Here is a 144,179-nt window from a genome sequence, read left to right as displayed (position 1 = left end):
ATGGGGGCTGTAAGAAAGAAGGGGGCAGAATCTCTAGCAAGGTTTGTTGTCATAGGACAAGGGGAAACAGTTTCAAGCTAAAAGAGGGAAGATTTCTCTTAGACATAAGGAAGAAGTTTTTTACAATAAGAGTAGTGAGGCACTGGCACAGGCTGCCCGTAGAGGTGATGGATAGCCAGTCCTTTGTCAGGTTGGATGGGGCTCTGAGCAACCTGATCTAGCTGTCTGTTCATTGCAGTGAAGTTGGACTAGGTGACCTCTAAAGGTCTTTCCAATACAAAATGTTCTGTGATTTTACGACAACACAATTAGTGACCGACCACCAACCAATGCTTGAACATTTGCTGAGCTGTGACATCTCCATAGCCAATTCCCCCAGTTTTATGCTTTTGCATGATATCACATGGTATGGAATATCCTTCTGACCAGTTTAAGTTGTCTGTCTTGCTTCAGTCCCCTCCCAGCTCCTTGTGCACCCTCAACCCCTTGCTGATATGGCAGCACAAGAAGCTGAAATTTCTTTGGGTCTTTGCAGCTACAGCTTGACAACAGCTGAAACATCTCTGTGCTATTGATGCTGTTTTTCTCCTAAATCCAAAACAAGGCCTCATACCAGACACTATGAAAAAAATTAATCCCATTCCAGAATAAAAGAGGACTCTGGCAGTGCCCTTTATTTACTACAGAACAGGAAAACTAGTTCCGTATCTCTATTCTTCAGTCAAAATGCGTGTATGGATAATAGCACATCGCATTAGAGATACAACCAGTTTTGAAAAATAGACAGTAAAAACATGGAGACTGGAGGTTACTGTATATATTTTTACAGCCAGCTGGAGTCACTTTGTAGGCTGAGCTACATCCCCATACCTGTGCTATAAAAATCATTTTGCCTGGAAAATAAGCACAGTGAGCAAAGGAATGGAATTCATTGCATTTCTGACGGATCTGTGATATTTTGTGATTCTAAGCTCTGGAAGTTATTTTTTTTTAACCTATACAGGAAAAATTCAATTATGGTCAGAATGGAATGTAATTACATTTTATCCTTAAATAAAAACAATATCCATGACACAAATAAAATAGAATAAAGTATGCCACTTATATCCAACTTATATCCAGGACATTGACTAGGTCAGTATTTCTCTTCCAAAGTTACCTGGAGTTTATACGTGGCTTCTTGTAACACTTTTTGCCTGTCATCTGTTGTTGTTTTTTTTATTCTCTTCAACAACTGTTTTCACAAAAGGTAACTAATCAAGAAATTGTAGTTGAACCAAGTTCCTGATGTGTACACCAGTGTCTTAGATACCATAGGTGCTAATAAAAGAGAGTGTCACATGTTGATACAGAAATTGAGATTTTTTCCTTTACTCCATGCATGTGAAGCATTTTATGGTTTTATGCAGCATTAACTAAAAATAACAAAAAAATATGATTTCTCCACTCTTCTCCCTTCCTCTCCAAGAAGAAAGAACTTGCAAAAAGATACCACCCCCCAAAAAAAACATGGTTGGCAAACTCAAATCTTTCTGGCTGCAAAATACTCCATCACCAAAGTCTCAGGGGATATGCATGAGTACAAGAATTGAAATTGCAAACATGTGTGGTGTCACAGGCTATCACCTGGCTTCCTATGATTATCACCTAAACAGACAAACAAAAGAGAAAAAACTATTATCAAATTCAGAAGGAAGGAGAGTGGGAGCACTCTGCCTGATGTTTTGGCTTAACAGAGAACCATCACAGCCAGCTTCATCCAGAAAAGCTCCAGTGTGCAAGACAGCCAGGATAAGCAGACATATCACATGTCAGGGAATTAGCCCAGGATTTTCTCTTTTATGTCATGCTTAGGATATTTCAGGATGAATGAAACATTTTACCAAGTTTAAGAGTCATGGATAGCTATGCTGGTTTTCAAACATTATTTCTGTCATTTCCACTGCCTGGAAAGAAAGAGGGAATATAGACAAAGTATTCTGACTGCACAGAGCTTCCTCAGGCAGGAGTCTGAAGGTTTTCCACAAAACTCTTACTGTCTTCTGCAAGGCCAAGAGAAGAATACAACTTAACCATAATTCATTTCACAGCAATGGGGGAAAGCAAGAACACAAATATAGTAATATTTTTTAAAATTGCAAATGGATCTAAAAATGACATGAAACAATGTGCTGAAGCATCATGAATGCATATTCAAGAGCTGTTCAGATCAGAAACTGACCACCGTGTCCTAGAGAACTCTGTACAATTCCAGCTCAGCGACATATTACTGCTTGACTGAACTATTATTCGCATAAAACTTCCATTTTGTAAGTGCTGGACTATTTTACTAATAAAAAAAAACCAACAAGAACAAATAATGGATCACTGGTATTTCTTTGTGGTATCTGCTTTACCAAGATAAAGAAAAGAAAAACATGAGAGTTACAGAAGTCTTCTAGTATGAATGGCCTGAATAAGAGTTCTTGTCATTTTCCTATCTGTCAGGAGATTAGAAAAGAAACAATCATTTAAATTAGTTTAAATTTCCTAAATAAAGAAAAAAAGTAGATAAAATTCCAACAAACTATACATTTAGAATGTACTTGAAATCACTGCACTATATACTTCTATTATTCAAGACAAACAGAAGATACAGGCTTACAAATTGCAAATTCAACCCATGTAATGAAACAGATACAGCACAGCATGGTGTGTTTTTTCTTAAAATAAGGATTGTGATAGAATACAAAACTGCTAAATAAGCTTAATTCTTGTCTCACATTCTAGGGATGAATCCACAGTCTGAGCTCTACGAGTATTTATGAGCACTGGCTTTCAAGACTTGTGCTACTTCCAGTCTATTCCAGCTCCTGTTAGAGCACAGTCAGATAATGCTGAAGGTATTTACAGTTATCTGGAAGAAGTTCAATCTCCAAACTCCCATGAGCCATGTTGGGGAGTTTCAGGGCTTCACTCTTGTGGTCCAGAAAGGCACAAACAATAACTTTATCTTCATATAGTACCCTCTGCTCAGTGATAAAGAAGCACAGAGTCTTCCAAGGAAGAGAACTAAAGGATTTCCTTAGCAGTTGAAGGGTCCTTGGGCAGGAATATCTCCTCTGGCCCTATATTCTAGCAAATTTGTTCTGGGTGTTGTTGCTGAGCGAGAAAGAACAAAAAACATGGGGGGGTTCTGTTTTTATCTAGGGCTCTTTTAAGCTAAAATTTCAGAAAACATTATTTATCTGCAAAGGTGTATAGAAGTCCCTCCCCTATTGAAAAGGACCTTGAGGTGTTCTCATTTATCCTCCTTTGAAGTCTGCACAAGTTATATAGAGTTTGTGCTAACTTCCTGTGTGAAGAGAAGGAAAGAATTACTTTCTGCAAGGGACTCCACCAAGGCATCAACAGCCAGCCAAACAGAGCAAGGTGAGTGGAAATTCATATGCTTCAGGTTAAGTGAAAGACAAAGGCTTCCAGAGACCGCAGTTTCCTCTAAGGTAAGGCAAAGCATGGCAATAACCAAAATGGTGCATGAATGCGAGCTATATGGATGGTGGATGCTATGTGGAAAGTTCAGAGGTGCAAAATAGAGCTAAAAAGTAATTCAAGACTGAAGCCATAGCTATCATCCCTCTATTGGCTTTGCTCTTCCTAAGCTTGCTGGTAGTGCATGGGAAAGAGATGATGTGAAATCTTCTACAAGTGACAGGGAAAGCAAATCTTTAATGTGAAAAAGAGAGTATAAATGGATGGTGCTGAGAGAGGGTGGGAAGGTCAAAGTGCTGTGACAAGATTACATTTGCAGCAGGACTACAAAAGGAAATAGGAGGGCCAAGATGCCAGCTGCAGTACTCAAAACAAAAAGATTTTACAGCACTTAAGGTGCAAAGGTCTGGGTGTATGATTCGTGATCACTTATGACGGACAAGAGAAGTTGCAGCTTAAAGATATTCTGCAGAAGAAATCTGTTCAATGCGGCTATAAGGTTGGACTAGACACACTTGGATTCCGATCCAACTCAGGACTATGAAATGAGAAGAACTTCAGTATCTTCCACAGTAACAAGTGAAGGAAGGAGAGTACCTGTAATTTCACGGGATCAGTGTAATTGTTCTTACAATTTTATGCATGAAAAATTCCTATTTTCTCCACAAAATGTTGGCACTTACTATGCAAATGGAAACCTGTTGACCTACTGACCAAAATTTCCTGTTACTGATTAAACAAAATTTCCCTGAGAACAAGATACCATTTTCTGAGTGGGTCTATAACAAATGCCTCCAGGTTATTTCATATCCATGTTTCTACAGCAACAACTAAATGCAGCATATGACTTCTGGTTGTTCCTGTGTTGCAAATAATAAAAGCAAGTGATGTATGTCTAATTTTACACTATTGCATGTGTTAAGGTCTTTCAAGAGGAAAAGAAACAAAACAAAATACCAAAAACATATTAGAACTGAAGGCTTTGTCTGTTCATACACAAACTACCTTAGTTGAAGAATTCCCTCACCATAGAGGGAAAGTGTTAGGCTTCAGGTGAGAGCAGTCTATGGGTTTTACATCTATACTGCACTGCAGCCGAAGCTTATGCCTGAGAGTAATGACCAGTGCAAAGTAGCAAGTGACAGTGACAGATAAAATGCTATTGCAGAGTAAAATATTCAGATATCTGAAGATAGTGTTCCAGATGTAAACAGGAAATAAAGTGATTTTAACCTGTGTTTAAAGTGCTTGGTTAATGAAATAAAAGGATTTCTCACTAACCTCTCAGACTCCATCCAAAAATTGAGAGTTCGGCAGTATTAAATCAATCAATCACACATGCACACTTCCTTAGCGCTGTTCCATTTAGTTCTTTATGACAAGGTCATACATAAGCTGTCTAAATTTCTTGGACTCAGTTGACAATAATTACTTTACTCCTGGCTACTGTCCTTTCAAATTTGTCCCTAAGCTGGTATGTTCTCTTCATCAAGCCTTTTATGACCGTCTGTGGAAATGCATGAAAGTATTTTCCAGAGACAGATATAATGCAGAAGCAAGAGTTAGTGTGCTAAGGTGCTAAGTAACTTTAAAAAAAAAAAAATAAAAGAGAGAGAGAGAAAGGCCCAAGAATGTGTGCATTGAGTGCTGTGACATCAGGTCTAGTTCAGTCTGGAAAAGCAGATTTTCAGGTGACAGGCAGATATGGTAAAGTGCACAGCCAAGGCCACAGGCCCTTCATGGCAGAATGCATATACTACAGGGAACTGGGAAGAAAGTATTGCTGCTTCTCTTTCCAGTGTTCAATTTACTACGTGGATAAGACTCACTCAACACTATCCATCATGTCTCTTCTATCTTCTATATCTCTCAGTGTTCATTCTTCTGGGTGGAAAAAAGAAACAACTCGGGGTTTTCATATTGTAAATAATTTTGAAAATATTTACAGTATTTAAAGGTATTCTGTGATTCAACACATTGAATATACAACTCAATTTTTTCAGCTACAACTCTTCTTTCTACAGTTCTGTTTTGTTTGTTGTTGGTTTTTTTATTATTATTATTAAATTTACCTCTCCTTCAGATGCATTTAATTAAAACATTATGCTTTCCTGACAGATCTTCAGCAAGATGGGAAATTCAGAATGAAGCCCATGTAAGGCACACACTTCAGTGTTTGAAAAGTATGCTCAACTAAGCAATGAACTGTTAAATTTCTACAAAATAGTTGGACATATTTAGCAGCTTCTTTTGCTTGAAAAAACTCACTGAAAGACTCAAAGCTTTGCAGATTTACATGTTAATAAACATTAATCTGCAAATGGTTCATGGAGACATCTTGCAGCCTATGAGCTCAGACTGTTGTTCCTGCTGCCTGCTTGATGTTAGCACCATCCCTCTCAGCCATGCTAGTCACCTGGCTGGGTTTCTGCTTGCTCACAGAATGACTCCTAAAGAGCTTCCAAAGGCCATGATATTTTAATTCAAACACTCTTGTTAACCCCCATATCATGTCTGCTTCTCATAAACAACCTTCTGAATGCAGATCTACTCAGCAAATATTGATGGAGGCAGAGGAGGCAGTTTTTGAAGAATTTGCTAAGTCAAAAAATCAGTAAGAATCAACTCATTATTTTGTGTACCACAATTTCAATGCTTCCCAGACATATATCTGCAAAAAAATCTATATATACAGAGAAGAAATTCCTCAATATCTCCATATCAGGATCCTCTAAGAACATCTCAAGATAAACAGTCAAGAATTGAGATGTTCAGCCTCCTTAGGCATTTTTGAAAATTCTCATTCATTGTGGGTCTCTTTTTTCCTAACAAAGCCATAGTGCTTCTCCGTCAGACTTGTTCTCTTGGCTTATAAGATTTTCATAACATAATATTTTGGGGTATCATCTTTCAGTTATAATTAAATTCAGATAACTTGTAATATGCTTTTTCCTTGGGGACAGCAAATTTACAGTAAAAAGAAAAAGAAAAAGAGAAGGAGAAAGAGGACTGTGGATATTAAATGACAGGGTGAACACTCAAATTACCATAGATTTAACATTTACATTTTTCAAGGTCATGTGTCAAATACAAATGAAATAATGAACCTTTGTTACTCCGTGGTATCCCATGCCAGACAGTTTATGCATCAGCATCAATACAATGGCTTTGATGAACTGCACTCCCGCGCCCTGCTGCTCTAACCTGGAAGTTAAAAAGCCAGCAATTAAGTTTCCAAAAAAGAGCAAGAAAACCGGGAAAAACTGTGTCTGTGAGCTGCCAGGATTCTTAATTGCAGAATTGTTACTTAGCACAGAACTAAATAAAATATGCAGAAGAAAGGTAAATGGACTAGAGCAAGGATGTTAATGAAAAGGTTGAGTAGGCGGCAGTGATAAGTTTCACATCTGACCCTTGAGGCACATCAGGGAAACAGCAAGGTGGGAACATGGGAGAAAAAGAAAGTTCTGAAGGAACTGTAAATTACACTCCCATGATGGAGAGTACAGGAAAAACATGCATCAAGGCTACTCCTTCAGAAGACACAGGGCTGTGTGAAAACACTCTACCCAACTTTTTTTATTTATTTTATTCTAAGCTATATCACTATAGTGCCTTCCAGAAAGGTAATTTATAGTTAAACATATGCTGCAAAGGAGGTTTGTATTATCCAGGTTAGGGTTTTGTATCATTAGAGAACCATTTTCACTTGGAACATGCATCTTTTCCTTTTTTTTTTTTTTTTGCTCTTCTTTCAGCATGGCATAAAACAAAGCTATAGGTAATTTTTCTGTTCCTTGTGCTTTACTGGGAAATACACATTACTGGAAATGTAATGAGTGACTCTGGATTTGCTTGTGTTGCAGTCGTATTGTGAAACCACTCATTTCAGGAAACGTTTAAAATTTTCAGCTATTTCACAGAATGGCTGTTTCATTCGGTCATTCTGTAAAATAGGAATAAGTTTCACAACTTTAACAAAGTTACTGAAACTAGTAGGGAGACACCATACCTGATATCTTGTTGCTTGGATTAACTTAAAAAGACAGCATGCAAGATTACTTTGATTCTTTATTTATTACTAAAGCCAAATGGACTTCCACACTTATTTCTGAAATCTTCATGCAATATACTCCATTTGCCACTACCGCAAAGATATCTTCCTAACTGAGATGACCATGACATCCATTCCTAACTGAGATGACCAGCTCCATGTGAGCTACAAGATATGGTTTAGTAGCTTGTGGTACTAATAGGAATGGGAGGGTGGTTGGACTAGATGATCTTGCAGGTCGTTTCCAACCTTGCGATTCTGTGATTCTGTGATTCTATGACATTAGCTACTATATCTGCCTTGCTTTTCAGTGTATTCATCCACCTGATTTCACAGATGACTGTGTCGTGTGGGAAATCTGCTCAGATTGGACAATGGGATGATAACCTAGAAGCCAAGGTCAGTTAACGCAAGGGTATCAGTGGCTGGAGAATTTTGTGGGTCTGGGTGAATCTTTTCTGACAGGCTTAAGATACGAGAACAGGTTTAAGATTCACTTAAGCCAAAGTTCCAGTTTGGTCACCTACATCATTGTCATGAGGGCCAGTACATCTTCTAGATATGTTTCTGCAGCAGAGTCAACAGAAAGACTGCTGAGCACTGAGAGCAGATTATGCATGCTAGGGAGGCTGTTAATGATTCCTGGTGGGAGAGAGCTTGAGATACACCCACATTTGGGAATGGTACCCAACAGAGCTGTATGGGGTGAGAATTTTATTCCAGATTGTTGGATGGTATTTTTGAGAATGGGACTAAACAAACCCCTACAGGTCAGTTCCATGAATTATTGTCTACCATGCATGTTTGAAACATACGTTTAATATCACTTTTGGAAGAGCCCTAGCCTTGTGGGTATCTTGCTTTTCAATGCATCAAACTAAACAGAGGACGCAGAGCCTCCAGTACTTGGGTGATTTTAGTAGTGAGTTCAGTTCTATCATTCCACAGCATAACAGTAGCATCAAATAGGAGAAAACTGATGAAAAGCTGAAAGGCCACTTCTGGCCTTTCATCTGAGGTAAGGTCTCAGGAAACATAAATTTTGGGCAAGTAGTCTTGGTACACCATTATCCCCTTGAGACTAAGCTTGAATATCAGTGTGGTCAGCTTGCCTTTCTCACAAATGAGTGTATTGAGGTGTCTGTCTTTTTCTCAGGTGCTGAAGACAGAAAGATTTTGTTATGTTGGTATATTTAGACAGTAAGCAATAAGCATTTATGAGATGATCACAACAACCATGGACTGTAGCAATATGTAAATGTTATCATCTTCAACACTCACATAGAATATGGGAGATGCTTCTTTAGTCCAACATTTCTTGATTAGAAATATTGTCACGACAGTGTAGAATTTCATATCTCTGAGGAACGGAGGAAGTACAAAAGAACTAACTAGCAATTCCAGAACAAAGAAATAGATGAATAATAATGACAGCAGGAAGCAAAAAAAAATAGTGATCTTTAAAACTTACCTGGCAAGCAGGTAGTACTCTATCTGGGCATTGATTTGGGATCTCGGCTTGCATTTTAGATCTCAGCAGTAGTTGCACAGCATTATTCCTTAAGTATCAGGTAGTTGGGAACTTCCTATACTTTTTGTAAAGTTCTTTTCTGAAGCTACTTTCAAAATTCAGAGCCTTCTTCAGCAGTGACTGCAGAAAAAAAGCAAAGGATCCTTCTCCAGCAACTCCTTTTTCACAGTATGACTGTTACCGAATGAAACAGTCAAATAGTGTAGCAGAATATCCAGCACGTCAGTCATTTCATAAAACGCATGAAACTTTTAGTCATTTTGCCAAATCAGTGAGTGAAGGAGTCATTTTTAAAAATGACTGAAATTTTCAGTCATTCCATGAAATGACTGGTTTTGTGATACCTCTAACATATCATGCGCTAAAGGAAAGGCTTAGGGAGAAATTTCAAAGCAGATAATGTTCTTCACACCCCCTCTTGTGGCTATAAGAAATAACGCCATAAAATACTATGTTCTACCGAGATCTTTTGTTTAAAGACTGCAGAGATTGTTCAAGAATGAAGTAAGGATATTTGGGAGCTCTTGCTTTGCAGGAGATTATATTCTGATGCTTTGTATTCTTCCTTGAAAAATCTCAGGCAGAGAAGTTAATTTACTCTCATTAGTAACAGCTCATGGTGTTTGAACTGGATGCCTCTGCAGAGATCCAAGACAAATAATTTGCCAAAAAAGGACTGTGATGATGGATTCACTAGCAATTTTGTGTTAGCTATGATTATGTAGTACAAATGTATATGTCATATAGCTAAGTGTAATCTTCAGTTTGCTTTGAAAACCATCCTGAAATTTTCTAGTCTTCAAGTACAGCTGAAACAAAATGAAAGTCCAGAGAATGCTTTTCTTGGCAAATGCCTAGCACAGAAGGAGCTTTAACAAATCATAGAATCATAGCATGGTTTGGGTTTGAAGGAACCTTTAAGATACCCTTTAACCCTCTGCTATAAGCAGGGACACCTCCCTCTAGACCACGTTGCTCACTGCCCCATCCTTGAATGCTTCCATGGAGGGGGCATTCACGACCTCACTGGGCAGCCTGCTCCAGTGTTTCACCACTCTCGCAGTAAAGAATTTCTTCCTACTATCTAGTCTAAATCTACCCTCTTCCAGTTTTAAACCATTTCCCTTCATCCTGTCACTACCTGTCCTTATAAAAAGTCCCTTCCCAGCTTTTCTGTAGGTCCCTTTCAAGTACTGGAAGACAGCTATAAGTTGTCCTTGAAGCCTTCTCTTTTCCAAGAGCTCCATCTCTCTCTGTTTGCCTTCATAGGGGAGGTGTCCAGCCCTCTAATCATCTTTGTGGACCTCCTCTGGATCTGCTCCAACAGCTCCATGCCTTTCTTGTGCTGGGGCCCCCAGAACTGGATGCATTACTCCAGGTGGGGCCTCATGAGAGCAGAGTAGAAGGGCAGCATCACCTCCCTCGACCTTCTGGTCACGTTTCTGTTGATACAATCCAGGATACAGTTAGATTTCTGGGCTAAAATCTCACATTGCCAGCTCATGTTAAACCTTTCATCAACCAGAACCCCCAAATCCTTCTCCCCAGGGCTATTTTCAAGCCAAACGCTGATCAGTAGCTATCTAAATCCTAGCAACTTTGGACAAAAAAACTGCCTATAAGGTAAAGATCATATGTTTCCTAAGAAGAAACAAATAATTGATCCACTGATAAGATTTGAAATTCACTGAAATGATGAATTAACAGAGTAACATCAGTCCAATCATAAGAAGAGATCAGGATAAGGAAGAAGGTGATCATGATTTACTGTGAAAATTATTGCTTAATTTCAAAATGCTTTAAAATTCTGAGGTAAATTACAGCAGAAATTTTGATCAAATACATACATCTCTGGATCTACCTTCCCATAGAAGGGAATCAGCACCTTGTCTTTGGGAAACTGACTATTAAAGGTCTGCTTACAAAAATTGTATCATACCTCAAGTCCCTATCAAATGGGTAATGCTACAAGGAAAATGAAGTCCATCGTAAATATTACTTGTTTTGGATGATACGTAGAACAATATCAGCCCCAGCATTCTCTGAAGGTCTTCAGCATGGAAGACTTTGGACATCATCCAGCTCCATGGTAACTCATCTTGTCAACATTCTCCTCTTCTCAGATAACCCATAGCTCCTCTTTTTTTTCCATTTTGTTTAAGGGATTTCTTTTAAATGATTTTTTTCTCTAATCTGAATAAACTACTTTCCTTTAGACTAACTGGAGCTACGTTTTTCTGAAGAGAAGAAATGTGATATTGAGAGTCAGTGAACATTCAGTTTTTAAAAAAGTGATCTGAGACAACATTACAGAAGATGCCCATTTTATTTCATGTTATTTTCTGGCATGCTGAATGACTACAGGGATCAGCTACAAAAATACTTCATATACAGGAATCTGATCTAATGCCAAAGAGCATGAGGGAACTTCATAATTTAATGAAGTTTTGTATTAGTTTTAAACACTTTAAACAGAAAATTGTTTAAAAACATAACCTGAAAAACATTACTTTATAAACAGAAAAAAAAAGTTGGTTGCGATTTCCTTGGATTTATTTTCTGTATGTCCAAAAGCCTGACTGTTATTAAGTTCATTATATTTCATTTAAGGAATAAGGGAAATAATTCGCTAAGTCTTGATATATAAATTGTAAAAACTAAACTGAAATAATTTTTAATATGAAAAATTAGAGGAACTTTTCAAGGAAATGTTAAACAATTTTATTTTGGAAATGCAGTAATAAAATCAGTTAGCTAATATTATTTTTCATCCAAAATAAAATTATCACACCCAACAACATTTATACCATGAATAAGGAAGGAGGGATGAGTACAATGAGGGCAAATCAATACTGGCCCGAAGATCCCCAGCAGGGTTGACCAAGTCAAATTCGTCAGTTTTCAACAGCAACATGACTTCTCCAGTCTTCTCCCTAAGAGACCTAGGGCAGATGTTGACTCAGGGAGGAACTAAACACCATACTGGAGATGGTGCTTGGTGGATTGGGGTGGTCTCTAACTTCCTGTCCTCAACCCTGGCATGATCCCCAAAGCCCCATGTAGCCTCTGCTTTCCTCTATGGCTGGGAGAATTTTTGGCCTCAAAATAGGTTGTGTGGGTCCTTCAGGTGCTGATATGTCTCATGCTTTGACAGTAGCATATGTTTCAGGATTTCCCAGTGATCCCCACAAACATTCACAGAAGCTGCTATAATCCTGAATAAAACATCACACAGCATTTAGTGTTTCCATCCCAGCAGTTTTAATTAAGTCAGCCAGTTCATACTACACATTTATCAACATTAAAACCAGCATTATTTGCTGAAGTGAATGTAGACATGCAGAGCAGTAAGGTATTAATAATTACTCATAAAATGCACTGTCCATATATACTGCTACACTATTGATTTCCAATATTTAATATTCCACAGTGACCAGCACAGAGCTAGCTACACTAATGAAAATACAAGTATATTACTCTTCATCCCTCAGCCAACATTTGAGGCATTTATTTTTATTTAACTAATAGAAGATTGCTGAAGAAAAGCTCTATCCCTCATCCAGAAGACTGGGAGAAGAGATGCTGCTCCTCTACTCTGCACTGGTGAGACCTCACCTGGAGTACTGCATCGAGACGTGGAGTCTTCAGTACAGGAGAGACACAGACCTGTTCGAGCACATCCAGAGGAAGGTCACACAAATGATCCAAGGGATGAAACAGTTCTCCTATGAGAACAGGCTGAAGAAGCTGAGGCTGTTCAGCCTGGAGAAGAAAAGGCTCTGAGGTGACCTGAAAGCAGTCTTCCAATATATAAAGAGCGGCTATAAGAAGGAAGGGAAAAGAGTTTGTTGTGATAGGACACAAGGTACTAATTTCAAACTAGAAGAGGAGATATTTCACAGAATCACAGAATCAAAGAATCATAGGGGTTGGAAGGGACCTCCAGAGATCATTGAGTCCAACCCCCTGCCAAAGCAGTTTCCCTACACCAAGTCGCACAAGTAGGTGTCCAAGTGGGTCTTGAATATCTCCAGAGAAGGAGACTCCACCACCTCCCTGGGCAGCCTGTTCCAGTGCTCCGTCACCCTCACTGTAAAGAAGTTCTTGCGCACATTTGTGCAGAACTTCCTATGCTGCAGTTTCTGGCCGTTTCCCCTTGTCCTGTCTCCACACACTGCTGAAAAGAGTCCGGCCTCACCACTCTGCCCTCCACACCTCAGATATTTCTAGATCTGGATCAGGTCCCCTCTCAGTTTTCTTTTCTCAAGGCTGAACAGACCCAGTTCACTCAGCCTTTCCTCATAGGAGAGATGCTCCAGGCCCCTCACCATCTTCGTGGCCCTCCGCTGGACTCTTTCCAAGAGATCCCTGTCTCTTTTGTACTGTGGAGCCCAGAACTGGACGCAGTACTCCAGATGAGGCCTTACCAGGGCAGAGTAGAGGGGGAAGATCACCTCCATCGACCTGCTGGCACGCTCTTTTTAATGCACCCCAGGATGCCATTGGCCTTTTTGGGCACACTGGGCAAATGTGGGCACACTGCTGGCTCATGGCCAACCTGTCATCCACCAGGACACCCAGGTCCCTCTCCATAGAGCTCCTCTCCAGCAGCTCATCCCCCAACCTGCACCAGTACCTGCAATTATTCCTCCCTAGACGCAAGACTCTACACTTGCTTTTGTTAAACCTCATCTGGTTTCTTAAACCTCATTCTGCTAAACCTCATTCTGGTTTCTGGTTTCTTATTTAGACTGAGCATAAGGAAAAAGCCTTTTACCGTAAGGATAGTGAAGTGCTGTAGAATAGGACACTGAAGGTCAGGCTGCTTTGGACTCTGAGCTGATATAGCTGCAGGTGTCCCTGTTCGTTGCAGGGGACTTGGTCTAGGTGACTTCTAAGGGTCCCTTTCAACTCAAAAAAATCTGATTCTATGATTCTAATAAATTTTCAAGGACTACTATACTTTACAGATATATAAGAGAAAACAAACCTTTCTAAACACAATCTGTCCACTTTATTTAACTGTTACTTTCAAAACCCGCTGTATTTTGCAGCTGTTATATATTTTGGGGTTTTCACTATGAGCTTGCAAAGTTTGTTCTCTTCTTGTAGTGGTGTTGTGCTCAGACACTGTCATATTATCCACTTTCTGCAACAGAAGTGTACTGGTTTGGCATTCCTTTAATTTTTCTGTTGCTCACATCATGAAAATGTTTTTTTCCTAGGTCAAATTCATTTTCTTTCTCAAGAGTATATAGTAGGCAGACTTCTAAACAACTTGACCTTTCTATGTGTGTGCTTCTTGAAATAGTTTCCTAGGAAAATAAGTGTTCTGCAATGATTCTTGCTCAACATTCACCAAATCTCCCGTGTTCTTATAGTCAAGGTTTGCTATTATGTGATTGGACTTCAGGAAGGCTAACTTTGAAGAGCATATAATTTTGGTTGTTCTCACCGACACTGACTTTTCCTGGAAATTCTACCACTGATTTCTGTGCAAGCAGTTTCTGGTAAAGACTGAATGCATTTGAAAGCCTCCTTCAACTCAGATGCTTTTCAAGTGGTCTCTGTGCCCAGAAGGAGACATGCTGTAAGATCAAGTCCCGTTACCAACTGTTCGCTTGATTCCAGACTCCAACAGTGATAGTATTTAAATACTTGACCACAAAAACTACAGTATGGAGTAGATTATAGACAGCAGGAAAGATGCCATTTTTTAGATCCAAATGAATGTGAGGTAAATTGTTGACTCACAAGAATGTACAATGCATACTTTTCTTAACCTTTCATAGCAGTTGAGAACAGGCGATGGAAAGATATTTCATCAGAACAGATTGAGGAAGCTAAGTTTTCCAAACTTCAGATCTTCTAGAAAGTACATAAAATTGACATTATTTGTCTGTCTTATCCACTTGCCAGGTAAGAACAACTTGGCATTATTTCTATAACTTACAAAAATGTTCAGTCTACTCATCATTTCTATTTCTTTTCTTTTAAATTTTGTTTCTATCATTTACGCTGCTTTAAGATGTGATGTTTTAAGGACAATACTTCCTCTGAAAATGATGCTTCAAGGTGCAAAGCAGTTCTTGAAGATCAGTTCTTTTCAAAGCTCTGATGTTATTCCCAGTTGCACCACCCTTCTGTCCTTTCTGACGCACTTTCGGCAGCAGACAATACATAGTCTGCAAAACACTAGGAAATTAATCATCATGAACGAGGTTTGTCTATCCATCTGAAAAATATTGAAGAGATCTTGGTTTGGCAAAAGTAACCTTTTTCATCAAAGAAGAGGTGAAGGTGTCTTAAGGGATCTATTTTAAACCCTATGTTTTAAATTTCCATTAAAATTAATGAGAATTACTTTGTTCTTACCTTTGACAATCTGGGAATCCGGTGTTTTTAGCTTGAAAACAGTTGAGCCTCAAGTAACAAGTCACCTCTCAGTGCTGCAAAATGAAGACCAGAGGTTTTACAATCTTCACAGTCTTCTCTCCAGGCAAAGTTCAGGTGCTACCAGATGTGAGTCAATTAAAGCAATGGGAAAAAGCTGATGATGCGGCTTCTTGGCTAAATTTCAAGTGAGAAGATATGTTGTTTTGGATTGTGCAAAAAATGGTCAGGTTATTTGTGGGAAATGAAAAATATTGAAAAAAAAGGTGAAAATCTTTTCACACATTCATTTTTTTTTTCTTTTTAAATTTCTCTGTATTTTTGGTCAAACAAATTCAACAAGCTTATCAAAAACTTATGAAGAGTTTTAGAAGACCTGCACTTACATTTGCAGCAAACAAATCACTCAAGCAAAAGATTTTCATCACCTTTGGGAACAATACACATCATTTTTTTCCACATAGCTTTCCTGAACACTAGTAAGCCATTAGCCATATTTGCTGCTTCTTGCATTCAATTACCAAACACAGTGTGCTTGCCAGACAAGATTTTCCACATGAAAGTGTTCAACACACTTTTTTTTTTTTTTTTTTTTTTTTTTTTTTTTTTCCAATTTTTACCCTATTCCAACAACTGGGTTTATTTTATCCTAATAAGGGGCACCATCCATGATCATTTGGCTTGACGCCAAAAACTTGAAGGACCCAAGTTCTTCATTTATCTTAGATGAGATGAGTAATTGTCTAGTCTGGGTATCCAAATTACAGCACTCAGGCTGTTTCTCAAGAGTGCTGGAACTTGGTTTCTTACTCTATTTTTAATTTCAAAACAATACCCATATTGTATAATTGTGCTGTCTTCTTCAGAGCAATCGCTTCAATAGCAGATGCACTCCAGCAATGACAGATACTTTAAAAAACAATAGGAAGGGTATTTTAATTAATTAATGCACTGGTAGAAGCAGTTTTGGATGCAGAACCTATGGGGGAAGATTATGAATATTTTGTCTAAATGCTTCTTCTGTTTCCCAACAATTCTGTAAATATTCTAATAGCGTAGCAAAAATGATGCATCCCTGATGGAAAGTTAAGAGACAGGCAATGGAAAAAAAAAAAAGTGATTTCAACCTTTGTACTATTTCCTCCCTAAAATAGGAGATGTAGCCTGGGGCCAGGCAACTTCAACCTTGTTAACAGAGCCATGAGCATCCTCCTAGGAATGACAAGAATTCATTGCAGGCTCACCAGAGCCCTGTAATGGATTCAGCATTAGGCTTCAAATGGAAGTGTTGAACTCGCATGGGCCTGCAAAAGGCCTGGGTTGCAAAACAGGCAAGAACAAAAGCTCTGTGCACAAGCTCCTTTCCTGTTTTTTTTGGTGTTTTTTTTTTCTGAAGTGTTCCTTTTTTGCAGGGCAACCACCTATTTCAGTATTCACTGGCTTCCTAATTCTATTTAAATGTGATAGATGATTTTGGAGGAAGATAAGATACATGACAAGGTCAAAAATATAGCTAGCAAAAAGTGATAGCACGTTGCTGCTCTCATTATTTTTTCTTCTCTTTTCTATTTTTTAGCTTTCAATTTCCAATGTGAAGGAACTGATTTCCATTCTACACTCTATGCTTTGTTGAAATCCAGAGAGTAGGACCCCTGTGTATCTTTTTAGGATATCTGAGATTTCTGGAAGACAACAGAATATTCTCTATTAACCTGCAGTATGTCAATGGCAAAAAGCCTTATTGTATTTCTCCTCTTTTCATTTTCAATCTGCTCTTGCTGGAAGGGATAATCTCCTTAGTCTCTGCTGGATAGGATGGGACCGTGAGAGTTCCCGTGTCATTTCTTGTCCTGCAGGTTCCTGTGATCTTCCCACTGACATTGTGCTGTGTCCTGTTGATAGGGTCACGGAAACCCCCCAAATCCCCTTTTTCACCTGGTATGACGCAGAACTAAATTGTCCCATTTACACAAATCTGTCTGAGGACAGCCCTCCTCCCAGCCTGGCTCTATCTGCAGGATTTGCTTTCCCTTCTTTTGCAAGAAACTTACGGAATTTTCTCTGGGAGCAAGTCACAAATCATGGATGCCATCAATATGGGACTCCAAAATCCTTCCTTCTTTGCCCCTAGGGTATTAAAAGATGTTTGAGAGGCTGCTGGTCAGCTCCCTCTCAAGGTTACTTGAAGACCTTTCCTTTTCAGATGGCAGTAACCAGCTATGGACCACAAGGCTGGGCAAAGAGAAGGCTGCATATTGGCTGAAGTGTTCCTGAAGGACACCCTTAAACTCACCCAAAACACAGACAAAAGTCTAGCACCAAATCCTACTGAGTTTAAATTAAGCAACGTGAATGTCAGATTCCGTTGGATCTGTACAAAGACAAAAATACTGCACTTTGAGAGACATTGGAAAAGTAATTCCAGGAGAAATCAGTGTAAACTTTCAGACTCCTTTTTTTTTTCCTTTCCTCCCTTACTAGCTCTCCCCTCCATCCTCAAAGGAAGTTAAAGATGTTTTTATAATGTGGATGATAGAGATGGCTGATCTGCATAATGAAGCTGAAAACAGCCTGCTTGTGTTAAAGCTCCTCCTCTTCATGCCACATGCCAGAAGAGATTTGCTATGAAACAGAAAGGGAGCTGCAATGCAGCATTTTCCTCTGGAACTTTGCAGCTGTATTACAGTTCCAAGCACACCACAAAAAGACTTGTGTTTACAGTATTTAAATCCAATTTGAATGGTAGCTGTTAAAAGTAGGCAGATGAATCACACCTCCACTTGCACTTCGGTGCTCACCCACCCTAAGGCTATTATGCTTGACTGAATTACTTCATGTTCTCTTTCAATTAATTTTCCTATTGTTTTATGGCACTGCATGCCTCTGATAATTGCAAGTCCTTAACACTCAACTATTTAAAAACAAGATGCCTGGGTGAAAAATCAGAGTCATAAGGAACTCAAAATATTTAAGAACAAAATCAGTATGCAGGGACAATAAGGGCAGTTAATCTCAGAAGGAGGAGATACTTTGAAGGAAAGCTTTGTGTTAAAATCATTGTCTCTCGTTTTGTACAGTGCTGTTTCTTAAGGATGATCATGATTCTTCTGCTTCCCAAACAGTACAATGTCATCAGAAGGTCAGTTGGGATGGCAGTATCTCTCTTCCAGAAGTCAAAGCTGGCAAGCATTTGCTAACTCGCAGCCCAGGCAGTGAAGTAACTGTCTTTTCTCCTTCTATTCCATATTGCTTTAACATTATCCAAGTTCAGCAAGGCAGGACATTATGAGGTCATTTTCAATATGCTATCCTGCATCCCAAGCCTCAGTGCAGTGTTCCAATTTACTCAGGAATCTAAATTCCAAATAACCTGGAAAAAGTTAATGCCTTGATCCTGTTCCCCCTCCCAGCCTCTCCACAGATGTATTAGTTTAATGCACCAAATTTCCATTACTGCTTCAAAACATACTGCAGTCATAAGTGAGAAGAATAACAGTGCTCTTAGTTTAGATCCCCACAGAAATAGTCATCAAACCAGTCAGCATAATTATCAGACTCTGGTAAAGAAAAATCCTGGATGAAAAATAGATCAGTGACAAAGATAGAATTCAGCTGATGAAAAACTCTGACAGAGCTCCGGGGAAAACTATCCCAATATTCTCTTGCTTCAGATGCATGAAGATAGTTCCATGTAAAAGTATATTTGCATGAAGTCCCCTCTGTTTAAAGAACAACCTCCTATATTCTGGATTTAACCACTAATTTCAATAAAGCCAGGATAAAACTCTCACTGACAGCAATGCAGCTATTTCTCCCTGAGCATAACAAATCCTTAACTTCCCACATGTATCCACACTAACAAAACAAAAGAGCATATCCACATATATCCTATAACATCATGTACCATTCGCATCTTCAAACACGACAGCTGCAAGCATGCTTTGCACAGAACATTCTCTACATATTTAAAGCTAGAGCACACAGCATCAGAACAATTGCAAAAGGTGATGGCTGTCACACATTATAGGATCGTATCTCCCCTTCTTCATTCTCTTATCATTTCATTAAGGAAGACAGTTTCAAGATGGATCCTTATTTGAATGACCATCCTCTGATTTCCTGTGTCTTCTGCTGTGATCAACTCAAGACTGATCAGCTCTTGATTTGCATGCACTGTGAATGTGAAACTGTGAATGTGAAGCCACAGTGCAAATAGGGGTAGACTTCCCATTAGCAGTATACACACATCCCAGAGTAGCAGGCTCTTTCCCTTAAAGTACCTATACATTGCTGTATTGCTAATATCACACAGCAGTGAATTATTTATGACCCAGTCAAATCCTCTTACTCTAGAGCGTGACAAACCCTGCTGCTTTACCTGAACTAACCTCTGATGGAAGAAAATTAATCAGTCTGTTGTCATAAAGACTCTACAAATGTCCAGTACATGGGATCTTTCAGGATACTTTAATCTTCCACTTAGCTGAGTCTGTACTGTGTAATCCCTAACCTGCTGACTGCTGAGAGTGTTTAGCCAGAGAAAGACCACTCTTTTTGTGCCTATATCCTTCCCTAAGAATCTGTTCTCACCCACTGCTACAGACGGAATACTGGACTGGAAAGACCCACAGCCTGCCCTCTGTCTTGCAGTTATAATCACTATTAAAATTCATTGTACAGTCTTCATACCAGAAATCATGACTAATGTCTTCCAGTCCATGCTGAGGAGAGAAGGCACAGCAAGAAACCCTCTGCCCCAATAGGCCCTTCCTCCCTCTTCCCCTGCATACACATCACCAACTCTCTTCTTTCAGTAACTGAAGGAAGCTCACGGGAGCCCAGGAATCCTCCTTCAGCCCTTAGGTGACACTACAATTGGGGCAGGGAATAAATCAAGTGGAGAGACTCTTCGGTTTGGGGGAGCCAGACTGACCCAGTTGAATTAATACAGTGCTGCTTAAATGCAGAGGAACTGTCATTATCACAACACTATTTGTGATGTCAAACTATCCAACAAATGTTTTCTGCAACCCTAATTCAGCCACCTGATTTTTTATGATCTCTGCCTATGAATGCTGCTTTCAGCACACTGGGAATTCTCTTTTACTGAAGTCATTAGCACCTAAGTGTTAGCCTTGTAAACAAGGATACATTGTTCATTCTCACAAAAAAAATGTTGGAGGGAAAACCCCATAGTACTCAATTACCTAAAAAACACACATTTCAAATTGCCTGTGAGCATTAGTATTAGCCAAACAACTATTTAAAACCCAAATAAATGACTCAATTCATGAACCCTGGAATAAATATCAGCACTTCACACATTTACCACCTTGCATCATGCACTTCATTGTTCCACGTGAAACAGCAGAGATCCTTGAGTTCTATAGAGATATGCAGGGAAACATCACCAGCTTGAGATAACTGTAATGCCAGTGATGCATCATCATTTGTGGAAGATGAAAAATCATGTACAAAAATCCTTATGTTTCATCATGTTGGAACTAAATAAGTTGTTCTGCTTTGCTGGTAGTGCAGCTGCCTCAACAGAAAATTCAACAACGTGTGCATCAGTGAACTCTAATCCTGCTGGATGCTGTGTTTATAACACTGCACAGTGCTGGTTTTCGTTACAGAGAGATTGCATAGATCCAGTGATGGACAGGGAATGCAACCAACATAAAGAAACTTTCTTCTCCATCTGTTTCACTAATCTGGAACCTGTAGGGTACATGGAATAGTGAAAAATGCCAGAAAAGTAAGGACAAGTACAACCAAAATGCTGTATTTCTTATTTAGCATGATCACCAAAAATAACAGCAGAGATTATTGCATGCTCAAATGCTAGTCCATCTTTATTCCTTTATGTTGTTGCAATTAAACTGTAGATTGCTGTTTAATTTCCTTAAGTGGGACAGTATTTCATAGAAAATGTACGTTCTTCTAATTCCCCAAACTCCTCTTTGAAACGTCGGTGTTAATAAAACAGTATTAAATTAACCCTGCTGTAGTAATTACTCAACCTTAGTCCTAAGCTGGAAATGGTAATCAGGGAAGATCTTTTTCCCCTTATAAATGATAGCACGTACTTTTAATATCTGCATTGTTGATTGCATTTAGGTTTTGGTAGGCTACACTTTGATCAAGAATGGGAAAGATAGAGAATGCAAGGAGAGAACAGCATGTTCTGATCAAACAGCAGACAAGTTCAAATGTCTTCATTCTGTCCACAGAAAGTTCTGCCAACGAAAATATATAAAAGCAAAATTTAATCAGGCTGATATAATCTAATATAATACAGGTACCAAGTCCAGCTTTACAATTTAAGGAAGTGGCTTTCTCTTATTAAGTGGTCAACTGCCTCGAAAAAGACTGACATTATCAGAAAAACTCTTTAACATGAAACAAGGGAAAGATGTTCATCTTTCTGAAATATAAACAAATAACAATAACTAAACTTAGGAAAATATTTTATAATGGCAACACAGCATCAGTGGAACCCAGTGCTTTGACAGGACAATGATACTTTTCTGACAATCTGAGTTTCTTTGTTTCCTTATGCATTTCTAATGCTCAGCTAAATCAAATAAGACACCACTATAGAAGCCTTAAAATTCTATTCTTCATTAATCTGTATTAGGGTACAGATCTGCCAGACTTTTAACTCTTCATGAAGAAGGAATAAAGATATACCTTGAGCAGTACTGCTCCATCACATAGCTGGAACAGCAAGTTTTTCTGCACCACCCAGGCCAAATAATAATAATAAAATTTCACACTTCTAATCCTTCAACAGTCACAAATTTCAGGATGTAAAAATAACACACTTGAGATGCATTAAATGCTCATTAAAATTAATGAGAATGATGTGATTCTTGCAAAAAAGTACAGCATTGTCTTGTGAAGGAACTGTTTAGTCTCACAAGTGAGCTGAGAGTGTTAAGAAGTCTGGTGGTACCAGATAAAACACATGACAAAGCCATATAGAAGGATTCATGCGGCCACCTGGAAGAGAAAAATCACATTTCTGTCAGCTCTGCATTAGCAGAGATTTTATTACTGTTTCCACATATATTGAGAGAAGTTTTCACAAACCCAGGGTTTGGGGATTTTATTTTTACTTTTCTCTTTCAAACAGGATCATCTCTCGTTTATGTTTCATAGCCTGATTTTACCTCTTTGCCCTTGAAAGTGTGTATTCCCTGCCAGGCAAATGATGAGAAGTTAAAAAAAAAAAAAAAAACCAACCACAAACAAAAACAGCATGCTACAGTTCTCATGTTTGGATATAGATACTGATAACTAACAATTCAGAACTGTATTTAAAACCTCCAGATCTAAGACCTGGTAATGACAAACACAGTAAATATTTTTTCAACTGAAAAAAAAAAAAAAGATAAAAATGTGTATTTGAGAACTCTATTTAGTGATATCTAAAGGCCATGAATAGGAGCTGACTCAATATTGAAAATGCTGACTATGGTCAGAGTTCTTTGAAATGAATCAATGGGATCATCTTCTTACCCCTCCTGCCCCTCCCAGCACTTGCCTCACCTTTACAGACTGGGCATTGGTGAAGGTAAGGACTGAGGATGTTTCTCGCTGTGAGTTTGGAGGTCTGACACAAATGGCTGCATTTCTAGCAAGGCTCAAGGTACTAACTAATATAAAAAGTATTAATAAATGGACAAAGACTAATTCCATTCAAGCAAATCAGTGCTTACTATGGTGAGGATTTACCATAAGGAGTCGTCTTGTAGTAAAATACAAACAATGTCAGTATGAGAAAGATTCTGAGTGTTTCCTGTAGATCCTGAATGGCAGTAAAGCAATATGGAAACAGAATCAACTCCTGCTAAGCTGCGAGGCAGTAAGACCATTAACAATTATTATACAAAACATAAATGAACAATAATTAATAAGAAAAAAATAAGAAAAAATACAAAACAACACTAGAAATGTAACATAAATACATTTTCTATTAAAATATTTAAGCATTACAGTGAGACAGCCTGCATGTTTTACCTAAGGCAGGTCTGCATTAATTATAAAATCCCAGACTAGACTGCAGCCAAATTAATCCTCTCTTTCCTCTGAGTCACTAAAGCATCACTAGAAATTTACATCCTATAGTGGTGCCCTGGGACAGTCCCACCATTTACCTCATGTCAAATTACCTGATAGCCAAGCAAGAAAGAATTGTCAAGCGTGGGATCCTCAAAAGAAATGCGCAACATTGAATTGATCAAGCACAAAGGAACTTCAGTAACAATCATTCAAAACATCAGAAAGACTGAGAAAAAAAAAAATGAAAGGAAAAAAAAAAGCAACAGCAAGTAAGGCTTGTTCAAAGTCAAATGGAAAATTACTAGATCCAGCTTTTGTCTTGCTATGACACTATGCTTGATATTACATTTCAAAAGTTGAATAATCATTCATGTCCTGATTACAAGGTGTGTGATAAAAAAAAAGGAAAGAAACAAATATAAATAAAACAATAATTATTACATTCCTTTCATGAAGAACGATATACAGTGTTTATTTTCAGTCTTTCCAAGATTTCAGCTTCCATTGTCTCGTATTCAGTTATCTTAACCAAAGGCAAGAATTCAGCTACCTTAAAATGCTGCAGTAGAACATGCCAGCCAACTTTGTGTAGGGAAACAGGTCACAGAATGCAACCCCAGCCTACTAAATCTGCTTAATGCAGACACATTCCTTTTCCATTTTGAATCGGTACCAAGATTTTCAGGAGATATGGGATGTTCTGCTTCGAAATAAATGTCCTTGTGTCAGTAGTGCTGAGCTCCTGTTGTTTCATGAAAGTCATAAAAGATATGACTGAAATGGCTTTGTAGGACCAGGGCCAAACTACCTATATGGATATAAAACACAAAATCACATTATATAAAAAATGAAGACAGATGAAGACAATTACAAACCTTCTAAGAATAAAAAATATTCAACCTAAAATATGTCATTAGCATACAGCAACAAAGATTGCTCACTTTTTTTTCCAGAAGACTGTAAATTCCTGTGTACAGCATCTGTAATCTCACAGGCATTAAAGCATCACCACCATTAACAGTCACAATGCCTAGAAATTTTGGCCGCAGCTCTGCAATTGGAATTGACAAAAGTCAGCAGTCAGAGAAGAGGACCATCTAATGCAACAATACCTCTTGTCTGCTCACTGATCTCCTTCAGTGGCTTTGCATACCCTTTTCCTTGAATTATCTGAATTGCTGACTTAACTATGTGGCAAAACAGATGCTCTTGAAGAAATGGGTGCTGATACTCATCTATGTTAACACAGCATATGCAGTGGGTGACATTATTCTTAAAAGGCTATAAAGGATCCAGCCACTTACAGAAATTAAGCGACGTAGCCTGGCTCCTGTTCAACCACTGAATATGAGGAGCCTATGGCCTTGCATTTTATATCTTTCCTGCTTAAGCAGTGGAGAAGCTCTGCAATGTTGGACTCGGTTCAGTAAAGTAATTTATATTTGCCTTTTTGGTGCCAATAGAAAAGAAATACCACAAACCCACCTCCGCTTCCAACATCTTATTAGGGCTACAAATAAAATGAAAGACAATCATCATAACCTAAGTGTTCCTATGGCTTGCAGACTTCATTTGTGACATCACTGATTCTTTAATGTGCATTGCTTTCTTGTTAATAAAAAATGTCTCCTTTGTGAGTTTCACTATGAATATGTTAGTACTACTGTGTAAATTCACATTGTACAAATTCTCTCTCAATCACTGAGAATGTGTATCTCTTACCAGGTGGTCCATGGGAGGCAAATTCCCCTCAGTGAAAAAGGCATTTCAGCTCCCAGATGGGTCATAATTGCATAGGATGTGACCTGCAGGGAACCTGTGCATCATCTCACTCTTGACAACAGGCTTTCTGACCATGATGTAATAGAAATATACCTCTGCAATATTTTCTGGTGGTACAATTAAAAAGACAGATGGCGATAGCCATTTGGGATATGTCTGCCTCTTCCTCTTTTTCTGAATTGCTCTCCATAGGAGTTAGGCTACAGAATCTGTGTCAGAGGAGCAGGTAAACACGAAGGCAAGAAAGGCACAGTGTAAGTATATATTAATATATCCTACTGGCACTGAGAAACAAGTGACATTTGCTGAGCGTTGCCTATGGAGGATGCCTCTAGAGACCATTCCAGTGCTGCTGCACCAAATCTGGCATTTGCAAAATCGGAAGCAAGAAGTCATTCTCCTCCTGTCTTTCCTTCCCAGTCCCTGAGAGGATTCACATGCAAATGAAAACAGGAGAGAGCAATTGCACAAGCTGAATACTCTCTCCCTTTATATTTCACCTGTTGACACACGGTATGCAGACTTCACTTAATTACCTTTCTTCATATGAGTACCTGTGTCTCTAAGAACTCCTAAACATAACAGCCTTGACTGGACTCCAATTTAGGATGTGCTGCTGCCGCGATATGACATTCAGAAAAGGAAAAGACTGCAGAAAGAGGGGGGAGGGGGGAAGGTGCATTCCTTGTAGTATTTCCTGGCTGTATTGGTATTACTGATAAGAATAATAATGGTAATCATAATACAGGATACATTTCAACTATTTATTTAATCTGAATAGTCTGCTACAGTTCTCTCAAGCCTGCCAATATAAAATTCAAAGAGCCAGTTCAATTACTGAAGTATTTTGCATTAAATTAGAAGGAATGTCCTTCTGAAATAAATCATCTGTTACATATAACTAAAAGGCAAAGAAATATCTTACCATGTCTTTACAAAATCTTACAACCGAAATGTTAGGCCACAAATGAAGCCCCGTTAATAGGTTCTTTCTGTAGCAAATTTAAAGATAGCATAGCAACAGCAACACTAGATGTTAAACTGTTTTAATGAAATCACAAATCCAAAGCATTTATGAAAAAAAAATATTAGATATATAACATTTGTTAGTAAGTGAACTTACCTTTGTAACTTAGTAATGTAAGTGAACATAACATTAGTTAGGTAAGTGAAAGTTCACCTACAATTGAGCATCACCAAAATATCTGGTGTGGGATTGAAGTGTAGCTCATTGCTTTCCTCCCAAAAATTCTTATTGTTGCATGAGAGGAGAAGATCTGATATTTATTGACTCATGCTATAATATAATAAATATATAAAAAGCAACAATCAATATCTGCTTCACAGTGAGGAAGAGGACCTTCAGTTCTATTTTATAGGAAGAAGTAGAAATCTATATATCTTAACAGCACTAAAATCCTGATTCTAAAGGTTTTTGTCACTGATATTATCACTGATATTACCCTAGGTTTAGTATCCTTCTCAAAAAAGAAAAAAGGTTATAAGGGTTTATTAAAGCTGTTAATTTTCATTCACAGGAATAAACGGAACCAATCATTTGGAATTTGGCCAAATGAAATGACTGAACAAGGCTGGAAAATCTTCCCCTAAGAGTCTCCTCTTGGTCTAAACACTTCATCATTAAGCATTAAAACTTTCAAAGGAAAGCCTGAAAGAGCTTTATCCTGCTCATCTCTTATCCTACTACTTCTGCACGGCTTCTTACAGATACTTCCAAATCTCTCACTGACTTCCTATAATTTGTTGCCCACAGATTTCAATAAAGTTTTTCCCAGGCTAGGCTATATTACTTATTTTCCTCGAGTCCTAACCGATGTCTCCCTCTCACGTGGGAAAAGCCAATTGGAACCCAACTTCTCTTATCAAGGCTTTTTTTTCTTTTTAAATCAGAAGATAAATCAATCCCAAATTATTCTAGGGAGCCTATTAACTTTAACAGCATAGGTATCTCTAGAGAACATTTTCCCTGTTCTTCTTCAAACTCTATCCTGAAAGTTAATGTCTTTTTCAAAAGATGAAAACTAAGACCACACTGTCATCTTGCAAGACCACATTTAAAGGACAACCCAGCACATCTGCATTGGTTTTGAGCAGCAGGTATTTTGTTGATTCATTCAATTTATAACCGCTGTACCCTGTGGACTCTTTTCTACAGATGATTTTGTTCTTCATTTTGTGTTTATGCAGTTGATTATATGTACATTCCTAGAAGCAGAATTTTGAGAATTTAATCATATCTTATTTTTCCTTCTAGCTCATTTCAGATTTAAATACTCTCCTCCAGGATTTTTCCAGATCTTTGCACCTTGATGTCATCCACAGATTTAATAATCTTATTTTTCATTTCATTAGCCATACAAAGAATCAAAACATTCAGCAAGTTAAAACTCAGAACAGGAACAAAACAACTTACGGAGCCAAAGCAAAACACAGTGTTCTAACCTGACAACAAACTCAGCACATTTTTTCAGTGTTTATAACTGCATTATAGTAGCTTTGTCTAGAATTTGAGTTTGTAACTTACTTTTAAATATTATGCAAGTCAACAAAATAAGACTCACTGAAAACTAGGACTTAGAATATATTGTTTTCTCTTTTGTCAGAAATATATCAGGTGATTTGATGCACTTTGTTCCCAACAAACCTCCGTGATCCCTGTTTGCACTTCATTCATTTCTAGATACTTATGAATGACTGTTACAATGGATTTTTCGTTTCTCTTGCTCTCCCAGTAACTGAAATTACATTGATTTCTAAGCGCTCCACCTTTTAAAAATAAAAATCTTATATGCCATTTTCAAATGTCCAAAAATCTCAAAAAATATTCATGGGATTTTAAATGAAGATTTTTACTTTTTTGGGGAATTGTTTCATAAACTTTAGACATTTTTAAAATGGATGATTCTAAGTCTATGCTACACTGTACTTTCTTCATGTCTGAAAATTGTTTCTTGTTGATGGCTGTATGGGAACTGCTGAGTCACGGCCTGAACCTCTGATTAATCACCTGAGGTGAGCCATGAGTCAGCCAGAGGAGCACAGCTGAAGGCAATTCACCTGTGCTGCCGGAAGGGGTGGAGCCTGGCTGCAGCTCTCCTGGACCTATTTAAGAGCTGGCTACCAGAGGGGAAGGATCTCTTCTGGAGATCCCCTCTTTTGGTGTCTTCTGGTGAGCTCAACCAAAGGGTAAGCTCTTTCACTTATTCTCTTTTTGTGATCGTTGTCTGCTTTGCCTTACTCTCTTGATTATATTGCAATTATAACATCTTGGTTATGCAATGGCCCTTTTGTTGTTGTTTTTGTTGATTGTATTTGTGACCTGAGCATTGTCCTTTTAGGTGAGAACTAAAATACAAAAGTCCAGAATTTCAGACACCATCACATTTGAAAGCTTGAACAATGGACCAATTTTTCCTGTATTGTCTTCTTCCTAGTAACATAAGATCATATCTTGTTATCTTTTACACTCCATATACCATGCATCTTGATTCATATCTTGTACTTTTGACTTTGTCCTTCCTGTCAAATCTAATTCTTTTATACTTATGTTTGGTAACTTGATCTGTTTTCCCTTTCTGAACAGGTTCTTATTTCACTCAAGGTCATATATAGGCACTTATGAGTTGCCTACATTTGATTTTTACTCTACTGCCTAGCCTCCTCCTGCACTGGGTAGTTTTCACCTGTGGCCTCTACGTAACTTCTTTATGAGGTCTACTGTCTCTCCTGAGCAATGTTTTCCTGAGACTTATTTTCTATAAAATCTCATTGGGTAGTTTCCAAGTTGGCAGTGTTCTCCTTGCCTTACCTCTGTGAGTTGCTTCAGGTTGTTTGTACAGGAGCACATCATAAATCACCGAGAAATATTGACTTATGATTTTTTTAAGGCTTTGTTATAATGTTTTGCCAGTGATAAATGTTAGGTAGCTTTTTCTTTGTATGGTTGATTGTTGGGATTTTTTTTTTTTTTGTATGAAATATTACTACTTTATTCACAACTGACAAAAATAAGGTTCTCTTGCTATCAGAAATTTTTTTTTTTTGTGCTATATCAAAGCCAAATTTAATATTTTCAACCAAAGTACTACAGAAGTGATTCTGAGCAGGGAAATAGAGAAACAAGAGATTGTTCTGGTGGGCAGAACAAAGTATTCACTTTCTCTCACTTTCTTTGCCCTCTGTTGCAGACACACCACATCATTAGAAGGTTCAAGAACAGATACCAAGAGGCAAAACAGCAGCTTTGAGCACAGGAATGAAATATCACATGAACAGCCACTGCTAAAAATGAACTCACATAATTAAATACATTCCTTAGACAACTGGGAAGAGCTCAGGTAGTGTATGACAGCCTGTACCTGTAATAGACAGTAGCATCTACAGTAGTCAGAGAGCAAACACCTCCAACAAGCGCAGGCTTTTGGGTGCAGGTACATGGAAATCCACACAAGGAATTCTGCAGTGTTTCAAGGTCAGTTTCTGTGGCAAGGGCAAGAGATTTCTGCAGCAAGCATTTGTCAATCCTGCGGCTGTAATAATGCGCTGCCATCTGCAGCCCTGCACCCCTGGAGTCCCTGTCGGCTGCTGAGCTGCCAGAGCCAGGGCTTTTCGTAATGCCACAGTCACACACATGCACTGCCCAATTTGTTTAACTCTTTCTCAGCACCTTACTAATGAAGCAGAGATGGAAAGTAAAACCTTGGAGCTCAAGGGGAAGTGTAAAGGCAGATGCTGAAGCCAAGTGCAGATGTGAGCATGTGGGTTGTTACCCAAGAAGGCAATCCATGCCCAGGCTCTCCTGACATGTCACAACAGAAATTTTGAACCCTTTTCCCAACTCTTGGAATGAAAAGGCATTTGGCTCTGGTCATATCTCTTCTTCTTCACATCTCAGCTCTCAAACAGGCTCATGCTATATCAATTTTGATCATGGTGTGATGTGCCATCCTGAAGCCTGGAGGTGGAGAGGTACAGACACTGGAGAGCCCCAGCAGCAGCTCATAAGTTTCACATTACCTCAGCCCACAGCTCATCTACTCCATGTACAAGGAAATTAAAGTGATCCTGCTGAGGGATCTGGGCACAAAAGAAACATTCAAAACCATAATCAAGCTCAACCTGGGCAGATACAGAGGGAATGTTGATGATGGATGGGAAATGTGCCAGGTAGGCACTCATGGAACTCAAAGAATTCATGTGTGACAGGAATCAGCACAGGGCCCATTCTCATCACACCATCTAAATCCAACAAGTCTGTCCACTTGCTTAGGAGAAGTGCACTGCATCCTATAACTTTCACTGCAATTTTCAGTGCTTCCTCACTAGCACTGGTCTAGCAACGTTCAGAACAAACCTCTTGCAGGGCTGGTGAAACTTCTAGGCTATGTTTCATGGGGAGAACTGAATGACTTGTGGCATCACGGTATCACAGAATCACAAAATTGCAGGGGTTGGAAGGGACCTCAAGAGATCTTTGAGTCCAGTCCCCATGCAAAAGCAGGCACCCAACAATAGGTTGCATCGGAATAGGTCTTGAATATCTCCATAAAAGAATACTCCACAACAACTCCAAGCAACCTGTTCCAGTGCTCCATCATCCTTATTGTAAAGGAATTTCTTTCACATGTTATTACAGAACATCCTATGCTCAAGTTATAGGTCACTGCTCCTTGTCCTATCACTGTGCACCATTAAGAAGAGCCTGGCCTCATCCCTTTGCCTTCCACTTCCCTTTAGATATTTATAATTTTTTATCAGACTCCCTCTCAGTCTTCTTTTCGCAGGATGAACAGACCCAGGTTACTCAGCCTTTCCTCATAAGGGAGATGCTCCAGGGCTTTTAATTAATCACCTTTGTGGCCTTCCACTGAACTTCTTCTAGGAGACCACTGTCTTTTTTGGATTGGAGAGCCCAGAATAAGACACAGTATTCTAACCATGGCCTCACCAGGGCAGAGTAGAGGGAGAAGATAACCACCCTCATCCTGCTGTCTGCACTACTTTTAATGCACCCCAGGATACCACTGTCCTTCTTCGCCAAGCTGTTGTCCACCAGAACCCTCAGGTTCTCCTCAAAGCTCTTCTGGTAAGCACTTCTGTCTCCAAAGCACTTCTTTAGGTTTGGCTGAGGTTTTGGATGTGCCTAGGTATTTCATCTGCCCATTGGAAATTTCATTGTGTAGCCTGTTCATCTCAGCTCGACAACTACATACACAAAATCTAACAGCATTACACCTCTCTCCATCCAGCCCGAGCAGCTCTGTATTACCAAAAAGCCTGGTTTGTCATTGCTGCCTTCTAATAATGGCTCTTATATGTCACAAATCAAATGGCATTTAGGACAAAACTTTCATCATGTTCGGATCTGTTGCACAACAAGACAAACCTGAGCAAATGGACACCTTTTCACATGCCTCTAGGCTTTCTTCAGCTACTGAACATTCTTTTATTTTCTTCTTCCTCCAGACTTTCTTCAGCTACTGAATATTCTTTTCTTTTCTTCTTTTTTTTTTTTTTTTTTTTTCACTCAGCTCAATGACAGCTCCTGAAATAGAATATGCTGGTAGTAAATGCTCCTGAATTATCATACCAGCAATTGCAACTGATCAATTTAATTTTGACTGATATGTTAAAGTCATTATAGAGGTACTAGGATCCCAAATGTAATTGAATTTCAACAGAATTTTGGCACTTATCTCTTTTAGATATGTAGAAGATTCCAGACCTTAAGACTAAATATTAAAGCTGTTCACAAAAAAAAAAAAGGGGTTGCTACAAAAAAAAAAGTCTGAATTTTCCCCCCATTTCACCTCAGAAAATTCACTCAAATTTACATCTTTTTTCACCATATCATAAAACAAGATTAAATTAAAAAATAAAATCGTGAAGAACTAGGGAAAAAAATTATTGAATATGATTCCTTAGAAGTTTGCTTAGTAGAATACATAAGGCCATCAGTTTTCACATTTTTTATTAAAAGTTCTGACTCGCTAATGAAAAATTAACAGATAGCAAATTAGAAATGAATTTTAAGTTAAGATTAAATATTGAACGATTATCATAGCATACCTTTCTGGATTGTGGATGCTTTAGAGCTCTCCTTTTCATTGTGTCACCTGATGCAGATTAACACAGTTTTTTGGCACTTAAGAAAATTGAAAATAATTAATCTGTAATGGCAGTGATGGAAAAAGTGTTCAAAATGTCAATAAAACTGCTGCTTTAACAGTACTTCAAATATTCTACTTACACAACTTAAGAGACACATTATCTGCCAGACTACACATTTTTCCATTAGGATCTATGAAAATCTGCAGGTGTTTAATTACCTGTGCTCCTATTGTTCCCGGGCTGCAGCAGGAGTATTTTGAAGACTACCGTGGAACAATTAACATGCAATTTAACATAACAGTTTATGTACATGAAATGAAAACTTTCCCTCCACCATATTTTGTATGAAAAGTTTCATACAAATAAAGTGCCAGTTGCCTTTTCACCAGGAAGAATTGTTTTAAAATTTCCATTCATTTCAAAACATTTCTGGCATAAAAAGTAAAAGTATCACCATTGCAATCATCAACAGAATATTGTAAAATATCTGGAAAAATACTGAGGAAAATTGCTGCTGATTACAGTGGTTTCAATTGGCATTTTTTTTATTTCTTTTTTATTTTTATTCTTATTTTTTTTCCAAAATGAGGAGAAAGTTTAATCGTTATTTCAGGAGATCATTTCATTTTTCTGTTCTAGTTTCTTCAGTGTCAGAAGAACTCAGACAAATCAGTTGGATGAGTTTTGCTAAGGGCATTTGCTATCTTAACCCTAAATAAAGTGCAAAGAAAATCATGAACTCTACTATTTCAGAAACCCACAAGCTTCTTCAGCAGGTTCTCATTTTCCTGTGTTTACAACTAGTCCTTTAAGGCAGACCCACCAAAGACAAGCAGTACTTACCTGGTTCATTTATGAACCATGATGAAAGTGCCTTTACATGGATGCAAAAGGACCCAGAAGGGGATGCCTCCATGCCTTTGTCCTTTGGTTGATCTTTGGTACCATGCCTCACCCATGATCAACAATCCAGGTCCATTCTTGGGAGCAGGCATCTGCACTCTTCCTTTCCTTACAAAGGAGGGATCTCTTCTATGTCTAAAGCACAGTAGTGTAAGAAAGACTTCCCATCTTTTGTGAAGTGGTTAAATATACTTCTCAAAGCTCAGCAATGCTCATGAATGTATTAATTCTTCAAGTTTAGGCGTTAAATTCAGAGCGTCACCACCACAGCCAACATGGGCACCCTCTGTTCTGGCCAAAGAAGCTGTCTTACACTTTATAGAGTATGTCTTTCACAAAACAAACTAAACAGTGATGGGACTAAGGAAATGCAGAGTGAGGATGACAACAGGGAATAGCCCCCAGGACACACATCTGTATCTCTCCAAGGGAAGGGGTTTTGTTTTTCACTCACTGTTCCTTTTAAAATATTTAATTATTCTGAAGGAAAATCGTACTTAATCAATGCAGTTTCTCTCGTGTCTGGCCCCAGCCCTCAGTGCAGTGGTTTTGGTCTGCACTGAACTGCCATGCTGCAAAGTGTTTGTCCCATTGCATCTTGAAATCCCAAGCTCAAGTATCTTATTGCTCTTGAACACAACAAGATACCTCTTTGTCATACACATGCATCAGCATCATTGGCAGACAGATGAGCCCCTTGAGAATCTGAATCTTTTACAATCCTTTCAATAGAGAGATTCTTTGTGGAAAGAGCTTGTTGCTCTCAAAGGGACCCTGGAATATATTTTTACATTATTGTTGTCTCCTTAGATAAAGGGGCACAATTAAACTTTTCACTGAGGAGATATGCCTCTTGTATGGAAATTACCACCCAGCTCTGGGTAGGGATAGCTATGGCCTTTGGAAGCAAATTGTTCCCAAATCTATTGTAGATATGCAAAATAGATGGGATTAACTGCTTTGCTAGCCTTATAGGCTTTCTGATCCACTTCTTCCCCTACATAGAAAGCACAACATGCCCCATCAACACTGTTACAATCAGTAGGTGTTACTGAACTTATATAGAATCATTAAATTTGGAAAAGACCTCTGAGATCATCTAATCCACTATAGCTTTCTACTTTTCCATCTGGGAACTGTAAATGCCCAACCTGTCTTGTTTCAAGATAGACTTAGGCATGTTCTGTCTGTGCTCCAGATTAATCAAATAAAAACACTGGAAGCCATATATATATTCCTGTTAGCAAAGAATTGCACTTGGATTACTAATCTCTGTAACAAACTGCAGAAGATACTTCATATATTCCACAATTTAGGCTATAACAATATTGTTATTAAACTCCTCAGTTTTGATGTAGCACAGTCTTTGCTATTCAGGGCTGAGTATCACTTTCAGTCCTGAAAAGCAAAAATCCCAGGCTTCCCCATAATAACTTTAACGACACATGGTTACTGCATGAGGCAGTAGTGAAAACCTCACAGCAGGAATTTCCTTTCTTTTTATACCTGCTGCTGCTCACCACCAACTCTGACCAGCTGAAAAGACTTTATTTCATAGGAGGTTGCCAAATTTTGCTGATATTGCTGAAGCTACTGGAATTGGCTTATGTAATTTTGATCTTCTCACAAAGCTAAAAATACAAAAAGGGAGGGGAAGGGAAGTGATGAGGGAATCATGTAGAGAGCTTTAAATATATAGAATAGAACTGAAAGAGCAATACTTGTATTTAGTAGCTGGGGGAACCTTTCAGAAAACGGGGGAGAAAGGGAGAGACAAAGATTTAAATCCAGTTCTTTCTTTTCCTATTATGCAGGACTGCAGCATCAACAACCAGCAATTGAGAGAAGAGATACATCATTAAACTTATTTATAGCATTAGCTACTTTGCATTCATCCACACAAGTGAAACTGTAAAAAGAAGAAAAAATTATAAAGGGAGTGTGTGGTTCTTTCATTAGCTTGTCTGTAATGTTGGATTGGTCCATAAATTAATGTGTAAAAGAGGACAGAAAAAAAAAAAAGAATTCAAAGCTTTGCCATTGTAATTACAGCTCTTTAAATATCAAAAGACACAAAGAAAGATTCCTTTTGAAAAGAAGTACCGATTCTCTTGGCAAGCCACTATTAAATACTTGCATAAATCTACAGTCTGTATCCTGCAAGTTGAGGTGACATTGCTATCATGGCTTACAGGTCTTTTCATGTGACTACTGGTGCATTTTGGGACAATCTATACATTTCATCAGGACACTTTGATGGGATAAGACACCTTCTTTCTCTCAAGGATGAAGGGAAAGGAAGAAGCAACTGAAATAGTTGGCAAGAAAAAGAGCCTTGATCAAAAGTCAGCTCATTAACTTGGGCTGTTCCAGGTATAGACTGTGGGGCATGGCCACACTAAGCTCTGGTAATAGCCCAAGCTGTCCTCTGACTTGACACTTTCAATCAAAATCCAGGGCACAGTTCACCAAATATGCAATGGGAGGACACAGGGCTTTTGCAAAACTCAGTGCCTCCATCCCACACACACTCTTCAAATGCCAAGGCAAAGAACCAGAAGATTGCAGGACAATTTTTCTGGAGTGGGGAGACTTATTTACATAGGTGCTCTCTTCACCATTGTTCTAAAACATGCAGACGGAGAAAAACTGACGAGGTACCACCTCTCCTAACATACAGGTATTTTTTAAAGGTAGTCTAACTGAATGGAAGGAAATGCATTGCTCCCATTGTTCCCTCAGTGGCAATGACTTGAGCAGCAGGACAGAAGAAGGTGAAGACCACACTGACCTTCACTGCTGAGACTCCAGGAGTGTGGGCACCACACCACAGGGAGCTGCTTCCCGTGGCTCACTCAGATACTGAGGGTGAGACAGTTTATTACTAGGCACAATAAGTGTGTAAATGTGTCAAGTCTTTGCACAGCTTGGGCAGTGTCTCTTTCAATGGTTGATATTCAAAGCAAACTGCATTTAAGGCTCAGTAGGAAGTAAAGAAACTGCTGGCACAGATTCTCTAAGCATCAACAAAATCCAGTTTTCTTTTTTTTCTTTTTCTTTTTTTTTTTTTTTTTTTGTCTGCTAGCAACAAAGAAAAGGTTTAAAGAGGAGACCCTTGAGGTACTTTATACTGGCTGCTTCTAAGATTGACTTGACATCATTTAGCACAACCAATGTGCATTCTTCTTTGCAAGCTAACGAGCCAATTAATTATGAAAGGCAACAGGTTTTGGCCTAAAGCCAAATTACTATGGTGTCATTAGTCTCTGCTCTGTAACAAAGTGAAGAGCCCTGCCTGGATTACATTCTCTGAACTCTTCACTTCAGTGAAATGGTACTGTAGGACTTCAAGTAGGTGCTGACATATACAACATCTTTATAGCAGGCACAGCAATAGTAAGAATCACACCTTACATGTAAAGGCCATTTCATAATTAAATATTCAGATTTTTTGTTTATATATATTTTTTTAAACAAGACCTCAAACCTGCGGATCTCCTCTGCTTACCCACCTGAAGACCAAAAAATCTCACCTGGGACAATGCACCAGGTTACCAGGTTGAGGCTGGGGGCTGCCCACACTCCAGCAATGCTCCTACCCCTAACCCACTACAGCCTTTTCCTGTTCTCAGTACTGCCTTCATCTCCAGAAGTCCTCCCTTCTGATTCTGTGCGGATTATCCCTACAAGGATTGACTGCACACAGATTTAATTTCAAGGAACAGTACACTTTGAAAACTGTTGCTGAAGACCGTATAAACAAAAATATTTTGTTTCAGTGATGATACTTACTTTATACTTAAATTAGAATATTATTCACAGTAAAAAGCAGATCTGTTCTGTTTACAGTGTACATATGTAAACTACACACACAGAGAAAAAAAAATATCAATAAACTCTGAAGCCCAAACACAATTTAAAGCAAGATGTTGGTCCCCTGAAGATTTTTACCAGCTTGGCTGCACCACTACCACAGCACTTTTAGGTCTACCTCCCAGGAGACCACTAGATCTTCCTCCATTTTCCATCCCATTTCATGCCCCACCTCTGCTGTGCCACCTCCTGGAGACACAGACTGAACCACAGAGCTGATTGGAGAAGTCGCCACGAGCCTCCCAATCACCGATGCAAGTGGCCATGGCCCACAAAGACAAGCAAACAGGCTGCAACAAGCCAAGCAAACTGCTTCATCTGTGAATTGGAAAGGCTGGGTTTAAATTTCATTCAATATTATTATAAACCTTCATAGTCTAAGCCAGCAGGATCAATGGTTCGTCTAATCTGATTTCTTTATAATAGGAAACAAGAGCAATTCACCCTGTGACTTCTGTGTTGCTATTGATACTTCTGATAAAGCATTATACAAACATATTAAGGAAACCAATAGAAAACACCTGAGATGTCTATTGATGCTAAATCTTTATTACTTCTGGGATCTCAAAGGGCTTAGGAAATATCACTAAACATTGTTTCATACATATTCGTTAGAGGGTAGCATTATAAATCCAGGTCAAAAAACACTAAGCATTAAATTTAATGTGAAGAATGTAAGAGCAAAAAAAAAAAAAAAAAAAAAAAAAGAAAGCTCATAAACATTTTTAAAGGGAAGAAGTAATTGTACCTATGACACTACGACAATACATTAGGTTTTTTTCTGTTTTTGTTTGTTTGTTTGTTATTTTTTTGTTGTTTTTGTGTGTGTGTGTTTTGTTTTTTGCATTTTACTGGCATGCAAAATCATTTCACATCCAAGGAAAGATACAATTAATTTTTCCTTGATTTTTTTCTGACTAAATTTGGAGCAGCTGAGAGGATGGTTATTTCTAACCATTTTTAAAAATGGACTTATAATGTTGCCATCTGTTGGCATATGACAGATATAGCATCCCTCTATTCCAGGCAGATTCACAAAGACACAGAGAATTAAAGGGACAGATGTGAGAAATGCATGCTCTCATTTGGTTTCAGTGTTCACATCTGTTCTCCTCAAAGATTTTCAATCCTATAAATCTGTCTGCAGAAGCTAGTACCCTGAAATGTTATGGCATTTCTTGTAATCATAAAAAGCATAATCTAGTAAAGTTTACTACATTCCAAAACATCACCGCATTCATAAAAACTGTTTTCCATCAACTGGATACGAAGTACATAGCAACATTATTTGCCTGTTTAACTTCCCTTTGCTTCACAAATCATGAGCAAAAAGGAGGTGATTGATGCAAGTGGAACAAAATTACAAGCACACAATTGCAGCAGTTAACTGCACATACTTAATTTTCACACAGCACACCTTGGAACAAAATTGGTATCCCTTTCCAATGGCCACAGCACACAGTCCTATCCTTGTAAGGCTCATACAGAGAGCTACTCCTGTTCTGATGGTATTATGCCGTTTCTTTCCATTGTAATGTTTGCATGCTTTTCAAGAACATCTGTCTTCATTAGCAGTATCACTCATTTTTTTCCACACTGCTTTTGACCGGCAGGCTACAGATGCTTTTATCAAACTGTAAAAAGAGTTTTCCCTTCTTCCTGCTCCTGTCCCAGCCCTTCTATTCCCACAGCATATCTCTCTGTGGCCCCATAAAGCCCATGTTGGATGGCCTGAGATGCCATCACTTCTTACAGAAGAAGTAATCACAAAATCAGACTTCTTTTTTTTCACTCTTCCATTTTCTCCCTTCATTTTCTACCTGTAATCCCTCAGCTCCCTATGGATTTGAGCCTTGCATATCATTTTCATTCAACAGGAATTAAAACGCCCATTTTTCTCCATTGTTCTGTCATTTGGATGCCTAGGGTGTCTGCAGATTTCTGAGGTGTGCACATGTACTTCCATGGGCAAATTTGTACCTCCATTTCCTATACATTTAGAACCTATGCAAATAAGCAGAATATGAATGAGAAATATTCTTTGTTGTTGTTGTTTTTCCTGCATGCACTGAGCCCATTTTCACCTTAAGAACAGCGTATCTCCTTCTTTGTAATACACTGCACAAATTCTCTCAAAATGGCAGTGCCATCAAAAATTAAAAGGCATAGAACAAAGCAAACAACCTTGAAGCCACATAATCATGCTGATAATTCACGTGAACAATTTTCAGTATTTACAGAAAGCACTGACTGATACAGTTCGCTGGCCTCATGAGCACTATGTTAAATCATTAATGTGTGAGCAGTCTTTATTTGTATTGCAATAATATTCTGTATCTCCAGCCCAGAACCATGGTGTGCTCCCTGCTGTACAAACAATCATCAGATCCTGATCAGCATTTGAGCATGATTTTTGTCTTCTAAGAACTGATTTCATCTTTGACAACTCCTCATTTTTCTATTCAATTTCAATTATTTTGAAGCAGAAGATGACCTGCAGGCTACCAAGCTGAAGTCAGAATTCTGCCACAGAGCTCCTGCATGAAACACTGAATGAAGCTGAAGACCTTAACTGTTACATATTTTAGAAAGGACAGTAGCCTATATAAATTTCAAAATACGTGAGCAACTGCACGTGTGCCTTCAGTCGATAAGAGATATTTGGGAACAGGAATGTTCAGTGCCTCTTCTCCCCAGGAAAAGGAGTATGGAAGTGTAATGGATAGATTTTTCCCCAAAAAATTTTGAATTTAAGACCAGAACACTTTTTTTTTTTTTCACCAGCTGGTACTTACTTCTAACATATATTTCTAAACATGATGGAAGCCTAAAAACAACAGCAGAAGTAACCATAGCTTCTTAAGTTTCAAATTCAGAAAGCGGTTGGACCAGTTATTAAGTATATTATTTCTGTGAGTTGCACACGTCTTAAATCCTGTGGCCACACAGCAGTGCCATAATTTGTACTGCCATGAGAAGCATGTCAGAGGGTAAAGAAAAGACAGTAAAATTAGAGCTGTCATGTCTAATGTGGAGTCTTTCTGAAGTATTTTGTCTCATATCTAACTACATTTAGAAGCATATCATATTTATGTACTTACAGCATGTCAGTCTGAAAATGGAGGTAGTGTAGGATTTATTACAGATTAATGTTAAACCATAATATGTGGCATGAAATTTTCAAGCATGTTTTCTTTGTAGGCAAAGTATTTTTTTCTTCATTTGCAGGTGAAGGAAGGATATATCACCTATGTCATCTTCTACAGAAGGAAAAAAAGAATATCTGTTATCACAGTCACCTCCTGCTTGACTTCCTTGATGACATCGCTTACTGTTTCTCTCTCCTACAAATATTTCTGCAGTACCTAAAAACATTCTTCTTACAAATATGTTGGCATGATTCAGTCTTTGTTTCATCAACCCTCTGCCAAACTTCTGATGTCCTCATTTAAATGTCTTTCCTACTTTCTCTCACCTCTTGATTTATTGTTTTCTTTCCTTGTATTCCTCCTGTATTATTGACGATAAATTCTAAAGTTGATTTACATTTAGCTATTACTCAGCTAAATGTTTTCTGAGTTCTACCGCTTTCAAATTCTAATCCATACCGACAATTCAAGACCTTCCACTTGAGGCAATTACTTTCACTACTGCCAATCTTTCAAATTACTTCCCAAATGAGCTTTTTCCAAATTACCTCCAGGACACTAAGGAATACCTACTCAACAGCACAAGCTGATTTTCTTCTTTCCTAGCTATGATACAGATTGATGTAATCTGTTGGCCAAATGCCTACCCTGAAAGCCTAGATACAATAATACAATAATTAAGTATTAAATAAAGAGACTCATCATGACATAAAACTTTAAGCTGAATCATAAGGAAAGACAAAAGCAACCACTGAACTTATGAGACACCATTTTCTGTCAATGTATGTTATTCAATCTCGCATTTTCACTGAAAAGGCTTAAGTGTAAGTAAGGTACTGTGATGCTCAGAATTTCCAAAACTAAGACAATTCTGGACTTTCACTGAATGCGATTTTAACATTTTTAACTAATATCCAAAAATCCATGAAATTTTAGCATGCAGCTATCTTCAAGTTTGGAGAATAGTTGAGTACAGGGATTGAGTGTGGGGTTGAAATACTTTTCGGTATATATATTTTGACAAGAATGACTCACCAGCAGAGTGCATTATGTAAACAGGTAACCCCAGTACCTGATTCCAATGCAAAGAGTCAGGATCACATCGCAGGACGTGGAAGTGAGACTTGTGTAGCTTGTGCAAGCAAGAGGTTAAGAGCTCATTATATCCTTCTCCAATAGTCATTCATGAAAAATGAAAAAATACATCACTAGAAATGAAAATTTGTAGAAAGAAACTCAATTTCAAATCCTGCATTTTTTTTTAAAGATTAGCTTACAACCCAGAAAGTTGTCACACGGCCAGTAACAAAAGTGAAAATGCTTGAAGATTCTCGATACTCCTTTGTCAATCAGGAAAAGCTGTGCAGAATGTACTTCTTTTATTGTACTATCTACTTTCATTAATGCCGAAGATGGTATTATTTCACACACTAGAAAAAGTAACTGATAAAAAACATGCTTTCAAGAACGTATCAAATGATCAGAAAGTCCTAATGAGAGGAGTCAACTAATGCAAATCAAACAGAAACATGCTCATAATCCCCTTGCATTTTTAAAGAGACAGACTGCCCAGCAGCCTGAGAACAGTTGTGGCAAATTCCCCTTTTTTGAACCGTTGGGTTCAAAAACTCCTACACCACTGCCATCTGCTGGCTAGCAGGAAATACAAATTTGGCTTTAAAAAATAAAAATTAAAAAATAATAAAATGCGGTGTTTAGCCATAACGTTATACGGTTAGAAAAGGAAGCATGGCTGGAAGTAGGGAGTTTGCAAGGTCCAGGTCTGGAGCAAGGCACCTACCTTCACTGCACCACTTAAGATACACAAAACTTGAAAGCACATCAACTTCTGCCACTAGCATCACTGGCATTGACAAACATTATTTCTCCCTCTTTAAAAGTATTCTTCTCACAAGAAAATCAAGTCTTCGATGTTCTTTCATGAAATGAAATGATAAATTCCCAGATGAGCATTTTTGGGTGATACAGGTGACATTCAAAAAGCATTAAGCTCTTGGCTAACTTTTTTTATTTAACTTTTTATTATTTTTATTTTTAACCTTTATAACTTGTACTTTTTTATTTATTTTTTAATGGTGAAGTTGTATGATCAAAAGAAGGAACAAAAAGAAAGACAAAGTGCAATGCAAAGTCAATAGACCCCTACATTTTCTTCCTCTTTCTAGTTCAGTTTGAATTTTCCACAAAACGTAAAGGAGTGCCCTGTGACAGGCAAGGCACTACAGCGACCTCCGTAAGCTTTCCTGGTAGCTTAAATACTGCCAAAGTGCTAAAAAATTTACACCAGATATTTACAGTCTAAATGCCTTATGATTTGCCCTGGCAAAAGCATGGGTCAGCTGATCGGTACAAATTGGAACATGAGCAGTGAGCTTTTCAGAGAATGTAATTAGGATTAACTGAGAAAAGAGACAAATATTTGCTTACAGGAACCCACCTACCAGCAACCATTCCCCTGTCCCCTAACAACCACCATCCATCACAGCTGTAGAACAAGTAAAAGTTTTTCAATAAAAGAAAAAAAAAAAAAAAAGCTTTTGGACAGGATATATATATATATAAGCAAAATTTTAAGATCAATTCCAAGGCCTTTGAAGGAAATAATGTAGATTTTGTGATGGAATGAGTTTCCAGGATTTTCAAAGGAATGAGATTATTCCTTGAGAAATAAACAATGACACCAAAATATTAACCTATAAATGGATTACTGTATTATGACATAATCCACAAGACCTGTTTGTGGATCAGGACTCCTTTATGGCACTGTATAAACACATGGAGAGAAGGAAGGGAGAAAGAATATCCTTGCCTCACCATGAGAATTTCTAAGGAAACAGAAATAATGCAATAAAGTCACAAATAATAGAATTCATCCATTAGTGGGGCAGCGTTAGTAGACATACTGCAGGGAGTCCGGTAGAGGGCCAACAGGATGACTGAAAGACTGGAGCACCTCTCCTATGAGGAGAAACTGAGAGGTAGGGACTGTTCTGTCTCGATCTAATCAATGTCTGTAAATATCTGAAGAGATGGGCAAAGGATTGTTCAGCTGTGCCTAGTGCCTAGACAAGAGGCAAAGGGAACTGGAATGCAGGAGGTACTCTATGAACATCAGGAGCACTTCTGTGCTGTGGAAATGATGGAGCACTGGCACAGGTTGCCCAGCAGCTGTGGAGTATCTGCACTGGAGATCTTCAAAGGCTGCCGGAATGTGGGCCTAGGCTCTGGTGTCCCTGCTTGAGCCGGGGTTAGACCAGATGGACCTATAGGTCTCTTCTAACCTCGGTCATTCTATGATGCCTTGCCATGAACAACAACCACTACTTGTGGACAACAACCTTAAACTAGGCAGCTGTATAAGCCAGATGAATCTCAGCTCATGGCAAAGTAGAGGGTAACGATGCTACTGGTCAGCATCAGCCTTACTGATCACAGTCCCTGATAACCCTTTATAAATGCACAGAGAAAATGAAGTTTTTGAATGAGCGTGAAGATGAATTGGCAGCATGATTAATCCTATTTAAACTGAAAAAAATTAAAAGAGATAAATTAACATCTTAGGATACTTCAGAAGAAGTTGGCATAGTCACAGTGAAAGAAGGAAGGTGGGTAGGCTGGAGAGAGTGTGTGAAATGGGGCTTATATGTGATGTGCTAAAGAAGTGATAGTCTAAGCAATCGCCAGAAAAAAAATCCCTTCAGTTGTGTCCTGCACATTTGAATGGTGTAGGATTGTAATTCTCACGGACAGATAGATATTATAATAACTGACACAGAAAATTAAGAAATGTTACCTATGCAAATTGATTAAACAGATCATTTCTTTTGATAATAACACAAAAAAAGTCTTTAACCATTGGTTCTAGTGAGCAAGAGAACAAAAGATGATGTTCAAAAATACACATTTATAGCTCTGAATGAAATAAGTAAGCAAGGTTGCCTTTAGAGACAAAAATGAAATGTGTGAATATGTAACAGAAATGAAGGACTGTCTTTTTGTATGTGTATGCTTTTTATATCAATACGTATGAAATTGAACATACATCTCTATACAAAGTGTATAGATATAGTCTATTTGGGGAACATCAGTTAATGGTTCAACATTCATGAAGAGTCATCACATAGCTGGAATTGGATAAGAAAAGCAGAAGTGATAATGATCTTGGAGAAGACAAAGTGAGGATTGAAGAAAGAGAGAATTTGTAGCAGATTAAAAAAAAAATCAACATCAACAAATAGATTATCAGAGAGCAAGCTAGAAGATGTACCTTGAGCAGTGCTAAAAAGATGCTGGGATGGCTGGAAAGAAAAACGAAGCAGGGAGGTAGAAGAGACAAGGGAGAGTCTGCTAAAGAATACAAAAGGTAAATGGCCTTTTGAGGAAAGTTTGAAACAGGATTGTAGATAAAACTAAAACCTAGGAGAAAGGAATCATGTAGCTAATGTAGAGCAGGTAGTTGATACTGAAGTTAAATCTGAAGTCTTAATTCCCATTTAAGTCAATAGAAAGCATATCCATGGCTTAGATTTTTGGCCTGTGATCTAGACAGTCTCAAAAGATCAAACCTTCTCTTTGCCCAGGAGTCTGGCTTCCCACGATTAAAAATCAAAGCACGTGTGCTATTAAACATAACTAGATAAGCGGAGCATCATAGAGAAGTAAACAAGCAAAATGGCATTGAGCTGAGATCTTGCAAATGAGGGAGGAAAAATACCAGCATTTCCTTTCAGTTTGGGTCCTGCATTTGAATGAAGTGTCAAGATCAAACATGAATGTGGTTAATTATTTAAACATATGATGCTTTGGGGGAAAGCCTTGTTTTTTGATAATTTGTGACTAACTTTTAATCTTTTTTTTTTTTTTATTACAGTTTCTTTTGAATAATATTTTAAGCACTGCATCTTCTGAAGTTCCCATGAGCTCCAATTTGAGAGTGCTAAATAACATGCTTTGGAACTCAGAAATAATTTTCCATGTTCTGAATGTTATGAACTTGAAAAGGTTTTAATATTTTTTCTCCTATGTGTTCTTTCAAACTTGAGGGGCAGTTTTTGATGCAGTGGAGAAAATTTTGTTTCACTTGTCCCTTCACTGTTCACTAGCCCCTAAGCCCAACAGCAAAACAAGGACAAAATTACAGTCTGCATTTTGAAAATGTAACAAATGCTACACAATTGCTTATTTTGATTAAGCATATTTTTTCCCCTTACTCCTTTATTAGTGTCAGAGCAAGTATGGATTTTTAATTGATTATTTCTAACACTGTTCATTTAGGGGAATTAGCTCACTCTTCAAATCATGATACAATGCTATTCCCATTCAGAAAGTGGTTAATCTAAAGCCTAAAACAATTGGATGATAAGATACTTGTTATTATGCTGTCCATTGAACTATATAATCAGTACAGAAAGGACATTGAGGTGCTGGAGCAGGTCCAAAGAAGGGCTTGGAGAATGTGCTCTATGAGGAAAGACTGAAGAAACTGGGACTATTTAGTCCAGGGAAAAGGAATCTGAACAGAGAGCTTATTGCTCTCTTCCAATCTCTGAAAGGTGCTTACAGAGAGATTGGGGTTGATCTCTTCTCACTGATGACAGGACGAGCGGAAATTACATCGAGTTGCACCAGGGTAAGTTTAGGTTGGATATCAGGAAAAATGTATTTACAGAAAGGGTTGTTAAGCACTGGAATAGGCTCCCCAGGGAGGTGGTTGAGTCACCATCCCTGGATGTGTTTAAAACCCATTTGGATGTGGTGCTCAATGACATGATTTAATGGAGGGTTGTTAGAGTTATGGTGATATGGTTAGGTTATAGTTGGACTCAATGATGCTTAAGGTCTTTTCCAACCTGAGCAGTTCTATGATATCCAATATAACACAACTAACTGCATCTTTTTCATCCCACTTTTCAAAGAGTAGTGCTTTACCGTTCTTGTAAAAGGCCCCTAGATCAAGAATTTAGGAAGCAGCTGTCCTGACCACATACCATGAGAATTCTTTTGCAACAAAGTGGCGTAAAATAACTGGTAATGTTTGACAGCAATGGTAAGTATGATAACTATGAATAACATCAGATGCATAACATCTTTTAAAAAGTAACTGGTTTATACCTTTTATTTGTAGCTACTCTGAGAAAGAAAACTAAATTCTGAAGGCAAAAATTCTCATACAATGTGTGACATAATAAATTCCTCTAGCTTAAATGAGAACCTTACTCCAACTCACTGTTTGTATAACTACAGTGAGAACTTCTACTCTTTACTTCTACATCTACAAATGATCGTACAATTAATGAGTTTCAAAAAAACCCTTGGAATTCTATGAAGACAGAATTAATCACATGAAAACAAACCTGACTAAACCCAACTATTTTAGTATTACTGAAGTTTTTAACAGCTCCTGGGAGTTGAAAACATGACCAACCTTCATGAAACTGCATCTGGAATTGAAGTAGTTCTCAGTTTTTGTTAATAATAATTCAAGTTGAAGGACATGAAAGATCATATGGCCGAAGTGGGAACCTCTGAGAAATCTAGTAATCTAGTAAATCTAGTCAACAGCAACCTTTGATGCCAGTTGCCCAGGTAAGACCTCAGTCTGAGGGGCAACGCAAGTCTCCAGGCACCAGAGTTGAACTCTGAGACTTATCTTTGTGTCTGAAATAAACAGCAAACAACAGCTCAATATCTACAGTAGGGAAGCACTGTTTCTGATCCACAGACTATTTCCATGGAAGACCAGACACCACAAAAGACTAACACCTTCAGTGCTCAAAACCAGTCAATATTAGTTCAAACAAAAAAGTAAATTGGGTTGATCGATTCTTAGTTTTTCGCTTACAAACAGCAATTGTTAAAGTTGTACAAACTTTCAGCCTGACTATCTTGTGAGTGTACATCTACCCACTGGAATGAAAATGACAAGTTGCTTATCTCTGGGCTCCAGTGGCAGAGTATAGCCACGAAGGTCAGATATCACATTTGCAAGAAGTGACAGAGTTCCAGCATCAACCCCGTAATTTTAGAAGCCATAACTGAAAGCTATCCAGACATCTGAAAGGCAATAAGGAAGGACAATTAAACATAGAAAGAGCAAGGTTATTGCAGTGCATAGTACTATGCTGTAGTCTATATTACTACACAACAGTTGGAACTTAACAAGGTCAACCTGTCATGAAAAAATATTTAAGAAAGTAATTACAATGGACAGACATGCCAGAGCAACCAAGCTTTCTTTTGATGCTCGGTCTAGGAATTAAGAATGGCATGATTAGTTTGCAAGAAAAAAAAAAATAGACTATATCAACAAACTACTAAAGTCAAAGGAAAGGTTACTTCTCCTGTTACACACTGGAAATCTGTATATAAATCCAAATCTTTGGAATAGTCTCCAGAATTCCTCATGGCTCTTTTCTCATCATTTATGATTATCTAGTTGTTATGGTTTTTTTCATTCTTCAACGTAGTGGGCTTAAATTATTTGTAAATATACAAATTCAGATTGTTTGATTTTTTTTTTTTTCATTTTCAGCTAAGTTAGTGATAAGAACCTATAGACAAATGATTGCTATAATTCTAAGACAAAAATGATAATGTACTCGACCACCTAAATGTAGAATTTGATTGAAAAAGAGTGGAAGCAAGAATTAAAACAAATCATAAAGAATTTATGAAGGTTGTTTTACTTAAGAGCACTCTCATAATGTAAATCTACATAAGGATGAGAAGTTTCAAGAAAAAAACTCACTTGCTGAAAATCTCACTGTATTATAACTACTTACAAATAAATCATAGATTCATAGAATGGGTTTGGTTGGAAGAGGCCTCAGGGATTATCAAGTTCAAACCCCGCTGTCACAAGGAGAGATAAGTACAATAAATAAAGGAATAAATAGAGGAATCAAGAAGATTACAAACATCTTTAACTTCTCCTGCAAAAGGCCCTGCCTTCTGAATATATGCATTTCCTAAAAAATAAATGTATAATGCCTGAATTTAGCATAAGTAAAGCATCAATAATATCAGTGCAAGAATTAGATAGTGCATAACAAAATTACCATAAAAATGTACAGCAAAAAAATATTTAACAATTTGGACTGAACTGTAGACTGATTTCAAAGACCTGGCAGAACTATACAGATTTCTGTGCACCAGGAAAATAAGCATGAATAATCTTCTTTGAGTGACTCCAAATGAAGTACCTGCATTCTGAAATTGATATGCATTCAGCTGATAACTAAACAGGAGTCATCATGAAGAAATGTTTTCTTCCTACTACTACTCAAAGCTAGAGAACAGGCATTCCGTGATCATAGGTTCCTGCTGCAAATAAAAGGCACTAAGCATGGAAAACACTCCGAAACAGACATCGTAATCTAGTTCTAGTCTACAGGAGCAGAAATGCCTGGATTCTAGCATGGATCAGCTCCATGCACATCTCCCTGCCCTGCTCTCTCTCTCTCTCCCACACACTGCATGTGCCACACTGTTTGATTCAGGGTGCGCATGCCTCCAACGTTGTGGATTGTGGATTTCATGGACCAGCAGTTTTTGCAGCTCTTTCCATCAGGTAACTAGAAGAATTCAGAAAAAAAAAAAAAAAAAAAAAAAAATCAAACACCTTTCTCTTCTTACTGTTTTGCCAAGAGTCAAAATGTCTCTAATACAGCCTTAAAAAGGCAGGAACACATTTTGCACATATCTATCTTGCCACATTTTGCACATATCTATCTTGCTTTTGGAAACATTTCTGTAGAGCCCACACAGCACCAGGTGTCGTGCAAACATTTGGGATAGATAGACTGAAGTAAATACAGAACAGAAGAAAGAAATATTGATAGATATAAAAATAAAACTGGCTAAAGATAACTCAGGTTTATGGTGCAGATTTTAATAAACAATCTGTAACTGTACAATAAACTGTACGTTCTAGCAGAGAGTGCATGCACACGATGAATTTATAACATTGATTGCTCCACAAAGTTAATGTTCTCTGAATTTATTTAAAAAGCTGCTCTGAAGCTCAGATCTCTGAAGCATCTCAATACTGACAGTAACACAAGTATAAAATGTACTGAAATATCATGGAATTTTTTCCCAGATTCCTGTGTTGGAGAGAAATCAACTTAAAATCTCTCTCTCTCTCTCTCTTTTTTTTTTCTTTTTTTTCTTTTCTTTCCTTTGTAAGAGAAGCAAGCAAAACAAATCTCAATGGCTCCCTCTGCTGTCATATCTCAGAAGTTTCAAGTTCTCCAGTCAGTGAGTATCTGGCATGTTCACACAACATTTTGCACACCAGCTCTAGAGAGACAACGAGACCTTTATTTGAAAGCAACTTCCCCAAATTACAACTAAACACCTGCTCCCCAAGACTGGAACAGCAGCATCCCTTCAAGCCTGCATACCAGAATCAGGGAAAAATGTTTATGAATAGTTTATCGTCCTTGTCATCAGCTTGGGAGTTGAGCTGTATTTAACTGCCAACAGAGAGATGGATTTTGTTTCTGGTGAAGCCAGACCTCTTTGCATGATTTAGCTGCACCAGAGAGTAACAGAAATATTTCAGAGCCGTATGAGAACAGTCCTAGAGGCAGAACTGAGAGCAGCCCACAGCCATGCCAAGCTGCTCAGGGTGACATGTCAGCTAGCCCTGCACTGATGCTGAGTGGTAATCTTCAAGTTATAAGTCTCTCAAAAGAATCAGTTTCAGTTCCAAACATCTGCCCACTTTTTGCAACACTCAGACCAAATCTAGAAGTGTAAGTTGAAAATACTTGAGTATTTTCCTTTTTGACTATGAAAACCATCCCAGGCACATCACCGCTAAGGAGGGACTCATTCTCTTCATCCACAAGGAGAGCACCCCTGACCTTGACAGCCCTGCTGGAAAAAGTACAGCTTAGGGAACCATCCTGTTAATGCTTCCCCAAAGCATATTTGGTGCATGAGGTTGGTGGAATGGATGCAGCGAGTATTTCCATTCTACAATTTGCCCCAATTGCTTCTGTCTCTCTACCACACAGAACCCGATACCTCCAAGTCTGAGAGCTATATTTACCCCTCATACTCTGCAGCATTTGATGGTCTCATGGTTCTAAATTAAGCAGCTTCTGTCATGGCCAAGAACAGCAATAGCTCTTCTCCATACACTCTCAGCATCTGCATTCTTGGTGCATTTGCCTAAATCGTACTTAGACCCATGCACTTAAATAGCCGACAGGCATCTCACTCATCCAATGGTGAAACTGAGATGGCTGGATGTTGCACCTACTCTCCTTTTTATTTGATACACATTTAAACTTGTGGAAGGTAGCCCTTTCTCTCTCTCTTCAAAGAGTGATACATCGTTACATTTTGCCTTAAAATTATACCTAGACTCATCTTTCCATCAGCCTTTCCAGGAAACATAACAAAAATCATTGTGGTTCTATTCTTCCCACATCCTTGGCATTTCTCTATAGATTCCAACTCTTGTTTTGTTTTACTTTTTCCCCGTACGTTCTTATCATAGCAGATTAGTTCACCAACAGGAAGCAAGTCTAGTTTATGTTTTTAAGTAAATCTATTCAAGCACACCTATTTATTACCAGCTACTTCTTATCAGGAAATGGCTGTGCCCTCTAGTTTTACTATGCTAAATTCATGCACTAAATTCTACCATTCAAATTTAGATAATATTTCTAACGTCCCAGATATAGCTTGGAGGTGGAACATCCTAATCTGCCAAGAAATAGCTGAATGAGCTTTTGAAATATTTCAAGTGAAGGATGCCCAAATAAATATTGATATATTTGCTTCATATTTAAAACAAAAAATGCATTCCTATGATCACAAAAATGCCTTCAGTTCATTTGCAATCATGGTTCATTGCAATCAAAGTCTACATCAAGAAAAATGAAGTTTGGTTTTACTTGCTTGAATTGTAATAAGCCGATGAAGTCATTTGCTATTTACAGAGGTGGACTTTATAGAGGCACCAGCAGAAAAATCTAACTTAGAGCATAAAAGAAAGTTAAATTAAGATTCCTAATATGCACTCCATAGTGCTACTGAATACATAAATACAACAGAACAGTCCATGTTTGCTGTCTACATATCATTCAGATTGTATCTTCAGACATGTTTGCAAGAAATTGAATCTCTATTTCCTCCAGCTCAGTGTTCCAGTTGCATGCCTTCTGGTTTACCAGCAGCCCTTCCTAGCTGGCAGGGTTGAATGGAATTAGATTTTCAATTTTCATGAAAGAACTGGTGATATCACAAAGTCGCCCCCATAAAGAGCAGGCACACTTGTACCCGCTCTTGCAACACACTGGATGGGGCAAAGCAAGGGAGTAGTAGGAGTACAGTTAGTAGATGCAAGCAGATGACAAGTCTATCCTCTGTGGTGTTTTAGGAAGGAGCCTCTACCTTCAAGCTCTTGTATATACTCCAAACTGCCTAAAGAGCTGTCAGAATTATCCTGACTTGGGATCAAGTGAGTGTCAGAAAGAGTGAAACAGTAGATGTTTGTGAAATTTATCTTTAGAATATTTGCATGCTTGATCAGTTTATTTCCTAACCCCTGCCAGGTCAGTAAGTCTCCTCATTACTGGCACATAACCGAGGCTTAGAACTGCCCTGATCCTGCTGTAGCAGTGGGCAACACACACGGAGTCATAGCTAGGAGCAGCAGGTTTCTGTGCAACTGAGGCGCAGGATGAAGTTTGACCAAATGATCGCTTGCAATATCCTATGACCATGATCTCAGATTTGTTGTTTTTTTTTTCCCCACATTATGCCTCACTCTTTCACAAGTAGTTAACTTGGTCTTTATATTAGCATTAGAATAATCTGAGCTCTGCGTAAGTTCTGGTACAGCTGTCATTTGCAATTCAATCTCCTACAAAAAAGAAGGCTGAACGCTCAGGTTAAAATCTGCAGCTCAGAAGAGGTAACACCCAAGAGCATCTCAGCCCTTTTCTCAGAACAGAAGTTTCTGGAAGGAAAGCCAGGACTTCTAAGCACCATTTCCTTATTACAGAAAGTATCTCCTCCAACAGCTGAAGTTCAACTAACAGCAAAGAACCTGACTTTCACAGTGGAGCAGGTTCTCCTATGCTAATTTCCACATGCACTGACATGAGCACAAGGGAAGAAATGAATAGGAATGAACTCAAACCAGTAACTAACCCAGCATCAAGCACATCTTGTCTCTGTTCAGGGACAGGAGCACTTAATTCAGTGGGAGTGCAGCCTCCATCTAACTGCTAAATTTAGTTCTACTGGAGGTTGCTGGTGCATGTGTATCCTCTGGAACACCAAATGCATTTAGAGCTGGAAATGTCAACCAAGTTCTCTCCAAAGGTAACTAATTGCTGGAGTCGTGATGGATTTGTCCAGGGAAAGACAACATGGAAAATCTGTGGACTGTTCTTTTAGACATCTATTAATTGAAACTTTCAAAGCAAACTTCTGCAATGTATAGTATAGACTTAATTCTGAAAAGCAAATGCCATTTTTCCTATAAAATAACATTTAGTTTATCATATTGATATTTTTCCTATTTGGCTAATATTCTGTTTAAGGGAGAAAATCCATGCTTAGCTCAGTGCTTAGAGAAAGTTCTCAATGGACTCTTTTGTTCTTATCTGTCAAATGAGTCATGGTTCTATTTCACATATATTAATACTAAAAAGTGAACTAGATAGAACTTTCCTCCTTTTGTTGATTTTCTGAGTCTATTGAAGTTGCACTGAACAAGTTATGTAACTTGCAAATCATAAAGTCACTGAAGTCACTGCGACAAAATGCAGAAGAGGTCCTAATTTAGAAATTCCCAGCCATTTGGAGGCCAGGAGAGCATACAAAAGGCACAACTTAAGCTGTCTTTCTCTCAAGATGTTTTACAGGCATTCAGAATAGCTTGTGGTCAGGGACATCAGACTAGTTAGACTTGTGGTCTAACTCATGTATTCATTCTTATATGAGTGGAAAGCTTTTCATTGTAAAATATCTGCAAAAAAATCTGCCTATTTGTGCATCAAACTTCTAAACCTTATTCAAATGTAGGACAAAAGTATCTTTTCCTACTTTCTGGATATCAGTTCAGGCAGTAGAATGAGTCAGTTCTATTTACATACTGCATGCATTTACTTACAAGATCATTTTTGAGCACAGTTATGAACACTAAGACAAGTGTTTACACAACTTTGATTAAAAAAGAAGAAAAATGATCCCAGTGAAATTTAATTAGCATTTCTCACATGCTATGTTTTGATTAATTTGTTAGTTAATGGAGTAAAGACTCTAACATGATTGTTTGGGATAAGCTACAGTAAGATTTTATATGAATTGTATTGGGTGTTAACATCGGTAATACCACTGACCTGGGGCTAGACTTAAGTCCATGAAAACATTTTACTTAAAAAGAACATTGCCACAGAACTTTCTGCTATGTTGGAGCTTCCAATAGGCATTAGAAGAATTTCGAAATTGGGTCCAAATCAGCCAGTGAGTTTTGTGTTAGTGGCATGAGCTAGTTGACAGGGAAAGGCTGAAGCTATGTTAACCTCTCCTGCAGAATTTTGTACTTAGAGGTGCAATCTCCCTTGAGTCAGTACTCTTGCATTTGAAAAGCTGCATAAAGTTCGTTCTTTTCATTTTGCTAGCAGATTAGTGGGTAAATTACTTACCAGACTGGCTACCTCCCTTCTGACTTCCCTTCTCAGGCAGAAGAGGTTGAATGTTAAGCTCTTATCTTTATGCAGAGTTGCATCCCTCGAGCTGAGACCCATGCTTGCACCTCCTTCCTCCTACCTGCCTGATGCAATCAATACTCATTACACCACAGCTTCCCTCCTCCAGTTTAATAAATCTTAATACTGAAAAATCCCCACTTAACAAGTTCATTTCAAATTCCTTTGGACCCGCTTCCACACCCACATATCCACGGGTCACCCAGTGCCTCTTACTGTACCCTTCTCAGTCCCTAACTGCTCTTTTGCTGTCCTTCCCCCAAGTGTCCATGCATCATGCCACTATAATTTCTATTTAACCTTGTCTAGTGCCACAACAAAAATAGTAATACATTCTTCAACCATCTCCACTTCCTTACTCTGTCTTAATTACAAGCTTTCAAGTCCAGGGACATCCACTTGTGAAATGCCTGGTGCAAGTGCCTCATCTTTGCATAACCTTCAACCGTACAGCAGAAAATGTGATTTGCTGTAATAAGATTATCATATTACCAGTTAAATGTAGGTGAATTGATGCCTGCTAGTGGTTGACAGTATAAATGTGAAAATTACTGCATTACATTTGTGCATTTTAGCTGAAGATTCTTCCTCTTAAAATACACAAGATACTGCACACCAATGTTTGTGGAAATAAATGCTTTAAACATTATGTTCAGGACTGACTTGAGTGCCAAGAGAGTAACAAATTTTCTCCAGCACTATTCAAATTGTTTGATACCAGGATTAAGGAAAAAATAAATTTGCTGGTTTATTTAAATAGGTCTTACCACACTGATTGACTTAGAAGTACAGCACAGTAAGCTGCTATTCTGTTCTTTTCACCTCAACACACAATTATCCCAGAGCTGTCCCACAGCACTGTCAAATCAAATTTGGACTAAAATTGAATAAATACAGAATTTTCTGTAGCTCATTGCCTTAGACGTGCAGAATATTCCCGAGCAGCTGAGCTGAGCAACAAACAAAGCCCTCTTACTGAAAGTCTCCCACTTCTGCTCCACAAGAGCCATTAGCAGACGTTTCCTAATGCAAAAATAAGAGAATTGCAAAGGGAATACATGTTGCAGTCAGCACTGATCTGCATGCCAGGAACAGCACAACAGGCAAGGCAAAACTCAAAAGACAAGTTTGGCTTTGCCTGTAACACAGATTCAAAGTATTTCATTAAGATTAGAAGAGGTTCACTAATTCCTAATCTGCTACAGATAAGTTTTTGTTCTCCCCTGCATGAATCATTTATTTTATGCATCATTTGAAAGACAAATACCCTGCAGCAGGGAAGGTCTCATTTCGGGTCTGCCTTACCTTCTGAGAAGCACAAATCCAACACACAGCAATTCATTCAGTCTGAGAGCTTATACAGCCAGAAGCTGCCTTTAAAGCCTCTTTACCCACACCCATCTTGACAAGACAGCAGCATTATTTTCCAGTCACTCACACAGCAGCACCTCAGACTGATGCTTTTCTTTGTACGTTGTTTTATGTCTCTCAAACTTCCAAACTAAGTCATTCCAATTTCTGTATTATGGAAACTTTTTCCTTCAATGCTTGTAGGTTTGTTTGTTTTTTTTTTTTTCAGAAGGACTTGAGGACATAGAAGAAAAAAAGGGCTCAGAAATACCTTCCAGCTTTGTGGAAGAATAAAGAATGAAACATTCTGAACTTCTCCCAACTGAGCAAGTGTTTTATTCTTTGCAATCACTAGAATTGTACATCAGAATACATCTGGAGAGTTTTTCCTCAACTTCCTTTTACCTCAGACTTTTTTGGTGTGTTTGCATCTTGCGGGTGGAAGTATCACACAATTCCATCTGTTTCTAATTTGCTTGAAAGATTGCCCATTATCTCTCCCACTTGCTGCAAATGAATAAACCAACAGCTCATTCTTCTACATGCCACAGGTATGATTAGTGCAACTGCGAGGAAGGGAGGAAAACATGAAAAGGTAGAATGTTGAGGTATCCTATCAAGTGAATTTTCGGTTGCAGAAAAAGCAGGCAAGGCTGGCTCAATGTGATTTATGTTGCAATCTCATTCTTAGATTGAAAGATACTAAGTGACAAAGTCTATCACAGTTTAATAAAGCAGAAAAAGTTTTTTTTCAGGCTGCCTGGGAAAGCACTCAGTGCCATACAGACAGAAAGCCAGCTAGAACTTGGAAGAGAGACCAGTGACAAATGTGTTCAAAATATAGGTTTGTTTGGGAAACCTTTGGTTTTTATTTAATATAACTACCACAGAAATTGCTTTAATCATATATTATTGTTTTCAAATTTAATTAGTATGAGGCTAAAAAATGATGCAACTTATGAATATAACCTGCTCCAAAGACTAATATTTATTTATAGAAATACACTAGTACTTGAAAAGCAATAATACTTGAATAGATGAACAACTCAACATAAGCAAAAATAGAAACATCACCAACCTTGAAATCAGGAAGAAGTCTAAAATACACCAATGGCAGCTTTTTGCAGAAAGATAGAACAGGGACAGGCCATGACCTATGCAGAACACCACTAACCTTCAAAGCCTCAGTAAAAATACAATTTATTTAAAGAAAATGTGAAGTAGGGAACCTTGTACTGGAGTTCCAACTCCAGTACTGAATTCAAGACCAAAATCACCACGTTGAAAGAAAAGTGGAAATGCTTTACGAGATAAACGAAGGAGACAACCAGACTAAATTAGGAGTTCAACTGGTGTAAGGTATGCTATGTGTACTTACTATATTTTAATTCTTTGCTCAAGAAGTTTTTCCAGCATGTGAGAAGACTGAAGCATGAGTGAATAACGAACTCCACAGCACTATTTCACGTGTCTAACATTCTCCATCTTGAAGAGCAGTTCACTGTGGTACTCCAGCATTTTATCCACTTCCCAGGACAAGTGCTCCTGTCTCATATCTTTGACCTTTTAATTTGCCAAGAAATCATCAATACTCACTGGAAACCCAAAGGGCACGTAGATAGTTATTTATTAACATTTAAAATAAGCATAAATTTCAGGAACTAAAAACTTCTCCAAATTGCTCTGCATACGGTATTGTTGAAATCAAAAAGGATGTTCAATACAACAGAAAGACCAAGCATAATATTAAAATATGAAGTTAAGTGGTATACAGCTCAAGTTAATAGCAATTAATTCACATTAACTTGAAGAATTTAAATACAATTTTACACATTTTCTGATGAAGCACCACACTCACAAGACCCAGTGAAGCATCTCATGAGAACTAAGCTGCAAACCAGTTAAGCAGTTGTAAAATAAGTTGGCAGCCTTTTATGTTTAAAAAATAAAGAATTTAATAGTAGCATTTTCTAGAGGACTAGCTGAAGAGGGGTAGATTTCACATCCAATATATCCCAGTCACACAAAACAAACATCTGAGTTTTAACCAATTTAAAAATTCTGTATACTTACAAAAAGATCTCAGTCCTTCCATCATTTACATAGCTGCTACACTGAACTGGTGTAAATACTGAAGATTTTTGGCTATTATTAAACAGCAGCTGCATACATTAATGTCAGCAAAATAACATTTTGGGTTGTTGTTGTTTTGTTTTTTTACAGTAGATATACAATTACAGTAAATGATGAAAGACCCACAACCTTTTATCTTACCATGTTGTTGAAATATATGAGTTTAGCCCAAACTAAAGCTAAAGCTCCCTTATCTTGCTTAGCCTACATATTTTTATTCCTGGACCAAGCATAAAACAAGGATTTCTAGTTTTAAACATCTGAGGTTCTTTGAGATGTTCGCAGAAGAAAGAAAGAAAAGATGCATCAATTCAGAGTTCAAGACTGAAGTATAATGGTTCATGTACGAGGACACAGACAGCTTGTTTATTTGAAAGCCCACAAGCTCAACTTAAAATACAATCATCAATGTAAAGTATTTTGTTTCATAGTACATGAACATCCACTTCACTCTCAAGATGCACATCAACTCGTGCAGGCAGATGAAATGTTACAGCCTGAGTGGATGAAATTAAGAACAAAAAAGAAAAGTTTCTCAAGTTTTACAAACTAATCCTATAGGCAAAGGAAGTGAATTCAGTATTAAGATGACAAGTGTAGATGCACAGAGGATATGCAAACAGTTTATCAACTCCCACTGTTAACACGTCAGCTATCTCCACCCCTAAAATTCAAAGAAACAACCAGGGCAGATCCTTACATGGAAATAACTATACGCTCTTCAAAATTTGAATGAAACAATGCCTCTCTCCACCTTTCAAAAGAACATACTGTAGAGTTAGATAACAAAGATTGGCCTTCACCATGTGGGAAACCGAATTTAGCAATTCCTATGGGAAACAGACTGAAACAAACCAAAACAAATTAAAACTCTGCTAGCAGATTTCTTTTGTTCAGAAAGGGAAATCAATGAGTCGGGAACATTTTTGCGGATTTCAGAAAATGCACCCATGGCCACGCTTCCCAGGATAGCAGCAGACACTGGAGTCATCCCAAAAGGAATGGGGAAATGGAAAGGAACGCTTACTTTAATGGAAGAAAGGAATTCATTGCTTCCTGAAGGTGTAAGTAAGAGTGAAATTCTGCAGGAAGATACCTGAAGACCAACCCATTTATGCTCTCTGCTTGCATTATGGCAGATATTCCTCCTGCAATGCAGAGGGAAACTGGAAGAAACATCTGACTTGTGCCTGACTTCTATTGTCACACTTCTACATCTGGGGAAGGACTAGGTCAGATAAGTGGTAACAAACATTATGCATATAATGGAACATTAATAAACAAAATGTTGCATGTGTTATTAGTAGCATTTGGCTTAGAGATCCCTGAACAATGAGTATATAATTAACATTTCAGGATTTTTATGGGAAGTTAAATACTGTCAAAAGCCAGGAATAGTTAGAAATTTAACTTCACGAACTGAAAGGCCGATATTCACCATATTCAAATGCACTTTATTCAAGTATATAAAGTAGAATAGACAATATAGAACAGATGCTTTAATGAAAACATGTCAGCTGTACACTAGTATCATAGTTTTAAATGAAGCCAAACTTAAGTTTCCTATAACTCATGGAATAATTCATTCCTCTCCCACAAACTACAGCTTACATGCCAGGCTGAAAATAGATTAAATGAGAACATGAAGAGGTTACTTTCACTGAAAGTTTAAAAAAAAAAAAAAAAATTAAGATCAAATTGTCAATTGTCATGCAAGGTTTTCATTTAAGTTACTGTATGCTAATTCATATAAAAACAAAAATGTAAACCAGCTTCTTTTGCAACTTAACAGAACTCCTCTTATTCTCTCAATTTATCATTAAACTATATTGACCTCCACCTGTCAAAAGAATAAAGACATAGAAAGTAGGAGTGTAGTTCCATAATATAAATTGGCAGCAAAAATTAGTTCTAATGGCCTTGAAAACCACATGAAAGTCATTTCTTCATAAAGAGTTACTTATATTTGAATGCCTGGGATTATTTACTTAAAAATGAGTGCAGCAGAAAATTAGAAGACGCTCCACACTGGATTTTCACACTCTACTAGAATAATGTCAAATATTTAAATATCTTCTTGTGAAAGAGCAATAATTTCAGAAACTTAGCTGCAAAACGGCCAGAACAAAAATAACGCTATTTACGGAATTCTAAACACTGTTACTTCAACATTTTCAGTGAAATTGGCAGTTTCAAATAGGAAAAAGGAAGATGCACTGAAATCAAAAGAATTTGTATAAAAGAACATGTTTCAGGTGTGGAAACACTCGTACTGCATAGAAAGTAACTTCAAAGCAGAATTTTGACTAAGTAATGAAAAATAACTAATATACTTTCTTCGATACACCAACTTTTTTTGCACTTGACTTAAAAGCTCACCATGTTTGGTGGATTTGTCTGGGATGAAAATGGTTTTGGCAAGGGGCTTTTGCATCTAAACTTTGCAGACAGTGCTTTGAAACTGTCAGAGTATCCAAGGAGAAAAAAGCAAGAGGATGTACAGCAAAAATGGTACTTGATAAAATTAAGCCTAGAAAAACAGAAGACACGAAGCAGTGAATCTTGTCTAGCTGTGAATATTGAGGCTTTCCCAATCCAAATCTTTTAATAATAAAGTAGCACCCATGTTTTGCTTTACTCAGAAACCTGAGCATTCAATTGACAGGGTTTATTTCTTGTCTAACACCAAAAAACCCCCTACGTTAAAGATGCTGATATTACAAAGACAAGACATACTCAAAGATTAGCAAAGCTCACACGTTGATTTGTCTCAATTTGTACAATAAGGCAGGTCAAATCTTTCAGCAATCCTTTCTCTATGATTTGTCAGATGTGTTTAAAGTGGGAAAAGTACTCAAAATGGAAAATATTCAGCATTTTTACACTCCTCCTGCACTAGAGGTGCAATAACATTTTATTCCACTGTATGCTAACTTAATCTTACACTATAAACAGCTTTTTTGGTTTTTTTTTGGTTTTCTTTTCTGGGGGGGGGGGGGGGGAGGGGGGGGGAGGGCAGTCATCTGCAGTTTTCACAATACTACTGTATGTGGTTTGTCTACTGGTGAGCATGCAGTTACAATGCAGCAGTGCCTGTTCAGCATTGCTCCTCAAAGGAAAAGCCTTCTTCCTTTCCCTCCCAGCATCTCCCTCATAAATGTTTAACCTCACTGTTCAGCCAGTTAAGAAATTTTCTGCTGATTTAACTGGTTCAGTATGGACCACAGGAAAACAAATGCTGACACAGAGGAGGCAGAATCAGGAACAGAAGTGGGGTTCTACCAACTTCACTGTGAGCAAGCAGCCATTAACACAGCTTCACTGTATCAGGGAAGAAAAAAAAAAAAAAGAGACCAAAAAAAAAAAAAAAAAAAGAGACCAAAAAAAGTATTTCTACATTTATTTGAGATATTAAGCACCATTCCTTTTCTTTCTGGAGGAAAATGGCTCGTGCATAAGGAAGCTGAAGGCTAGCAGTGTCATGTGTCCATTAACCAGTACAGCACTCCACAGCTGTATATTACAACAGTATATACTATTTTTACAGCACTTTATATGCACATAAAACTCCTTTTAATTTCAGCTGCACATACTAAACTCTCAGCAGTCTGCAAGTCGGTCACAACATGACTAATACCATCAGCAATTAAACTCTTCTATTCGTAGATCAACTAACAATCCTGGAACAGCATAAGAACTGTCACAGCTCTCTAAATGTGATCACCTCCTTCTGTTACAATCCCTTCTCATTTGCCAAGCTTTCAAAGTCTGCAAAGTAACAAACTCATTTTATTCTAAGTCTGATTCAATACCAGAGCAATGCTCATGCTATAGAATAAAAGAGGCGAGGGCTAAAGCAGGAAATACTTTAAGTCTGCAAAAATATGAATGCTGCAGCAGAAGCAAAGTAAGGTTGCACATGCAATCAAATCCTGAATACCTGACTAACAGTAGCTTTCTTTTACTGGAAACATCTGTGCATTTTCCTGATATTTTTGCAACAAAGAAGTAGAAGCATGCTGCTCCCTTGAAGGATTATCAGAAGGACTACATTCTTTGAATATTGATCTTTGCCACTTCAAATGGTCAGTCACAGTTGGAATAACAGGCAGTAATCCATAGGTCAGCCAACAGAGGGAAACAAATACCTACAAAATTTGTTAGCAAGAAACAAAAACAGGGAAGGAGGGATTTTGGGGCTGAAGTCAATTTCATAAGGTTTGGGGCTTGAAAACTCTCTTCTAGTCTCCTCACATAATAAGAGCTTAGCCTTTCCCTTCCTCACCTAATCTGCACTTAAGTGAGATTGCTGCTTCTTTCCGAAATATGAAAGCTGCTTCCCTCTGAGTTTGCAGAAAACAAGCAGTAAAAATTAAGATTCATATCTGCTACTCCTCATTCTCAAATATTTACAATAATGAGTAAGAAATAGCATCTATTGACTGTTTTATATATGCAAAGTCAGAAGAGAGCTGGGGCCTGAGAAAAACTAAAATCCAGCAAAATAGTCTGTATTCAAAACAAAGTTATACCACTTAAGCTTCAGAACTTTGATTGCCAGAATCTGTAAATGAAGGGCTCAAAACAATATAAACATCTGTGCTGGACATTAAGACATGAAACGTTCGAATAATACGCCATATTGCTATTTTAAGCTATAACATATCTGACTTCTACACTGTCTTTCTAAAAAGAGAAAGCTATCCATGGAGTTTGGTACAGGCTGCTCAGTATTTCATACAGTCAATACACCTGCTTAACATTTTTCTAATATTCTCTTCCAGAAGACAGAATGCATGTGGCTACGTGAACTGAAACAAAGGATACAATTTGAGGAGTTAAAAGCTAGTAGAGCAGTAACCAGTTTAATAAGAATTCTAAAATTCCTTGTTTTCTAACAAAAATCTTGATAAAATGGCTATGTCTTCTCCATGGATCAAGGGTTGTTTCTTTTTTTTTTTTTCCAATATTTTTAACAGTAGACAGGGGTAAACACCTCAATGTTGGGTAAGTGAAACAAAAAACTTTGAGAACAGTATATGCTTGCTAAACAAGAATTATGTTTATTTAGCTAGTGAATCACCTAGAGGAGTAAATTTTCACTTTCATGATAGCAATCTGTCAGGCTTGCAAACACCCAGAAATAGGAATTAAAGATTTTAAATGTAGTTATAAAGGTCATAAAAAGTCTGATTTAGACTGAGGTACATTTACTCAAAACTGAGATTCATCGAGTGGTAGCAAACAAACAGTTCCTCAGACAAATGCACTTTTTTCAGTATACATGTTACAGAAAAAAAATAAAGAAATGTGCATTAACTGGTGGCGTCCACCAAGCTGCATATTAATATTCTCTTACACCAAACAGTTTGAAACAAGGGAAATGTCATTCTAATATAATTTTATGTTACGTTTCATTTGGCTAAACTGCAGCTTAAAGTTGCTTTGCCATTTTAAAAGATTACTACAATAATTTTCACATGAACATTTAGACTTGAGTTTTACTCCAGGACTAAATATGGCATGATTTGCTTTTAATCTGTTGAATAGCTAAAATCTGACAATTAAAAAAACTACAAAGAAAAAAAATTAAGTTGAAGCAATGTGAATCTCACATCATCGAACCACTTCTAATGGTTAAATGTTAGTATTTAACAAATTCAAAGAGTTAATGAATCCTTGCATTCGTTCAGTCTCCTGTGCCTTAGCTAGGATGCATAAATACAAAAGACAGCAGATACTGGTAAAAGCTTCAGGACAGAAAGTGCTTGACGAAGGTACAGTTCTCAAGTGTGTTTGGTGAGAGAGTATAAGGGCAGATGCACTGATGAGAACCATTACAAGAAGAGTCAATTTCGTGTTAAAGTGTTCAAAGATGTCACCTTAAGCAGAAAAAAGCTTTAATAACGTCTTCTTAGACATATTAGGCATTTCCAGAGTCTACATCATTAGTGTTGTAATTCTAGCAGGATATCTCCATACAGTTATTGTTTGTTTCTATTCCTCTCCTGAAAGAAAACAAAAACAAAGAGGGAAATCGTGTTAATACACAAAGTTAAACATTACTTGCTTTCCTCTCATTAAAGCAGTAGCATTGTGAATTCTCTAAAATCAAGCAACTAACTTTCAAGGACTTCTAACTTTATAGCTTTACAACCATCTCTATGTACATTTTCTCTCTACAGTAGATACTAAATAAATGAAAACACAAAGATCACGCTCCCAGATATCTTAATCAAAGACTACTATGGTAAACATTTTGATGTGCTTAAGATCAAAAGGTAAAGGAACAAGTTGCACCAGTACTTCTTCCTCCATGCAAACACGGCGCTGTGATGACGAGATAAAATGAAAAAGGCCAACCATACAATATTTTTTGTCTAGAAGTTACTTACAAAAAGAGTGAGGTAGGAATGGCTGGGTAAAGACAAACAAAAACAAGATAACAATAAACAATGACAGAAACCACTCAAATGCAAGCCTCACTTGCAAATCAGGCTGACATTCACCTCAAAGCCACCACAGAAGTGTAAGATGTTACATTTAGTATAATGCAATATGTCACATGTGTAAAAAAAGATAAACAATGTAAACACTATTAATTTCACTGTATCTCTACCAGAGACTAATAGAATCTTCCACTGTATTACAAGACTAACAGAGGAATAACGTTTTCAATGATTCATCATTCTCTTTAAGATAAATATACAATTAAGTATTATGATCTCTAGGAAAAGAACAAACAGCGATTATTCTTCCTTGCCTTCATTATGTATCTTGCTAATTAGACTGCAGAAAGACACTACAGTTTGACTCTAGGAAACTTAGAAATTTTCTTCCATTAGAATTTTTTTTTTTTAAATGTATCACTGAGCAAGTTATGTAAATGTTTGATAATACTTTCTGGAAGAGATAGCTCCCTGCCTCATTTAAAACAGAGCTCATTTCCAGTGTTTTTATTACTGCATTACACAGGATGTTATAATTGGAACACAAACATAGCAAGGAAAACCAAAATAAACCAGGAGGCATTTGAACGATTCAAAACCACTATCTGATATCATGCTGAAACTTTATTATGCTAGAAACTACTTAGGGAAAGTGAAAATTCACACATAATCCCAAATAAATTCTCACAAAAAGACATTATAATGGGAGTATACAAAACATTGAAATAGTTCCTAGAGAACAGTTGATTATCTAGTCTTCCTCAAGACAGACTTCTGCTTCAAGGCTGCTTCAAAATGAATACCAAAAATGTAAGGTTTGCAGAGCACTTGGTCACTGAGACAGTAATCTCACTGTCTCAGCAGCTATGCAACTTGCTTGTTCCAAACTCTAGGACAGAACTTCAGTATATTTAAGGAGCAAAATTACCATTATTCCACAGTATCCTTTTTCCTAGTTCAGAGATGCATGGCCAATATTTGCACAGTGATTTTAAAATGAGATTGATGCTATCAGTCATTAAATTAATACATGTTGATATGTTAAAGAGTATCTCTAGGCTAAAAACACATGATCACTGGGCCTCATGCCTATGTACATAAAGCATGCAAAAACAGCCTGCTTATGTACATCTTAGATTATTGCTGTACTATGAGCAGACTTAACTGCCCAGTGCTGAAAGCCACTATGCTGTATTACAGCAGCCTACAAAACTGCAGTGTTAAATAACGATGTATCAATATTTTTTTCAACTTAAAATACTATCTACACAAAAGTAGCATCATCAGTTTTCCTTCATTCCCAAGTAACCATTTAGTCAAGCTGACTACACAGTGTCTCTGCACTCCAAACTGCTCTCTCTCTTCTTATATTCAGATGAGTAAGATCTTTTCCAAAACTCAGCATCCTAGAGTAAAAAGCTTCTCAGGTCAATTCACATTCCCTGCCAAAGGCCAGCACAGCCTGCTTTACTTCCCAATCTGCCACAGTGAGGTTACCTAGCTTTGGGTGGAGTTTATGAGCAGAAATGGAAAGCAATCAAGCATTTGATTTAGAACTATGTGAGAATGGAACAGCTGGTTAGCAGTAACTGCTAGCAAAAGGCCATGTGGTAAGCAAGCTTCATTTATGCAAACAACTTTCTACACAAACTGACAAAACTAAATCAAGGTGAACCTAAAAAGGTTTAGGCATAAGAAACATGCCTCAGTTTAGAGTAAAGAAAGATATGTAATGAGCAGCACAGCAATGTGCGTTCAATTTTGAGTTCGGTGCACAAATTGGAAGATCTTGTGCTGAAAAGCAATCACAATGCCATTTATCCTCAGATTTAAAAAAACCTCTATGCCAACAAAATTTCAACCTTCAAAGCAACAAAAATATGCTCTGATCTGATTTGAAAGAAACTGCTGAGATGTATAACACTACTTTCTGGAATTTCTTGCCCAAAACAGGTGAAATGAAAAATGCTAATTTTTAGTAGCAAAATTGAAGTGGAAACCTAACAAAAAGAACTGCTTCAGCCTTAAGATGCACTTCCCCCCCCTAAGGTCCTACAAACTGAAGTTCAGAGTGAAGGAAGGACTTTTGCTTATTTTATGACAGACAGAGGTGTGAACATTTCAAGGTATCCATTTTTAAAGCTATTTGGGGTTGCAAACTTGCACAAATTGCAGGTAGTATCCCCATGTGTTCAACTCGAGCATGATCAGCTATACTTGCAAAAAAAAAAAACCTCTGCAGAACTTGCGTATCATGCTGCAATCTTTAAAATGTTCATACTTGAAGCTCTCTGCTTTGCCCCCATCAAGAGACAGCATTCTTACAGCAGTTTCAAAAGGGAACATGCAGCATATTTTAGTTGCTTCAGTGCAGACTTCGATTTAATCTTCATGTTCATCTGCAATGTAAGCAAACATGTCAGACTGCATTCTGTGAAGGGAAGTGCAGGCACACACGTCTGCCAACCCTACTGTGTAGGCTGGAACACCTGGCAGAGGTGGAACAGACAGCTGTAAAGATGGCGAGAAAAAGCCACAAAGCTCATGAAATCTCATTTATTGATGGCTTCAGCCATAATCTGCCATTCACTGCACCCCAGTGTATCATTACAATGGGACAGCAGAAACCTAGGTCTGACCTTAGTGCTCGAGACCACAACCAAGAACAGATTTCTGAGAAAAGCAAAAAATGTTAGAAATAGTTTAGTCCATTTATAGCAAGGATCTCATCAGCCATCTGTTAATGAAACTTCTAAAGCTGTGTGAAATATCAACATCTCAGATTCCAGAGAGAGGGTAAATCTGAAGATTGATTATCTTACAACCAGATAAAAATTACTTAAGCATATCTAAGTAGCACTTCTAGTGATTCTGGGAATCTGTGAAGGAAAGATCACTTGGGAAGGACCTCTAGAAGCCTTACATGAACCCAGAAATTAAGCGCTCAGGTACCACCTCCTCCCAAACATTTAGTTTCTTCTATTTCTTATTTCAACATGAAAAGTAAAACAAATTAAAAATCAAGGACGTCAAATGAAATTTTACAACTCCAGAGCTCCAACTTTTCCAGTAAGCCATATGAATTAATACTCATCCAAGACCCTGCTGTTGTAGATCATTCAAGTTCCAGACAGCAAATAAGCATATGAATGCTGGGAAAGTCTGAAAAGCTGCAAAGTCCAGAATTCCTATTTTCCATATTAATTTTGATGGCATTTTACTTATTTTAACCTCAGAAAGATTCAGCAACAGCAAAACTGTAAATATTACAATCATCGTGGTAAATTATATTTGAGCAGAGCATTCTTAGTGGAACAGACATAACATTCTATACTTTGTTATGCTTAAGAAAACTATGAATTTACATCTGAACTCTCACAGCAAACTAAATAACAAGGTATGAACATTCATAAGGCAGAGGTGGAGAAAAAAACTTAACTGATTTAAAGATACTATGTAACGACAAACCACAAAGAAACGTTCTGCAAAAACCAAACTTAAACTCCATGAGCCAGAAAAGCTCTTCCAGTCTTGTTTTCCCAGATGGATATTGTCAGTGATGGATTGGCCAATTCTAACTAGACATAGCAAGTGCTTCCCTACAGTGCAATACATGTTGAAATATCAGATTTTAATTAGCTACAACATAGCCATTGGAGGAAGCTCATTAAAAAGTAAAAAAAAGAAACTGTGTAATACTGACTTTCCAGGCCTTGGAACAGGTATCTGATGTAAGAAAGAACTGCAGAAAGCAATTAGATGACTGACACCTTTGTTACTTCTACTCAGAAACCCATGGGCAACAAAAACAAGACCTTATTTAACAACTCTGCTAAAGAATCGGGAATAGCCTTAGAAGAGAAATGACATCCACTGCAAAGTCAATACTCTGGGGAAGAACTTCTCAGACTTTCTTTAAGCCTCACCACTAACTCTCTGCGTACATATAACAGAAATTACAATCTGCAACTCAAATTACTATTTCAATTTAAAATCTGTCACGAAGAATCACAAACATAGTTTATCTCACTTTTTCATTATATTCCATATGAAAATGGAATTAACATACAAGATTGCTTACATTCTCACAGCTGAATATGACCCTAGGTAGAGAAGCACAACTGTAATCATAATTACCTCTCCTGTTAAGAACACTACCAGGCACTTACATGGAACCTGGCTCAAACAGTTCATCTGATAAAAAAAAAAAAAAAAAACGTAATCCATGATTTCAGATGATTCTGAAGATTAAAACCAATCAACTTTCATACTAAACCTCAACAATTAAGTTCAATTCAATCTGTAGAAACAGTATTTCTAGTTATTTAAGCTTCATATCGTTTTTGACTGTTGGTTTGTTGGTTTTTGCATTAAAGCACCACTAACAAACTATGCTTGACTTTCTCCTAACTAGTCCACATCTGACATGAATTAACGATACAACGCTGAAGCAGAGTGAAGTCATGGAGGTTGTGGACTCTCCTATGCAGACACATTTTGTCACACTTCCTGCAAGCTGCAGGAAAAGCATAGTGTTCCAGTCAATTTGTTCTCAACAGATTCACCTGAGCAGGATGTGAAAGGTTACTCGTGAACAATCACTGATCTGCTTTTGCTCTGGAAGAAGCTTAGAATTGCTCAAATGAACAACAAAAAACAACCAAGAACTTCAACAGAACATTCAGAAACACTGCAGTTATCACAGACCACACTCAATTCAAGTTCAGAGTTTTGTTTTAAGGAGCTACCTTCATATTTATGAATATTAAACCATTAGATTCCAAAAATGATTTGCCTCATAGCATCCAAGCAAACCACTTAGTTGATGTTCCTAGCTTTTCCGATAGGGGTCTGTATATTACAAAAGAAATTTGGTCATTCTGCTCAGTAGAAAAGTCTCTGAAGTCCTCATTCCACAGGCAGGAATTTCAAATCAAAAAGACAAGGGAAAAAAATCCATTTAAGTCTCTTTTGAAACTAAGACTACCTGCGAGCTTAATTGCATTCCAGCTCTTTCATTCAATACTTCAATACTGGACTTCCCCTGCCACAACACTTTTTTCCTTACAACAGAAAGGCAGGCTATATCACTACTTAAATCCTTACACAGTCAACATATATTAGTGGTACCACCTTTTAATATCCAAATCTCTCCATATCATCTTTATCCTGTAATAAACTTTACACGTCAACTCTGAACATGAACAACTGTCTCAGCCAAATGTGCAGAAAACACAGGCACTGAAATTCATATGCCTGTAAGAAAACTTGCAGATCATTTTCAGCTGCTCCTAAATGACTCACAATGCTGAACGTATTAAGGCATAGGAGCTACGCATCACCAAAGGATGAAAAAATTCCAGATCAGTGTATAAATTCCGCTTGTCCCAAATAATTCTCTTCTCCCAGGACCAGGGATACCCTTCATCTTATGCACATTAACAGCAAAACTTCCCAGCCTGTTATTTTTTTTCTTGCAATAGACATTACACTTTCAATACCACTCTTATTTATAAAGAAAAAAAAACTGTAGATATGCAGCAAGTTCAAGAAAATTCTGAAATAACCCTCAAAATCTGATAAGTATAAAGCAAATGCATTTCTCACAAGATATCAGAAAATCTCACTTACTGTTCTGAATCTTTACCACACACACAAAAAAAAAAAAAGCAGTACAAGATGACAGTACTACTACCAATTACCTACATTAAAAATGTTAGTCTGTTTTCTTTTACTTGTGCAAGGATTATATGTTTATATCAGAGCTTGACATAGTCAAATGGGCTGGAGCAGGAGGAAAGTGGTAACAGCTCACACTTTGTTTCCTCACTTTCCTCATTCCCATACTATATATTTTTTAGAAATATCTAATCAAGCATAAAGATAGCAATGTCCTAGAGTAGAAAGATATATTGTTTAACATGTTGTTTAACACTATCATCTGATAAAACAGCTTATCAGAGAAACAGCAGCCACACTGCTATCACAATGAAGGAAAAAATATGAAATTACTCTGAGTAAAAAAGTTCTGGCTATATGAGCACTCCTATAACAAGGTGTGTAGTGCAACAGAAAACTAACATGGCAAATATTCACCTGCCATTTAAAAGTTTCCTGTAAAGAAAAAAAACTCCAAATGCAAATTAGATAAGCAGCTGAGATTATACTGATTTCATCTTCTCCTACAGATAATAATTATTTGTCAGGACTGTTACAATAAAACAATTTTATGCTCTGTTACTAAGTCAGCATTCTACAATTATGAGGAATCATGACCTTCTGTCCACCATATGGTACAAGAAGTAGAACTCAATACTAAGCTACACCAAAAGAGGTCCTCAAACAACAGAAAACTACACTTTTCAGAAGTCACCCCTGCAGGTGAGTGAAAACCTTGGAATATTTCAACAACTGTTAGTTTGGGGGTAGGTTATTTGTTTACTTGGCTGGTGGGGCTGTGTGCTTGGTTGTTTGTTTTGCTTTTGTTGTTATTTTTTAATCAAAGCCAGGCTTCATTTTGACCTACATATTTACTGATGGTCAGGTGTATAAATACAACAGATTTTTTGCAACTTATTTTCCTACTGTAATTACATACTCTTAAACAGCATATTTTAAGCTTTTAAGCTCAACTTTTTTTTTAATGCATGATATTTCTACTGCTTTCTGTTGAAAGACAATCCAACATGTTTTTGAACAGCCTTCAATCACGCACGCTTACACCACAACCACCAAGCAGTAATTCAAACTAAGGACTAATGCGACTAACGCAGATTTCAGATTTCAACCTACCACTGACAAAACTCGTGAAAAAGGAGCCTGTTAGTTCCTTAGATGAAAAGATACAGAATCGTAGAATGGATTGGGTTGGAAGGGACCTCAAGGATCAAAGCTCCAACGCCAGCCACAGGCAGGAGGACCGACCAACCTCCACACTTAATACTACACCAGGCTGCCCAGGGCCCCATCCAACCTGGCTTTGAACACCTCCAGGGATGGGGCATCCACAACCTCTCTGGCAGCCTGTTCCAGCTCTCTTGGTAAAGAACTTAGCACCCAATACATTTAAAATAGGATACTAGAACCTCAGCAATAAGAAAAATGTGAGTGCTGCACAAGTTTGTTTCCAATCCTACTTTTACATATCCGGATGACAGCAGGGTCACATCAAGCAGTGACTGATACAGCAGTTCTAATAATTACACTTTGAAGCAACCTGTATCAAATGCAAAGTTAAGGAAGTCTCATTCATTGCACTTTTGCAAGTATGCTGCCATAACTTGAACAAAACAATGACAAGTCATATTAAAAATTAATTATTGATTCCCCTGATTTGTTCAGATTAATTTTTTATGACCAATTACTTTCAAATAAGTTAGCTGGGATGAACAGTTATAAAGTAAAATAACATCTATAAATCAGATGCTGCTGCTTTATTTAGATCGCTGACTGTAGGAAATTTTGCTACCATCTTTGCAACAATGAATGAGTAACCTTTCTTGAAAGAAAATGCAAGTGACTACTACCATCCGATGCAGTTACTTTTTTATCAACTGCAAAAAGAAAACTTATGACAGAAACAACAACAGCTGCCACAGAAAAAAGGCATTAATTCAACGTGCATGGACTTTACAACTCTACTGGCAGAAAGAAGCATACTAATTTGTATACAGCTCCACAAACTTAGATGACCCTAGGTAATAAAGGATTACTCAACTAACCATAAAATAGAGCTTACAATAGTAATTACTGCATTTCTAAACCACGCTTAAACCATGAAGGAGTTAACAAGTGAATGTTTACAGCTTCAGGATAAGTAGTTTCTATACTGTACCATAACAGAACAAGAAGAAACCTAGAGGTTTTAAACCAATACTAGTTTTTAAGGGAATTAGTTTAATTTGGACTTCCTATATTCTAAATTAGGGCCTTGGGCAGCCTGATCTGGTGAGGAACAACCCTGCCCAATACAGGGAGTTGAAACTAGATGATATTTAAGATCCCTTCCAACCCAAGTAATGCTACAAATTGTATAAATTTGCTTCAGGCATGTCTGAAGTACATCTTCAAAAAGGAAATCTCACTTGCAGACACAGAATCATAGAATGGTTTGAGTTGGAAGGGACCCCAAGGAACATCAAGTTCCAACCACCCTGCCACAAGCAAGGTCACCATCCTCCAGATCTGGTACTAGACCAGGCTGCCCAGGGCCCCATCCAACCTGGCCTTGAACACATCCAGGAACAGAGCATCCACAACCTCTCTGTGCAGCCTGTTCCAGCACCTCATCACTCTCTCTGTGAAGAACTTCCCCCTGACATCCAAGATATGCAGTTCTAAACTCATTTTTTGTAATTTACCAGAAAAAGAAGTTGTTCACTGTTGTAGAAAAAAATCAACATCCATTGTGAAAGTACTGTGACAAGTATGTTTGCTTTCACTAGAACTGGAAAAAGCAGCTGTATTAATAGAGAAATGTAAAGTTCAGTACTTGAGTCATACAGATACTGTATGCATCACTGAAAATATTGAAAAGCAATATTCCTTTATTACATAAAATGCACAATCGCAGTCATGTAGATAGAGACCTAGTAAATGCTGAGTTTAGTACACTGATATTTAAAATACACAGAAACATTACTAAATCCATGCTCAGTCCCTCCCCCCCAGTACACATCATGGATTTTACCTACTGTAGAGGAATACAAACCACAAATAAAACAGCTGCTAGGACACGTCTAAATTATGACTCTTTTGATAAGTTCTTTCACAAAAGTATCTGCTCTACCTTTGAAGTCAGCAAGGTCTTCATAAAGTGTCTTAAAACATCAGAAATTAAGGCACTTCTGACACATGAATGCTACAGAGAAACACTTAGTCGTGCCTTTCTGAAACATTACTAAAACCATAAAGTTGTACTAAAACTTGCAAAAATCAGAATTTTTCCCTTAGAATATTAGATAAGATCGTGGTCCAATCTCCCATCATCAAGATGGCACAGAAGTAGCAGTACTGATTTAGAACACCAGTGCTCTTAGAAATTATTTTAAAAAAAAAAAGGAATGCGCTGAAATGAATGCCTCCTACTTTATTATGTTGGCCCATGGTGAATGCTGGCATCCATGGTGAGGTGGATGCTGGCAGTATGGCAGAAGAGGTTGGACCTAACCTAACAGAGATAAGGAGATAGTGCAGCAGGTGAAATTCTTATGCAGTCAAAACGATGGCAGCTTCAAACAAGAACAAATTCAGGACTTCATATCCCACAAGTCTCCTAATTTGCATAAACCATAGACTTAAGGGTATTTTTACTCAGGAAGCGGTGTGATGGATGAACCGAGAGCAAAAGCCCACTGATGCAAATTCACACTTCTGAATATCAACTAACTAGGTAAAGTAATTCCAGATCCCTGAAGTAGTTCTAAACATGTGATAAATCATGTATTTACTGTTACAGTAGCAAGTCCAGAAAAAAAATATAGCAAAAGTAAATATTGAGACTAATGGTGAATGGAACAGTTTTTAGTGGTGGGAGAGTTAATCTGACAAGCAAGTACTGTAAAACAGTTTAAAGTGCAAGTATTTTTGCCTTTTTTGATTTTCTGAAATGCTGAACCTCCAAAATTAGTTTTCTCTACAGATTTATCACAGGTACACTTTTAATCACAGAAACAAGCTATGTATATTTTTAATTGCACTATCAGAATTGCCCAAAATATAATTCTGACACTGCATAAGTCATCATTATATCACTCACATATTTCAGAAACCTACAAAAGACAAACTGAATCAAGGAGAAAATCTACTCTTTGCAAAAAGCTTGTTAAAAGTTTATTAAAGCAGAATTTTAATTTATTTGGTAAATAATGTTAACTTCATCTATAATTTCATGTTTCTTCAATGATACAGAAACTAGAAGTTGTCTAAACTTGGATACTATAGTTAGGGATAATGCACTCAATTCCATTTTTGTTCATTTTGTGAAACACTCAGAAGTCATCTTACGCATGCCAATGTTAGCACTGCAGTTAAACACGTAACTTGTTTTATTAACACAGGTTCAAGAAAGTTATTCTTTTCATTAAGAACTAATTATATCAGGTATATACACCTCGGTGAAAAAGCACCATGTTCTGACTCGACACTCACGCTGAGAAATTTCAGCTGTACGAAATAACAAGGCCACCAAGAACCGAAAATACAGGAAAGCTACTATAATACTGGTTTTCTTACCCTACGCATGGCTTCCTCCTCTTCTTGACGCTTTTCATAATGTGCAAAGTCATCAAAGATTGAGGTGGTATGCTTGAAAGTAGCAATTATTTTAAGCACTTGCTTGGCTTTTTCTAGGGGTACTTCTTGAGTGTCCCTCGAATTGGTAACTGGTTTGTTGTCATTGTTTTCCAAGCGAATATGCCGCAGTTGGTTATTGGGAACGTCTTTGACAAAGATCCATTTGACATCGAACTTGCCCTTCCACTTATCCTGAGACCAGACGCCAGCATATGCATTGTAGTCCACAACAGACTTCATCTCAGCCACTCCACAAAAGTGTCCACTGCCATTCACACTGAAGAGTAAATAGAGTGGGCCTTTTCCATTCAAGGAACGGTAAGCAGCATCCAAGCGCTTATTACCATGTTCAGTACTACACCAGATAGAGTACTTAATGGAGCGATGAATATCGTCCTCTGAATAACTTTTGATTATAAACACACGTCCATTCTTCAGGTTCCAATCGAAGTCTTTGGGATTGTAGTTGTTTATGGCCTTTAGTTTCTCCAGCACTGGGTGCACTTCCACACCAGAAGGTGAGGAGCTGACGGATACAACACCTAAACCAAAGTTTTCACTGCCAGCTCCGTTGTTCTGGCTGAAGCCCACACCCCTATTACGAGGCGCTACCCAGCGGTTTTGCAACTGCTGCTGCTGCAACTGGTGAGGCTGGGCCTGCTGCTGAGGTCCTTGTTGCTGTTGTGGTTGCTGTGGCTGAGGCTGCTGTTGAGGCAGTTGGCTTTGCACCAGTGTTGGTGGTTGGATTAATGGCTGAGGCTGCTGGATTATGGTCTGAGGAGGCAGTACTGGTTGGGCTGGGGGAGCTTTTACCACTGACCCCTTGTCATCCCAAGTTCCAATATTCATGTTGTGTTTTATAGGTGGTGGTGGTACAGCAGGGCCCCCAATGCCCACATTACCTTTAGGCTTGAGTTTCGGCTGAGGTTTAGCAGGCTTCCTTGCAATGGCAGCCCACGAGGTTGGTTTAGGTGCTGAACTGCTAACTGGGGGCACGCTGTTGGCTGCAATACTTGTCATACCAGTACTGCTCAGAGCTGAACCTACAGTTTTTGTTACAGCAGCTGTCATATCTCCACCAATTTTCAGTCCAGTCATGCCTTGCTCAATGCTGCTAATCCCAGGCACCTTGCTCAGAGTATCACTGCCAAATCCAGCCTGTCCATCTGCTATGGCTCTCCCAAGAGAACTAGGTGGATAGCCATAGCTGCTGCTGTAAGCAGAGCTTTGCGTTGATTGTCCCTGAGATCCACTCGTCCCCCATGTAGAGAAGTCTGCATTCCCAGGAAAAAAATTAAATCCATGCTGCCCAAGAAATGGAGGGGTGTTTCCTAATGCCCCAGGTTGACTAAATACACCATCAGGTATGTAATGATGTTCACCATTACTCATCTGTCCATAAGTTGTCAAGTATGGCATTGGAGGGTCACCTGCAGTTGACCATGCTGCTTCGCCTAAAGAGTATGGAAATCCAATGGATGGAGCATAATAACTAGGCATATATGGGTCTGACATTGGTGGATAGCTGTTACTCTGCAAGAGAATAAGACAAAAATCAGCAATACAGGCTATGTGCTCAGGACAAAGTATTTCTAATACCATCCAAAACACTGTTAACGATCATATGAAAGAATCTGCAACTTTCCCCATTTCCTTGAAGGTAACAAAGATGAGTAAAAATACCTGTTGGAAGTAGCCATGTTTTCAGAAACCATTTAAAAAAAAAAAAAAAATCAAGTCATAACAACTGTAGTTTCATTAACAGAAAAACAAACTACAATTAAGACTTAATTTTTCTGCATTCTTGTTGCTTTTTTGTCAAGATTTTTCTAATAGGAGACAACTACCAGAACATAATAGCAGGAAGAATGCAAGAACATCTTTGTTTCGTGAGGAACAGCACTCAAACTAACATTCCCATTAAGAACAATCTGTGGTCTAGCAGAACAAAGCTTGCTCACTAAATCCAAACTCCAATTCCAAGACTCCTAAGAAATCACAACAGTTATGTCTTTAGATGATGAAGTTGAAGTTGAAGGACTACCCACCACAAACTTCTGACATTGTTTTGGAAAAAAACACAGCACATTATCATCCCTCAGATAATGCCTCCTTAATATTGTGTTATTTGAGGAAACAGGAAAGTAGGAAGAGTTCTCAAAAGTCTTTTAATAATTTGTCTTTTCTTTCCCTCTCAACACCACTACAACTTACAAACTTAACGTATGTTAACTTCTGATTACAGAGACAATTCACAGCTCTGAAAATAAGCCATTAACATTCCAGCAGAAGCATTATACCACACTCCAGTTATATTAAGCTTCAACCTATTATGCAACCAACTGTGAGATATTCCTACTAACATCAAAGGGGATTATGTCCACACTTAATATTTTCTCAGAGCCAATGAAACTGTTGTTTTGAACTTCATCCAAAATATAATTCACAGCAAATTTAAGGTGTAGGGTTTTATTTTGATGTTTGGGTTTTTCTTTCATTTTTTGAAGATTCTTGTAACTGGTTTGAAGTTGGAACACAAGAGCAAGAGACATCAGACGATGCATATTAACAGAATCTTATCCAGAATTTAAGACAACTTTAACTATTTCATGTTTTATATATACAAATAAAATATGACACAAAACTGTATTTCAACAGCTATTCAGGCAAGTAATGTTAAGAAGCATCATTCAAAAATGAACTGTCTGGAATTCCATCAAACTCCAAAGTTAACTTCGAGACAGTAAGCAATGTTCACTTACCTGATTTGTCTGACTACTTAGATATGGCTCAAAATCATCATCATTTACTGCATCCTTTTGATGAATCGAACCGTTCTGTACTGAAACTAAAAGTATATTTGTATTAGATATACTTTCTGGAAGACTAACGATGCACTTTCAAAATAGGTAACAATTAATAACCTGTTCAATGAAATACTTCTACTGATGCTTCATTGAGACAGAATACATTACTGTTAAGCTTTACTCTGTTCAAAGAAAATAGACCATTAAGCTCCCCAGTCAGATCTCAGAAGAGGTCTGGAAAGACTGCAACCAAAGCAGACTATTCCTGATGGTGGAGTTCCTTTCCTGGAGGAGGAATTTTCTGAACTACACAGACAGAAAATCTTCAGTCACCTTATTTGCATGGGCAGTAAATCCAGTGTTTCCAGAAGTACCAGATTAAGTGCAAATGTGCAGACCAGTGAGATCACACAAATTCAATAGGTTCAGTGAAATCTGTAATATATAGCTTTCTCCTGAAAAGATTAAAGTCAGCATCCCACCAATACAACAGGGAAGGGCTATTTCAGCTGTTTAATTTTCTAATTCCTACACAACTATTAGACTGCACTGAATTAGCAACATATCTTGAGTTTAGAGGGGCCAATGAAAGACAGAAGCAGAAGCTCAAGTCCCCAGGAACAAGTTTACTATCCTTTCCCTGCACACATGCCATTAGACACTGGAATCTCTTCCTATCTGCTCTTCTTAGCTTTCTATTTATTACTTTTAGTTTCATTTAAGGCATTAATACCTACTTGGCATTTTCCAGTTGCTCAAATTACTTGAAGTATCTCTCAATTCCCCCCCTCCCCTATTGTTCAAAGTCAAATTGCAGAACTCTCAACCAAACTCCACTGTTTCCAGAGCGCAAAGCAGAACAGTGACTGAAATTATAGAACTGAAAGACAAAGAAATCTCAAAAACAAGTGACTGCTCTTCAGAATGCATTTTTTGCTGCTGTTACCTATCAGTGTGTTTGGCGAAACCAAGCTTTAGAGTAATTGATAAAGTGCTCTAAGAATCGATGACATCAGAAGTTACAGCAAAGCAGCAGATCTTCTGACAGTTGGGAAAACTCAGATAAAAGTTGACACCTGTTTTTCTCTTTTGAGCAAAAGCTTCTGAAAAGTATATACAGCTATGTAACTAAATCTTCAGGGTTTTTTTTGTTTGTTTGTTTGTTTTTGTTTTTTACATAGAAAATACTTGAAGATTTTTTTTTTTGCTCGGTTGTGTTCTTCCCCCCACTAAAGTTAACACTGCAAACCAGACACTTCACAATTTCTTCCACATTTGATTTCAGTAACAAAGTGTCTTCAGGGAATTAAACTAACTGGAAAAATAACAAAGGAATACATATAAACATATGGAAAAAAAAATGGAAAAATGTATTAACTTCAGACAGCAGTAACAAGAGATGGAAAAATCAATTTAATAAAGAATAACAGAAGATTTGTTCCAAAGCAACTACCTGAGAAGGATGGAAGCAACTTTCACTTATCATTCTGGGGTTTCAGAAGGTCACTTGACCATGGTTATACACTGACAGTGTTTGTAAATGAGCAGCAGACAATTATGACTAACAAAGGTGAACACAATGTGTATTAAAACATGATATAAAAATATTTCTAAATTAAATAACAATTTAAGCTTATAGCTTTTGTTTGTTTTTCCATAAATAAGGAGTTTCAGCTGCGGTCACTAATCATCCTGAACTTAAATACAGTGGAAACATAGAGTGGAACTCTATATTCCATTTTACATTTGGCCCAGTCACACAAGAGAATAATCCTCAAGGTCTCTTCACCCCATGCCATATCCATCGCTTAGTCTTAACCAAAGACTATAAACAGCAACATTCCCAAATACAATTTTGTTATAACAAAAAAATAAAAAGGAGGAACACGACTTTCTTCAAAGCATACAGCCACACATAAAGCAATATACAAACTACAGGCCAAGATTAGAATCCTATCAAAATTAATCTTTTCACACTGACAGCTGATCTTCATTAAACGAGCCATGTTTATTGTTTCAGAGGCATCTAAAGGTCTCTCACAATAATTATTTTGGTCAGCCATAACTAACAGTATTCTTATAAATGTATTTTCTTTCTTGTTTATTCTATATTGAGATCTTAAGTCAGCAACACAAAATAGTTCTGTGCTGCCATCTCTACTACTAAATGTATACACTTTTCAGTGAGACAGCATCATTACAACTGTTCCTTCAGCTTTTCACTCTAACTTCACATAAGGTGTTTAAAATGAAGAATGCAGCCCACACATGTATTTAACAAGAGAAAACAGATTAAGATGCATGCCTCATACCCAAAATCTCATATTAAGTATTCTAACTGAACAGGGCAGTGATGAAGTATACTACCAGAAACTAACCTACAGTTAGTTTCCACTAGCAAATTGCACAAATGATGGACAAAGGTATTAAGAATAAATTTCTCCCTAGAAGCTGTCGCTACATCCAGATTAATGTGGTACGTAATAAGTACTAAACATAACCTGTAGTGTTCTATTCTTGTTTTAAACCTAATCTTATATTTAAACCTCCTACAAAATCAAAAATATATACACAGGTAAGCACAAATCAGGACTTCCTTTCATAGGTGCAATATGTTGGCAAAAACTAAAGCAAGGGAAAAAGGGAGTTTGGGGAATGCCAGGTCCTCCTTATCCCCACTGCAAGACATCATTTGGATGATATCAGTTTTGATGTCTTATGTCAACAGTACAGTATTTGACAAATACAATAAGAAAACTTTCAAGATAAAATTATTTACTGGTCCAAGTCTCTGAAATACTGGAGTTAATGTCCAACAGACTGATAGACTGTTCTATAACCCAGATGTATAATCCCACACATTCCGGTCAAAAGAGGAAGCACATGTCACCTACTTTTAACTAACTAGAACAAAGCACCAAGAGAATTTTCCTAGACAATATGAGCAAATTCTCAATATCATTTGAAGGCTTAGTATTCCTATTTCAACATGAGAAACACTTTATTTACATACCCAATCCTTCCCAACATCACCATTCCTATGCATATGCACAGAGCTTCAGATTAATGTGCTGACTCAGTAACACATACTCCCTCAAGGTCCCTTTAAGCTGTGACCATATCATGACATCTCAAAAAGATTACTGTCTGCTAGCATTTGGACAGTAAGGATTGCTGACACTGACTTAATATATCCTCTTGAACAAACCTCTGATCTAACAACAACTACTTGAGCTACCATCTTCTATCTCCAAGCCCTTTAATCTAACACCAAATTAAATCAGTTTTGTAAATTATTTGCCATACTTTATATTTCAGTAGAATTGAGCTGATTATTGGTTTGTTTCACTCCAGTTTTCATTGTTATCATATTCTCACCAGGAGACTTGTACGCTATTTAACAGGATGCAATCCACTAAAAATCCAAGTTCAGAAATGCAAAAGCCTCCATATTTTGACAAGTTGAAACCGTGTATTAATTTACACATTTTGAAGCATTTACAAGTTACAGCACAGAAAATATGCTGACTTGTGCACTTTCATTATTAAACAAACTGCAGGACAGTATCTCAAATGAGATGCTCAATACTTTACACCCAATTCATATATTGGAAAAATAGTTCAAAAAGTACTTCTATGATTCTCTAATAGCTCTAACTTTTCTGGAAACATAGACGTCATAATCTGAAGAACAGAAAGCCACAAACTACTTGCTAAAATGAAACTGTCCTCTCACTTAAGAGAAATACAAAGGGCAGAAATATAACCACTTCAAAGAAAAATCATAAAAAGTTCTACAAGTACTACAATATGAGAGAACAAGTACTCAGGAAAAAAATGACTAAACTGCATGGGTCTAAGGAGGCAGACAGATTTATTTTTCACTGAATGCATGTTGAAATTAGAAGGAAACAGGCTAGATTCAACAAGATTCAGGAAGCAAATGCCAACATGAGTGGTATATACAGAAGTAAATAACCTGCACACAGGCAGAACAAGAGAATAAGTGTGGATAACATTAAATGACACTTCATAGAGAACAGTTAGATTAGTTCAGATAATAAATAGCAGGGTCAAAAAATACATAAGGTCCACAAAAACGTTTTTAATCTGCATGCAGAAATAACCACACTGAACGCATCACACAGGTAGCTGTTTGCATACTAACCTACTGCTCAGCTTACTGAGCAGATAAGAAATTCATTGGCACAAATGTGCTGACTACACAAATAAAAAACCCAAATAAATTATTGGGTTGGGTTCCTTTTGTTTTGTTTGTTTTTTTAATATCAAAGATAAACTCCAGACCAGAAATAACTGCAGGACATAATCTGATACGTCACACACACAGACTGGCCTAGCATTTTAGAGTGAAGTACTTGATGGTTTCTATGGGAGGGAATAAACCCTATTTTAAATACAAAGATGTTTAAAAAAAAAAATGAAAAAAGTAAAAACAAACAAACAAAACGCTTAGGAGACTACAAAAATATTCTCTACAGACGGAGCCAAGATATTTTCTGAAAATAAGGAGGGTGATGTGTTCTGTTCATAGATATGACTAACTAAGCAGTCACATGGCTTGTGTTCCTCAAGCTAAGGAAGCTGCTCAAAAGACTCCTGACGATCCTAGTATATTGATTCCACTCACTGTACAGAAAGATCCAAGGTATACTGTTAAAGAGATTGTGCAAACATATCAAACAACATCAGCTAAAAAAATCAGCTGTTATTTTATTACTCCAATAATCTATTTGAAAAATAAAAATTTAAATTGACATACTATTGTACCATTGTAAAAAATGCTGGGAAGTAATATTTTGTATGCAATTTCCTGTTGTCTTCATCTGAAATAAGACATCCTATAGCAGCATTCCCTTCCCATAATTGTCTCAGAAAACATTAAGCTCCACAAACAAGATCAGACATTTACACAAAATTACAGTGAATCGACTTACCTTTATTTCCCTGTCCTTTAGGTCTCTGTACATAGGAAAGTGGGGAAAAAAGCAAAACAGAAAATTTCAGTTAGAATCTTCTGATGTTTTTATCAAGCTAATTCAAGTTTACCAGTTCTTTTCAATTTAAATATCAATTCAAGCTATTATAAAAAATTCTGATGTACAAACTCAACTGAAGAGTTTTAAAATTGAAAGAATTTCACTGAAAGTCATTAAAATATCCTACAGACTTTTAAAACAGGCAAAGCTTAACTGGCAGCAGAAATCTGAGCAAATGAATTTTGATTGCCCTTCCTTGAGAGACATAAGCAATAAACACAGCATAGCCTAAAAGAACAAAGAAAGTTAGCTTAAGATTACTGCCAGTACTAGAGCTTCATTATCATACGTCATCGTTTAAACTGACTGATGGGTACTTATCAGGGAAAAACCTATAATGCCTTGCCTTTTAAATGTACAAAAGAATATACAGTAATATTGCAAGCTGAACTACAAGCTGTACATTCCTTGTTCAGTCAGTTACATCGAGAAAATGGTACCATGTTTACACTTTCACACAAGAAAATAATACCTTAAGGGGAAATTTTTTTTTTTTTTAGGATTAGTCATTACAAAACACTGTTAATCTGCCACTCACTAAGAACCACTATAAAAGAACGAGTTACGGTAACCTTAATTCCTCTATAACAAAATAAAACAAGCTTAAAAAGAAATAAGCAACTTGTAACCCATCAGAATCTAATTCATCTCCTTGCACATGTACAACTAATCATGAGCAGATTCCCTGGCTCTGCTACTCTCCAGCAATTTTTACTCCTGAAAGATTCAGTACTGGTTTGAAAGTTTAGGCTATGTTAGAGAAAACCACCATCTTCCTTGCATATAAGCTGTCTCAGTTAGGTCTCTGTTTAACCCATTTCCACCTAAAGCTGTGCTGGTTAGTCACCTCCCCTTCCCAAAAGCAGAGGAAAACCTCCTTAAGAAACGCCAACATCTCATCGCCTGGGATACAACTCATCCAGTCACACAGAGAGCAACAAGAGCCACAAAACTAAAAAAAAGTTGAGAAGCAGCAGCCCCTATGGAAGGCTAGTCAGCAAGGAAAGCTAAGAGATCACTGAGCTAGAAATAAGTGCACAAAAGGAAACCGGAGAGCATACACGGAGACAAAAGGCACAAAACACTGAAGGCACAGAGAAAATAAAAGGGGGGAAAGAGGCTGCGAGGAGTAAACTTTGGAGGAAAGGCAGAGGCCCAAGGAGGAAGCGAGGATCAAGGCAGAAAAGCGCCCGCCAAGAGAGGAAGAGCAGCAAGGCCTGGCAAAGGCTGAGAAAACCTCGAAGCCCTGCGAGGAATCGGAGAACAGCTGGAAGAAGCGGAGGTCGCAGAGAAGGAGGCCCGAAAGAAGAAAACGCGAGCGAGGAGAGGAAGACAAGAAAAGAGAAAGCGATAACCAGAAGTCGGAGAAAAAACAGGGAGAGCCGAGAGAAGCGCTCTAGGAACGACGAGAGGAAACGGGCGCCCACAGGGCCTGCCGAGGGCTCGCTCGTGGCGCGGGCAGACGCAGAGCCGCCAGGCCGGGCTGGGCCCCGCAGCGGGGAGGCGGAGCGGAGCTGGCGCGGCCCGGCGGTTATAAATAGGGGCTGCCGGGGCCGGGCAGGGGCCGCCATAGCGGGCGCCGATCGCCCGCCGCTCCCCATGGCGGCGAGGAGGGACGGAGTGGGAGGCCGCCGGGCCGCCGCCCTCCGAGCGCCGGACGCGAGGAGAAGAGATAGCGGTGTGTGGGCAGCTGGTACCTGATCGACGCTGGTGGCTGACATTCTTCACGGGGAGCCGCGATCCCCTCGCTCCGCCTGGGCCTCGAGTGATTCCGCACGCCGGGGCCGCTCGCCCGCCCGCCCGCCGCGCCGCTCGTCTCCGCCTCCTCCTCCCCGCCGCCGCCTGATTGTCGCCGCCGCCTGGGTTCGCCGCCGCCGCCGATCGGGCTGCCGCTGGAAGGAGCCGGCCAGCCGCACGCAGCGCCGCTTCCCCCCCCTGCTCCGGGCTCCGCTTCCCCACAATGGCGGACGGGCTCCGGCTCCCACTTCCGCTCCGCGGCACCCTGACCTTCCGCTCCCCCTCCGCCAGCGACGCCGCTGACCTTTCCCTTCCCGTCCCCGCCTCCATGTCACGTGGGGGTGAAAATGGGCCCGCGCGCGCCCGCTGCCAGCGACTGAAATGGCGCGGGGGGCGGGGCGAGTGCCGCGCGGGGTGGGAGCGCGCATGCGCACCACGCGGCTCAGGCGGAAGGGCCCGGCGCCGCTCCCGCCGTGCTCCGTCGGTCTCGTAGTACGCATGCTCCGCAAGGACAGCTGAGGAATGCTCGGGGGGGGAGGGAGACGATGAATGTCAGCCTCCCGCGCTCCGCTAAGCACCTGCGGTGCGCTGAAGTGGGGAGCCGGCTGGGCAGCGCGCATGAGCGTGGGGCAGTTGTGGGTTTGGCTGCTTGTGCCGTGGTAGCTGAGCGGTTGTGCCCCTGCGGTGCTTGTTCCACGTGGTGTTGGGCAGACCGTCTGTGCAAGTGGTGCTTCTGGTGGGCGGGCCGTCGGCCGCCAAAGGGGCTTGGGCTGCACCACCGCTACCTGGGAGCACCTGTGCTTCTGAAGAGAGAACGCCTCGTATGCTGTACTGTGTGGTGTAAGCAGATATGGTCTGGGCAAAGAGAGGGTTGCACCATTGAAGACATTTTCTGTCTCGAGTCCCTTTTCCTACCCTGCTTTTTTTTTTTTTTTTTTTTTTCCACTGGAGTCCAGAGGGAAACGAGGATGATGAAAGATCCGGGTAATAGATACTGAAATAAAACGTAGCAAGAAACAGCTGGACTATAAAAGAGAAGAATGAGGGTTGATGCGAAGATTGAGTATCTTTATGTATGAAAACAAATCATTTGCATTTTTTGAAATATCACAAAATATAGTGCATTTAAACTGCAGTTTTGAGGTTGATCTTCTCTTATGACACCTTAAAATGCTGTCAAAGCAAATAGGACTGTGCTGCTGCCTCTGTAGCACTGCAGTTAGTAAGCGGGTGGGACTCTTGCACTCAGTCTTTAAGATCATCTTCATCCCTTGTTTTCCTGCTCCATTGGTTGCTGTGGCATGAATGGTTTACACACAGAAAATAAAGATTCAATGCAGGAGAAGTAGAAGTAAGCATAGAGCATGGGCACTTAGGTGGAAATTATAACAGTTCTCAGAATTTTATTCTAATGATTAGCATGTGTATTCTTTTAACCTTCCGTCTTTGGAATCATAAGTTGACATTAAAATGCCCATTTAAAAAATGATTTTAGCCCTCCCAATAGACAAAGTTTTGCAAGTAAATAGCCAAGAATTAGGAAACAGGTATCAGGGAAAGGAGAACTCAGATTTATTGTCGTTAAACATCTCATTGTTTTTGGCCTTGTGTCATTAATTTTTTGAAGCTGACAGACGTTGAATATTCAGAATTTTAAATATTGTTCCCCTCAGACAACTAATGTGTTGCCTTTGAGAAAGTACTGGCCCCTTGTGATTCAATACCATCTATTCAGCTCAATTTGCAATGTAATCATGGAATAAATAAAACCAGCAGTAATTTAGAATTCAATTTGCGATGGTTGCTACGATTTGTGTGACAAAAATCCAACATGCTGCAAACATTTTCATTTTTAATAGGATATTAATATCTGTACTGGGAAGTGATTCTGCTTTGTTCCTCCATCTCTGTACTGTTAGGAATGTGGTGGAGTGAAAATTGTCCTTAAAGAGAGTACAAGTTCAGCAGAATTCCAGTCTGCATTGCAAGCTTTGCAGAGTCTCAGGCTAAAACGAATCTTTTTGATGGGGAATTATGCACCACTCTGAGGACTTGCTGGAATGCTCTGTGGCAATTAGTTCTGTAATACTATAGTTTAAGTTCCTGCATTATGTGCCTCTAGAGACTTTGGAGGTATATATGGTTCATTCTTCAAAATGCTTTTAGGCCTTTTTTTTTTCTTTTTTTCTTTTTTTCTTTTTTTCTTTTTTTTCCAATCTCTAATTCTCCATTTTCTAATAATTATCTGTGGGAAAATTGCTTGTGATCTGAACAGTAATAGTTTGATTCCACAACCCTTTGCCGTCAGATTACTGTATAGGAGATTTGCACCGGTAATGATTTGCAGAGTTGTGGCAGATGGAGCTATGTCTAAACCTCGCTGGACTTGATCTGATGGGGACTGCCAACCAACATCAGCATTCACTTCAGGACAGGACTCCAATTCCTCATGGTTATTTGAGGCACGTAGTGAATAGATGTGTTCTTATGGCTGTGAAAAGGTCTTATGACCTTTCTAGACTGCCATGGAGCTCAGGAAAAGGACAGTGCCCTTTATTTGAGTGTGGAATTACTATGTTATTATAAATGTCTTCCCTGTTACATTCAACAAAGCTTTTTGGATTTTTCCATTCTGCTTTCAAAGTAGTGATTGTGCCAATTCAATAGCAAACTTAAAGGGTAAAAGGATGACTGAGTTTACCCTTTTGAGAAACATTTTCCTCTTCAGTTTTACTGGACAAGAACAAAAAAAGAACATGCGTGTTTTAAATGTTAGGAAAAGCAATATGGCAACACCTCCTTCGAAAATGGTTAAGACACAAGTTCTTAAGTTCTTAGAAAATGTTCTAAGGATTCTTTTCTTAGCACGTAAAGACCAAGTCCAAATAACCATTATTTCCTCAAACATCTCAGAGACTCTCACTGGACTGTAAAACAGGTGCAGTATAAAGTCTTGGCTACAGGTAGAAAGTGACCCTGAGAGTCTTACAAACTAATAATAGCTAACAAACAAACTGTAAATAACATGATGCCCGTGTTTTTTGGTATAGTCAGATAGCTCAAACAGATCGCAAAACTGTTTGTTACAGAAGTAGAAAATATATGCTACCAACAATTTTCTGTTTCTCCTGCCTAAAATTGTTTTAAAAAAATAATCTGTGAATTATAATCTAGTATTGGTGAAACACTAACTAAGGAATAAATTGAAATAGGTGAACTCCAGCTATTCCCACCAACAGTTACTGTAATTCAGTTTGACTGAGAGGGTCTGTGGGTGGTTCATGAAACAACATCAAAGATCTGGTGGGTCACTGCTGAGGAACATGCCTTCGGAGGGTCTCAGTTATCAGCAGACCTCCAGATGTGCCTTGGTGTTGCACCTCTGCTTCCTGCTCTCTGGTCCAGAGGCTGGGCTGTTCAGCTGTCATGGAGGATCATCACACAGCGAAAGCCCATAGCATTGCTACAAGCGAGTGGAAAGCAATGCTCAACTGCAAATAACTAAACAATTCCTCTCCATGTGTGAGATTTGATAGTTCCGAGCCATTAAAAATAGGAGTATATTTATTGTGTATCATTTAGGCAGTGGTAATTAAACAACTACATGCTCTGCATCCTGTGTGAAATACAATCCTGTACTGAAGGCCAGGGCAGGTTCCAGATTCCAGCAAGCATTCTTTTACAGGGTTTGAATAGCTTGGGTGCTATGTTATCATCTATGGGATGGTGAATTTCAACATATGGAGCAGGCATTCTGGAAAATACTCTCACCATAAAAGTGTAATAATGTTGTACAATATGTTACTGTTGTCAGTGCATTTCCTTTTCTTGGGAATGAGGAAATACAGGCTTGTTCTTATGAAAGAGTTCAGAGGAAAAAAACTGTATGAAAGGACTGCAAATGCTCATAGTACTTATCCGTACTTTACAAATCAATTACAAACTGTAATTGATGGAAAATAGATTACAGTAGCTAATAGGTAACATTGTGGCAGTTACGCAGCTCAATTTCTGTACGCAGTTTTAAATTCCAATGCAGTTTTTTATTCCAGTGTTGGAACAAGAATTTTACCTCCTAGCTTTAATTTTATTCTTTTTGTTATCCAGTGCATCAGTCTTGATAGGCTCCATTAACTTAAAGCACGAGGTAAGACAGATTTCCACACTGACAACCTTTTTTCCAGGTATATAATAATGTAAAACACTGATATATTTATAGCAATGTGTGCTAGCTGTTTGGCTTAAGTGATTGTGTAAATTCCATATCGTAGTAGGCTGGGTCAATAACAATAACTAATTGCTGACAGATCTTCTCTTGTTAGTTTTTAAGAAACTCAGTCTTCTTTTATAATTATTTAAAAATATATACAAACCACCTTTGTTTGTTAAATTCCCTGAGATCCTCTCTGTCCATTAGTTTTAGATCTAAATCTGCTTGCATTTGATCTGAAAGGAATGTCTCCTCCTGCTCTTTTCTCCTAGTCACGCAGAGCAATCATTCTTTTGGTGCATAATGTTGCTCATCATAACTGCATGTTTGAAATTTGGCTATGCCAACAGCATGACTGTACTTGAAAGGGAAGAGTAACAACCAAATACTGGGGTAAGAAAAGACAACCAATAGCCACAGTGTATATAGCAGCAGTTCTTAGGGTTCTCATGGCCCACATCATTTTGTTCTGAAGATCATTCCTCTACCACTTCATCAGCAAACTACGTAATATCTAAGAAAACCCACAACTGTCTCATTTAGGACAAACTGGCAAACAAAACCAGAAATTCATGCAGCAACCCTCTCAGAATGCACTGTATGCCCATATCCCATTCCCACCAAGTTATTTTATATGCTGGCTGAGTAAAAGCATGCAACTACTGTATAGAGCTCAGCTACCTTACTGTTTCACAATATTTTTAGGTGATCTGCATTTAAAAAAAAGCTTCTCTAGTTCCATTTAACTTGTGGCATTTGTACTCAAGGGCAACTGCTTACATTTTCATTCCTGTCTCAAGATTTGCCTATAAGGAGCTGGCGGTAATCATAGCGTTTTAGGTACTAAGCTTTAAATGGAAACCTGCTTGCCTGAGAAATACACCAAAATGCTATTCTTTATCATTTCTCAGTTGTTTAAGAAAAATTCTAATGAACTAGATTCCACAATATTTCAAAGACAAACTATGATTCACTCTTCTTACATTAGATTGAAGACTATTTTTGTAGTTAAATCAAAGTTTACTGTATCAAAGAGACATGATGGGTATTTGCTGAAACCTGTTCTGTAAATTTACTTTGGCACTTAACTTTCAAAAAAATGATTAAACATTATGGAAAGGACAGACGATTCTAATACCTTATTATTTTCTGTTCAGCGTGTTGGAAAATACATATAATACATACATATTCTGAAGCCTGCTCTGAAAAAGCATTTTGACTCCTGCACTTTCACTCTGTCATTAGATAAATGAAATGTTCTTACTGCCTGCCTCTTTTCCTATCAAATGTATCGGGTTTTTTTTTTTTGTTTTGTTTTCCTTGGAAAATTTACTAATTATTTTCAGAAGTCTGGGAAGTCCATGACTTTTTTTTTTCCCCCCACAAGCTTCTATGTTTTCCATTCTTTTCCCAGAACTCCTGCAAGTTTGCTGTTTGGCATGATGATGGTTTTGGCTATATTCCTTGCTTTCATTCCACATCCAGTTCCGTTAAGCTGATTGCTAAGCTTGGAAAATTGTCATCAGTTTTATAACCTTACAGTACTTTCTAAAACGTCACTGTCAGAGATGCTTCCACCTTTTCCTTGTGTCCTGATTTGGTCTGAGATAGAGTTAATTTTCATCCTAGAAGATGGTATGGTACTGTGTTTTGAAGTTAGGATGAGGGTAATTTTGATAACAGCAATATTTTAGTTGCTGCTGAGCAGTGCTTGCACTGAGTCAAACATTCTTCTGCATCTCATGCTGCCCTGCCAGCAAGAAGCTGGGAGTACACAAGGAGCTGGGAAGGGGTGCAGCCAGGACAGCTGACCCAAAGTGGCCAAAGGGAAGTCTCATACCATCTGGTGTCCTTTGGAGCAATTAAATACAGGGACTTGGCTGATGGAGTAGGTGTTGCTCAGAGACTGGCTCAGCATCGGTTAACTCATAGGTAATTGCTCATAGGTAGTGAGCAATTGCACTGTCCATCAGTTGTTGTGTATATTCTGTTCTTATTCTAATTTGTTATTATTATTAATCATCCTTTTTTGTTCTATTGAAATGTCCTTATATTATCCCACAAATTTTACCATTTTTCCAGTTCCCTCTCCCATCCCACCTGAGGTGGGGAAGTGAGTGAGTGGCTGTGCAGTGTTTGGCTGTCTGATGGATTAAATCACAACACCTAGATATTTTTTGCTATGTAATTTGTCAGTGGTTAGACAGATAAGTAGTATAATGTTGCATGAGATGTTAGCTGCTAACCAGATCAAAAGGAACTGGAAGGATTTCTCCAATGCTAGCTCCAAGTTAGCTTGCTCTGACAGATCCTTAGAGTAATTCCTTTTCCCAAACCCAGTACTGATGACTAGACCTTGCTATCTATACAATTGTGTCTATACAAGATGAGTCTTCTATTAATACTTTTAAGCCACTTATATAGAAGCATGTTGTTAAAATTAATTGAGTGTTTCATATGTACGTCTTCAGAACTGTCTGTTGAGTTGAATAAAATATACTGAAATTTAAAAGCAGTATGATATGCTTTCTATCACAGCCACCATTTGTCAGGCCAAAATGTATATTTATATATCATTTCTGTACTTTTTTTCCCCTATAAATTCAACAAAACCCACCAAGTAAGGGTTCAGTAGTGCAATAGGTGAAGAATTGTATTCCTGAAAGATGTTTACGTTAAACGTATCTGTAATAATGTATGTGTATATATTTGCATCTGTATCATGTTCTCTGCTAAGGTTATACCCTAATTTTGTTTGTATCACTGTATATAATCAATTTATGCATAGTTATGTAGAGTATATTATATATGTAGAAACAGTTTTGTGATTCATATTTTGTATTAGTTCTGCATTGCTAAACAGTCACTAAAATTTATTGTTGCAGGGAAAAAAATATAGCCACCCACCCTTTAATCAGGGTGATGATAAAAAGAATGAATCACCAAGGGCTAATAGAACTTGGTTAATTTCTCTGTTTGTTTATTTCACTGACCAAAATATGTGGGAGAAGCAGACGTATGAATCATAACATTTCATATTTTGTAGTTGTGTGGCTTTAAAACATTCAGAGTGAATCAGGAGAAGGGGAAAGTTTTACTTTCTTCTAAAAAAGTAAGCATTACACCTAACTTGTCAGCATAGCTGCACAGCATCCCCAGTATGAATGTATTCTGTAAGTAAATGTACAACACAGAAACTAAAGAAAAGAACTTTTTATTTTTAATTTAGACTAATAGCATAAATGAATATGAAATAAATCTGACCAAATCCATTGGCTGTAGTGCAATCCATTTTATTTTAATAGGCTCGTCAGAGAGAGTCACAAAATCTTTCCTGCATCCTTGTATTACACTCTAGACACAAAAGCTGTCCAGATTTCTGAGGCTTTTCATTAACCTGCATCATCACAACTGATCAGTTGCTGGATCAATGTCACTAGTTCAGGTCCACTCAAAATTGTCTCCAGGGGGAAAACTCAGGATTATTTTTTATCTCACCTTGGTTTCTGCCCTCAGTTCTAGCCACGTTTTTCTGATCAGTAAAAAACATAAGGAGTGCTTCCATTCTTTGGTTAGTTATTCTTCATTATTAAAATTATGACCTCTCAATCATTCTCTCTCACTTGCTTTTTCAGAGCTGTTGTGACTTGCTTTCAGCAATAGCCATCAGACAGCAACATTTAAAGGGGAAACTGAGATCTGTCATTCCTACGTATAAAAAATAAATAATTTTCTAAGAGTTACTTTTTTTTTCTTAATAGATCCACTAGGTGGTGCTTGAAATAAGCTACCCCAGTACGACTCATTCAGCCTTGCCAAAGTTTATCTCAGAAATTCGGGGGCAAGAGGGAATTAGTGTGGCTGTGAAATATTAAATTTCAATTCATTAGTCTAAGCTCTAACAGGAATATTACTGGCAACAGGATTAGTGCTTCTCTCTTAGTGCCTGGGTTCCTCCTTTTCCAAATCCAAGTTTTCTATACCACAAGTAGTACTAGGTTTTCACCACTGTGGAGGTGTAATGCTCTCAATTATAAACTCAGTGTTTTTCCTCCTCCAGTACTCATGGAATTATAATTCATTACTATTTTTGTAAATGATTTTGCATTCATATTTTTGGCTTTTAAGTAAGTTTGTTTCATTCCAAATGGTTTGGATAAGTTGTTCGTTAAATAAAAATGGAAGCTGGTATTACCAGACTGCTTCATCCATCCTGAAAGAAGTTTAACTTCCAATAAGAGATGCTGGAAGGCTCCTGCAGTGCTATTGTGCATGGCCAGGGGAAGGAGCAGGAGGGCACTTAATGGTGGTTTATGCAGATATGAAGACTCTGTGCCTAATTCCTTGTGAAGACCAAACCTTGTTTTCTCTCAGATAATTATTTAGCCATTTGCTGCACAATTGCTCTTCCTAATGCAAGCCAACTTCTTCACAGCTCTCAAAAAATTCACTTCACTGCAGAGGTCTCTATATGCTTATATGTACTGTTCAGTTGTCCAATAATTCCTCTACCACTCAATCTGTCTGTAAAAGCTTCTGGCATAATTATTTGTTCCTGATGTTGCTTTTCTATCAGAGAACCTATCAGAGGGTTTTAGCTGTGTCAAACATCTGCCCAGCAGCCCTCAGGAGCTCCAGAGCTCCTGCCAGGAGAAGCTGTCAACACCTTCAGCCCTTAGGCCACTGCAGTTTCCTCTCTCTCTGCCCAAAAGAAACTGGAGGTGAGATGCTGGCACTTCAAGTTTTCACCCTGCATGTGATTTTGAGGGAAGTGCCTCCCAAAGGGCAAGTTTGGGATGGGGGAGCTGAAGTGGGGAAATCCAGGGAAAATTGAAGGTAATACTGAGGAGGGATCAGAGGTGTTGCGTGAGCAGTTGTGGAAAATTAGCATGAAGGAAGTTGGGATTCACCACAGCAGAATAATCTGAGAGGCATAGGATAAAAATGTTCAACGTTAACATTGAGACAGAATATGAAGGAAAAGTATATAAGAATTGACAACAGAATAGCCTCTAGATAATCATAATAAAATGCCCTGAAGGGTGTTCATACAAATCCAGAGAACTCAGACATTACTATTGATAATTCACTGCAGTCAAATGCAATGTGACATTTAGATATAATGGAAAGTCTGGTTTGCTCATGGCCAAAGCACAAAGGTTCTTTTCTCCAGGTTTGGAAGCATAGTGAGATATGCAAACGAGGGAGAAATACACGAGAAGCTAATCTTTCACTTGCAGAATGCCTACATCAAGTTGGATATATTCATGCTTGAAATACAGTCTGTGAAGAATCAGCCTAACAATATTGATCTCACAGAAGAAAAAATAAAAGATTCGAGTCATTGGAAAGACAGAAAAGAAATTAATAAGAAATTCAGATGGCATTTTTTGCAAAAATTGAAGAATAGAGCCTGAAAGAGGCTTCATTATTGTCTGGAATGCATTTTGAATAATGTTGATTTCAGTAATATGAAATGCACAGATTAGAAGATGTTAGTGCAATCCTCAATTAATATGAAGTTAATAGTTTGTAGTCTTCTTCCTTTTGTTTTTCTTTTTATTGTAGTTCTGAGAAGGAGACAAATTTTATGTATGTACTACATTTTCTCTTCAGTCTGTTGTTGCTGCTAAGTATCACTTTTAGTTTTATATCTGAGTATCTTCCTTTTTCAATATGCATATTGCCAAAATCTTTCTTTAAGCCAGAAGTGACATTTGGATTGATTGAGTTAAGTGATTTTGCTGCTTAAGTGTCATTATTATTGTTTGTATTGTGTGTGATTTTATTGTTTATGTATTTACTCAATTAATTTTTAATGGCTTAATTCTTCTCTTCATATTCTGATTCATTGTCATGGCTAAAGAAAAGGTTGAAAATATATGTTCAGGTTGTATCAGTGGCAGAATCACCAGAATCACCACTAGAAGATATGAGTGTGCCTCACAGGCAGGGCCAGAACTGCGTGATTCTTTCAGCAGGCAGCCAGAAGAGGAGCCCTCAGTCCTGTGTGTCCTAAAAGAGAGAAGGAGGAGGGAGAATAGGAGGGAAGGAGGGAACTGCTGTCTGTGGCAGGCTTAGCAGAGAGCATCCTGAAATCCACACTCAGAAGGAAAGGTCTCTGACCTCTGTGCTTTAACATTGCACACACTGTTATCAGATGTAATATAATTTGAAGAGAGAATACAAATTCAAGAACTGAGGAACTACTGAATAGGTCTTGTTTGCTGTGGTAGGACATCAGTGAAGACACAGGAAAGAGGTTAGTTTCTGTTTCACTGACACAGGGTTATGTAATTTTTCATGTGTTTAAACGAGTGGTTTAGTTAGGTTGTCAGGACTGCTTGTAAAAAAAAAAAAAGAAAAAAAAAATAGGAGCCATATGTCTTTCAAGATTAAGAAGAGAAAATGTAACTTTGTTATTATTTAATGCTAAGGTTGAAAAATAATGCTTTCTTCAGTTAGTTTGTAAATTTTCTAGTACACACTAACTGGAAGAATGTTAGGTTAAATAAGGATTATTTTCCCTGCCATGTTCCAGAATGGCTATTAACTTATGGCCAAACCCATTCTTGGTGTAGCTTCACACAACTGAATAACGTTACAGTTTTCGAAGCATTTTCTGGGGCAATCTGTAAGACAGATATTGGAAAACTCACAGAGAAGTCAGGCTGAGGACAGAACCACAGATGCATAACTTGATTAAAAGCCAGAGCAACACAGACTTTGTGAAGGGGAAGAGAACTGCTCAGGCTAGTGAGACAGCATGCCAAGATGTTCTTAGAGCAGAGAAGATTTTGCACAGGCTCTCTCACATAATAAATATGATTGAAGATGGTAAATGATCATGGGTTTTGCTATGAATTAAACATTAGTATGTGAGGGAAAAAAAGCCAACAAAGCAAAATGCTGAAATGAATGGCTGTTTCTCAAAACAGCAGGGGGTTAATGTCAGGCCATCTCAGGGATCTGCACTAAGACCATATTATTTTTCTTAGGAAGCAAATCCTTTTACCCACTTTTTCTAAAAATAGGCTAATATGAGATGGAAATAACTCTGTTAGAATTCAAGGATGAGATACCCCTTCGCAACAAGATAGAGCTGACTAATAACTATTCTGAGATAGAGTACAGTATGTGCCTGTTTTGTGGTTGTATTGACTACTCATATATATATCAAATGCCATTTATTTCCATGCAATTGCTCACACTCTTTTAGGATTGCCACTTCTCCCTTCCAAAACATTTCTCACTGGCAACCAAAACAGAAATACAATTCCCGGCTTGTCTTGTGGATGACTAGCCAGCAATCTCCCTCTCCTGCCCAGTCTTTCTCTGCCTCCTCTTTAGTGACAATATCACTTCCCTGCTTATCACTGTGGCTATACCTGAACATCTGTCAGGCTCCTCTCTCTGTTTTCATCCCTAGTTCATGCCTCTTTTTCACTACATCTCTCTGCATACTATGTCTAGGATATAACTTTTTGTCTGTTCACAAAGCTGGTGTTCTCATTCGTAGTATGCTTGTCTCATTTACTGAGACACTTTATTGGTTTTGTGAAGTGCAGTCTTGTTCTAATCACAGCTATTCCACAAGGATGCTCTAAAGATTGCTTCCTGTTCATCTTTGTATGTGTTCCTATAATCCCATTTCTCTCTCACATCAAAACTATGCTACTTTTCTTCGAATCAAAGCTTTTTTCACTGTTATCATCTAACTTATGGCAACAAGTTTTACTGTATACCAGTGAGCTAAAACTAAGTGCTAGCCTCCTTTTGCCTACAATATTTGGAAAAATATCCTCCTTTTTCTCCTTTCATTTCCTCCTTGAAGTTGTTTTCTTGGACACTTCCAGGCTTCTCAAGAACTAGGTTGCAGACATGCAATAATTTAGGCTTGTGTTTTGTTCATATGGTCTTCCTTTTTTCTTATCTTCTGTCCAACTCTGTCTTTTTACATCATTTTTATATGTAGATGCAGGCTGTCGGAGACCAGGGACATCTTTATGTTCCATGTCTACACAAAAGCTCAGGAGAGAATGTAATGCAGGAATGTCAACAATAGTAATATCAGCATCGTTGCATGCTTAATGTTATTCATCTTCAGTGTTTTTCAGGAGTCACAAGCTCCTTTTTGGCTTAACCACTTCATGAAATGCTTAAGCCAAAAAGAAATTGTGGATGTCCAGAGAAGCTGTGGATATCCCATCTCTGAAGATATTCAAGGCCAGGTTGGATGAGGCCCTGGGCAGCCTGAGCTGGTGGGTTACAGTCCTGCCCAGGCGAGTCAGAGCTTGTTGATCTTTCAAGTCCCTTCCAACTTAAGACAGTCTATGATTCTGTTATTCTACAATCCTATGAAAATACCTCCTCTTTTCTTCTGTGCTTATGCCTTTCATTTAATTTCACTGACATCACAGCAAGTTCCCCTGCCTGGACAGCAGCAAGGAATTTGCGGGGGAAGGCTGCTTCAGTGCCTAGGGATAGTTCCGTCCTCTCACTAATTCATGCCCAAATGGAAAATGTTGACAGTAGATAGAAGTGGGTCTATTATGTTTCTGTAATGGCACTACAATAAAGACTTTGAATATGATTAAGACTGAAGAAATATGTAAAGAATATCAAGAATAAAAATATGTAATTTATTTATTAAATTTGTCGAGTCAGTGACTGTCTAGTGAATGCCAACCTGGATTAAAGTTTATATGTCATTCAAGAACTCAAATATTTTTTTACTTGTCAGGCAAGAGTTTGTGTAAACAGGACTTCCCTGACGGTAGCAAGGAAAGATTATGCAATGTGGTTATTTATTAGCTTTGGTTTTACTGTCTGGAAAATGGGTAAATAATGCCCTAATGCTTAGAAATTAAATGAGTTAAACTGTACTGCTTAGTCTCTGTTCAGCTTCTTTGTGAGTTCCCAGAAATAGGCTTCATGATAAGCTTAATAGCTTCAGAAGTGTTTTATTCTCTTTCTGTACTTTGTGCCAGTTTAAGCACTTTGAATATTCATTTACATTTTACAGTAAAACTGCTCAGAACATTTTTTCTTTTTTTGCAGAATTTATTCCTATTTGAACTCAAAGTTTTCAGAGACGTGCCAATCTACTTTCACAGAGATATACCAATTTGGACTTAGTTTGTTCCTGAAATGTACAATGTTGACTGTCTAGTCACTGCAAGTGTGATATCTAAATATAAATCTGACATTTTAAATTCAAACACAAATATTTTGACACAGTATGCTCTCATAGATTTTGCCTTCATTTTTTTCCAGCATAACATTAAAGCAAATTTTGTAATCTTGTAATGGAGTAACTGGATGGTTGTCTTTTGGAGGGATTTATTTATATCTACAGTCTAATTTAGTTATTTAAAAAACATATAAGAACTGTTTGTTCTCAGTTTAAAAAAATAACAATTTAAAGCTAATTAGTATTCATTTTAAAAAGCAATTTAAGTGGAAAAAAAGTACTGAGGGTGAGATTCTGGACTCACTGATCATATCTGCTTTCCATTTGAATACAGGAAATTAATTTGTGTAGTGGTGCATATCAGTCTTGTGTATCTGGTATCAGATCTACAGTCATAGTCACTCTACCCACTTTCCTCTGCAATCCTTTTTGCAACACAGTTATCAGTCAGAGTTTGCTCACGGGTCTTGGCAGTGTCAGTACAGCTTACCTAACAAGACATATGACTCCTTGCTGCTGACCTCATGTGTAGAAGTAAATGAAATTTTGTCTTTACTGTGTTTGCAGCATTTCACTGGTCATCTTCTCTAATGTCACAGTGAAAGTAATGCCTCCCATTTATTTCCAAGGAAACTACAACAGATAGAAAAAGTACACTAGCACTATTTGATAGAGCAAATTCTCAGCTACAAAACATCATTTTTTGACTTAGTAACCACTGTTAGCTGTGCATATTTTGCGAATGATGAACAAAAGCTTGCATGCCACTCTCATAAAAATCTGCACCAATGGAGGTGATCCACTATTTTACAGCTGCTATAATGGCATTAATGTTGGGAAAATGTTGCCCATACAGTCCATCTTTCATTGGCCTGGAAAGACAGAAGTCATGAGGTATGAAATCCAGACTGTTTGATGGGCATGGTAAGGCAGTCCAGTCAAGACTGCCAGTGTGCTCCATGGTCTTCAAATTGCTATTGGGCTTGTTGTTGTGTTGAAAGAGAAACGTCTTCTTCTCTAGCCTTGTTCATGCAGATGAGCTTATCAAGATGCCCTTCATTTCATAGTGTGACAGCTGTTCATGGCTGCCTGAAACGTGGCTTGTCTTTCACATTGCTGTTGCCACTGCTGAAACGCACCACCTACCTCCTCCCTGTGCTCACATCTACTTTTTGGTCTCCATAGATATTCACCAACTGTTGATGAATGTCAGTGGGCCCCATTTTTTCTGCATGGAAGAATTCAATGATATGCCTTTACATATGCATTTCCATGTCAGATGCCACTTTAATAGACTGCCCCTCTGCTGCCATCTGTCACCTGACAACAAAATGTAATGGAATACTGGTGGGAAGGCTCAACCTCTACTGCCATACTACCAACAACTACCACTGATGCTGTGGGCCAAAATAATAAAATAGGAGACATTACTTTTGGAGCAGCCCCCATGGCCATAACCCATCATAGAAAGTGGGACATCCCTTACCGAGCATGTATTTTTATTTGATTGTATCAGAGTAAGAACTTCTAGGAATTTTGCCTCAATGTTAAATATTTTGCTCTAATCTGAAGCCTTGTTTTCTGGACATTGTTTTAACACTGAATGTGAATGAAGACATCTGATGTTTTAACTTCACTTTTTCAAGGTTTTCAGGTGCTATTCTTGGTTTTATGTAAGCTTTATAGAATGATAGATTCCTAAAACAGCACTAAAACTCCTATTGTCTACCACTTTAAATACAGCAAGTGAGATTAAGACTACTCAAATGATATACCAAATCCTATTCTTGTCATTGATAATAGGACTTTAAAGTGACTTAGGTATCTAATTGTCATTTTATCCTGGTTAAGATGACGTACACAAATGAATTTTCCACTCTGGGCCCCAAGAACTTTTGAAAATCCCACCCACCAGCACACAATTCACAGTTTCACATATAAATAAATGCGCTTTATGAGACTATGTTGCCTACCTGTCTGTCAGTCTCTGTTCTATCTCTTCTGATCAGAATCTGACAGCTAACAATGACTACATTCAACAAGAAGGCCCAAAGATATTAAGCTCTTCCAAAGACACTTCTTCTTTCATAAGAACTATGAAAGTAATAAATTTCACTCTCTCTCCCAAAGAGAAGCATGAGCTCAGCTCTCCTCCATCCTCTCTTGTCTGCTTAGGTGGACCAGTCATCTCCATGCAGTTCAAAACCTGTGAAGTTCTGCATTGTTCTGGATGGTTCAAACTTGAATCACAGATACAGGGAAACTAAGCTTTGTAACTTTCACCTGTCTAAAACAAGTCGTTTACTGAACAGTAGGTTCTCAATACATCTTCTGAAAAAACACTCTTGGAAAACATGCATTTCCTCTGAAAATAACATCAACAGAAATTTTGAAATATCGTTCCTCCACAATTTTGCTATCCTGCAAAGACAAATAAATTGGTCAACAAATAAAAGACGTGGCCCCTGTACTGAAGATTTGCCCAGTTGACCTTGGTGACTACTCTGTACAAGGCTCTCCAATCCAGACTGGAGACACGCCACAAGCAGGGGATGGAAAGTAGTCTTGTCTTAGTTCACACGAGTAACATTTCTTATCCTCCAAGTTTACTTGATCTCAATCCCACACACCCAGCCTGACCATTACTATGCCAAGAGGAAGCAGTGAACTCCAACCGACAGGTCCCAGATCTAACAACTTCTCAAGCTCTCTTGAAAATAAATTATTAATGCCTGGACCCATTAAGCTTTATGTCAACAGGGCAGTGGGTATGTTCAGCAATAGTACACTGTGAAACCCAGTAGAAATGACTGACCTCCATCTGTAAACTGAGAAGCTGACATTAAAATGAAATTAGGTTGTCAACTGCTCACCTTAAACAGCTGAATCAAAACCAATTGGAGGTAGCATAGACCAGTTGTTAATCCAGTGTTAGGAGGAAAAAAATAGGGCCAAGGAGTAGCTATATATCTTACTGACTCAAAAGTTTATTTAGGAAGTGTGTTTATAGAGAGTTTTAAACAGTGTTTTACCTATCTGGAATCAACCATTTTCCAGAAAAGTCACAGCTTTTATTGATGGCTGATTCTTACCAAAGTATCCACGTTGCGATAAGGTAAATTCTATGTGAAGAAAATTATTTTTATTCATTTAGTGAGGCAGCAACCCATCTCACTTCACAAACCTTGTTAGCAGTAGGGGTGAAGCCTGCTTGTTGCATTAGTATTTAGTTTGGCTACTGGGTTAGTTGAGGCATAGCATAAATGAGGCACAGGTTCCACACAGTAGTTTGTTAAAGTAGCCTGATTCTGGTCATAGCACATGCATTTTGGCAGCACAGAGCTTGTCTAGGAGAGAAGATGCCCATTGTTTCAAATAGGATGGTGGTTTAGTAACTTCTGTTTGGCCTGCTGTATCCTAGAACTGCTTGTTAGAAGAGAGTCATTAAATCATTAAGGATTTAATGGGATCTTACAGGAAAAGACCTGTAAGATCATCTAGCCCAACTGTCAGCCAATCCCCACCATGCCCACTAACCACATCCCTCAGTGCCATATCTACATGTTTTTTTATCACTTCCAGGGATGGTAACTGCACAGATTCTCTGGGCAGCCTGTTCCAAAAACATTTGTTAATGGAACTGATTAACACCACAATTAAAAAATAATTTAAAAAATCCAGTTTTCATGAGAGAAAACTCTTAAAACATATTTTTTCTTCAAAAAGGAAAAAGAAAAGACAGAAATTGCAGTACTGCATTTTCTGCATTGTAAATGACATGTTGATTGTAAGAATTAATCTGTACAAGAATATTCTTGTTATAAGATTTCAACAATGCCATCAGTAGCAGACTGTAGCTTAATGCATATCTCAGTGTTTTCCTATAATAACCTAGAAAAATGTTTAATCTGTATCCTCAACACATCTGCCATTTTCTCCAGTGTTAAATTACTATCTGTGCTTTCTTTCTATTTCAGAGATGAAAATCTTTGTGAGAGATATACTTTTCTCTCTATGTAGAATTTAGAGTTTTAATTCAAATGCAAACAATTACTATATACATTACAGTATTTTCAGTGTGTTAAATTATATTTTAAAATTTTCCTTTTTCGAAAGTACCATTTTGTCAGCAATTGCTGAAAATGTTTTATTTTTTCCCAAGATGTCCCCTTTCTGAATGACAAAAGTAACATTTTTCTGTTCCTTTGAAATTTTCATACTGCCTCCAAGCTTCCTCAACTACTCTAGCAGCTTACATTGCAACAGCCAAATTTATTCCCTGGTGAGAAAACTGCTCTGCAGTCCCTCCTTCTGAATATTTCTGTATGTATACAGTTCTTAGAACTCTGAGCAGAGTTCCTCTGGTTACTCTGTTGCCCAGTCAGGTTCATCTTACTACACACTGAGACACAAATAATCTTAATGAAAGACATGTACTAGAGCTAAGGGACAGTGTGTTCTCACAGTATTGTTTTACAGCATTTAAGACACTTTTTTTGGACACAAGTATTTGGAAGTGGATTTAGGGCATCTATCCTGGAGTTTTTATAGTCTTGGCCGATGTTCTAACCATCAAGTGGGCATTTAATAAGAAACAACTTATTCCCTCCTCCTCCGGTAGCTTTGTTTTAATGACAGAAATTAGAGCAGAGTCTGAGATGGGCACTCCTACAGAGCTTGGTGTCAGAAGCCCTACTCCCTGCTAAAAACCTCCTTGTTCAAGAACCCAGCTCTTCTCAGGCAAAAATCTGCTGTCAGAGCAGCAGATGCAGCTTCTGTGCCAAGACTTGTATTTATTACCTTGTGTATACTGCCGCATACCACAAATAGGATCAAAAAGTCAACAGAACTAAGGAGTTGCAAGAGTTGCAAGGAAGCAGAGAACCACACCTTGAAACAACATGCTTTTAGTGAGTATTTGCCAGTAAAGGCAAAAGAAATTAGAACTTGCTACAGCAAATCATAACCCGTAAAGGGCTGCTGAAGGCAATAACTATATGCCCATAATGGATGCGGGGAGAATTTCAAGGCATATAGAAGCACAAATACTTACTGTATTGATTCTGCTTGCTGATTTAGCTCTCAGCTTTTCAATGATTGTCAGCTCCAGAAATCTGAGTTTGCAACTTTATCACTGCTATGTTTATACAATAGAAATACTGACACGCTGCAAAAGCAGCAAAAAAATCATAAAATCATGAGCATAGGTCCCAGGCAGGGACACTGCAGCCAGCCAGACTGAACACACAGACACAGACAGAGGTTGTGAAATGTACAGACCAGGGAATAATGAAAAATTTGCTGAAGAGCTGCTGTTTACCAGTTTGTCTTTTTTTTTTTTTTTTTACTTACTCACCCACAGTTTACAGAAGTTCTGTGGTGAAAATGCACTGAAATTAGTTAGGCAAACTTCAAACAAAAATAAAGGATAGGTAGAAAATGGTGAAAAATGAAATTAAAGCCTGAATTCTTTAATTGAATATGCAGCTGATGGGCAAATCTTTTCCAACAATTACAGGCACAGATTTATGTGGAAGAAGGGAAGAGACAGCAGAGTGAGGGGAACATACATAGCTTTTCTTCCATTTCTTTAAGTACACATAATGTGATACACGGTCTCCCAACCATGTGGCACTGCAAGCCGTAGCCCTTCTTGCTTGCTCAACACATGTAGACTCTGAGGGGATGCCAATAGATCTGGCAGTATATAAACCATCACTTCTGCACCTTGGTTCAGTGCAGGTGATTCATACTCTTGCTAGAGCAAGGCAGCAGGATCAAAATCTCACCCCATCAATGCTCATCCCTTGAGTTACCTTTCCCGTTCCTCACTGTCGATGTTTTTCATCATCTCTTTCACACACCAAGGATTACAGTGTCTTACAGAGCAGAATTATGAAACTTGATTGGGTTGTGCTTATAATATATATTTTTCCCTATTTTTTTTCTTCTGATCCCTATCAAGCCTGCTATATAGAGTATATTACAGATTTAAGGCCTATGCAATAGGAAGAATTTTGCCAAAGTTTCTAGCAATGCTGACAGTGAGTATGAAAACAACAACAAAGATGAATGATGGAGAAATTCAGGCAAAAATCAGAGATGAATTACTGCAGCACCCAGAGCTGATAAACCTTGGATTTAAGTTGCACTGAGAGGCTAACACCCTCTGCAGTATTGCCCCTTGCTGCAGCATTCCTATTGTATCAATTCAGAAAAGGATGACAGCTATTCTACTTGTTTTTTGGTTTTTAATCTGTACAAAACTGTCAGCCTTCAGATAAAGTAATGATTCATCAATTCTGTTTTGCTTAGCTCAAAAGATTTCTTTCTTCTATCCTTAGTGAAAAAGTAATATTCCAAAGTATTCTCAGTGAATAGACTCATGACAAACTGGTGGTCCCACTGATCTGACAGTGGATGTCATTGGAAGCTTGTCCCACTTAAAAAAATAAAATAAAAAATAGATTTCTAAAAGACATCGTAAAGACAAGGAAAGCAATTTTTGAGTCGTAGATCATGTCTATAAAATCTCTGGAACAACTTAAAGTCTGCTTGCAGCACTACAGTATGCCCCAAGTCTTCATTTCTGTGCTCATGGTGGCAGCAGACCCAAAGCTGCACTGCCCATTTTCCGAGTAAGCTCGTGAGATCTTTGGTACAACTGGATGGGAAATTGTGGGATGTGCTGCAAGTCTTCGCATGGGAGGACAGCTAAAGAAAAATCAGCTTAAGCAGACAGAGGTGAATTCATTCAGCTCCAGAAAGATGGTATTTCTGACATCTTCTATATAGATATGTAAAATATCTATCTACATTTCTGTGTGTTTTACTAAGATAGCTGGCTACACAACGCTTGAGCGTTTGCCACAGAAGACCCGTTAAAGTTAGAATTCAGGCTTTACACAAATTTGAGTTTTCTTCAGAAGGAGTACAAATTCCAGATACCTTTGGAAAGCCTGCTTGTTGCTGGGATATACCAAATTCCAGCCTCCAAGAGATACTGACAATTTCAAGTCTTTGTAATCGTCAGAGTCCAAGGACACAAACAAGGTAATGTTTAGAAATAGGTACATTTAATTTAATAAGAGCTTTCAAGCCTTTGAGCTCTTTTTCAGATGTAACTAAACAAAACAAAAACAACCTACAAACCTCCTCTTGCAACAGGTCTTAATTACTCAGGTGAAAGGTCAGGTATTCAACATGTGATGATGCATCTCTGTCAGAGGCAGGAGCTGTAACTAGTGCTACAGACTCACATTCACTCATGGGATTTAATAGAAACATTAAATGTGCAGATATTTTTGCAACTCAATCTTACTGGAAAACACTGAAACCGGTGATAAAACAAACATTGGTCAAACACAGACCCAACGCTGCAATCTGTTTTATGGGCCAAACTCTAAGTTGTAAGAATCAAAGAATCATCAAGGTAGGAAAAGACCACTGAGATCATCTGGTCCAACTGCCAACCCATCATCACCAAACCTACTAAAACACATCCCTCAGTGCCACATCTGAACACTGATAAGAAAAATAAGCACTTCAAAATTAGGAAAAGACATTTAAAAGCAATGTATGACCTCTTCTCATTCTTTGTTTCTTCTTATATTCCCAGCTTGCTTTTCCCTCTTGATCTTGGGTGGCTCCATACTTCCTGGAGCCTTCCTCCTCCCTGTCATTCTCCTGCTCACCTCCACTCAGCCTTCAGTTCCATTTCTGAGTACCATTTGCTGCAACACTTTTTCCCTGTTCAGTTCCCTTGAAGCTCATTTCCTGTTCAGTCCCCTTGAGTTCTTGCTGTACCCTCTTTTTGGAAAGACTATTCATGGTCCTTTTTATCCACCTGAATTTTGTTAGGTAGCTTTGGATGCATTCAAAAAACTGAGGGGGATGCCTGCAGACATTTCAGCAGTATGGAAGAGTCCAAACAGGTATGATCAAAAAGTAAGCAAATATGAAGTGTATCTGCACACAGAGAAGAGGAAGATAATACAGAACAAAGTTTTGTAAGCTTTTTAATAGTCCTCATGAATGGTATGTTAAGTGATGAGGCTTTTAACCTAAGCAGGGCAAGAGATCTCAAAGGAAGCTTAATCAAAGGAAATGGCTACAATAAAAATACCATTGGGAGCAGTGAACTCTTTGCCTTCATTAACGAGCTTGCTGCTGGCCAGCAAAGTTGAATTAGCTTCCTCATGCAGACTGAATATATATTTTCATCACTGGGCTGCACCTCGAGCACTGCACTCAGTTTCGGGCCCCTCGTTACAGGAAGACATTGAGGCTCTGAAGCATGTATAGAGAAGGGCAACAAATCTCTGAAGGTTCTGGAGTACAAGTCTTATGGGGAGCAGCTGAGGGAGCTGGGGCAGTTAGCCTTGAGGAGGACCAGGGGAGACCTTATCACTCTCTACAACTGCCTGAAAGGAGGTTGTGATGAGGTGGATGTCAGTCTCCCAGGTAAAATTAGAGGGGAATGACCTCAGATTGTACCAGAGGATGTTCAGGTTGGACATTAGGAAAAAATTTCTTCTCAGAATGAGTGGTGAAATATTGGAACAGAGTGCCAAAGAGGCGGTGGAATCACCATCCCAAGAGGTGTTCAAGAAATGTGTAAATGTGGCACTGAGGGACATGGTTAGTGGAGATGGTGGTGATGGATCAAAGGTTGACTAGATGATCTTGGTGGTCTTTTCCAACCTTGATGATTCTATGATTGGGTGCTCCAAGATTTTATTTTTCTCCCAGAAGCAGCATCAGGTGGGTGGTGCAGGCACTCAGCGCCCAGAGACACCCCCAGAAGGTGCTATCGCATGTCACCCCTATACCCCTAGGGGACAGGAATGGGCAGAGATCTTCTTATGGGACTATAAGCAATAAAATAAAAGAAATACAAAACAGTGTATGAGATGAGTTAAAGCCTAAAAATCTAAACGCTGGTGAAGTTCATAAAAGTTAATAAATAAATAAATAACCTGGTTGGTAACGAGGCCAACCGGACCAGGCGGGACCGCCCGTTTTCCTCCCGCCCCCGCCCAGGAGGGTGCGGAGGGGTTAAGCCCGGCCGGGGGCGGAGGCAGCCGGGCTGGGCTGGGTTTTTGCTTGGTGCCTCCTGATGGGGCCGGGGACTGGCATGGCGCAGCGGCTGGACGAGCTTCCCGACCACTCGGCGGGGGTGCGCGAGGCTGTGGCCGAGCTGCGACAGCGGGCGGAGGCAGAGCCCGGGCAGCGCTGGCCGCAGCCGCTCAGCGACGCCTTTCTAGTGAGGTTCCTGCGAGCCCGAGACTTCAACCTGGATCTGGCCTGGAGGGTAAGGGGAAGCGGGAGCCCTCGGGACACCGGGGTGCTTGTTTCAGCTGCCTAGCCCCTGGGTGTGCTCGGGTGGGCAGTGATGCTCCTGAGGGTGTTGGGAGCCCGCAGCAGGCATTTGAGTGGGTGAAGCGTACTGCCAGGTGGGTTAAGCAGGGCATTTGGGTTGTAGCGCACTGCTCATCTGCACACCTACAGAGCAAAGACGGGAAGACGTGCAGCGCGGCCGGTAGCTTGGTGCGATCCCACTGGCAAAGGTTCTGGTACCTGCAGTAAGGTCACAGCTCAGCTAACAGCATCCTTCCAAGGGCATCGTTACCTTGCTTTTCCTGCTCGGGCTGTTAGTAACTCGTATGTCTCCTAGTTTTGCTACAGGTTTCTGTCTGTGAAATTTCTCTTTCTCTTAGAGTTTGGTAATTTAGCAGGCTTTGGCGAGTTTTGTTCCATTCCTATCTGTTGTGTGGCTTGTTGCCATAAAGACATTGCATGCCTGTTTTCAGCAGTCAAAAGTACAGAGTGTTATCATTTCTTTTTTACAGAAAGATCGATAACCACTAATTCATCTCAACAGAAAGTATTTCCAAATCTTTCCAGGGCAAAAACTTGTGCCAACTGTAAGCTGTGTTTTAATGGAACTTGATGCTGTTGGCATAATGTTGCCCAATACAGCTTACCTTTTATTTTCTGCTTCTGTATGCTGTCGACCTTCCAAGTTCAGCATTGTGTGTCAGTGTAACTGAAGACTGTTTGCACGTAAATATAGTGCATGATCAAGGTGGTAAAAAAGAACACTAGAAATTGAATGATGCTCTTAACAGTAATTAGCTTTAATTATATTGTATGTTCTTTTCATGAGGTTTGTGTGACAGCTTTAAATCTCAGCAGAAGAATGAGCAAGTCAAGACAGATTTCTTTGGCTGTTCATGCATCTCATTGTTGCTCTAAGTTCATAACATGGCTTATATCAAATGTCTAGAAACAATTGTAGGGCTCTACCTTTCTTCTCTTTTTTTTTTTTTTCCCAGCAAAGCCCTGCCCTCTTTTTTTTTTTTTTTTTTCCTCCTGTACTGCTGGATTCCAAAAAGTAGAGATTCATGAAAGTGATACATTCTCCAGCTTGTGTTGTAGTACTGGAAATTGGAAGTGCTGGAAGTAGACATGGCAGTGGCACTCAAGAGTTTGGCCCATAGTTTTCTGCACTTTCTTGAGTGTAGTTACAGAATCACAGAGTGGCCAGGGTTGGAAGGGACCTCAAGGATTGTGAATCTCCAATCCCCCTGCAACATGCAGGGCCACCAATCTCCCCATTAATACTAGAACAAGCTGCCCAGGGCCCCATCCAACCTGGCCTTGAACACTTCTAGGGACGGGGCATCAACAACCTCTCTGGGCACCCTGTCCCATCACCTCACCACTCTGTAAAGAATTTCCCCGACATCCAACCTAAATCTTCCCTCCCTCAACTTAAAATCATTTCCCCTTGTCCTGCTGTTATCTACACTTTCAAAGAGTTGATTCCCCTCCTGCTTGTAGGTTCCCTTTAGGTACTGAAATGCTGTAATGAGGTCACCCTGCAGCCTTCTTTTCTCCAGGCTGAAGAAGCCCCATTCCCTCAGCCTGTCTTTGTAGGGGAGGTGCTCCAGTCCCCTGATCATCTTTGTGGCTCTCCTCTGTACCCTCTCCAACAGCTGCCTGTCTTTCTCGTACTGGGGGCTCCACACCTGGACACAGTACTCCAGATGGGTACTCACAAGAGCAGAGTAGAGGGGGACAATCACCTCCCTGTCCCTGTTGGCCACCCCTCTTCTGAGGGAGTTGTTGTTAGATGTGCTGTAGATAGGACTACATGGAGTGAGAGGAAGGGCAAGTTGGATGTCAGGAAAAGATTCTTCATCAGTGTGTGGTCAGGCCCTGGAGCAGTATCCTCAGGACAGTGGTATTTGCACCAAACTGATGGAGTTCAAGGAGCGTTTGGACAAAAGTCTCATACATAGGGTTTGATTTTGTGTGGTCCACTGTGGATCAAGGAATTGGACTCAGTGGTCTTTGTGGGTCCCTCCTGTGATTTTTGTGACTAGTCTTCAAGAGTGTGGTATCTAAGCCAGGTTTAGAGACGGAGTCTCCAGAGTAGTAGGTTTTTATTTTTCTTTTTTATACTCTTTGTGAGAATCAGCTTGCTAGGACTGGGGCCCTACTGTCAAGGCATTTTATAATCTCTTTGGAATCCCTGGGTCTCTTTTGATTCCTAACTCTCAAATTCTTGTTTGAATACATATGTGTTCTAAGAGTTTTCAGCGTTTAAGAAAATCACATGTTGAATCTTTCCACAGATTTCTTTTTCCATGTGTATTTAATATTCCGCATGCCAGCTGACATTGATGTCTAGCTCTTCGGAAGCAGCATGGGAAGAAAACAGAAATAAATAAATAGATAAATAAATGTGTTTGTCTGCAATCGGTATATTCTAGAAAAGCCCAAGAGGATTATTATGCAAAAGTCAGTGGTGATTGTAAGAAAAAGATTCATCAAACCCAAATGAGACCTCATGCGATGAGGTTACGTTTTTGCTTCATCCTAGACAGTGTCCTCCTGTCATCTGTCTAGATGGTGGGTGACCCCCCCTGCCCAGATAGATATTCCCTCTCAGCTTAGAGTTCAGTCTGGTACAACATAATTTTTCCCACCAGGAAAATGGCACTACTGCATGGTACTTGTAGACTTGTAGGCATGATCAGAGTCTGTGGCTCACCAGTGTCTGTGACCAAAAGAATGGAAGCTTTTCTCCACCATTCTTCTTACTATGGGCTTATACTTAGCTTTAAATATGAATTATGAGTTCAGTTACTGAACTGTTTTGTGATGCATGCCAGGTTAATATGTAACTCATATATCTGATTATTGGCCTTTCAGGAGTTGGTTTATCAACATTTGGAAATCTTCCAGAAAACAATCAGTTAGGGGGTGATTCCATTTCAGAATCATTTACTGGAACAGAAATTTTTACATTTTTCTTCTAGCAGTTCCAGACTTGCTTTAAAGTACTAAACTATTTCTATATGTCATCCTAGAAAAAAATCCACTGCTGAAATAGCTAGTTGGAGCTGAAGAACTCAAACAACTGGAAGTGTGCATGTTTTGAAGTCAATTATATATCTAAGTAAGCTCAGCAGCAGACTGTTCTTGAAATAGAAGAAAATTATTTTCCTGCATTTTTGAATCAGAGGAAAGATTTGGCTACATTCCTTACCTTTGAAAGTGGCTGGAGAGGAATGCATGATCCCTAACTACTTAAGTAAATACTCCCAGAAGAAGAGGTGAAATTAAGCAAATATTTTCTGCTATAAGATTTAAAATGTGTGAATGTTACCAGTGAGAATGCCTGTAATCCTTAAATCCTTCGTAAAATCCTGACAGATTTGTCTCCAGGAGTGTGAAGAAGGTCCTTTGACAAGGGCTAATAACAACTGTGACATAACACGTGAAGCCTTGAATATGCCAGTAAGATGTTTTCCCGTCCAGTGAAACTTGTGGGCAGGGCTTACATCCCCCCAAAACTAACACTGAGGAGGAGTGGTGTTGTATTGTTTTAGCTTCTTTTACTTATGCCTTTGTAATCCCTGTGAGAGATAAAAGCAGGAATCAGATTTTAATGCTGCAAAAGAATTGAACTGCGATGCAGGGCCGTGGGTCACCATTAATTGAAATAAAGCAATGATTTTAGTCCTTTTTAATGTGCCAGCTACGTGACTATGTTTGACTTTCTTTCTGTGATAAAAAGCGCTGAAGCTTGGGTTCAGTAGTGATATGTGAAATCTGGAGAATGAGCAGCCTCTTTCCTCCATGCATATTTTTGCTTAGTGCATTTTATTATTGCCTTGTGTTACATCCTGCAACCCTGGGATGAAGCTGATTCTCAGTGAGCTTGGGATACTGTATTGCACTTGACATGAATTATACTACAGGGAGAAGAATGAGTGTTTTTAAATTCAGTAAAAGTGCAACACTGAAACACCAGCATCAAAGTGTGTGTGTGTGTGTGTGTGTGTGTGTGTGCATTTATATGTTTCTATCCTAAAGTTTAAACTGTTGGTTACTCCATCGAAGATTGTAATTAAAAAATGTTTTTCCCTGAACATAGTGTGTGCTGATACAGCTACTGGCACAGTTGAAACTTAATCTTGCACCTTTGTTAATATGGATAGTTATCAATCAGGAAAAATAATTGGTTACATACATTAATTTTTATAAGATAAATTATTTTCTAGTTCTTTTAATTACAAGTACTAAGTTCTCTTTCCTTTGTTTTATGTCATCTGAAATGTGAATTAATCAGTAACATTGCTATCTCTGATGTTAAGAAATCTGGAACTATCCCCAAAAGTCCTCAGGAAAAATCTCTCGATGCTTAACTCCAGACAATGGAGTTTTTCATCCAGCTTTGCTCATTATAAAATTATCTTGCATCTGTTTTCAGATGCTCGACAGGTTTTTAAGTGAGTTATTCAGTTTATATATACAAATAATTATATACAGATGTTTTTTCTTGTGAATGCCTGAGTCATCTTGATTGTAATGAATGCTTTTGTTTCTCCTGATTATGTTAGGTTTATTTATCTTCTGCATTCAGGCTGATTATTATGAATAAAACTTACACTTTTCTTTGCTATCTTTACAAAAAAAAAAAAAAAAGCAAAAAACATTTTCCTATCTTTTAAATATTCTATATTGATTTCTGTCTTTAAGCAGTGTTAATTTAGGAATTTTCAAAATCAAGTAAAAATGTAAAATCCACTGCTAATTTTTGTATTCAATTATGTTTAATATTTACTCATGTAAGTGGCTCTGTGTGACTTGCGAATGTCCAGTAGCTGAGAAAGTGGTTGTTCACAGAAAATAGCTCCAAATTAGCTGTGAATGCTATGGAAAGTTATCTGATGCTGATCTTTAGTTCAGAAGTAAGTCATCATTTCAGGTAATTAGATCGGATAGTTTTTAAGATCAGAACTATTCATTTGAGCACTTTGTGGCTTTCTGGAAAAGGGAAGAATGTTTGGAACTTAGCTATGTCTGTGTAAAAAGTATCATGCCATAGAGGAAGTCATAAGTGTTCTAACTCTGTGTTTATTCAGTCATGGACAATCAGTAGATAAATTATGTTTTTTGTAAGTATCCTTAGCGTGTCGCAGTTTGTGAACAGTATTCCTTTTCTTCTCAGGTCCAGAATTTGAGGGTTTGATGTTTCTGTCTAGGAAAGTGTTAATGTTCATGAAAAGAAGAAACTAACTGAAAGTTGGGATTATTCAGGGTATTGGATGAACCTATATTTATTCTCATCTTGATTTTTTGGCAGGCAGCTCTTCAAAGAACTGCTTAAAATATGTGATTGTTAAGTAGGTTCATTATGATGGGGTGCACCTGATGTTAGAAGGGACAGACTATGAAGCAGAAGATGTTTGGATACTCCTTCTGTGCTTGTTTGTGTGTTTTTTGCTGTTGTTTAAGTGTCTGTGTTGGAAAGATGAAGGAAAATAACACAGTATGTAAACAGTGCTGTCTGGTTGGCACACTGTTTGGGATTGTTCCACAGTGCCCTTTGTAAGGAGTCAAATTCCAGCAGAGTGAAATAATTGTAGTACCTCTTCTGGCCTATCTTTGCAATCAGTGAATTTCTTTTCCACAAATTAACTTGGTTTCCTTCACTTCCTGCTCTGTTTGTTTACATTAGCCCAATTACATGAGGTCAAAAGACTTTTAGTACAATATGTTAGCAGTTAAATGTTTCTGTTTACAGTGTATGGTCTAGAGTAAGGCTTTTATCAGTTGGCTTGTTTCCAAGTCAGATGGGATTCTGGTGTGGCAGATGGACTGTCCCAGTTTTGTACCTACAAGTACATACTTAGAGGCAATATTTCCAGAAATGATAGTTAATTGCGGATCAGTGCATCATCTATTTGTACGTAAATTATTTTAACAAACAGTTTTGTCTAGGAATAGGCTTAAGCTGAGGAAAACTTGTATGTTTGTATGAAACAATATAAGAAACTTGAAAACAAAGGAGTGGGTTAGAAATTACTACTAATGTTAACTGTGTAACATAAACAAGCTATGAGGTACGCAATGGTGATTCTCAGGTTTTGCATTACCAACCTAGCTGATACTGTGATATTCCAAGGGATGAATTCAGTATCCATTGAGGTTCCTTCCTGCCATTCTTTCTATGAAGACAATGAAGAAAATGATCCTTGCGTAGACATAAGAAGTTTGGGGCTTTATTAAAGGTTATGTTTTATTAATAGGAGCTGACAGTTCTTGTAATTCTAGTTCTAGCTTCTGTTATGGAATATGGTATAATTTAGAAATAAGTAAATATGAATTAACAGAATTAAAGGAGAGTTGGTTGATGTTTTCATTTCTGTGAGCATATTTAATTTGTGAAACTATACTGAGGATCAGATTACTTTTGCTGTTGAATGTAACAATTTGAAAGAGTAGCCTGTCTATTCTACCTTTAAGATTTTAAACTTTGATTTTCTTTTCTTGTGATACAAGGTACTGAAAAATTCTGATTCATTTAGCTCCTTTGAAAATGATAGGAGTTCAAACTGTAGTTGTCTGGGACATTTTAATACAAAATTTTGCATTTAGATAGCCAGAGTTATTGCTCTGTTCTTCAAACTCAGCGCTGGACATCTTAGCGCAGTGATAGAGCAGAGGCAGATCATTGCTGATGAACAGAAGACAATCTTGCAAAGCTTCCTACCTACCTATTCAGAATGTCATAAATAACTTCAGTTGCAGACAATTGCTGCTCCTTTTCTTCACCACCACTTAACTTCTTTATTTTAAAAGGAAAACTGTAACAAGACTTTGGAACTACCATGTCACCAATTTAATTTTTAACTATCCATCTCTACCTACAATCACTTCTCACAATAATTCTGCTAGCTAGATGTTTCCTCAGAAAGAAACTCCTTTAACTGACTGTTCCTTAATGTTAGACCATTCCATTTCAACATATAGCCCTCCCCGTCCTTCACTAGCACTAGCGTATGTTGCCTCCTTCCAGCCCTAGAAACAAGAGCAGCTGTGTTCCTCACAATGGACAGGATCTCTCTTGTAGTAAAACAGGTATACATTATTTCCATTCTGAGGGAGGAAAATTGTCTGATAGATAAAGGGAGTGAAGGCTCCACTACACTTGTATTTTGCCTTATCTAAGGAGTAGGAGGATTTTGAAAATGTGCTTCATGTGTGCTGATGACCATGTGTATGTCAAATGGTAAAATGAAATTATTAATAAATGTATGTATGAAGTAAGCACGTCTTTTGCAAGGTCAACAAAACTTGTATGATTCAGATGAGTTATCAAACTGAATAATCCTAAATGTAACCTGAGAACTGTTTTCTATTACTGTTAGTTTTTTAACGCTTTTAAAGTTGAAACTACTGGTGATTTCTACATAGCCCAATTTTCTTTTCTAACACAAAGTAATAACTGTATTCCATTAATGAGTTGACGATTCTAAATACATAACAACTCACTAATTTGTTCAAGTATAACAGCCTTCTGCTTCTCTGAGCAATTTGCTTTGAATACACAATGAAATGACAGCTGATTTAATGAATTAAACCTCTGGCTGTGACCACATATTGAAAATATGTTTTTTATCTGTGGTTTTTTATGTAGTACCTGATGGATATCTTACACATTGACTTTTTTCCAGTTACTGAAGAATTACCAGAAGTGGAGAATTGAATGCCCAGAAATAAGTGCAGATTTGCAGCCATCTTCTGTCCTTGGTCTATTGCATGCTGGCTATCATGGAGTTTTGAGATCAAGAGACCCATCTGGAAGCAAAGTTCTAATATACAGAATTGGTGAGTGACAATATTTCTTGGACCCATTTTATACCTAGCTCTTCTACTAATTCTTTTTTGTTTGTTTTTTCTTTGTTTGTAAATTATCACAATTTCAGCAGTAAAATAGAAGTATCTAATGGGTGTAACATCAGGAGTTGATAAAATGGAAGGTAACATGAGAATCTCTTAACTAGAAAGGTAGTAATTATTCTCCCTTGTTAGAAATACTTTTAGGTTAACATAAAGATGTGTTTATTGAGCAGTAATAATTATATCATTTGATTCTAGTATGGCTAAAGTTATACATTCTTTTCTGAAGCTTTTCTGTTAAGTAGAATTCTTGTTTGCATCATAAAACTACTAAGGTTAAAAGCCTAAAACTTACAAGAAGATGTAATTATTTGGTCTCAAGTTTCCAAGCAGTAATTTTGTTTCCATGGGAATTCTAAAATCTGTGTTCTGAGTGTGATGGAGATGCAGTACAGAGGGGAAAGAAAGAATGGAAAAAAGGCATACACCTAATGTACCAACATCTAGCTTAGATGCAGATGAGTTCACCTAGTCTTCACCATTTAGATACAGCTGGAGAACCCTGTATAAATTATGCCCTGAAGATCTTCAGTTTGCTTTGATGCATTCCCTAAAGTCTTAATAATAATAATAATAACAATAACAATAAATCACATGTTGCCACATGTTGGACAGAGAAATGATTGTTACCAGCTTTCAAATAATTGTTTTAATATTGTCTGGTCTAGTAGAATGAAATGTTTTTCTTTGCAAAGCTGCGCTCTCCAAAGATTGAGCCCAGTGTGAAGGCTTATCCCGTGCAATTCTTTGCTCAGGTCTCAAAAAAGCAAATGGAATTCACTGAGGTGAATTGGTGGTATTACTGTATTGAAGTAAAATTATGTGGATTGATGATCTGTGTTTTTCTTTTAGAGTTCCTGAAGCCCATAGCCAGTGATTAGCCCCTTTGAGCTATGCCATGCTTCTCTTTGGTTTCTGCTAATGGGACTGTTATTGTCTTAAGCTGTTTGTGGCAAAGCCTTGTACTGGAGGCTACAATTGTAGCAACATACTTCACTCTTGTGTCATTTATAAAATTAGTGTGAAAGATGAGTGAGAGAGCAAGCATAGAAGAGAATTTCTGCGCTGGCAAATCTGTTTAGTTCAGAATTTTTGATACTGAATGTTTACTTTTCCCTGAGAAGTATATGAGAAGCAGTAGGAAGTGAAAGTACAGGTGTATGCTGTATGCTTGTGGTTATGCAGTGCAATGTACTAATTCCTCAGGACAATGGGATCCCACATTATTTACGGCATACGATGTGTTTCGTGTCAGTCTGATCACGTCTGAACTCATTGTAAAGGAGATTGAGACTCAGAGGAATGGAGTCAAGACTATCTTTGATCTTCAAGGGTGGAGATTTGCTCATGCATTTCAGATCAGTCCAGCAGTGGCCAAGAAAATTGCTGCTGTGCTCACAGTAAGTACAACATACTGCTTTATGCTGCTTCAGTGCTATAACTCCCTATTTTTCTTCCATCTGAAGTTTTTCCTTCTGTAGACCTTCTTAGAGGTCATGCAGTTTGAAAGAAGAAAGTTTTATATCTGTGAAAAGTCAGATAACTCAGGCATATGCTTTGCTTATTTTGACTTAAGTATGCTCTTGTATGGCAGCAAATGCCCTTTAGCCTCTGATATATTATTAAAATTCCACTGACCTGTTACAATACAAGAATTTCTTGAGCAGATAAAGCCTACTTTTGCAAGGATCTGTTCAAAGCTTTTTTTTTTTTCCTTGAAACTTAGAGAAGATGAAAAATAGGATGCGTTAAGTACAGTTCAGACCAAGTGAGTAGTACTTGTTGGCAAGTATGGATGATACTAGAAGACATCCATCTGTTCCCAACAGCATGTGGCATTTGTTTTGCTTTTTTTTTCCCGATGAGTTATTTTGTGCAACTCATTGTTACCTCACCTCATTTTCACAAAACCTGTAGGAACCTTACTGTCTCTAAGACGTTTTCCTTTCTGTCAAATTCAGTTGAATTTTGACAATGGATTTGAACAAAAAGAGAGGAAAGAGACAGAGAATTGGCAGGCAAGCTACACTGTTGTCATATAATCCTACTTTCCTTCAGAAGTTAAGCTGAAAATCAGTAATGATAAAACTGTTAACCTATGATGTAGAAATGGGCTAGGGAGATAATCTCTCAATAATCAAATCTTGCTTTGGTTTGGCAAGGTTTATATCTGAGGGTAATTCAGAGCTTAGTCAGTGAGCTAATAGCATCAGAATTTCATCAGCTCTTCCTTCTTGATCTCTGCTGTAGAAGGAAACCAGCGAGTATTACAATTTTTTTTTTTTTTTTCATCTAAAGTAAGAAAAATATTGATGTTTATATGATCCTGGGCCAATTCCGTGAGAACAACAGTTGAGAGAGTGTTTCTGCTGATTTCTGAGGTAGTAAACAAGTTGTTAGTAATTTTTTAACTTTGAAATTGAGAGCAGAAAGGAAATAGAATAGGATTTCCAATTAAACCTGAAGGTTTCAATCCATTACCTTAAATGAGAATATTCTTTGAATAGAATGGTTCTATCTTACTACAGGTTTGTTTGTTGTATGTTTTTCAAGTTTCTAAGTGTTTCTTATAGCAACTGAAAAAAGACAGAAAAAGGATTGCATTTCCAGTGTTGTTTTCTTAGAACAGGAGTAAGCTCAACTGATTTTTCTTCTTTTTTTTTTCTTTCTTTTTTGGATCCTCTTCATCATTCTAGGTGGGTTTGTATGTTTCATCTAAAGGTTGTTTTTAGTGATCAATATGCTTATAAGTAAAAATTTAGGAACCTTGGCTTTTACCCTAAGTTTTTCTTGTGAAATGTGTCTTTCTTGCAAATTGCTGTATTGTGTGGAGAAACACGTTAATAGAAAGGAAATAAATGTAATACAGAGTAGAAACTATAGTAACATCAGTAGGTGACATCATCTTGATGAATATCAGTTACCTTGAGGCCAAACCAAATTCTTTTGTGAAGAAGAAAACAGTAGGCTGTAAACAAATGATATAATAACGTGCAGTAAGCCTAAAATCTGACAGATTTAAGGTCTTTATAATACATTAAAGCTTAATAGGATTTGCATTGAAGAAATGTGCGTGGGTTTTTTTCTTATCCATAGAAGAGTGTATGATATAGCCATTTTTATAAGCACCAGTTGCAGCATAGTAGTATCATGTGCGATTTTACAGGAGTTATTCTTCCCCCGTTGCATAATACTGTCCTTGTACACTGTTGTTATTTCCTTTCAGGTCAAGAAGTTATGGGACTTCTATATGAAACTTGAACCCAACTAGTAGTATTTCAAATTATGAGGGTGTATGGGAGATTCAACTTTTATTATAGGGTTTGTCCCTGCCTATAGCTGGGGGATTGGAACTAGAGGATATTAAAGATCCCTTCCAACCCAAACCATTCTATGATTATCACAGTAATCTTGCTGTAAAGTTGAATTTCAGGCTTGGGCAAATTCACTAATTTTGAGACTCCTCTCTATATTTAACTTATAACCACTGATTTTGCTGTTTTTATATCTATATATTCTTCTCTGGGGTATGGAAACTCCCCAGAGTTGCCAGTGAAAACACATGGCTAGATAGCTTTTTGGTAAAGTAGCAGCAGGATCTTTGCTACTGTACCTCAGAAGAAAAGCTGAGACAAAGCTTTGTATACATTACTTATGTGGAATTTGTTGTTGCTTTTATAGTTTATCTTTCCTTGTTAATTTTTCTTCTCTCCTAGTGAGAAGAACAAAATATAATTTCTTAATCAGTGTGAACTAAGAGTACTCCACAGTGCAAGAATTAGCAAGGCTAGGAGGAATACTTGGAGGAAGACTAGATAGTTTCAGACTTGTCTTTCACAATAGAATCTTTTAAATAATTTCTTTTTCTCATGCTTTTTTTCATGTGTTCTTGACAGGATTCCTTTCCACTAAAAGTTCGAGGTATCCACTTAATTAATGAGCCTTTATTGTTCCATCCAGTCTTCGCTCTAATTAAGCCTTTTCTCACTGAAAAAATAAAGCAACGGGTGAGTGCACACAAACATTTATTTCTACCACAAAACCCCTACACAACAATCTACAACACTTCCCTTAAGATCTGAACTTTAAAGAGGAAAAATCATTTTAGTAAATCGCTTTAGTACTATAGTGGCCCCTGTAATCTATCTGTAAAACATCTGCAGTTATCAATAATGTAACAGTTGCTGTTGTCACTTAGCCCTGCAGAGAAAGACCTGGGGGGCCTGATGGATGAAAAGGTTAACGTGAGCCAGTAGTGTGCTCTTGCAGCTCAGAAAGCAAATGGTATCCTGGGCTCCATCAGAAGAGGGGTGGCCAGCAGGGACAGGGAGGTGATTGTCCCCCTCTACTCTGCTCTTGTGAGGCCACATCTGGAGTACTGTGTCCAGGTCTGGAGCCCCCAGTACGAGAAAGACAGGCAGCTGTTGTAGAAAGTTCAGAGCAGAGCCACAAAGATGATCAGGGGACTGGAGCACCTCCCCTACAAAGACAGGCTGAGGGAATGGGGCTTCTTCAGCCTGGAGAAAAGAAGGCTGCAGGGTGACCTCATTACAGCATTTCAGTACCTAAAGGGAACCTACAAGCAGGAGGGGAATCAACTCTTTGAAAGTGTAGATAACAGCAGGACAAGGGGAAATGATTTTAAGTTGAGGGAGGGAAGATTTAGGTTGGAAGTCAGGGGGACGTTCTTTACTGTGCGAGTGGTGAGGTGCTGGCACAGGCTGCCCAGAGAGGTTGTGGATGCCCCGTCCCTGGAGGTGTTCAAGGCCAGATTGGATGGGGCCCTGGGCAGCCTGGTCTGGTATTAAATGGAGAGGTTGGTGGCCCTGCATGTGGCAGGGGGATTGGAGATTCATGATCCTTGGGGTCCTTTCCAGCCCTGGCCATTCTGTGATTCTGTCACTACCCTAACGACTGAAAAATACAGTAACAGGGGGTTTAAATAACTTGCTTAAGATCACTCAGCATATCGTCTGCAGAATTAGCAAGAAATAGGTCCCAGATCTCTAGATACTCTGTCTACGGATGACAATGAGAAATTGTCAACGAATGGTGTTAATAATCAGAACATTCTTGTCAACTGTTAATAAGAAAGCTATAAAAGGTGTTTTCTTGACCAAAAGTAATGAAGAGCGCTTCAAGTTAGCTCTAATAAAGCAGGAAAATAGCAACCAAAACTACACCATTCAAAGGTTAAACTGGAGGAGAGCAGTCCGATCTGATTTAATTAGAACTGAATTACGTGGACTGTAATATAAGTCAGAGGATAGTTTCTTCTGAATATCCTTGGCACTTGTTTGAACCTACATACCTTGTACATAATGTTGTCTTCTAATGTGTGTAGCAGGACCAGATAGTAATGGCCAGGTGCTGTGCACTTTTTTTTCCCCTGGAATGACTGATAAGCAAGTACAGGACACACCTCAGGACTAGACCAAACCCCAGTCCCCCCGGTACAGATTTTAGCTATATGGGTGTAGTGAGTTTTGGACTTAAACTGTACTTCCTCACTGAAGGAGCTCATTGTGAACACTTGTTTAGTGGAACCAATCTTAAGTGCTTGTATTGCATTCATTTGCTGTCTGTTTTTACTCGTGAGTCTAGAATTCATACTGCAGTAAATGCTTTTTCATATTTTGTTTCAGGTATATATGCATGGAAGTAACTACATGCAGAGTCTGACTGAACACTTTCCAGTCAGCATTCTCCCTCAGGAATATGGGGGGGAAGGAGTCCCCTTTGAAGAGCTGGCCAAGGAATGGACTGACTTCATAATGGCATCTGCAGAGTATCTCCAGAGCATTTCTCTGGTTGCCCATGAATAAACTTCTGAGAGTATTCTATCAATTCCTGAAGACTGGAAGTGGAAATAAATTCGATATAAAATCTTTCTTGTAAACTTGAAATCATAGTAAATGAAAGCAGAATGTCTTTTCAGAGCAGAATTACAATGACTGCACTTTTATACTAACTGGAGTGTATCAATATGTATGTCTGAGTAGACTAATGATTTCTACATGTTTGTAACTGGTGAAGTTGCATGCCAACTTCACCAGTACATTGTATATCAGGTATTGATACTGCTCCTGTTAAGTCTTGGAAGACAACTCATCTATATTAATGCAGTCCAGAACCTTATGCTTAGTTCTTCTATCTTGGCTTGTCAAGATGATAAGACACAAAGCCAAGTAATTAAAGTAGAACAGAATATAGATGGGGTAGACTAGATGCAGAAGTATGAATACAGGCCTAATTTACAAGTAGGGGCCTGCTTTTCAAATCAGTTCTCAGGGAAATGGCTGTTTTGTTAGTTTGTGCTGCTAAGATTACACAGTCAAATTATGAATTAGTCATCAATACTGAAACATTTGTTATCTTTGTGCTGCTTATGCAGCCTCCCTTTTTGCACTAATTGACACAGTAATCGTGGGGATTCGTGGGGAAGATGAGGAAAATGCCATACACATATCCTTCAAAGGAGAGTGTGAGTCAGGAGGAACTGGTCAGAGAGTTAAAAATAAAATTGAATTTTGATTTTCTTTCTTCAAAGAGATAATGTCTGTGGATAAGCTATAAGCAACTAAGTAATGTGAACAATTAATTCCTGTTGTAGATTGCTACAGAGGTCAACTGCTCTTCGCTGGCTGTAATATCTGTCTTGCAAAGTGAAGCAGATCTTCACCCTGCAAGATCTAGATTCTTTGTAGATCAGAAACTTAGAAATAACTGCTGTGTGGTTTAAGGGTGCTTTGGACCTTAGCCTAGGAAATGCCTAGGAGATTCTTATTGTCAGAGAAGTGATTGACAACTTGCCTATATAGTGTTGGACACTGGAAAAATTTGTTATTAATTTCTGATGAGTCCTCTTCTGTATTTATAATGAAAAAAGTCTGTACTTATGGAAAATAGATTTTTAAAGGGACATGATTCATGTTTAACTGCTGCTTGTATTACAAAGCTGTATCATCCTACATTCCCCAAGATTGAATAATCTCAAATGATAATTTATTTTTCACTGGTTTTGTTTTTTTTTATATGCTTTTTTTTTTTGTTGTTGTTGTTAAAATTTCTGTTAATACACCAACTGCTGGAGTTTGTATACTCAGTTTGTATCAGTTTTATAACAAGCCAGAGAGTGTTCACATAAGTGTTAAATATTTAGCATTCCGTATAAACATTCACCGTAACAATGTACTTCTCAGGTAGCTAGAAATGCTAACTTGTGTTATTTTAAAATCTGTAGGACGCTGGGATGTTGTATTAATATATATTTAGGAGAGAGAAAAGAGAATATTGTGTGAAATCAGAAGCATCTCTATCACTGATACTTCATTATTGAAAAAGCCAGCAGAAGCTATTTTTTATTAGCATGTACAGCATCTGTGAAAGGCCTGCACAGTATGTGTTGGTCATAGTTTCCTTTGCTACCTAAGGTCAATGTCAGATAGAAAATTCCTTTGAAACTGACAAGGATTTTCCTTTTTCAGTTATCGTATTTCCTCAAGTGCATTCTCATTCTTTTCTTTCAGGATATCTTTGATGCAGAGCCTAAATTCAGATAAATATTTTTCATATATTCATGTATTTCACATCCTTATTTTTATCTGATTGAACTATTTTGTGATATGAAAAAGCTCTTTAAATAGTTGAAGTGATTATTTTTATAAGAAAATAAGTAGTCATTTGGCAGTTCTTCAGGTGTATAACTCAAGTTCCAAGTCATTTATGAGGCAGAGAACTGAAGCTATTGCACTAACATTATGCTCTCTGTTTTAATCCTTGAATGTATACCATGTAAACGAATGAACCATGCTCCTGTGATCAGGTTCCTGTGAAACCAATCTCCTACTGTTGCTATTTTATTTTAACAGAAAGAAATTTAGTTCATTTGATTGTGTATGTAGAGAAAAAATGTGTGGCTTTTATCTTTATTTGAACTATAGTATATCAATGAAGTCCTGAATATGTTCAAAAATATCCTGAACCTATTATTAAATGGTAACATGAGTATGTAATGCAGTAGAGCACTGAGTACAGTTGTTTCTTCATGAACTGTTAATTATTTGTAATGTTTACATGTAAAGTAGAACTTAGGAATTCTGGACAAGGAACAACTGTTGCTGCTGCTAATGACATAAAATAATCAGGACATTTGCATAATAAAAGGGAAAGTGTGATGTTTGGAGGTAGGTCAGCTGCAAAGTGAACAAAAATTTGCACATGCCTTATTCTTCTCTAACAAGACCAGGAGTGCCTTTAAAAAATAAACTTGCTGTTAAATGCTGCTACTGCCTATAAGCATGATTTAATGCACATTTAAAAATGTTTTTTACATGTTAACATAATTATATTAATAAACCTTTCTAGTTCAACCAGTCTCCTGTTTTGAAGAGCTTTAGTTACTTTTCAGTGACAAAAGAATTACTTTCATTAAGCGTTACTGGTTTTTGACTCCTGCTGGTGAAACCACAGTATCATAGGAAGACTTGAGTTGGAAGGGATCTCAGACCACGTGGTTCTGACATCCCATTATGGGTGGTAGGGTTGCCACCACCAGCTCAAGCTGCCTATTCCCTCTTGTCCTGTTTCCCCCCGTCCTATCACTATCAAATCATGTAAAAAGTCAGTCTCCCTTCTGTTCATACACTCTTTAAGTACTGGAAGCCTGCAACGGTGTCTTTCTCGCAGCCTTCTCTCCTCTAGGCTGAACAAGCCCAGCTCCCTCAGCCAGTCGTTGTAGGAGAGGGACACAGATCAGAGGATCACCTTTGTGGCCCTCCTCCGGGCCCACTTCAACATTTCCACGCTTTTCCTGTGTCTGAGGCCCCCAGGTCTGGACGCAAAACTTCACGTGCGCAGAACAGAAAGGACAATCCCTTCCCTCTCCCTGCTGGTCACCCCTCCAGCCATGCAGCCACGGGTAGCGTTGGCCTTCCGGGCTGCAAGAGCGCTGCTTGCTCTTGTTAAGCTACGGCGGCCGCGAGAAGCGGTTGACAGCTCAGCCCTCAGCGCCTAGGCCGCTGGGAAGCCGGAGGGCGGCTAGAGAATGCTGCCCACCCGGCCTCCGCGGGCGCACGGCCGCCTCCTCTCGCTCAGCGTGAGGAGAAGGGCGACGAAAGCCCCCGCTGCGCCCGGTGCCCGGCGGCGGGGCCGGCGGGACTCCATTTCCCAGCGTGCCCCGCGGCCGGTCGCGGAACTGTCTGTTCGGAGCGGCAGCGGTCGAGTGGCGATGGGGCACGTAGCGGGGCTCGCTCCGCTCCCGGCCGCCGCCGTCCTCCTGCTACTGCTTCGCTGTGCCACCGCCGCCTCGCTCGCCCCGCGCGGCCGCGAGCCGGAGCCCAACGAGAGGCCCATCGTCGGTAAGTGGCGGCCGTGTGACATCTGCGCGTTAATTCTCCGCACGTAGCTACTAAAACCGAAAGCCTGCGGGCTTCCGTGGTGTGAAAGTCGCGAAATGGTGGTTAGACTGCGCGAGCTCTCACTGCTGAACTCTTTGTTGCTGAGACCCGCAGTGCTGTACATACTTCAGCAGAGTCTCAAAATGGGACTTATTTAAGAGAAGTTATTACTGCGTAGTTAAAAGAGGGGAGTTAGGTGAAACATATTTGCCAGGTGCCTTGTGACCGGGCAGTGTGACTGATGCCCGCTGTCCCACCATTTGTCATTGGACAGCGCAGGTAATGCTGTAATGGGAGGTGGGGGGGGAAGGGGGGGGAGGGGGAGGGGAGTGAGAAATTGGAGTCTAATTTTTCTTTCTGTGCCCAACAATTGCATGAAACATTTCTTGACGTGCTGATTTTCTCTCTTGGACCTCTCAGGGATACTGTCGCAGGAATGTCACTTTGATGAGTTCCACAAATTCGGAAGTTCGTATATTGCGGCTTCGTATGTGAAGTTCTTGGAGTCTGCTGGTGCCCGCATCGTGCCAATAAGGTGGGTTTTTGTATCTCCTGAAGTGGGTAACAGTTAACGTAAGGCTATTGGACGCCCAGGCAGCAGTCATGCTGATTTTCTGAGTGTTTACAGCTCATCGACTATTATTCAAAGCCACAATTTGTGAGCTGTTTTAAAAATCAGGATAGCAGTAGGCTGGAATGTGTAATTGTTAATATTTCTTTTTACAAAAGTCTTTTTTTTTTTTTTCCTCCCAATTTCTCTCTCTTTTTTTTTTAATTTGTATAATTACCCCTCCCTAGTTCACCTTGGTGGTTTTTTTGAAGTTGTTATGTTCAGTCTAATGTGTATTGTCAAACAAACACACGCATCTGGAGAAATTCTATCTTTTGTCACATTCTGTCATCCTGTCGTCCGAGAATTGAAGTAATGTAGAAAGACTGTCCTTGAAGAAATCCAAGTCCAGTTTTGCTCAAAGTGTGGGTCACTGACATCCTACTGTGTAATAGTTTGGTTCCTGAGTAAAAACTAATAGAGTAAGTAGAAGAACTGATGTGCTTCATAGCCAGCAGTTGGCTCTAGAGTAGTAAATGCATTGTTGTCAGATGTTAAAGTGAGAATCATACAAATGACACTAATGGAGCATCAAAAAAATCGTAATGGGATGTACCCACACAGACCAGTAAGGACAGTGGTGAAGTGCCTGAATTTTACGCTGGTGTTCCTCATGTAGCTAGTGGAGCTTTCAGAATGGTTGCTGACTAGATGTTTTGCTGATCACACACTGAATGGATGCTTCCAATTTTTTAAGCTTAGTTAGATACTGCAAAGCTGGACACTGAATATACGCAGTGTACACATTTTGCGTGAGTGTAGAGCCATCGTACTGTTTTCCTGATGTTTAATGATCTTTCCACCTGTCAGTCTTTTCTGAAGAATGGGTGTGACCACCTGTTTGCAGTTCTGCACATCTTGGGATCAATCAGAAACCGGAGTGGCCAGTTTGCAGGAAATAATAGCCATACCATTTATGTAAATGTTAAATGTAATGATCAGTTGCAAAGGGGTCTCAGAATATCTAATCCTGAACCATACCTGACAGGTTCCAGTTTCATTTGCGCTTGAACTATTTTATTTTGAATGTTTAAACCATACTTTTTGTATATTCTCTATACTTCTTCTTTCAGTTCGGTAATATATATAGTATATAATATGATATTTTAATGGTTTTATACGTATATATTTGTATATATACTATGTGTTTTGTAATTATTTACCTGGTATTTCAGATTAAATCTTTCAGATGAAGAATATGATAAAATATTCCACTCTATTAATGGGTAAGTTTTGAGCATTGTTTTTCTGTTGAAATACTGGTAATTCTTTTTTTTTTTTTTTTTTTTTTTCCAATCTGCTTTTTTCTCAAGGATGTTGTCTTTTTGCTCTCTTGCAAGCTTGTGCTGGCTGACATATAAATCTGTTCTAAGACAGAGCACTGTTTCATCCCATGTAGATCTGCTCCATTTTCTTCCATTTGGAGCATGTCAGATTATCTGTAACACTGTATTCCCCAATGCAGATAGTCGGAAGTGGAGTGACAGAGGTTAACCATTGGTTTATTCTTTATAAGTGAAGTAGGTCATTTCCTTTTTTCTCTCATTCTCCTTTAGGCAATCACCTTGATTTTGAAATGTAGTATGTTGTGCTGGGTGTGTCATCACTCAGTTTTCTCTGTTCCAACCCTATCTTCTCTCTTCTTCCATTCTCTTTCAGTACTCTCCAAGTTCCTCCAGCATCAAGGCTTTTGATTTCCATTCTCTTCTACACTTTTCTCTTTGGGCTCTTCCTGCCTTTAATGGTCCATCTTGCCTGCCCTGTTTCTGAGGCTTAAGTCTCTTAAGTCTCTTGTTAGACAAACATATTCCAAATTGTCAGCTGACCTTTGGTAACTGTCCCGTGTGTCTCTTTTCCATGTTTTCCGCATGTGATCTAGTTTAACACACTTGTAATTGTGATCTAAGGAAAATCGTGCTACACTTCATTAGTTTTGTGTGTGATCCCATAGAGCATGCTTTGTCTACTTGTAGTCATGAGATGAACGTCTTAGACCATTAATATTTTCATAGATCTTATGCACATCACAATATTAATCACCATGACTAAAACTTGCATGTTTAGAGCAGTGGCTATCAGGGAAGAGCTGTGTCATCTTATGCCCCACAGCATTCCCTACACATTAAGATGTGGATCTTCAGAGTGTTCTAAAAAAAGGAAGAGTAAGGCAATAGTGCTTTCTTCCCTGTGTCGTCTTGTACTGGAGACAAAATGAGTAATTTCATCACTTTTTCTTGAGTGATCTTTTCATATCAGAGGAACTGTAAGCAGTGGAATCTCCTTTCTACCCCCCAGTCTTTGTCAATGCTTAGTGGAGTATTAGGCAAATAGAACTTGTTTTTTTATCCTTCTGTCTTTGCTGAGGTTGACAGTTGGGTCTGTGCTATGTAGGTGGGTAAGAATGATCTATATTTCCTCTCATTACATTCCACTGTCAGCTCGTGGCTTCTGTAATACAGTCGTGCATAAGTAACAAATAGGATCTGTGTGGGGAAGGACTCTGTGCTGTGGGAACTTAGTATAAGAAAGAAGTAGATTGATCTTTCATGTTGTGAGACCTTAGCTTGAGGTTCTTTGCAGTTGGAAATTCTTTATGATTAAATGCCTTCATCTTAAGACCATGGAAGTTACTATAGCAGAGGTAGAATTTTATGAGTATAGCTTTGTTTTTCTGAGACAGCCTTTGAAATCCATGGTGAACATCATCACCTCTAATCAGTGAGAGATTGTAGAATGCAGGCAGCTGCATTTTGACCTGCCTATCACAATAACAAGCCATTATCATTGTTGCTTAATGAGTTACTTCCATCTTCCATCTTGTACTAGCAGAAATGTCAGTTGTTTTGTTTTGTTTTTGTTTTTGTTTTTAAATTAATGTTGGCCAGTTTATGATGAACAGAAGGAGCAGGTGAAATGAATTTCCCACCTCTTCCATATGAGGATCATCATATTTGTCTAAACAAATCTCTGTAGAAGTCTATAATTTGTCCTGTTTTACTATACTCATTTTTCTAAATTCAAGCTAGAGAATAATTTATGCTTTTGTGAATACACCTTTACTTTTCTAGAAAATATTTGATGGCTTTTGCAGGATCCTGTGAATTGCTTGCCTTGAAGTAAACCCAGTCCCAGGAGTTTAAGTGCACATTCACTCACTTTGTAGATGCTTAGGATGGTATGAAATGTATCACTGAAATACTAACAAGTAGCTAGAACAAGTTACCAGTTACAGTTTCCAGAGCTCAGAAATGCTGAGGAATCCTTCAGCTGTTTTTGTGAAAACTCAGTGGCTGATGGGGGTAGCACTAGTAAATCCAGTTGAGTTCCCACTACAGTGGGTTAAAGAGATCACTTGATTATTTCCAGTTTTATCTGGAAGAGACTTCATTTACCTACTGATAGAAGTACTTGATTGTGCATGTCATCATTTGCATGTATGAAACCTGTTAGACTATATGAAGTCTTAGGCTTTTGTGGTTTTTGTAGCTGGGAAGCCACACAAAGATTAGCTACAGTTGTTTTTTTTTTTTTGTATTTTTTTAAATTTATTTTTATGGAGGAAAAAGATTGCACACTATTTGTTTTTTAAATAGTCTCTGAGATTACTTTGTCTTATTTAGCTAAATTAGATCCTCTGTGACCAAAGGTTACAGCCAAGCATACTTTTTCACTTTTTATTGGGAACTTTTTGATCTTCCATAAGAAGGGGTACAATTTCATAGAATCACAGAATGGCCTGGGTTGAAAAGGACCACAATGATCATTGAGTTTCAACCCCCCTGCTATGTGCAGGGTCGCCAACCAGCAGACCAGGCTGCCCAGAGCCACATCCAGCCTGGCCTTGAATGCCTCTGGGGATGGGGCATCCACAACCTCCTTGGGCAACCTGTTCCAGTGCGTCACCACCCTCTGTGTGAGAAACTTCTTCCTAATATCTATCCTAATCCACCCTTGTCTCAGTTTAAAGCTATTCCTTCTTGTTCTGTCACTATCCACCCTCGTAAACAGCCATTCCCCCTCCTGTTTATATGCTTCCTTCAAGTACTGGAAGGCCACAATAAGGTCTCCTTGGGGCCTTCTCTTCTCCAAGCTAAATAAGCTCAGTATTCTCTACCTTTCTTCATAAATTTGTCTCTACTTAAATGGAATAGGATGAATTGAGAATAGGGCCAGGATTTTATAGTTTAGGAAAAGGCAGCTTGGAGTGAGGGTAGGGTTTGATGGAGTCATTGCAGACAACTCTTTTGTATAGTAGCAGAAGTATCTCTGTTTCATGTATTCTCTGTTTTTTTCACCTCTCTCTATGCTATTTTTGGTCATGTCTTTTTGCTAATAATTATTTATTAGTATAAGAATACAAAATTTTAGAATGTGATTCAGTAAAAGACAAGGATAATGCAAATGAAAAAGACTAATGTAACTACATATGTGATAGCTGTCTAAACTCACATAATTAATAGAGAGCACATCAGTACAATAAGCCTACTGGGCTATTCAGCCTTCCAGCCAGTTGAGTGTCTTCTCTTGAAAATGTATTTGAATTGCCATTGACTTTTCTGACTAGATCCCTCCTGTTCGTGGTGGAACCTTGGATACCCATTTATAGATTTCAGAAACCTAGATGTCCTAATCCAGAACCTTAAAGCCACTGTCAGACTTTTCTCTCTTTTCACTGTCCAGGTTTTAATTCGATCGCTGTTATTCACTGTTGTTAATCATATTCTTGGATGTTGCCTTTCAGGGTACTTTTTCCAGGAGGTGGTGTGAATCTTAGGACTTCAGAATATTCCAGGGTTGCTAAGATATTTTACCGCAAGGCATTAGAGGTAATTACTAAGGAACAGTCTGTTCTTGTCGCTGTTCAAAAATCAAAACGACAAGGAGGCTCATATTCTAGTTTCCCACTGGCATCCAATGTGTTAACCATGAGCCTGATAATAAGTATCTCATTGCTAGCTTCTACTTAAAAAATCATTTCAAAGTGTAAGATTCGGATGTCTGACACCCTCTCATGTTACATGTGGTGTCGTCTTCTTAAATTCTAGTTATTGTTTATTCACTGTAACTAGGGGCTTCATTGCTGTTCTGAACCTGCAATAAAGTAACAATAAAGCTTTGCAAAAGCACAAAGTATCCAGGGACATTAAATACAGAACAAAGATCCACCTAAATGTAATTACTAGTAAACCTCTCATAAATAAGACTTAGACTCCGAAGGAATTCCACAGAGGCTCTCTAACAGTCCAGTCTACAATCTTGTAACGTTAAAGCTTCTCCTAACATATATTCTACAGTTAGTGAAGCACCTATATTCTTCTATGTAAGTAGATTTAAATGCATCTTTGAAGATGCATATAAAATGTTTACTTTAGCATGTTATCTCATTGTACTAATTACCAGTGGCTTGGTAGCTGTAAATAGAACAGATTTTCTGAAGTTAACATTAATTTAACTTACAACATGACAAAAAGCATGTGAAAGGTGGTATGAAGTACTTTTTATTGCTAATCATTAGCTTTTTTTTAGGAAAAGATTGAATTTGTGGGAAAGCTATTTCTTTCAAGGAACATCAGGAAGGCTCTGAATCCTTATGGGAAATTTAATTCTCTCTGAGCATAAGGGATTCTTTTTTTTTTTTCTAGATAATAAACATATTTTGAAGTAAAAGTTTACTGTCTTCTAAGAGTGTATTGTTGAAAGGAATGGAGATCAGACCAGGAAAGCACAGGCATCCTTAAAACTAGTCAGCTGCAGCTCAGTGCACCAGTTTCCTACTGTTCAGTCCCTATGATATCAATGTTGCTCTTCTATCATCTGTCTCTTGTCTTTTTTCATAGTGATTACTCATCTGTCACCTTCAACCTGAATTTTATAAAACTAGTGATCTCATTTGTCTCTACAAAACTGCTCATGGTGTAAAGTGCAGCTTGGGGCGGTGGTTTCTTGTGGTTTCCTGTTAGTGTTTGCAGGACTATTACGAAATTCTATTGACATTTCACAACAAATTGTGTATGTCATAAATTTATGACCAAAGAGTCAGGCTTACTGGTTGATACGTGCCCTTAAGGTGACTAAAAGACAGAAAATAATTTTCACTTCTTCATGTGTAATGCTTATTCATCTCTTTTTTTTTTTTTTTTTTTTTTTTTTTTCCTGTGCTAGTATTGGTGATTGTGTATTTTAATTTTCATCTTTTCAGACTTGATTAGCACTATAAAACATTAGCAGTTTTACAAATGTAAGGTGAGCTACCATAACCAACAATACACTGGCAGGTATGTAATAGGCTGTGGTATTGTTACGGGGTTTTTAATACACCCGTATCATCCAGACTGATGTTTGCTTCTTTTTTTTATTATTTTTTTATTTTAAGTTTTTAAAGAAAAACTAAGGCATTTGATGTGGTTATTTCAATTGCTGAACTGTTACAACTGTTTAGTAGTTTGTACTGCTGTAGTAGTTTTATTTCTCATCTACAGAGGTGAAAGTGAAAAGAATAGGAAGTTCTCATTTTTCTTTCTGTAAATCTTCAGTACTTTATTTTGTTGTTGTTTATTTTGAAGGCTAATGATAAAGGAGATTATTTCCCAGTATGGGGAACATGTCTTGGACACGAGTTGCTGACATACCTCACAAGTGGTGAAATTTTACTTGTTAATACCAAAACAAATGGTTTTTCACTCCCTTTGAACTTTACATCAGGTGAGAAATCCCACTACATCTCATGTCTGAGTTTTGCTGAGAGGTACTGTGGTTTTGTTTGTGAAAAATACACAAGGCTGAATGTTTGATGATTAATACTTTCTTATTAATTTGACCAAACTTTTATAAAGTCTATACAACTCTGCATTTATCTCACTGTTTTTTTTTTTTTTTTAATTTCTTTGCAGTACATTCTTAAATTGTGAAGTTTTACCACAGAAACCTGACAGTTTGTTTCAAAGTAGTGTTTTATTAAATGTGTTTCCTATTCAGTAATAGACAGCCTGTTAGCAGCTTGGATAATGGACAGTATCTGTTTTTTCTTTGTGACAGCTGCAAAACAAAGTAGATTATTCAAGAATCTTCCCAGTGATTTGCTACATGCCTTTGCTACTGAGCCATTAACATCAAACTTTCACATGTGGAGCATTTCCATGGAGGTATTTGATTGTTTTACCTCACAAACACAAATGCATTCTCTCTGTCTAAACTAGAAATAAAGAAACAGATAACACATCTTTATTTTCTTTCCTTCTTACTGCAGAATTTCACAAAGAATGAAAAGCTTTATAATTTCTATAATATTCTGACCACTAACACTGATGATGAAGTGGAATTTATATCTACCATGGAAGGTAGGAAAATGAATTTCCTTTCTAAAATATGACTGAAACAAAGTATTTACTCAGCAGTTTTGGAGGTGTGGTGGCATTATGCTGTTTTGTAGTGCAAGCTTACTGTTAGAATGACAGGGTGAGTGCTGGCTCTGTCTGTGCTCTGCCTGTGATGGATGTAGTGTTTGCAGAGAAAGTTTTTCTTTTGAGTACATATTTTTGAGCTTAACTACTTCTTTCACTCACTATTCCCCTTCCAGATGTGCTATGACACTTCAACACTGGAATATTCCAGTACTGTGGTACGAAGTGTATAGCACTCATCTTGTAATAGCCTAACCCCTAGTGTACCTCTGTTGCATCTTCCTTGTTGTCTGTCTGCTTATGCATGCCTCCTCATGATGCTTTATTGCCCATTTGAGTACAGGGAGGACAATTCACGATATTGAAATAACAGCAATTTCTCTCATTGCTTTGACACCCATACTGGTAATTGTTCTCCAAAATCCTTTTGCTTTCCCTATCGCATGTTACCTATGTTTTCCACCAGGTTTGCTCATCTTAAAGAAAACATGTTAGCTCATTAGAGAGGGGTTTATTTTGATTAGTGCATGACTAGCACCTCTACAATAAGGCCCAGCTGTCAGCCTAAGGGATTCTTCTGTATGGCATGCTGTCAGTCCTCTAGAAGAAGAGGAGAATAGCAGTTTGATCAGAAGATGTAATCAGGCTAATGATAACACATCTTGTGCCTGCAAGCAGTTTTTATCACAGAGCAGTCATCACCTGCTGTGGCTTTGTTTTCTATGCAAGACATAAGGACTGGCTTCTTCCTGGTATGGACCAAATGGGAGCTTCCTCTGGTTTGACTGGGCCTTCAAGAAAATCCTGATACTTGGACCTATTTCAGCTTGCTCTTCAAGCTTTTATGAAGCTGTTGATAAGTGAGGGTTTTTTGTAGCTTGTCCTTTGACTTTGTTTTTCAGTAAGACTAAACACATCACTCTTAAGGTGTAGATCTCGCTTTTATGCTTTGATTGAAAATGTGTTTGTTGCAGCATACAAATACCCAATTTATGGTGTCCAGTGGCATCCAGAAAAAAATCCTTTTGAATGGAAGAACTCATCAGGCATTCCACATTCCTCATCAGCTGTAAGAGCTGCACATTACATAGCTGACTTCTTTGTTAATGAAGGTAAGTTTATTGTTTGTAAATATAAGTCAAGTACCTCTTACTGCTTCCTGAAAAGCTTACTCTGCAACCTTTATTTAGGCTTATAAAAAGTAAGGGAAATAGAATGGCTTTGTGAAAGTGGCATTAAAAGGCTGACTGCTGTAGCAGAAGTAGACCAAACCTTTTCAGTAGTCTGGGCCAAAAGTCTTGCCTGTGCAGTGATTTTCTTCTGTTTTGAATGATCTCATGATGTCATAATGATCTTGTAATGTCATATCTTCCCTTGCACAAAGACTTTAACATGAAAAAAAAATGATCCATTCATAATTCTAGACATGTCCTCAGTTCTAAACCAAGTTACCATTGTAATCTGTTTGCTATCATTAAATACTCTACAAATACAGGAGTATTGAAATGATCAAACTTGATTATACACTTATCAATGCTTCCTACACCATTCTGCTGAAATACTGATTTGTGGCTGTTCATGAAGTTGTCTCAATTGTTTGACTGGGAATATAAAAAACATAATCAATAGCCAAACTGTGTTTGGACTCTAGGTTTGATTTCTTGACTTACAGAACAGGTTTCCCAGTCAGGTTGTGGATGCCCCCTCCCTGGAAGCAATCAAGGCCAGGCTGAATTGGCTTTGAGCAATCTGGTCTTGAGAGAGATGTCCCTGCCTATAGCAAGGGGTTGGAACTATATGATCTTAAAGGTCTCTTCCAACTCAAAGCATTCTATGAGTCTTATGAAAAGAGCAACCAAATTGGAGAAAGGGACAGTGATTTAAAATAGGCAAAATGTGTGCTGACATAGTCAATGAGTCTGTAGAAATAAAAGTCATGTTTATACTTACAAGTTTTAAGGCTATTTCCTTGCATACTGTAGTCTTACGCTGCTTTCCATAAAGGTAGAAAAATAACATGAAATCCCTTGACAGTGTCCATAAGCTTCCTGTATTTTATCGGTTTTAATAAGATTCTTATGGGATAAAAAAGAAAAGGTATAAAATATGTCTATTTAATTGTTTTTGTAGTGCAGTAGTAGAACACCATATATTTTGTAAGCAGAAGTAAAGCTACTATGGCTATTATCCAAGCAAATGTGGAAGCTCTTCTGTTAACTTCTTCCTGTTGAGATGCAGTGCATGTGAATTTGTGTACATATATGCACAAACAGTGAAAAATGTAAACTCTTTTCAACTGACAAAAATTAAGAGAACATAGATATGTGTATAATTAAGCCACTCTTTTAATATCACTTTCATATCCATCTGTAACTAATTTTAACATGTGTAGAGTTGCCAACATGACGAACTAGAGCAGGATTTAGTTTTTATTGTCCTTAGCAACAAAGGCCATATTTGCACTGCATCTTTCAGTAGGCTGATGCTCTGATGCATTTCTTCCAGTGTTATCAGTATTGCTGTCTCTGATAGATACTGCCAATAGCTCATGAATATACCTTCTTCTATAGCCTGAATTTTAAATTAACAGTTGAATTTGTCCCTCCTCACTAATAAAATACTGCTGTAAACAACTTTCTGAACCTGTATCTTAATGATTCTTCTTATATTAATTGCTGTAATTATGTTTACTGTTATGAACACAGAATCATTTGCTAACAAAGATACTGTCGAGGCTGATAGCTGTAAAGTGATCTGTACTTCTGAAATGTTTTACAGCCCGGAAGAACCTGCACCGTTTCCCCAGCGAAGGTGAAGAAACAAAAGAATTGATTTATAATTATACTCCGATTTATACAGGAACGTTTTCTTCATTCCAGCAAGTCTATTTTTTTGATTGAGTATCTTGTCAGAGGTGTGGCATTGCTATTGGTAAATAGAATTATTTGCCTGCATTGCATAATTAAGCTGATATAATGCAATGTATGTGACAGGAAGACAGAATAATTATCTTATTTTACAATAACTTATCCTGTGTTTCTTCTGTACTATTGGACCACTAATCTAAAATTTTACGTTCTAAATCATAATAGTCTTGGGTTATACTTCATTGCTACTGAAAAATACATTTTTCTTCTGGGAAAAGTTTTTTTGATTTTACGTATAAATTTGAACATTTTCAGGTTTAGTACAAGGAAAAGTTTTGCATTCTTATTTCAAAATAGGGAGATTGTCTCTGTAAAATGTTGTGTACTGTAATAGCACTAGGTCTTTAGGTATATTGTATAGTCAAATCCTATCCTTTTCAAATGATTTAACAAATGAGACCTTGGATCTTGGGCTTGTAAATTTGTCTGGGTAACCAAGTTCTTGAGAAGGATTATTTTGTTATTTGAAAAATTGTTCAAAATCATAAGTAAACGTGGTAGCAAAGAGACATGGAAAGGATGTGTTTTACCTGATTTCTGAAACTTTGTGTTGTACATTCAGTGTTGTTCAGAGAGCTTATACCTTGTGAGTTCTACGTAAATGTGAAGATGCATTTTGAATTAGGTGTTGCAAATATCAGGTAAAATAAGTAAGTGTGAAGAGCATGGTTATGTTCTGTTTCCACTTTCTGCTCTTTTCAAATTCCATTTTATATGTATTCAAAGAGCCTGTTTGAAAGTAACTGCAATCAGCAGATGGGAGATACACACAGAGAAACAGAGGTCTGTAGAAGAATGTAAACCTAACTTTTGCTTTATACACACTCTAAGTTTTCCTGTAGTTGCTGAGTAGAATTCTCATTGTAGTTAAAGGTAGTTTTCCATTAATTAAGTGAAGACAGCAGTCTGCTTGTGTTTTTTTGGATAGTTAATATAGCTGGAATCAAAAAAAAAAAAAAAAGGCCAATTAGAAAACTTGATGTTGGCATAATGTTGCATTTGGTTCTATTAGTGAAAATTTTATATTGTGTTCAAAAACTAAGATAAGACAATCAACTGTAATTCTACTTTCTTGCACAGTTTCCATGTTAACATCAGTGGGGACTTGGAGTTTATGGAAAAAAATAGATTCGTACCTCAGCTCTGTTTTGTAATACCTTAAACTCTCCAGTACATCAATCCAGAAGTAATGCCTCCTATTTATTTACATGGAAATAACAACAGATTGATACAAACAGCAGAACAACACTATGAAATACTATTTTTCAACACAGTCATAGTCATGTGCTTGATTTACACAGATGAGCTAATTGAGATGCTCTTCCCTTTGTGATATGACAGCTGTGCATGGCTGTCTGGAACATGTTCTTTCATGTTGCTGTCACCACTGCTGAAATGCACCCGCTGCCTCACTACGCAATCACTGTTTGGGCTCCATAAACATTTGGCAAGAATCGATAAATGTCTATGGGTGCAATTTTTCAGGGATTTAATTCCAATCCTTTGCTTCATACTTGCATGTCAGATGCCAGCAGTCAGACTGCTTCTCTGTTGCCATGTGTCCCACAGCAACAAAATATTTGGGAATATTGGTGGCAGGCTTAACCTCTACTACCACACCACCACCATCTGCCTCTGATGTGGGGCCACGTAATAAAATAGGAGACATTACAGCTGCCACGTTTCTCAGGGTTTTTAATTAAAGGACTCTCTAGCTTGTTCTTTTTGATGAAACAGCTGTGTAAGATAGAGAATATGAAATGCATTAATTAAAATAATATAAACAAACATTAACTGCGACTACTATATGAACACTGCTTTATAATCACAAGCTTAGATGCGTCATAGTGCAGATTATTTCTACATTTGCCAAATTCAGTAAATTGAACTTTTTTCATGTGAATAACTCTATTATGTCAATTATATTTATTGGTTCCCAGGTAGATCCAGTGTAAAAGACAATCTTGCTCTACAGTTGCATAGAGATGTAGCAGCTGAGATATTTACAAAAAGAGTCTAGCTGTCTGTTTTTTATTCAGACTGAGTTCTTTGGAATAACTCTAAGGATTTGCCTGAGTAAGAAGGGCAGGATTTAGCTTTAAAAACAGGGACCAACTTGGCAAGTGAAATGTCTGCTAACTGCTTTAGGAGTAATTAGTTCTTAAGAATGCAACTTCAAGGAATATTGTGTGTAATATGGTAAGAGAGCAGTGTATTTATGATGAACTTGTATGTGGCTTTCCTTTACATCCTTTATCTTGTGAAGTCTTTTTTGGTGCTATCAGTGATTCTTTTTTCTGTAATAGTCTAAATAAAGTTAATTCAAGTAGATGTGCATTTGTGTTCTCTGTTATGTACTGAGGATAAGGCATTAATGTTAATTCACTTTTTTCCCTCCATCCATGTTTATTATCAAAGCAATGAATTTTTATGATTCTCCATTTCTGGACGTTCTGTGATAGTCACAAATCAGGAGGCTGCTCTAGCCTGAGTCCATTTGGCATAGTTTTGGGAACCGTTTCTCTGTTGTAATGTTGAATGTGAGGAAGTTGTCTATGGTAAGTTAGTCCTAGAAACTATGCAGTCATTAATCTCCGTTTCCTTCTTGGAACTGTAAGTGGAGTACACAGAATGAGAACGTTTACCTTCATATATTCTGAATTTCTGAAGTCACTTCGTTTCTGCAAAACTGCTGCTTATATGCTGTATATACACTTACAGAACTGCTAAGTGTGATGGCTAACTTTCAGTCCAGAAACTTACTCTTTTGCTTACTGGTGACTGGATGATAATCAGACTGGAGGCAAATGAGGGGATGCTGAAACAGTTGGGTGAGCTGTGGTTTTTGAGATGAAAATGCAAATGATGGAATTATGTTGAAGGTTAGTTTTCATTGGAAGCAGATAAGACAGTTGTTCGTATGATCCAAACTGAGTGTTTCTGTTGTAGATCATTGCCTAAGAATAAGGAAAGGAAAAGGGCTGCCCCACCAGGGAAGCTGACAGAAAAGCTGGCAGGATGGTGACTTCTTTTAGAGGAAAATGAATAAGGAAAGTGAAACAAGCTTAGTGGCAACAGTCAGGGTCAGCCTCAGTCTAGAGGCTGCTAGACAGGTCTGGAGTGACTGGTCATGTTCAAATTCAAGCCAGCAAGACACATCAGCAATCAGCATCAAGATGAGTTCTGTGGCAAAGCACAGGCATACCTACAGCATAGCTCTGACACAGGGACCAAGGTCTGAGCTTAGAGACACTTAAATACAGCTGCTGAGCCAAGGCACAGAAACTTTCCACAAGGTTGCTAATGATCTTTTTTGCACAGTCTTCTGCAGCAAGTTCATCCCAGAAACACAGTGTCAAAGCTGGCCTTGCATGGACAGCCCAACCATTGTGAAGGTGAGAGCAGGTTACAGAGCTGGAGGGTGCTCTCACAGCCCTGAAACTCCATTGATAAGCAAAGCAGCTGCTGTCTGTGGAATTCAGTCAGAGTTTCTGTCCGTTCCTTAAAATACCTTTTCCAGTCAAAAATAGAAGTGTTGGGACACAGAATTTTCTGCTGCCCACCCAACGGAAGTCTTAAAATTGTTCTTAAGACCTTTCAGAAGACCTTTTTTTCTGCTCTCACTGATTTACAACATGGTTTTTCATTTTTCAGAAACTCTAACTGGTAGTTTTCAAGATTAATGCTTGAGAGAAGAAAAAGAATCTGTGGCCAAATTCTCAGCTTATTCAGAGAATGGCTTGTGAGCCTAATCATCTTACTGCAATGTAGGGGAAAATTACTGATCAGCAAAGTAACTCTGTGTGTTTTGCAAATCATATTGAAGTGTCTTTCAGGAGGAAAAGTTTGAAATGGTTTCCTTTGTAGTATTCCACTTCTACCACGAGATGGCCCACGTCAACCGGTAGTTCATTTGCCATTTCTTAATCAGGCATAATGGTGTACTGAAAGTCGTGTTATATTAAATAGGATACTTATTGGGGTGTCTACATATGCTCCAGTATATTGAGCACGTGAGGGAAGACTGGAGTAGACAGAATAAGACAGGCACGATTGATTGGCAGAGCAGGAAAAGAAAAGAGGGTACAAGAGCAGAGTATTAACTGAGCTGAGATTAAATCGTATTCCAGTGAATATTGAAAACTTTGAGCATTACATGGAGATGACTGGAATGAGGTTCCTATTTTCAGGTGATATTTCCTCCACTGCAGCTCCCAAATCTGTCTTGGTTCTTTCTTTTCTATGAATAAGAAATGAACTCTTACAAACCTTAAGAGTTTAAACAGAAATCTCTGAAAACCTGAACTCAGAAAACATTTGCCTTGGAGGTAGGAAAGACCAGTATGGATTCCTTTAGGCAAGGAAGATATTATGGGGAAGAAGCATCCAGAATAGATTATCTAAATACAGTTTAAAAGAGTAAGATCCTAACCCACAAGTTGCTTTCTAGGAGAAGAAATACACCAAATAAAAATGCAACCAAAATAAAATCCAAAACACCATTTCTGAGCTAGCTGGCTGTGTGAAATTCCCCAGCAAGACCATGAACTGAAAGCTGAGAGGAAGTCTGTGACTATTCCCATTTTAGTGCTAACTAGCTTGTTTCTGGGGCTAATTTTTAACTTTTCAATTCATAGAATCATAGAATCATAGAATGGTCTGGGTTGAAAAGGACCACAGTGATCATCAAGTTTCAACCCCTGCTACATGCAGGATCACCAACCACCAGACCAGGCTGCCCAGAGCCACATCCAGCCTGGCCTTGAATGCCTCCAGGGATGGGGCATCCACAGCCTCCTTGGGCAACCTGTTCCAGTGTGTCACCACCCTCTGTGTGAAAAAATTCCTCCTAATATCTAACCTAAACCTCCCCTGTTTCATTTTGAAACCATTCCCTCTCGTAAACAGCCATTCCCCCTCCTGTTCATGTGCTCCCTTCAAGTACTGGAAGGCTGCAATGAGGTCTCTGTGTGGCCTTCTCTTTTCCAAGCTAAACAAACCCAGTTCCCTCAACCTTTCCTCACAGAGAGGTGCTCCAGCCCTGTGATCATCTTAGTGGCCCTCCTCTGGATCCACTCCAAGAGCTCCACGTCCTTCCTGTACTGTGGGCCCCAGGCCTGGACGCAGCACTGCAGATGGGGCCTCACAAGAGCCAAGTAGAGGAGGAGTAAAGCCAAGGAGAAGGGGACAGTGCATCCTTAGTGCAGCCTTATTCACTGCCACAGACACCACTCAGCAAAGATATGGAAGGGTAGATTGTACTGTGTTTCTCTGCAGTCTTTCATTAAAAAAAAATTAATAGCATACTAGAGATTTTTTTTTTTTCTTTGAACAGTGATAGAAGAATGGGGACATTTTGAAAAAGCAAGTTAAATGGACACGAATGGGTTCATAGTTGTTTGTTATTCCAACATTACCATTTTATGTAGTGAGTCCTGGGGAGAGAGAAACAATGTGTAATTACACAGCTGAAATGACATACAATTGCATACTTGAGAATGTTTGTGTTTGAGGTGGGAGGATATACACAAAAAGTTCTCACAGTTGCTTTCATCCTGGCAATTAATTTGTTTAAATTTATCTGTGTTTTTTTTTTCCTTCTGTGAATTATACTTGCACGTATTTACTGGTGGTGCTATCAGAGAAGCAATGTGACTTGGCTAGCTTTCAAATCCCATTAAGGTTTCTAAATGTCTGTTCAGATTATTTTGGTTTGAGTGCTTACATGAAGACAGATTGACAGATACTGTGTAGTGATTGATTACCTTCCCTTGTTAGCCTTATGTCTTTCCCCAGGGCAGGTCTTTTTCACACAACAGTGCTTATTTGTAGGACAAATAATGAAGAATATCCTACCCAGGGCCATCTGTTGATCAGGATACTATTCTAGGTTTCATCACTTCCTCATAATGTTTACAACAGTTTCATAATAGAGACAGTATGTTTTAAGAGCCAGCTTTCCCTATAAGTTCTTATATAACCAAGAATTTCAAAGAACCTTTCACCCGAGAAGTCCAAACCGTATGAAAAAAATATCACTACTTCAAAGAGCTCTTGAACAAGGCATTAGTTCCAATTTTAAGCTAAGAACTCACATCCCTTCTTTGTAATGCTCAGAAAAACAGTGAAACTAACATCCCTTGCAAGTGAGCTTTCTGTAAATGAGAAAAATTAACAAAACAAAAGGCTGAAATGAGTAAATTCTAGAAATTGTAGCTTTAGATCATCAAAGTAATTGGACTGAGTACTATTAACGTATGAATATGTACCTCCCAAGAACAATAGAAGCTTCTTTTGATTATGTAGGCTGTAAGGTATTTCATGGTGTTTTTGACATTGCAATAGTCCAAAAGCTGATTTTACATATATATGATTTCTCATAATTTTCCTGAAGACAATGACAATGAGAGAAGGTCTAAAATGATAATCTTGTAGATAGGAGAACATTAGGAAATCAGTTTCTCCCTATGGTTTTCTTGGGGCATGACAATAAACAGGTTGTAATCACCTTCTTCAACACTAGAATTTAACTTCTGACTGTGAAATTTCAACTATATCTATGCTTCACAGGGATTTACTCAGTAGTTTTTGGCACTGAACTAACCCCTAAGGATCTACTTTGTCAAAAGACATTGAGACTTACTCAGAACAGAAATATTACAGAAGAGACACAAAGTACAGTTAATAGTTTACAGACATTTTCCAAGATTTTCCAAAGAGTTCCTGGTAGAATCACAGAACTGTAAGTTTGTGCCCATTGCCACTTGCCCTGTCGCTGGGCACCGCTGAAAAGAGCCAGACCCCATCCTCTTAACTCCTACCCTTTAGATATTTCTAAGAATTGATGAGATCCCTCCTCAGTTTTCTCCAGGCTGAACAGTCCCAGCTCTCTCAGCCTTTTCTCACAAGAAAGATGCACCAGGCAAGTAATCCTGCCTTTGTACTCAGCACTGGTGAGGCCTCAACTTGAGTACTGTGTTCAGTTCTGGGCATCTCAGTACAGAATGGACATTGAGGTGCTGGAGCAGGTCCAAAGAAGGGCAACAAAGCTGGTGAAGGGCTTGGAGAATATGGCCTATGAGGAGAGACTGAAGGAACTGGGGCTGTTCAGTCTGGGGAAAAGGAGGCTGAGGGAGACTGGAAGGGACCTTATTGCTCCCTTCCAGTATCTGAAAGGTGTTTACTGTGACTGCGGGGTTGGTCTCTTCTCACTGGTGACAGGTGACAGGACGAGGGGAAATTGCCTCAAGTTGCACCTCGAGGGCAAGTTTAGGTTGGGATCAGAAAGCTTTTTTTTTTTTTTTTTTTTTTTTTTTATGAAAGGGTTGTTAAGCACTGGAATAGGCTCCCCAGGGAGGTGGCTGAGTCACCGTCCCTGAATGTGTTTAAAAACCATTTGGATGTGGTGCTAAGGGACATGATTTAGTGGAGGGTTGTTAGAGTTAGGGTAGTATGGTTAGGTTGCAGTTGGACTCGATGATCTTTGAGATCTTTTCCAACTTGAGCGATTCCATGATTCTATGATCATCTTTATAGCACTCTCTGACTCTCTCTAGAATCTCCCTTGTCTTTCTTGAACTGGAGAGACCAGAACTGGACACGGTACTCCGTGTGGCCTCACTGGGGCAGAGTAAAGGGGGAAGATTATCTCTCTCTACCTGCTGGCCGTGCTCTTTTTAATACACCCCAGGATATCACTGATTTCTTGGACACAAGGACACACTGCTAGCTCATGGCCAACCTGTTGACCATAAGGATACAGAAGTCTTTCTTTTCACAGTGGAGAAAGTACTCCAAACTTTTGTTTGTTTTGTTTTTTGTTTGGCCAGACACATTCTGGCCTTGGATGAAATTAGTCCTTTCAATACTTAGAGGCCTCATTGCATTCAGACTATTATTTAGAACAACATACAGCCTTCCAAACAAATCTAACTACAAAAGGGAGTAATCTGAAGAACTTCATCGTCTGCTTTGTTTTAAAATAAGGAATTTGTACTCATTCATACTCACGCATTTTCAGTCTTCTTTTGCCCTCTTTTCGTTGTGTTTGCAAGCCTTCCCTAAGAAACCCACTCAGAATCAGCAGTTTCTTCTTCATTTTCCACATCCAGGGAGGCAAGTGAAATTAATGAATCTAGACTGATTTCCAACTGTTCTAGCTGAGAAAGAGGTGAAAATCGCACTGTGGTTGTACCGTGGCTTTTAGGCACACCTTAGGGCAGCAAGTGGGGAATAATTAGGGTGCAAATGAAAATATATACACACTGATTTTCCTAATGACATGTGTTTGAACAGCGGGGCTCACTGGGAGTCCCAAAATGTCTCACTGAAGGCAGCCCAGGCTGGTTCATAAACTTCCCTTTTAGAAACTGCCCCTGCAAAGGCTCAGTGCAGATGGTGTTGGTTACATAAGGGGGCCTTGCCTTGTCAGGTGTTCAGTGCACCTCAGCTGTACGGTCAAAATCTGGACTGAATCATTATCAAATCCAGCAATGTTTTATTCTGCCATTTGTTTGCCCCTGTCAGTTTGACCACAGGATTATGTAGGTGAAAAATACAAATGACTAGTCATGTGGCAGATTGAGTTTGACAAATCTCACAAACCACACCTGATCTGTTACAACTCAGTCAAACAACCTAGCAGAGTTTCACCTTCCAAAATGCAGAGGAAGCCCAACAGTCTCATTTTCAACAGTGCCATGACAGTGAATGCAGATGGATGCGCAAACATGCCATATATTTATGTCATTCATTATGAACAATGTAAGGGGTTTAATGTGATATTCAGAAAGATCATGAAGTTTCAGATAACATTCTGTCTTCCTTAGTTTTCCATGGGAGAGAAATTTAATACCTATACAGCACAATGAAGAGATTTATATTCAGAAATATTATTTTGTTGTCCAAATGGATGGGATTTTTTTTCTCTGCTGCTGCTTGGACTTTCACAGTGTAGCAGTGCTTAATAGTGATTCGTCTGAGGCTTTTAGCACCCTACTGCTTTCTATTTCAATTTGCTGTCTTTTCCATGATCTATGAAGAGGTGAACAGCCAGGTTTGCAGTGGCAACTTCCCCATCCTCCTCTGCGTGGATTTCCCTCCCAGGAGCAGCCAAGCTTCCCTACTGCTGCCTTATGGCTGTTTGGCTAAAGAATGATGGTGGCGGTCACAATAAACCTCTCGGGCAGTTTTCCAGAGTACTCATCCCTGCAGTGACTTTGCTAACAATGCTTGCAGAA

General features: G+C 38.3%; 3 protein-coding genes across 4 annotated transcripts; 2 read left to right on the top strand and 1 right to left on the bottom strand.

The window, feature by feature from the left end:
- Window positions 1-60,979: 60,979 nt before the first annotated feature.
- YTHDF3 (YTH N6-methyladenosine RNA binding protein 3) lies at window positions 60,980-84,003 on the bottom strand. Of its 2 annotated transcripts, none has more exons than XM_042869130.1 (5): window positions 83,901-84,003; window positions 82,102-82,126; window positions 77,099-77,184; window positions 74,277-75,869; window positions 60,980-63,602 (listed from the first exon to the last, which is right to left on the bottom strand). In XM_042869130.1, exons 1-5 carry the CDS (start codon window positions 83,922-83,924, stop codon window positions 63,579-63,581), a joined length of 1,752 nt encoding a protein of 583 aa, XP_042725064.1. In that variant the 5' UTR covers window positions 83,925-84,003; the 3' UTR covers window positions 60,980-63,578. The 2 variants fall into 2 exon arrangements, with proteins under 2 accessions (XP_042725064.1, XP_042725065.1); XM_042869131.1 differs by lacking the exon at window positions 83,901-84,003 and adding an exon at window positions 83,559-83,637 and having other exon boundaries at window positions 62,635-63,602.
- A 22,443-nt stretch (window positions 84,004-106,446) lies between these two features.
- On the top strand, window positions 106,447-122,977 carry TTPA (alpha tocopherol transfer protein). Its single transcript, XM_042870090.1, has 5 exons — window positions 106,447-106,656; window positions 114,380-114,533; window positions 115,812-116,005; window positions 118,502-118,612; window positions 120,251-122,977. Exons 1-5 carry the CDS (start codon window positions 106,462-106,464, stop codon window positions 120,428-120,430), a joined length of 834 nt encoding a protein of 277 aa, XP_042726024.1. The 5' UTR covers window positions 106,447-106,461; the 3' UTR covers window positions 120,431-122,977.
- Window positions 121,051-137,271, top strand: GGH (gamma-glutamyl hydrolase). Its single transcript, XM_042869487.1, is given in 14 exon segments — window positions 121,051-121,107; window positions 123,309-123,554; window positions 123,557-123,663; window positions 123,665-123,744; window positions 123,747-123,805; window positions 123,808-123,964; window positions 124,424-124,538; window positions 125,789-125,839; window positions 129,355-129,439; window positions 131,177-131,315; window positions 131,649-131,755; window positions 131,860-131,950; window positions 132,988-133,125; window positions 134,792-137,271. Coding segments are annotated over 14 exon segments (1,554 nt in total). The 3' UTR covers window positions 134,914-137,271.
- Window positions 137,272-144,179: the final 6,908 nt, after the last annotated feature.

This window comes from Lagopus leucura, unplaced genomic scaffold (genome assembly GCF_019238085.1).
Source record: "Lagopus leucura isolate 7727_CA_CO unplaced genomic scaffold, USGS_WTPT01 Super-Scaffold_100002, whole genome shotgun sequence".
Lineage (NCBI taxonomy): Eukaryota > Metazoa > Chordata > Aves > Galliformes > Phasianidae > Lagopus > Lagopus leucura.
This window is presented reverse-complemented; position numbering and strand designations above follow the sequence as displayed.

Excerpts from the sequence above, each read along its gene's own strand:
- YTHDF3 (XM_042869130.1), bottom strand. The coding sequence starts at position 83,924 with ATGTCAGCCACCAGCGTCGATCAG. Across the intron at positions 77,185-82,101 it reads TAAAGGACAGGGAAATAAAG|TTTCAGTACAGAACGGTTCG; the intron begins GTAAGTCGATTC and ends ATATACTTTTAG. Across the intron at positions 63,603-74,276 it reads AGGAGGAAGCCATGCGTAGG|GAGAGGAATAGAAACAAACA; the intron begins GTAAGAAAACCA and ends GTTTTCTTTCAG.
- TTPA (XM_042870090.1), top strand. The coding sequence starts at position 106,462 with ATGGGGCCGGGGACTGGCATGGCGCAGCGGCTGGACGAGCTTCCCGAC. Across the intron at positions 114,534-115,811 it reads AGTTCTAATATACAGAATTG|GACAATGGGATCCCACATTA; the intron begins GTGAGTGACAAT and ends CTAATTCCTCAG. Across the intron at positions 116,006-118,501 it reads AAATTGCTGCTGTGCTCACA|GATTCCTTTCCACTAAAAGT; the intron begins GTAAGTACAACA and ends TGTTCTTGACAG.